At 37.8% G+C, this 144179-nt stretch overlaps 1 non-coding gene across 1 annotated transcript; it reads right to left on the bottom strand.

The window, feature by feature from the left end:
- Positions 1–129040: 129040 nt before the first annotated feature.
- LOC118973946 (U6 spliceosomal RNA) lies at positions 129041–129148 on the bottom strand. Its single transcript, XR_005063502.2, has one exon. It is a non-coding gene; the product is annotated as a U6 spliceosomal RNA (small nuclear RNA).
- Positions 129149–144179: the final 15031 nt, after the last annotated feature.

Raw genomic sequence — 144179 nt, 5'->3', positions numbered from 1 at the left:
AGGAACTTTAAAATTACCATATGAATCTTATAGGAGTGAATGTCCAAAATACATGGTCCAGAATTGAAAAAGAGTATCATATGGGATCCATGTGAAAAGCTGACTTGGGATTTCACATAGAAACTGTTCAGCTACAGCCTGAAGATAAAGAGATACAGAGGAAAATCAAAAGCTAAATGGTAGGCGAGAAGTATGCAAATAGGGCTGTGAGTTGGAGACAGCTTTATTAATTTTCAGAAGAAACTTGTATACAATATCATGAACAAAGAGCACTCACATTACAGATTCTGTGGAGATTCCCTGAGGAATAGAAAGGAAAAAAGGAAAAAGAACATAACAAAACCAAATCTAAATCCAATACAGTTAGAGGAGCGGGTGGAAGTGTGTGTGAGCACATCCACGCTTAACACTTGCACATGCGGTAAAGCTTGATGCTGTCTGGAGCACATATAATACCTGTCACTAGAAATCTGTTTACAGTTTTCATTTTCTATCACAACATATTCTTTTTTGCAAAGAACAGACCTCCTGCATTATTTATATTTGGAAAACTTGTATAATAAGGGACAGGTACATTTCCATTACATTGCATGTATTTCTATAAAGATGCTCAATAGCAAAACTGATATGGTGACTAATGTATCTTGTGTGAGGAGGGTGGCTTGGTGACTAAGTTAGGCTGCATGCCATTTTTATATATCGCCACATTACTTTTATTGCCCTCTATTATTTCCTAACATTCATTTTAGAGAATAATCATCCATGTCCTTATTTAAGATTTTCCATCTTCTGAATGATTCTCAGGATTATTCAGCTGCAAGACACTTCACAGAATATCAGAAAAACAATTTATACAACTGAATTCATTCCTATAAGATTTCCCTGAGGTTTGTCCTACAAAGCATTTGCTTGATGAAACAAGATATATATTTGGTGTGTGTATGTTCACTCTTGGTGTTGCATATTCTGTGGGTTTGGACAAATGTATAATGACATGTGTCCATCATTATGGAATCATAGAGTATTTTCACAGCCCTGAAAATCCTCTGTGCTCTGCTCCATTCATTGGACCCCCACAACCACCAATCTTTTTAATGCCTCCATAGTTTTGCCTTCTGCAAAGCGCAGTTGACTATATTTACATGCATCTATCTCTAAGCAATTTATTTGGATTCATTTATCTGTTTGTCTATTCTTTTCACCAGTACCACACTGTATTGGTTACTGTAACCTTGTAGTAAGTCTTGGAGTCATGCAGTGTCAGTCCTCCAACTCTGTTCTCCTCCTTTAATATTGGGGTGCCTTATTTGGGTCTTGTACCCCTCCATATAAACTTTAGAATCTATTGATATCTACTTTTCTATCTTTATGCCAGTGCCTCATAATTCTGATTAAACTTAATAGTTTATATAGGGGATTGAACCATCAAACTTCGTTATTTTTCAAAGTTTTGAATTCACATTTGCATCTGAATATTACAGTTTAGAAATGTCTATAAAAAAGTGAGTTAGTAGTAAGATATAGTTTCATTGAATTTATAGATCAAATTGAAAATTGATCACAATACTGAGTCTTTCTATCCTTGAACATGGTGTCTCTCTTCATTTATTTACTCTCTAAGCAATGTTTTACACGTCTCAGTTTAAAGATCTTACACATAGTTTGTGATATTGCTCCCTATATAGTTTATTTTTATGACATTTTAAGTGATGTCCTTTAATTTTAATTTCTAATCATTCGATGCTGGCATGTAGAAATTTATTTTTGTAATATCTACTTTACAAGCTGGCAAACGAACTTATTAGTTCAAATAGTTTTTTTGTAGATTCCATTGAATATTCTATATAGATGATGATTTTGTCTATGAATAAAGGCATTTTTATTCCTTCCTTTCCAAATGAATGACTTTTAATTCATCCTCTCTCACTATTATCACGGTCAGTGCAATAGAGAGAGAGTAGAACCGGTGAGAGAACATCCTACTGTCCTTGCTCTTGATGGAGAATATTCTGTCTTTTGCCGTCGAATGTGATGTTAGCTGTAGGTAATTCCTGACTTCCTTTATCAGGTTGAGGATGTTTCCTGCTATTCCTAGTTTGCGGAGAGCTTTTATCAAGAATGGATGTTGAATTTTATCAAATGCTTTTCTGCATCTATGGAAGATAACCATACATATTCTGTCTTAGTTTGTCCGCATGCTGAATTACATTGATGGATCTGTGAGTGCTAAACCAGGACTTCTATAATAAACCCCGGAACTAATCATGATCTATCCTTTCCATGTAATTTTGGACATGATTTAATACAATTTTATTTGGAATTTAAAAAATCAATATTCAAGAGGGAGATTATACTCAAATGTTTGTTATTTTTATGTCTTTGTCTTGTTTTGGTATCAGAATAATTCTGGTCTCATAAACTGAGTTGGGAATCATCTCACCTCTTCAATTTTATAGATCACTTTGTGTTAACTGATTTCATTTCTTCCTTAATTACTTAGTTGAATTCACGAGGGAAAACATCTGGGCCTGGAGTAGTCTTTGCAGAAAGGTTTTAACTATATATATATATATATATATATATATATATAACTATATATATATATATATATATAATATGTAAATAATATATATTTATATAATAAATAACCGGTCTCTTCAGATTATTTTGTCTTTGAGCATTGACCATCTATGTCTTTCAAGGGATTTGCTCACTTCATCTAAATTGCCAAATTTATTGACATAAATTCATTCATAATATTATATTATCCTTTTAATATCACTTGGAATATGTAGTGACATCAGCTGTCATTCCCAATATTGGTAATCTGTATCTTCTCTCTTTTTCCCTTCTTAGCCTATCTAAAATTTCATCGTTTATTGATCTTGTGAAAGAACCAGACTTTTGATTTAATAGATTTTTTTCTATTTTTTTCTTTTTAGGTTTTCAGTAAGTTCAACTCTGGTCTTTATTATTTCCTTTATTCTGCTTATGTTGGGTTTAATTTGCTCTTCTTGATTTAATTTCACAAGGTAGAAGCTGAGGTCACTGATTTAACAGCATTTATCTTTTCTAATATATACCTATCATGCTATATATTTCCCACCAAAAACTGCTTTGATGACAGGAAAATTTAATGCTATAAATTTCCCATTAAACACTGCTTTAAATATATCCCATAATTGCTGATATATTGTGTTTTCATTTTCATTCAGTTGAAAATATGTTCTAATTTTCATTTCTTCCTTGGTCCCTGGATTATTTATAACTATCTTATATAATTTTCAAATATCTAGGGAATCCCCACAGCATTTTGTTATTGATTTCTAATTTAAATCTATTGTGGTATGTGAACATACTTTGAGTGACTTGAATCCTTTCAAATTTATTGTAGCATTTTTTCTGGACTAGACTGTTGTCCATTTTGGTAAATATTTCATGTGCTCTCAAAAAGAATGTTTCTGTTGTTGCTGGGATTGTTCTGTAAATACCAATAGATAACTTGGTTGATATTGTTATTCAAGTCTTGTATATCCTTGATGATTTTGTATCTGCTTGTTCTATCAGTTAGAGAGGGTTATTGAAATATCCAGCTATACTTTGGTTTTATCTCTTTCTTTTTGCATTTACATTAGTTTTTGCCTCATGTATTTTGAAGATCTGTTGTTACTACAAAAACACTTAAGAATGTTATGTCCTTTAGATGAATTAACTCCTTTATCAGTATAAAATGACATTCTTTATCCCAGGTATATTACTTTATTGAAATATACTTTTCTTGTTAGTAATACAGCTATTACAACTTTCTTTCAACTAGTGTGAACAAAGTATATCTTTTATTTCCTTTTACATTTTGCCAGTTAGTGATTACATATTTAAAAAATAGTTTTATGTAGCATATAGTTAAATCTTGCATTTTTAAATAAAAAATGAAAAAATTCTGCCTTTTATTTGGAGAGTTTAGACCATTTATATGTAATGTGGTAACTCCTGTAGTTAGGTTTAACTATATTTTCTTGCTATTTGTTTTCAATTTTATATTCCATTATTCTTCTCTTTCTGATCCTTTTGTATTAATAGATTTTGTAATGAATCCATTTATTATTCTTTGCTGGATTATCAGCTATAATTCTTTGTTTTGTTATCTCAGTGGTTGCTTTAGATTTGTAGTATATATTGGTTATTAATCAGTCTACTTTCAACTGATGCTATGCTACTTCACTTACAAGAATATTTTAATACTCTACTCTCATTTTGTCCCTTCAGGCTTTTACACTAGTTTTGCCACAACTGATGCTATGCTACTTCACTTACAAGAATATTTTAATACTCTACTCTCATTTTGTCCCTTCAGGCTTTTACACTAGTTTTGCCACAACTTGTACATATAAATACAGGATAAATTTCCACTTCATTGCAGCATTTTTATTTAAACCACTTATCCTTTAAAGTTGTTTTAAAATAATAAGAAAACAAATCTTATATAACTGCCCAATCTTTACTGTATTTAATGCTCTTATCCTTTGGTGTCCTAGATGTCCACATAGCCTTGTAGTTTCATTTTTCTCCCCCTCGGACTTCATATAACATTTCTTATGAATGTCTGCTGATGAACTTTATTCTCCTTTGTATTTATGAAGTAGTCTTTATTTCACATTCATTTTCAAAGAAGTTTCAATGAGTACAAAAACTAGAATGAGAGTTTTTTCTTTCAATACTTTAAGGATGTTTCTCCAATATCTTCTAACTTGCATAGTTACTGATGAGAAATGTATTATCATCCATCTTGTGTATGCTTGTGTGTGTGTGTGTGTGTGTGTGTGTGTGTGTGTGTGTGTGTGTGTGTTCACTCCTTTATGGCTCTGTAAGATATTTCAAGCTCATTTTGTAGACTTCCTGTCCTAGTCATAGAATCAACCATTTCTCTAAGAAGACTTGGTATCTTTGATTGGAGAACAGTATTAGAAAGCAAGATCTAAGTCTTACAGTTTCCTAGCTACTCCCTATTGCTTAAATCTTTCATAAATGGGAAATGTAAACTAATGATGTTAATAATAGAGAACAAAGCAGGATGCAAAAGGAGGGCTTTAAAGTAGGGAATGATTTAATAAAAATAAAAAAGCAAGAAAAAAGGGAAAAAATTATGTGATCCCCTGTATTAACAAGAAAAAAATAATTTCTGCTCATTGGCAGGTATCATAGTGTAAGCAGAGGAGATGGTTTAGGATTAACTCTTTGAAATGTCTCTTAGAGACAGGGAATTCAGATCTAAAAAAATTCCTGAAAATAAATAATACAAGAAATACTATATAAAAATGGAAATAAGAACGTATAATGCAGAGACTGTGATATCCAGTTGGTCATCAAGAATATAATCTAATACATAAGTTCACTAGTAATCAGAGAACTGCAGACCTCAAGGAGAGCATTGCTTCTTCTAGTAAACTAGGGAGAGGGTCTTCCAGTACTCTGTAGTTAAACAATGTTGTCAAAAGTACAAATTAGGAAAAGCAGATAAAATAGGAAAAGACATTAAAGGCTTTCTGAAGCATTCAAGAACTGAAAGAATCTAATAGGAGAGGAAATGAAAGATCTAATAGGAAAGGAAACTTTGAAGAAATGAACCCACATTCTATAGCTGCTTTTCACATTGGGGCCTTTCTGCATTCTGGGCACTAGGCAAGAGGCTGAGAATCTGCAAAGAGCCAAGGCAAATATCTGGTAGTAAAAAGTAGAGAAAAATGAATTGCACTGGAACTTTCAAGGAAGTAGTGACAAAAAACAAAATGGACAAACTAATGAAAATAAAATCCTAGAGACCTGAGGAGCTGAAGTCTTGATGAAAAAGGAGGTGAATATAATTGAGTCCTATGATTAGATATTTACCAAATTCTTAAGTTGCACAATGAAACATACCAATAAGCTCTGAAAAGTAGGAGAGAGTACTTGACAGTCTTTGGTGCTCAGGCACTATGGACTAGAGTTCAGGATCCAGTAGGGGAAGAGGCCCCACTGAACACCACAAGATCTTAATTATGATTCCTACAGGGATATGCCATGGGAAAGACACTAAATCATATGTAGAAGAAGGCTTACCTTCAATCCAGACTCAAGTCAACTTGGTTCCTAAGAATTTATATGAGTAGGCTCTCATTCTGTCTGCCTAGCAGAAAAAGGGGTCAATGGTCTCTGGAGGAAGATAACATCATTCAGATCACCTACGCTTTTTTCATTACCAAAAAAAAGAGGGTTGGAGTCACAAAAAGAGAGGTTGGGGAGTGGAAAGAAATAATGCTTAAATAAATAAGAAATATTGGATGGGCAACTGGAGAATATATCAATCCACAATTTCATGTTTAGTAATGTGTGTGTGTGTGTATGTATCTGTATATATACACACTCACATATACATATATTTACAGTGATTTTGGTGCAAAAGAAAAGCAATGCATACAAATAAAGGCAGGAAACCTGTTAAGAGACTTGACAAAGAGTTGTTTCTAACAGATAGAATCTGTAGGATTTATGGGAAGCAAACTCAAGCCACCACATCCCTTTCTCATTCTACAACCAAAGAATGGATTGCCTATCGGAATTGACCATGTTTGCAGCCACGATTAGACAATAATGCTCTAGAAAATTACCTCTCCTTTATCTGGCATTAGACTTTTAGAGGTCTCAGTCTTCTTCCAGGACTTATGGAGAGAAAGACATGGCTTTGCATCTGCTTCCTGTAATTAGGAAACAGCATCATTGTCTTCCTTTGAACCAGCTTCTCCTTCTATCTGACATCTCACTGTCAATCTTTCTCTCTCTCTCATTACTTTTCCTTCCACATTGCTGATCCAGATAATTTATTCAAGCTGCCACAACATATCACTCCTGGCATCTCAGTAGATGAACACAACAAAGACTTATTTCTGGCTCACAGAGGGTCTGGTAGGATGGCAAGTTGGCTTCATGGCAGGAGAACTAAAGAATGGAGGAAGCACCCTGGTTCTAACTGCTTCTGGCTGGTAATGAAACACATCAGAAACCATGCACCAGAACTAGTTACCAGTTACCAGGCCTCAAGCTAACTGCACAGGAAGCTGGGAAATATGGAGGAGCACATGCAACATTGCTTCTCTCTCCTGGAAAGAGCTGTGGGGCTGCTCTGGAGTGTCTCTCTCTCTCTCTCTCTCCCCATCTCTCGCTCTCTCATTCTCACAAACAGATACCTGTGTAGAGGTTTTTTCACTTTCAGTTGTTTAAACATTTACATATCCATTATCTCATTTGATGTTCTCAACAATCCTGAGATACAGGCTTTGTGAGTGTGAATAAATCTGCCCAAAGTCGCAACACCAGTAAAGGAGGGCTCCAAGATTTAAACTGAGAGCTCCTATCAGTAAATTCAAAAGATTGAGTGGTTCTCAGTCTTCAGCCTCTTCAGCCTGCTTCACAATCACCTGCAGGACTTGTTAAAACAGAATTCTGAGCTCCACCCTCAGTGTTTCAGATTCAGTGGATCTGGTGATGCCTAAGAATTTGCATTTCTAATAAGTTCACAGTGCTGCTGATGCTTCCAGTTTAGAGACGAGACTTTTGATGCAGGGCTGTATTCTATCACAGCAGGAGCCGTGGGAAAAGAAGATAAAAGTGTTATCTATACTGAAGGATTGAAACAAATAAATCTTTCCAAGTCAGAAATCATTCTTAGAGAATAGGGCAATGTCTACAGACTCTTCATAGCCTCCTTTCCTGATAAGTTTTCCTTTGTGAATGCCAAGATGCCGAGCAGAGGCCGGGCTGTGGTGGCTGAGGAAGGGAGTCTCACGGGCGCACCTCGCCTGCCTCTAAGGAAGGCCCTGCCAGCCTTTTCTTCCCTCTAAGCCTCCCAGCTGGCCCAACCCACAGTGTGCTCTGCTTACACGTTCTCTGTTTAGTGGGGAAAGAGAGCAGGAACAGCTTTTCATTTCTTTCTGCCCATGCCTCTGGCAGGCGTAACCACAGCCCATCTGTTCTCTTCTCAGATTCAGCCCACCCTGGATCTTTCCTTTCCTTCTAGACTTCACATTTCCCAGAAGGACAGAGTTATTAGCAGGTACTCCTCCTCAGCTCTCAACGTATCAGACTGTCTGAAATGACCCCTCCCTTGACACTGCAAACCTCAGTTTCTAAAAGTAAAAGTCCCCAGGGGCTGGCAACAGAGTCACTGATTTACACATATGTATAAGTAACTTCTTAGTGGTACACCTGCCTTCGGGGTAATAAAAAATAGATAAAATTAGTAATAGTAGCAACTGAGTTTTATAAATAATTGAATTTTTGCAGTATTCAAACAAGCCTAGTCTAACATGTACACTGAGAGAAATTAAGAAAGCTTTTAGGGGATAATGCTTCACTTACTGCCTCTAAAAGCACCTGTCATCATGAAATTCCGAGGGTTCCAAGAAGGGATATGGCTTGGCGAATCCAAGACTGTGTGCACTAGCTCCTAAAACTTGTTTCCTCAGCATCCTATTCCACCAGTCTGCTCCCAAACCGAATCCCAGAAACTGAGGTGGCAGTGCTTTGTGAGAGGTGAGCTGACCTTGACTCAGCCTCAGGGATAACAATGTGAGACTGAACCAAGCCGCCCTCACTGTGCACAGGTGCTAGTGTTCAGGTAGTTTGGGGGTCCAGGAAAGAGGAATCACAGTTCCAAAAGGGCTCCCCAGGTACCACACCACAATAAAAGGTGACTGCTGTGTTTATTAGCTATGTCGGGGGCAGCGCTGTCGGACGAGTCCCTACCCACCCATCCGCTCTGGAATGATGATAAAGGTGAATCACAGGACTGCAGGCAGCACGTCTGGAAAGTGAACAGTGCTGCATAGAGAGACACATCAAAAGCCTCACAAAGTTTTTAAAAAGGCTCAGTCAGTTGTATTTCCCATACCAGGCATGGAATTAGGCAACAACTGCAGGAACAGAGACAATCTTCACCTGAATTGGGTTGGTTTTTGCACACACACAGATCTTCCTCAAATGGTCAAACCTTCCTAGAGGCTTAGTGGCCTGAGTCCCTGCAGGATTCAAATAAGGAACCCGCAGAACCAGCGCTCGAGCAAAGGGACTAATCCATTCAGACAACAGGACATCTACAGTAGGAAGTAAAACTTACCTGGGTAGGAGGAGATTGTAGGGGGTGAGTGGGAAGGGAAGATTTTCGACAAAAATTGAAAACCTCTCATTCCAGATTTGACAATCTTATCTTTATTAGGTAATATATCCTGAGTGATTAGCACTAAAGATGCAGGACAAATAAGGCAAAGTTGCTGGCCTTACAATACTGGCAGTCGGATACAGGGGATAGTTTATGCACACTCCGGTTATAAATACTGATTCTTCGAGAGGGAGACAGACCAACTATGGAAGAAGAAGTGGAGAAAACCTGTCATCTGTGTAAAGTCCAGGGAAGACTCATGGATGAAGTAATTCTGAGTGGAGGCTTAAGGCACAGGTGACACCTTCTGGATGTTTCCAAGATGATGGCAGGTGGAAGGGATCATGTAAGCAGAGATTTAAAAAATTAAGAAACTGTTGGACAAATTTGGGGTAAATGTTAAAAGTACAATTAAGCTAAAGCACATAAGAAAGGGATGGAGTTCATGACTCCAGTGGAAAGCTGAACGTTAGAACACAGCCTAGAGTTGACTGTGGAATAAGGAGCCATTACAGATGCTGGAGTAGGAAGGCACAAGCCCCGATTCTTCTTTAGAAAGTTACACAAATGTAGAGGGAAAGGAGGGAAGAAGATTCCAGGCTGAGCTAACAAGTGGAAGGTTAGTCCAGTAGTGCACATGCACATTCACTCAACCGATGATTGCTGACCCTTAGCAGAGAGGATGGGATATGTTTTCATATTTTATTCATCAAGTCATCTATTCAAAAATTATGTATTGAGAGTCTATTCGAGGTGCTATGTACAGAGCAATAAATCAGTAAACTAAAACCTCTGTCTCAAGAAGGTGTGCCAGGTACTGATGCTGCTAGGCCTGGGACCCCAAGCCTTCCTGCCCTCAGAGGGTCATTGGGATGGTGAGACATAGACGGTGCTGCAAACCCTCCCACACTAGGCACCATAAATTCATGGCGGAGGTGCTTGTGAATCTTGTTAATGATGGAAACCTGCCCATGACAAGCTAGAAAATAAACACACAAGCAGGCAGCAGGCACAGACTTCTGTGAACCAGCATAGGGACAGCTACGACACCAATCCCAGTGTTCTTGAATGGTCCATAACTCATTCTGGCTGTTTTCCATTTATTTTATATTTCCCAAACCACAAGCTTTTATTCAAAATATTACCCTTAGTGGGCTGTGCTTCTACTTCATCTCATTCTTTCAAAAATATGCTCATCCTCTTTTACTACTGACATTTACTAATAGCAATTTAAACATCATTATTACAAGTAATAATTGATTTTATTAATTATGATATTCCATTAATAATGAAATCACCCAGATATTTCATTTAATCCTAATAATTCTGATTCATATTTAGGTTAAGTGACTTAACTAAAGTCATAAACAGGCAATAGATTGATCCAGGATGCTGATCTAATTCTGCAGAACTCCAAAGAGCCTGTCGTGTTCCACATTTACAGGCTGCTTGGTTTCCACCTCTTTCACTGAACTGCCACAAATCACACTGTTCAGTGCTGAATTCACCTGAATTATGAGGCAGTTCTTACTATATTACCTTTTAAGGGACCTCAGTCCTATGTTTTGGCCTCTATAGTACTTACCTAGTAAATATCACCATTTGTCCAGTGTGCATTGCTTAATTATATATATATATATATATACATATTTTTTAGTTTCATCTGGACCATTTCTTCCCACAAGTACCAATAACAGCTTATTTGCATAATTATTCATAGATCTTACACACTTCAGGGTATATAATTTCAGTGTGTTTTGCAATTATGCTATGCGTGATTCAGTTCAGGTTACACTGCTCACATATTACATACTGACATATAAAAGTACACACACATGTATATGACCTATAAACACACACGTGTGTGTGTGTGTGTGTGTGTGTGTGTGTGTGTGTATAATCTTTCTCCATGGGTTTCTAGTTCTGTGTTAGGCATTGGGAATAATGAAGGGACTTTACCCTGAAGAGCTCACAGTTTATGAGGATATAGGGACATATGTACAGACAACCTCATTCAATTTGATCATTGGTAGGAGTTTGCAGGGGAAGTAATTGTTGACTCTTTCTAGGGGAAACAGGATGGACAACCCCCTTCACAAAGAACGTTCCACTTAGAAACATTCTGAGAGCCAGAAAGAAAGAGGTTGTGATCTCTGAGCTGAGTCTGCAAGGAAGAATCAGATCCCTTCTCCACCCCTCACCCCTACCACCGCGCCCCATCCCCAGCTAGTAGCGAAAATTCCCAGCTGTCTTAAGAAGAAAGGCTTCATCTGTACAGATTCTGGTTTGGGGTTCTTTCTCTGCCACCTGGTCATGGTGGGTTTTTCCACCAGAATATTTTAATCCTTAAAATATTAGAATTTGTTTTTATTGGCATCACTTCTAAAAGGTGTGAAAACCAAAGCAAAATGTGTGTTTAAAATGTAGAACAACAGCTCTAAATGCTCTATTCTAAAAAATCTTTTGGAAACACAAATAAAATATTCAGAACATGTGGAAATATAGTTCAGACTATCTAAAGCAGGGGTCAGCAAACTTCAACCCTCAGACCAAATCTGACCCATATCCTGCCTTTTGTAAATAATGGCTTATTGGAATACAGTCATGTCGTGGTTGACATATTTTCTATGGCTGCTTTTATGTTACAATTGCGGAGTTGTATAGTTGCAACAGAAACCATATGACCTGCAAAGCCAATGCTATTTGCTATCTGGACCTTGCCAGAAAGTTTGCCTATCCCTGGTCTAAAGCATGGAAAAAGAGATGAGGATATGCAACCCATTATGCCTCAGAGCAGTGCAACTCAAAATGTGGTCTGGGCAAAGATGCCAGCTTGTGATTCAATAAACATGGAAATTGAGAGTAAACATTTAGAAACTTCTATGCCAATTTAACAAAAGTACTTTCAATCTGAGTTAAATAATAAAATATTGGGCTTATATTTTGCATTTATTTTACTAGTTATTTTTAAGTAATCCTTCCCTTGTAATTTGTTTTTATGAGTTCATGAAGGAATGGAAATTAAAAAAAAAAAACATGTTTTCATGATGGTTCAAGTAGCACTGCCCTGGAGCATAGGTGGACAAACCTATCCATCAAAAGGGCCAGAATTCTCCAGCACATGTGCTCTGGGCATGGTGTTTTTGCTTGCAAAATATGTAACCCAGAGTACTTCGATACCTCTGCCATTTGGTAGCTGGAGAAGCATTTATCTCTGCATTCAGCCATTAAACCTTAATCCTAACATCAGTGAACATTGCAGTGGCAACGTATGCACTGTTCTTTGGCTAAGTTTCTAAGGTGAAGCAAAGAAAAATACATGAAATATATTCTGATGTTCATCTCTTGCTTGTAGCCAAAGAGTTCTGTGGTCTGCAGTGTCCCTGTGAGTGTGCGTCTGTGTGTTAGACATGACTTCAGAGGAAAAGAATGGGGAAATAGTCTGTGCATTTTAAAAATAATTTTAGAATTTCCAACCGTTTGCTTCTTCATTAATGTGTCTTTAAATTCTGTTGGAATTCGGTTTTAGGCCAGTGGATGTTAACGAAGAAAAAAAAATGCTACACTTCTCTCCCAATTTAAAAAACAAATAAATTCTTATAAATTTTAAAGTAAGAAATGTTGATTCTGTGAGCCTTAAAATTATTTATTAGTCACTCAAAACCCTCAGAACCCCAGTGATCATAAACTTGGTCACCGATTGCCATCAGTGATTTAAATGGTTTCATAAGTAGTAGGGAATGAATTCCTAACATCCAGTTAGACTGTAACTCCCAAAGTGACAGCAGACTGCAAGCAGGATCGTCTTCCAGGACTCTTGCTCCCTTGGTAATATGCACACCTCATAGTCTAATCTGCCAGATTTTCTCATATGTAGTTGCTTGGATTCATTTCTGCACACCAAAGCCTTCTGTGGGGAGAAGGCCCTTGCTGGGCACCACTGGTAAACAAATTAGAGAAACTCCATTATGCTGTATGAAAGGCCTAGCATTTTTCTCTTGCTGATGGTAATTAAGTTCACCTAAAGGTCAGCTGCGAAGGGCCCTCTGCTATCACGCCCTCTGTATATGGAGGAGCTTTGTTATATTTAATGCTGCAGCTTCGCTGTGGATAGTTCATGAGAACTGGAACCCATCCAGCCTTAGGACTAAATTGCTTTGTGTCTGTGAACACTTAAAACGCATAATGTCTTCAATTCCGATCACCCTCAGCAGAGGAGCACGAGGGGAGGAGGTGCTCTGTGGCTGTAAACACAGCTGCATTTGAGGAAGCAATTCCCAATTAATTCACTATTATGAATAGCTGGTTCCCTCTACTCCCATGTGATAAAGTCCCTTGTAAGTTTAATATAATTTATATTATTAAAATTGTGTGTAAGTGCCAAGTATAAGTAAGCAATTGGCAAGTGCTTCTAATTCAGATGCTTCTATGATGGCATGGATTCCAAAGCTTCCGTGGTGCCGCCGACTGCAAAAAGGAGCACCTTCAGTTTGATCCAGGGGCCTTCTGGTTTCTTGGCTGAATGTTCTTCAAGCCAAGAGGAACGGCCCAAGCTTGGGTTTTCACAAAACATCCACCTAAAGTGATGTCTGTCACGTGTTCTCATACGCTACTGGAAGACCTGGGCAACCTCAGAGATGATTCTAGGACCCGGCGTGAGTACTAAGGTATCTGGGTGGCCTTGTGTAAATCTTTTAATTCTACTGGATTACTGTTTCCTCAGTACAAAATGAAGTGTTCTTAGTCTGTAATTAGGTAACGAGATGGTTAATCATCTGGGGCAGAGCATTTTTGAGAAGAAAGGAGGCGCTGGGATAACAGGTCGTAATCATTACTCCTTACTGTCCTCTTCTGTTGGGAATCTTCAGTTCTTCTCTTGAAACCACAGAGTCAGACTCAAAATAAGAGCTCTGACAAAGAAAAAAAATCAATGATCTATAAAGTAATATGCAGACTTAACTACGTAATAATAGTATAAAATTGTGAATGTCATCCCATTCAAGAAATCTTGAGGACATTTTTAAATTTTAAGCAAGGGTGTGTGTGTGTGTGTGTTTGCCCCTTCCTTCCTCCCCATCCCCAGAGAACTGGGGCCATTAGTGCAATGCCAGGGGCCTCCGTAGGTTCAGGAAGTAGTAGGGGCATCAGCACACTGAACTGGGTGTTCTGCAAGCACAAAAGCTTCCCGTTATCTAAGACCCTATGTTAGGAAGTCGACTGAAATTTGTGGAGATTTCCTGGATACACAATGTAGCAATTCTCGTCTAAGCTTTCGTCCTTCATCTATAAACACTTATTCCAAATATGAGTTCCTGGACTCTGAAATCTATAAGGCTGTCTCAAGAAAGTCCTCATGTATTTCTTTTTATTGTTAACATCTTACACAACCATGGTATATTTGTCAAAACTGTAAAATAAACTTTGGTGCATTACTATTAACTAAGCTATAGACTTCATTTGGACTGTCAATTTTTAAGTTTGTATTTATTTACTTTGGCTCTCCATTAAGCATTTGTTTTTGGAAATGTCTTTATCTCCCCAAAAGCATGTTAAGCATTTCTCAAACACAAGGAAAAGCCTGCAGCAGTATTAAAATAGTTAATTTCAATATCAGGAGAATCGCTTTATGCCACCAAGATGGTTGGCATTGAGTATGTATGCATGTATGGGATGGGGGGCAGATTTGTTTTCTCCCCTTTAACCAATTTCACAATTGAATGAGCCTCAACCTTATCTCTTGCCTCAGCAACCAGAGAGACGCCCACCACAGAGCTGCACCCAGCACTTACTGATAATCTAAGTACTCCAGATAATAGTCCCCTGTGCTTTCCCAGGGGAACATCCACATAGAGTCAGGAGGTAGTGAAGCAAAACATTTATTTCCAGATACAGCCATGCTTGTCTTTGGTCAAATTGCACTTCCCCTCGCCCCAAATCCTGCCCATTTCATCTTCTGAATCATTGTCTTGAGGCTTCCTTCACAAAAATAGCAGATCAAGCTCTGAAGTGGTTAATGCAAGGAGCTGGAAACTAGAAATTGTAACTAGGACCCTATTTTAGCTGTGCTGTTAGTACAGCAGCACTTGGCTCTTTGGAAGGCAGTGGAATTTGGAAGAACAGAGAATTCAAATCCCCCAACCTAAGTTTTCATCCAGGCTTGAACATGTACTCGCTGTGTGACCTTGGGAAATGGCCTACATTCTCTGGTCCTCAGCTTCCTCTGTTACACAGCAATAAAAATGCTCACTTAAGGAGTTGTCAAATGGCACATGTTCCTATCTGGCAGACAGTAGAAGCTCCACATGTACAAGTTTTCCTCCTTAACCAGGCCTGTCATCCAGAAAAGAAAAACAAGATGGTGAAGTAACCTGCGTAAGTGACAATGGACATTACTGAATCCGCTCTTCGTGGACATCATCTCTCACTGATGGATTCTCTCGTTGCTAGACTCATGTGGATACAGGTTGCAATTCTTTAATTCATCCTTTAACCAAAATTTCCAGTTCTAACTGGAACCAACAGATAGAAAAACATCACTATCCAGTAACTGAAGGTTTTCAATGTGGCTCCCAATCCCCAGGCTTGGAGAACGCCAGCATTCCTTGATCTTCCACTGAACTCTGGTTTTAATCTGGCTTACATGGCCAGAGCCAAACATGTAGATAAACTCGGCCTCCACTGTTTTTTTTAGTATACCTCCCTGTCTTTCTTATGTGCTTGCTTTCTCCTCCGAACCTTCTGAATGTAAGAAAGAATTCTCTTGTCTTTGGCAAGTTCTGCCTGCTGCCTCTCCAGCCAGTTCTGGAATCTTGAGTGGTCTCTTTCACATCTCTCCTGACGTGGAGGGCCCACTAGGGTTCAGCACTCAGCGCTACTCTGGGCTTTAAGTATTTCTTGGATCTCTGCTTTGGTTCCCTAAAGGAAGTATAAGCATCTTATATGCAGACACCTTACCCCAAACACTTTAACTATTTTACAGTCACACATAAACACATCCAGGATGTCTTCAATCAACACTCTGAAATTAATTGTTCTGGGGACATTTCTTATACAAATATAATTTTGATGGCTCTCTCTATGTAAAATCATGTTAGTAGATCACCGTTTCTCATGATACTGGATACCTGAAGGAGAGTGAATTCTTCACATCCAGGAAGTAGTCAAATTTTAAAAGTAACTGTGCAGTCTCCAGTGGGGATAACTAAAGACTATGGAAAATATTTTGGAATTTGCTGGGTACAAAAAATAAAAATCATAACCTTGGGCTTGTTCATATGCTGCAAGTTAGGTCTGTCAAGCATGGAGGCAAAAACTAGAACATATGGGTATTTAGAACTTTGAATAACTTCATTGTGTAAAATTGTCTACCTCAATGTGTACATGAATCTCACAGAACAGTACCTCTAATTTTCATGTTAATCTAAGTGATATCTATTTATCAAAATGAAATGTTGAAGCCTCCAGTAATATTTATCAAAGTTTCCTGTGCTATTTTCTTAAGAAAAAAGTCAGGACACTAGAAATAGTAGTATAACAACACCATGAATTGGTGGCTATTTACATTTTGTCATTTTTTTCTTTTGTCATGTCTTTAATTGAAAAAAAATCTTCAGGGATAGTTTCCTTTTTCCTTCCACAGCCAATTCCATTACCTAGGCTCCTTCTTACTGGCAACAGATACCACAGAGTTAAACTGATACTTCTCACCTTAATTATACATATAATATGGCATATTTTGTGTCTGTGCCTAAACATTTTGAGTAAGTGGTATAGTGTTATACTTACTTATCCATCTGAGCTTGTTTTTATTTCTGAGTATCATAGTTTCTTTTTGTCCTGTGTGTGTGTGTGTCTGTACACCTATGTGTGCAAATTTGGGTCTATGCCATACTGCGACTAGATCATATTATATGTATCTGTTCATGTCTAATGGGCAGTTATCTCCAGATTTGTTTATGATTTTTTGCTATTATAAACCATGCAGGAAGGGATGCCCTTTTCAAAAATGTGAGTGATTGAGACATGGAACATGTACATTTTATTTATTTATTTTTATTTCTTAGTTTTGGTATCATTAATATCCAATTACATGAGCAACATTCTGGTTACTAGATTCCCCCCATTATCAAGTCCCCACCACATATCCCATTACAATTACTGCCTATCAGTGTAGTGAGATGCTATAGAGTCATTACTTGTCTTCTCTGTGTTATACTGCCTTCCCTGTGCCCTCCCCTTACATTATGTGTGCTAATCATAATGCCCCTTATTCCCTTTCTCCCTCCCTTCCCACCCCTCCACACCCAGTCCCTTTCCCTTTGGAAACTGTTAGTCCATTCTTGGGTTCTGTGAGTCTGCTGCTGTTTTGTTCCTTCAGTTTTTGCTTTGTTCTTATGCTCCACAGATGAGTAAAATCATTTGGTACTTGTCTTTCTCCGCCTGGCTTATTTCACTGAGCATAATACCCTCTAGCTCCATCCATGTTGCTGCAAATGGTAGAATAATATTCCATTGTGTATATGTACCACCTCTTCTTTATCCATTCATCTACTGCTGAACACTTAGGTTGCTTCCATTTCTTGGCTATTGTAAATACTGCTGTGATAAACATAGGGGTGCCTATGTCTTTTGAAACTGGGAGGAACATGTAGATTTTCAAGATACCAAATAGTGCAAAATTGCTCCCCAAAGTGGTTGCAACAATTTACAGTCCTAGAAACAATATGCAAAAGTACCAATTTTCCTTTTCAAAATCTTGCTATTGTCAAAAATTTTATTGATTGAAATCTGACTACTAATAAACCATCACTGTTGTTTTAATTTACCATCCCTGTTATTCACGTTTTCCTTTCTGTGAGTTACCTGTTCCTAATATTTGTACATTTTTCAACAGAGTGGAATATCTTTTTTCACTGTTTACTGCTTTCTATATTATAAATTCTAAAGCTGATATTCATTTTTGTAGGTTATCCCAGTCTGTGATGCATATTAATTAGGATACAAGTTAAGGTGCTGTCACATGGTGGCACTAAAATATAGTGTCTCAAACAAGATAAATATTTAAATATCTCTAAATGAAAGTCTAGGTTGCTAGGGCAAGGCTTGTACCATGGCTGGTGTTATATCCAAGCTATTTCTATTTGTTTCTCTGTAGTCCTTAAAACCTCTACATCTCATAGTCTAGATGACTGACCCAGTCCCACCAAGATAAAAACATGTAGCTAGTAAGAATTGGAGAAACAGTAAGGGGAAGGCATGCATTTTCTTCTTAAGGACATGGCTTAGTCACACACAGCACTTGCTTTCATTTTGCATTGGCCCAAACTTAATTATATTGTCACACATATCTGCAAGGAAATTTATGAAATATAGTCTTTAGCTGGATGACAATGTTCATAGATGAAATTCTAGTAATGTAGAAGGGAAGCACTATTGGCTTTTTAGTAACAAACCACAGTGTTGTTACCCGTATTTTGGAGATCCTTATTTGGAGACTCCTTTTGCATTTTCAAATGCACCCTTATTCCCAGGTAAGACAAGCTCAATTTTTTCCCAGAGAGTCAACCCACACACCCACCTATAAGCTATATCTAGTTACCAGGGTTCCAATTCCAGAGTTTCTAGGTGATATCCAAACTTCTCCATTAAGCACAGGTTAAGGTGATACCTCTTATCATTGCTTCAATTTTTTATTCTAATCCACAAGGCCCCAAATGAATTTAGAGACTCTAGTCATCAGGCAAAGTCTCTCTCTGCAGAGCTTATTCATTTCCCTCTCTGCTTGCAAACTCACTAAGTATAAATAAAGATTATCTTTCTCATAGTAGTTTCCCAAACAGTTCAAGAAGACAGTTAACATCAACAATTTTGAGTTTTTCTGAATAGTCTCACTAATATTAAAAGTTCAGTGGACCCATAATGTTTTCTAAATTACTGCAGGCATGAGTTTTGCATGTTCTTGCCATAGCACAGCGGAGGTTACCATGGTGGCTTTTGATATGGCAACCTGGCTAGGATCCAGGAACTAGTTATTAAATCAAATCCCAATATAGGCATTTCCAGGAAGAATTTTATTTATGTGATTGAAGTCCATAATCAGTGGACTTTAAAATAAATTATCTTAGGTAATCTGAGTCAGCCTGATTCAATCAGTTGTAAAGTCTTACAAGCAGAGCTGAGGAAGGAATTCCTCCTGTAGACAACAGTTTCAGCCCATGCCTGAGAGACCCAGCCTGTCCTTCCCGAGAACCCGCCCTGTGGATGTCAGTCTTGCCTAGCAAGCCCTCCCAATCACGTAAGCCAGTTTCTTAGGTAGATAGTGACACAGATGATGACTCATGATTGATTGACAGAGATGAATGACAGTTAGATAGATAGGTAGATACAGATAACCAGAGAGATCCTACTGCATCTGTGTCTCTGGTTGAAGGCTGAACCCTGACTAATAGTTACCAGTTCTTTAGCTCACAGTTTGTGCCCTGCTTATCTGCTGCCTGAATATTAAGCCAATGCTTTTATTTTAGTTTTGTTGTGACAGGACCCACTTTTATTTAACCAAACTGTATTAAGTGTAAGTTAACCTTCTACAACAGAAAAAATAACTAAAATTTAAAGGCTTAAATGAGCCAAAAGAGAGCTTGTCTCTTACACAGAAGTTTGAATAAATCATTCAGGGCTGGCATGGCTGTTCAGTACTAACATCCTTTACTTATGAAACAATAAATTTTTACAAATATGTCTTTATTTTTCTACCCCAGAAGAATTACATATTCTATATGCCTTTATTGTTTGTACATGCTTTTTGAAAAAATTCTAACATATATGCTCTATATATTTTAAACATTTTCTAAATGTAATCGGTGTTTTATCTTCCTTCAAAAATAAAGCCTTAGGATCTTTTCATTGTTCTCATTCTGACTAATCGTCTTCCAATCTCCCATGAATTTTTCTTAAAACTATTCTATTTTGTTTTACAGCACAATTCATGTTGTTATCATAGCATATAATTTGTAATTAGATTGTCCAGTGTAATTTATCAATTTCCCTTACAAATATATTTGTGTTTTATTCATTAATTTTGAAGTTATTTTAACTTTTTTCTATTAAGCCTCTACATAGTCCATTATCTTAATTTTTCTAAGTTTGGCAACATCATGCAGCCCTCACTCTCAAGTACTAATTTTGACATGTATAGTCAGTTACCTCCCTCAATCATTTGAAGATACTGTATCCTTATCTTCCATCAAGTATTATTGCTGATGAGAAATCTGTTGTCACTCTGATTGTCATTTATAAAAATGACAAGGTGGCTGGGGTTAGCCCCCTAGAAGAATAGTACTATTTTAATACTGAAAAGGTACAGAATCTAATCCTTATTTATACACAGGGAACTGAGTTCTTGCTTCCTACCAAGCATGAGATGCATTTGGAATCTGCTACTTGGTTGACAATAAAAACTAGAGCAGATAATCTATTTGTGGTCCTGAATTTCCATAGATCCTTTGGCTCTCGGTTTTCTTTCTGTGTTACTAAGAAATTGTGTTTATGATTTTGAGTATAAACACTTACCTATTTAAAAATTTTAAATATAGTTCATCTATCATGTCCATGTATTTTGAATGGAGGATTAGATTTGTAAACACTGCTTACAATTCCAAACTGCACTGCTTATCATTCCATTTCATAATTTTCATTTTAAAAGGCAAAATTCTTGAGCCATTATTACTTTGATGTGTACTATTTCCTACTTCTAAATGTAGTGTGTGTTAGCTATAAAAATTAAAACATTACTGAATTACATTTTCTTAACGCATTTCCTGGAAAATAAGGCACTTTTTGTGACAATAAAACATAGTGCTAAGATGCCAGCAATGATCTCTCAACCAAATAATACAAAACCATTTAAAAGGCAATTGTATATTAATAATTTCTCCAATTCTTTTAATCAATCTGGGCACATTTTGAGTTTGTTCTGATGGTCACTGATGCCTCATATTCCATTATTCAGGCCAGTTTCATAGCAATATTGACTAACAAACTACACATTTTGATATGTTATTAATATTTACAGAGCACCCATTCCAGGATTATCACTAATGTCACCTTGAGTGGAAGAATGACACTCAAACATTATTTAAATTTATGGCAACAAGCAAAAGCAATTATTATCATTTTTTTTTATTTTAGAAATTGGTGCAAAGAGTTCATCTCAAATGGCTATTGCATAGAATATTCATAACACTGGATTACTGTCAACTTTCCTATGAATACAGAAAGTTTAGGAAAGCTAATAATTACAACCACAAAGAGAGCCCTAAGAAAAAATACTACTCATTCTCATTTTGATCTTCTGGAAACAAATGAGTATTCCCAAGATTTTTAAAAGACAGGGAGAAGAACATCACTTTCTAAGTTGCCTCAAACTTGGGAGCACAGGGAATGGGGTTCTTTGTAGAAAGATAAGGAGAAGGGGAGAATACAGGACACCCCAGTGGCCTGGGGCAGGTGCAGTACAGCTGCTTCCTTTCTCTTCAGGAAGATCTCACCTGACAGAGAGACACAAATAAAGCATGGGCTCTCTTTCCTCTTTCTTTCAAACAAAGCAACATTTATATCCAGACTCTTCCAAATGAACATTATGATACTTTATTTGAAAAATGCTGTTGTTGTTTATAATATGTAATGAAGTCAGAAAAAATTTAAGACTCTTTTATGGAAGAAGTTAAGTTTTAGACAAGAATAGAGGCCAGAGTGTGATTTAAGTCAGCTTAAAGAAGGTAGACCATAGGGATGGGAAAATGGCAGAATAGGAGATCACTGTGCACACTGTACACACTGAAAAAGCAATTACATTTACTACAACTAACTCTGAGAACAACCTGAAGACTGGCAGAACAGACTTTCTACATCTGGCCAAAAGGAGAAGACTGCATTGAGAGGGGCTAAGGGGCAGAGCGAGAATCAGAATCCAAGCCCTTTCCCCAGCCCGACCTACACGCAGGAGGGAGAGAAGAACAGACTGAGGAAGAGAAAAATGCTCAGGAACCTGGCAAGTCTGGTTCTGGTGATTTGTTTCAGGAATACAAGTCCTTCTAGCACTGGACTCTGAAAATTAACAGGGCTGGACACCAGGGAGAGCTGGAGGGCTAGAGGCTCTGTTGAACCTTATGACACCCAACACAGACACACCAGTTTGGGAGTAGGTTTGTTAGCTTTGGGAAGTGTGCCAGAGTGTTAAGAGTCTGGAAGAGCGCCCTCCAGAGGAGAAAGGGCTGGCAGATGCCACTTTTTCAGCCCTCTTCAGCCCTATTGGCCAGACATTTGTTGGGGCCAGCTCTGAAACTCTCCATCTATCCTATTTGCTCAACCTGGCATTCCCCTGAAGACCTGCCCCACCAAACATACCCAGCCCAGCAGTAGTTGCATTTGCCATTGCTAGAAGCCAAGCTGAGGATGGGCTCCCACTTCTCAGTGGAGTGGCTCAGTAGAGCTCTTTGAAGCATACCAGTGGTCATCAACCATTCCTGGTAGCTGAGTATGAACCCTGCCCACATCATGGCATAGAGGCTGACCACTGGGCAGAGAAGCAGGGATTGGTAATTTCTGGCAACCAGGTTGAGGGTGGGCCCTGCCCTGCCCACCACCCGCCAACAGCAGTCACAGCTCAGCCACAATAGGGGATAACCATGGAGAACCTGGCTTTAGTGTTCAGGGTTTTTGCACTCTGGGCATCATAGGATGCCTACTATATAAAGCCACTAATTTCAAGACCCTGTGGCATAGTTGATATATCTAATACACAGAAAAATACACAGAGAACCAGACAAAATAAAGAGGCAGAGAAATATGTTCCAAACAAAAGAACAAGACAAAACACCAGAAAAAGTGGTAAATGAAGTGGAGATAAATAATCTACCTGATCGAGAATTCAAAGTAATGGTCAAAAAGATGCTCACTGACCTGGCAGAAAGAAAAGATGATTGCAGGGAGGACTTCAACAAAGAGATAGAAAATAGTAAAAAAAAAAACAGAGCTGAAGAATAAAATAACTGAAATTAAAAATACAGTAAGAAGGAATCAATAGTAAATGAAAGGATGCAGAAGAATGGATCAGTGAGCCAGAGGACAGAGTAATGGAAAGTAACCAAGCTGAAGAACAGAAAGAAAAAACAAATTCCAAATATAAGAAGATACTACGAGAGCTCTATGACAACTATAAATAAAACAATATTTGCACAATGGGGGTCCCAGAAGGAGACAAGAGAAAGACAGGTGTAGAAAGTCTGGATAAATAATAGCCAAAAACTTCCCCGACCTAGGGAAGGAAATGGATATCCAGGTCTTGGAAGCATAGAGAACCCCTAACAAGATGTACCCAAGACATTAAAATGGCAAATATTTTTAAAAAAAGAGAGAGAATCTTAAAAGCAGAAAGAGAAAAGTAGATAGAGACACTCCATAAGGCTATCAGCAAATTTTCCAGCAAAAACTTTACAGGCCAGAAGGGACAACATGACATATTCAAAGTGTTGAAGGGGAAAAAAAAAAAAATCTGCAACCAAGAATACTCTACCCAACAAGGTTATCAATCAAAATTTAAGGACAGATTAAAATTTTTCCAGATAAATGAAGGTTAAAAGAAATCATCACCACTAAACTAGCCTTATATGTTAAAGGGACTTCTCTGGATGGAAATGTTTTTAAATTTAAATGTTTTCATATGTAAAAACAAATATACAGTAAAGGTAACAGACCTATCACTTAAAAAGTGACAATGAAATTCAAAACACAAAAGTAGCAAAATTAATTACACACAAAATTAGTCAAGGGAGATGCAAACTAAGATGATATAAATGATGGCATCATATACATAAAACAAGGTAGGAATAGTAAGTAGGTAGTACTTTTAGAATGTATTTAAAATTAAGAGACTTCAACCTAACATAGCTTGTTATATATATATAAGAAGCCAGCCATATATGAATCTATGGTAATCACAAACCAAGAGCCTATAGACCAATATACACAAACAAGTCGAGAGAAAGGAATCCAATACTAAAGAAAAACCATCAGTCACTAGGGAAGAGAGCAAGAGAGGGAGGAACAGGGAAGAACTACGGAAACAACAAGAAAACAATTAACAAAATGGCAATAATTACATACCTATCAATTATTACTTTAAACATAAATGGGCTAAATGCTCCAATCAAAAGACTTAGGGTAGTTGAATGGATAAAGAAACAGCACCCATCTACATGCTACCAATGACACACTCACTTCAGACCTAAAGACACATATAGACTGAAAGTGAAGGGATAGAAAAAGACATTCCATGGAAACAGAAGTGAGAAAAAAGCAGGAGAAGAAATACATATACCAGACAAAAAAGGCTTCAAAACTAAGAAAGTGACAAAAGACAAAGGAGGGCATACATAATGATAAAGGGATCAGTCCAACATGATATAAGAATTATAAATATCTATGCATACAACATAGAATCAACTAAATATATAAAGCAATATCAACAGACATAAAGGTAGAAACTGATAGCATCATAGTAATAGTAGAAGATTTAACACTCCACTTATATCAATGGATAGAGTGTCCAGCAGAAAATCAATATGGAAACAGTGACTTTAAATGAAAGATTAGAACAGATAGTCTTAAAAGATAAATATAGAATAGGCCACCCCAAATCAGAAGAATGTACATTCTTCACAAGTACATATGGAACATTCCCAATGACAGATCAACTATTAGATTACAGAACATTTCTCCATAAATTTAAGGAGACTGATATCATATCAAACATGTTTCAGATCATAACAGTATGAAAGTTACATTTACAATCAATTACAGAAAAAAAACTGGAAAAAACACTAACTCCTGAAGGCCAAAAAACATGCTTCCAAATAATCAATGGATTAATGGGAATATCAAAGAAGAAATCAGAAAATACAGGGAAGCAAAAGAAATAGAAGTACAATGGTTGAAATTCTGTGGGATACAGAAAAAGTGGTTCTAAGAGGGAATTTCTTAGCAATACAGGCCTAACTCAAATAATAAGAACAATACCAAATTAACAATCTAATGTTACAACTATAGAGAGTAGAAAAAGAACAAACAGAGTGCAAAGTAAGGAGAAGGAGGGACATAATAAAGATCAGAGCTAAAGCAAATGAAGACTAAGAAAAGAATAGAAAAATTCAGTGAAAACAAGAGCTGGTTCTTTGAGAAGACAAACAAAATTGACAAACCCTTAGCCAGATTCATCACAGAAAAAAAAAAGACACAATAAGTACAATCAGAAATGAAAAAGGAGAAGTTACAACTAACACCACAGAAATTCAAAGAATCATGAAAGAATTAGATGAAAAATTACATACCAACAAATTAGACAACCTAGAAGAAATGGACAAATTCCTACAAACATGAATTCTATGAAAAAGTATATGCCAACAAATTAGACATCCTAGAAGATATGGACAAATTCCTACAAACATGTAATCTTCAAAGACTGATCCAAGAAGAAACAGAAAATCTGAGCAGACTGATTACTTGTAACAAAATTGAATTGATATTCAAAAAACTCCCAAAAAACAAAATTCCAGGACCAGATGGCTTTACAGGTAAATTTTACCAAACATTTAGAGAAGAACTAATACCTATCCTTAAGTTATCCACCAAAAATAGAAGAGGAAGGAATACTTCCAACGTCAATCTACAAGGTCAGCATTACTCTAATACCAAAACCAGAAAAAAAGCTTTAAAAATAAAGAAAATTATAGACCAATATCCATAATGAACACAGATGCAAACATCCTCAACAAAATATTTGCAAACTAAATTCGTAAATATATCAAAAGGATCACCCATCACAGCCAAATGGGATTTATTCCATGGATGCAAGGAGGGTTCAAATATCCACTAATCAATCAATTTAATACACTGCATTAATGGAAGAGAGTATAAAAGCCCATACGACCATCTCAGTAGATGCTGAAAAAGCATTTGAGAAAATTGAACATTCATTCTTGATAAAAACTCTTGATAAAAAAATCAGGCAGAGAAAATAAATAAAAGGTATCCATGGTAAGGAAGAAATACATTGTCACTACAGAAGAATTAAAGTTGTCACTATAGATATATAGTATCTATCTATGATACTATATATATATAGGAAGCACTAAAGACTACATAAAAAAACTATTAGAATACATGGATTCATTTCAGGATACATTAACATACAGAAATCTGTTGTATTTCTAGATAGTAATAGCAAACAAGCAGAAAGAGAAATCAAGAAAAGAACCCCATTTGCAATGCATCAAAAATAATAAAATGCCTACAAATAAACCTAACCAAGGAGGTGAAAGACCTATACTCTGGAAACTCTAAAACACAAATGAATGGGAAGATATCCCATTCTCATGTACATAAAGAATTAATATTGTCAAGTGGCCATCCTGCCCAAGGCAATCTACAAATTCATCACAATCCCTATCAAAATACCAATGTCATTTCTCAATGAACTAGAGAAAATAATCCTAAAATGTGTATAGAGCCAAAAAAGACCCCAAAGAGCCAAAGAAATCTTGAGAAGGAAGAATAAATCTTGGGGTATCATGCTGCCTAATTTCAAGCTACACTACAAAGCCATAGTGATTAAAACAGTGTGGTACTGGCACAAGAATAGTTACATGGATTCAAAGAACAGAGTAGAAAGCCCAGGAATAAACTCACACATACATGGTCAATTAATATATGACAAAGGAGGCAAGAATATACATTGAGGAAAAAACAATCTCTTCAATAAATGGTGTTGGGAACCTGAACAAACTACATGCAAGAGAATGAAACTGTATCAGTCTTACACTATACACAAAAGCAAATGTGAAATAGATTAAAGACCTAAATGTAAGACATGAAGCCATTAAACTCCTTCACATGGACAAAACACAGACAGTAATCTCTTGAACATCCACATTAGCAATTTTTTTTTCTGAATATATCTCCTCAGGCAAGAGAAATAAAAGAAAAATAAATAAGCTTGGGTACTACATCAACTAAAAGCTTCTGCATGGCAAAGAACACCAACAAAACAAAAAGGGAACCTACTGTATGGGAGAATATATAGGCAAATGATATATCCAGTAAGAGGATAATATCCCAAATAGGTAAAAAATTCATACAACTCATCTCCAAAAAACCAAATAACCCTGATATAAAATGGGCAGAGGACCTCAATAAACATTTTTCCAAAGAAGACATAAAGATGGCCAACAGACTCATGAAAAGTTACTTAACATCACTAATCATCAAGGAGATGGAAATCAAAACTATAATGAGATATCACATCACATCAGTCAGAATGGCCACTATAAAAAGACAATAACAGGTGTTGATGACGATATGCAGAGAAGGGTACGCTCCTACACTATAGGTGGGAATATAAACTGGTATAGCCACTAAGGAAAGCAGTATGGAGGTGCTTCAAAGAACTAAAAACAGAAATACCATATGACCCAGTAATTCCACCTCTAGGAATTTACCTGAAGAAAACAAAATCTCTGATTCTAAAAGATACATATGCCGCTATATTTAGTGACACATCATTCACAATAACCAAAATATGGAAGCAACGATAGTGTCCATCAGTAGATGAACGGATAAAGAAGATGCGGTACAAATATAAATGCAATGGTTAAAAAAGAAAGAAAACATGCCATTTGCGACAACATGCATGGGCTTAGAAGTATTATGCTAAGTGAAATAAGCCAGGGGGAGAAAGACACATACCATATGCTTTCACTTATGTGTGGATTCTAAAAAAAGAAACAAAACAGAAAAGAGACACACAGAAGAGACTGGTGTTTGTGATATGGAAGATGTTCTGGAGGTGGGTGAAATAGGTGAGGGGGACAAAGAGATGCAAATCGCAATCATAACAAATTAGTCACAGGGATGTAAGTGCAACATAGGGAATATAGTCAATAATACTGTAATATCTTTGTATGTTGACAGATAAAAACTACACTTACTGGGGTGAACATTTAATAATGAAGATAACTGTCAAATCACTATGTTGTACATCTAAAACCAATATAATATTGTTGCCAACTACATTTCAATAAAATAAAGAAGGTAGTCCCCTTTTCTAAATCCTCTAGTAGCCTCCCTGGAGGTTCAAGCAGCCAATAATAACCTTCTCTCACTCCACTGTGTACCACTTTGATACCACTTTGTAATAGTTCAGTTTCCATAAGCAAAGCCTCAGGACTCCATGTTTCAATAGATTGCTCTTAATTCAATGCTGAACATATAGCATCTTCATCTCTCACCCCCTCACCTAGACATACAACCACCTGGTCAGCAGAAGGGCTTAGCAGAAGATTTCACCATCCCAGATTGGCATTGTAAGTAACATAAGAACATGGCTTTTAAATGCCTCTTTATTTCCACTAACTAGTCTTCCCATTCATACTTTTTTAAATATTTTCTTTAATTTTTAAAATATATATCCAGCACTTATATATGTTTACACTGGGTCCCAGGCAGGTGGGGGTAAGGTTTTCAATTGTTTCAGCCCCATTTAAGAAATCTACTTTTCTCTGATAATGAATACCCATTTATGTCAATTAATAACTATATACTTTTATTCCTGGAATTTCTAATTGGTTATTACCATTTTGTTTTTCCTCATTTATCACTTCAAAATTGTAATTGTTCTAAAGTTAATTTCAGATGATTTGTCCTTTATAACTCTTGGTGTTGAATTAGTCAATTCTGGTTGCCATAACAAGATACCACAGGTTGGGTGGTTTAAGCCACAGGAATCCATTTTCATACAGTTCTGGAGAAAGAAGGTGCCAGCGGAGCTGGTTTCGGGTGAGACTCCTTTTCCTGCATTGTGGACGACTGCCTCCTTGCCGTAGCCTCACATGGCCTTTCTTCTGCTTGCGAAAGTGAAGCGGAGATCCGATAACTCTTTCTCTTCTTGGAAGGACACTTCTATCGGATTAGGGTTCCACCATTCTGACCTTATTCATCAATAATTACCTCTTTAAAGGCCCTATCTCTAAGTATAGTCCTATTTGGGATTAGGGTTTTAATATATGAATTTGGGGGCAGGGTCGGTGGGGGTGAGCATGATTCAGTCCATAACAGCTCAAAATCTTTGCTTGGTTCAGGTTGCTGACTCAGCAGTACAGTGATTAATTTCCTCAAAACAAAATACTAAATAATTAAACTTATTAAATTGTACAATTAAAAATGTTTAAATATGAAACCATCTTTAAAATGGGTATGAATAAAATCAATCCACAGCTGTCTAGAGCTCATTTTTGGTCTAGAGCTCATTTTCAGTATTGTCTCCCACACACTATATGCCCACTGCTCTGGACAATGGAGGAACCCCTACAAGACAGTTCTGCACTTCATATTCCACAGTTCCACGTGTTTTAGCCATTCTAGGTGTGTTTATTTCTGGATAACTTCCTGCCCAAAATTTCTAAAAGATGCAGTGTTTTGATTTGGTACCACGAGACATGAGATTTAGATCCCAACAGAGAATGTGACAGAGATTGATGGATGGATGTATAGACAATTTATCTAAACCTGGTAAATATTATAGAATATTCTCCCAATCACTTTATCAAACATATTCTAGGACAGTCTCTTTAAAACATGACCAAACATTGAAAACACGTGTGTTTCTTTAAGAAACCCTGCCGAATTTTACAGTTCTAATGAAGATGTTCCACATGGTGCAGCTATTCCTTGCCATGAAAAAGAAAAAAAAAAAAAAACGCAGCAGTGGTAAGGTGGGGAGGGGCTCTGAGGCATGTCTGTGATATGAAGATTACATATAAAATGCATCCGCTGTGTGACTGGTTATTGGGGAGATCTATTTAATGAGCTGTACACACTTTCGAAAACTTTAAACCACATGGGTCTACTGTTTATATTTGCTTCAGTGTTGACTTTGTGGTCCTTTCTCAATACCATTATCGGTAAGGCTCTCAATCCAAACTGGGAGAAATGCAAACACATCAGAGGTTGCTAATGTGTGCCAGACATGGGGGTACGTGCTTACATCCCCTGACTTGTTTACTATTTCCAGCAACTATTTGAGGCAGATATAATTTTATTTTACAAACATCAGAGATTAGAGTCTCAAAGAGGCAGAGCACCTCAAGCGATGCAGCTGCCCATGTAAGAACAGTGTCTGAATCTAAGCTTTTCTTCCAAAACACGTACTTTTGCCAGAACATTCTTTTGTGTTAGACTATAATACTGTTAGAATGTGCCTATTTAATAACATAAAATTCAACACACATCCTTTTAACTTAGCCACATTTTTGCAAATATAATCTTTCATCCAAATCTTTTTATTTTATTTTTCAGTAGCTGCTGGCAATCATTATTCACTTGGAGTAATAAGAAAAGAGAAAACTGGGAAGGAGAAACACTTCTTTTTTTTCAAACTTGGAAACAAACGCGTAGGTGAAGTTTTGGAAAGGCTGCATTTTAGGATTATATTAACTCAGGTGATACAAGAAAAGGCAATATTCTGGATACAAGAGAAATTGCTGCAAAAATACATCATATTTGATGTACTTAAAAATGGATCCTCTGCATTGGACCCACAATGAGAAGTGGTAAAAACATAATAATTTATTATATTAAGTATGAAATCTGACCCCAAACCTTCTTTCACTCAGCCTGCTATATGCATCTCCAGGGCAAGAAGTTCTCCCTCAGAAAAATTTCCATAAACCAAGCTGAGATTACGTTTTCTCTCAACCAACAGCATTTTTAATTTTGCATATGTGTTTCCAGTTGAACGGGCACCATCTCTAGAGTCACACATGAATGTGGGATTACACAGGCACACAGCTTCAGGGTAGCAGGAGGAAAGCTCAGACCATGAGCTGTGATGACCATTCTCTCCAGGTTTTTCAAAGCAGACGCAAAGAGAAAAGTTGTGTCCAATTGTTATTTTATATGGTTAGTCAGGCATATTTTTTCATGACCATAGGTCCTTCTTAAAGATCAAAGATACTCAAATATCTCCTCTAATAGAATATTAATGAAAGAAATGGAGCAGGTGCCACTTACAAAGTCCATTCAAACTTTCTAGTCTTTCGTTCAACATTAAAACCACCACAAGACACAAACATATCTGGCTGAACCCTTCCAAATCTCCTATTTGTATACAAAAAGCCTACATCTGAGTGCTTGTCACATGGCAGATATACACAAATGGCAATTTTAAATACTATCACTTCCATTCTTTGGGATCCTATACTTTTTCAGGAAATATATAATGATATATGTTGTAAAATATTAGGAATATAGAGCATGTAAAATTTTAATGTGCACACAAAAGTCTTTTACAACCTTCCCACTCACTAAGTGGTCCCACATTAAAATAAAATAAATCTTTACCCAAAGAGAAAACACTTAAAATGTGCAGCCTTTTCAGATTTTATTCCCCCAAAGAATTCATTTTTCTTAATAGTGTCAGATATAATAAAACCACACATTTCAAGGAAAAAAATAATTAAAGCACTTAGCATGATGTTTTACTTTGAGTATTTAAAAATCAGCTATTTCTTATGATCAGTAATTTGGGATTCCATTTGATTTTATGATACTAAATATAGATTTACACAATAGATACTAATGACTCTGGACTCTCAGACACTTGTTACTTAAGTCATAAACCAGGAAATCTGCCAAGAACTTATGTTCTTAAGAATTATGCAGAGAATGCAACATGTTCATGAAGTAGGGCACAGAGAAGCACACAGATCCTGCCAGATGATGCTTTCCATGTGCTTTGTATTCTTTCAAAGTCAAAGCCATGCTCATACAGAAACAGCCTTAGTTGTTTTTATCATTTCAGTATATTCATTTATTTAAGTACGTACAGAATGGGCCCCGTATCATAGACACTATCCTTTGCACCAAGTGTTTAAAAAAATAAATACAAAGGAATCCCAGTCCTTGATCTCAATATGCTGAAAAACTAGTTGGGAACAACACAAAATTAAAGAAATATAGATCTGTGTGCTAAGGCAATATTACTAGAAGGGACTGGTAGTGAATGTTAGGAAAGAGCATTTACTCGCTGAAGGTGATAGGCAAAGGTTTCAGACAGAGTGTTCAAATGAACCAGTGGAGTAAAGGAAAAAATTCAGTAGAGAAAAAGGCCACTTAAGCACTTTCCAGATCCTATGCTTCTCAATATATTTTCCTTCAAAAACCAAAAGTTGAAGCCCTTCGAGCACTTGTGTAGATTTCTGAGTTTCACCAGGAGCTGCTGGATCAGAATCTATAAGGATTCAGCCAAAACACATACTTAACCTGTACCTAGGTAGAACTTGCCTATTGTATCAGATACACAGAAGGTGTTGGGACAAATCACTTACAGCTAATGGTACTTTCTTATGAAGGTACACCATCTCTTCTTTCTAAGCTACCGCTTATAATATATTTTGTCCTTAAATGAAATTTTTCTAATTGTGTTGATTACTTTAAATTATCTTCATTTTTAAATGACAAAAATACAATAAAATAAATTCCTTAATCAAAGCATCTTTTGTGGCAATTTTTATGCCTTCTTGAATAAAATCAGCTTCCTAAAATCTATGTCATTTTCATAACTATATTAATTGTTCCGTTCATTGCCACTGGGTAGAGAGACAGACACTAAGCATAAGTGGGGGCAGTTAGTTATCTAATGAGCAGCAACACCTGTGAGATCTTTGAATAGCATGAATTTAAATTAGTCCACACCAGTATCTCTATTTTGATAATGGTCACAATAATGAATCCCTGACATTATTTGCTTATCACATTTAAGATAAAATCTAGAATAACTTTTAAAGTAGAAACACCTGGCTATAATTCACAATGGCTCACAGTAAATTTCACCTGTTATCTATATTACTCAAAAATTTAAATCTGTTTATAGCTCCCTGATCTAAGTAACAAATTTCCCTGAACTCCACTCTTAACTTTAGAAGCTTTCTAATTTTCTTTCATTTCCGTGATAAGCATGGACAGAGAAAATATAGTTCCATTATAGAAAAAATAAAAACAAAATTACAAAAATGCTATACATGGACCAGATACGGTCTTTAAATGGCTATATAACTTTTCAATAAGAATTTGACTTCTTTGTAGCCTTGAAAATCTGCATGTTCTTTTTTACTTCTTGAAGTACATCTAAGTGTTAGTTAAAAATAGCTTCATTGTGGCCACTACTCCTTCCTAAAGTATACATGCACAATCACAAGGAGTGTATCAAAATTTGGCTTAATTTTGTTCAGTCTTTTTACCACAATCTTCAACATAATCTGTGAGGTTAAGAATAAAAAGCATTCCTAAATTTTACTGGTAAATTAGAAGCTTAAAACCTGCTTAAAGATTTATCAATGGAAATTTCTTGAGATATGCCTATTTCCTTTGTCTAAAAGTTACACTATTTATTGAAACAGAACTGAGCTTAACTTTGCATATACTGTATTTTCATTATACTATCAATTGCTAAAGAACAAATAATAGTGAAGGCTAGCATATTTGCAATTTAAACAAAAGTACATTTAGGGCAAAAAAAAGGTGTCTGTCAAATATATGCTCAGTTCTTTATAGAATTCCATATAGCTTCTTCCCAAAAGGACACAATCCAAACCAAATAAATGGCACAAATGATAACCATTCTTATTCATGTGAAAAGTAATGATATTTTAAAAAATGTAACACAAAATGAAGGTTGGACGAATAATGTTTAATTCCAAATATGGCTATTGTATGTCAAAAAACTTTGTCATACATCTATGATGTAAATATGAATAAGGTGTATTCCTTAAGCAGCTCAATATTTATGGTGGGCTTAAAAAACTAGACTAAATAACTTCAGTCATGAATTTGAAACTTCCTGGCGCAATAAAAAACTACTTTGGATATGTATCTTTCTCGGCTATTTTATGTGCCTAGTTTGATGTAACTATGAGCCTTTAGTTTTACATCACTACATCATATTGCTAACAATGTCTTTAGTATGTTTCTTTGTAATGAGTTCCCATGATTCCTGCACTGAATTTCTCCAAACTTATGTTTACTCGTAAAGGTTCGGCTGGTATCATGGACTCTCAGCCCATGCAGCCATTTAGTAAGGTGAGAGGCATTGTGATTGATAAACTACTAATCCAAGTTTGGTGATTGATGGGACATGTTTTACTGCTTTGGAACACTCTGCACACTTTCTAGACTTACTCCAAACATAGAACCAAAATAACCTGAAGGGCTCATAAACCCTTTATTTTCTATTGTCAGGCCATCATTTTTTGTAATTTAGTCGTTCACTTTCTTGTGAGGAGTTGGGAGTAAATTACAAAGAAAAAAAACATGCACACATGTGAAAAAGTTAAATTAAGAGTCAGATTTCAATAAAATTGCAGCCAGATTAATCAGGCTCTAAAACATATTAGTAAAATTTTCTGAGGAAAGAATTTGAAGGAATAAAGAAAGTTTAATACATCACACCTCAGTCTCTGTAGTTACTATAACTAGTAACATCTTGATTGGAGAATACCAGTCCACTGCCTCTGACTTGTAAACACTGGCCACCTTAATGCCAGCTGGTTTCCAAAGGAGATTTGGCAAGTAAACAATAGGTATAAAAATCACTGTCTCCTTAGCTTTCTACTTTTCTTGCCTATTTACTTCTTGAGCAACGTAATTTGCCATTTAAACATTTTTGTTAGTAATTACATAGTTCACCCAGTTTTTAACCTTGTTGGCCAGCGAGTACAAACTCCTACAAAGCAGAGGAGAGCATTTGACAGCAGCCCCTGTGGGTCTTGATCTGTAGATGGTGTCCATGGTGCCAGTGAAAAGCAGCCACAGCTTTGTGAAGAAGTTCATGCCAATGTGAGACTGATAATCTTCATATATTTTTCTTTGTTTTTTGGATTCAATCCCAGTAAATCATTACCGTTAATTCATTCAAAAATATTTATTGTGTAGCTATAATGTGTTAGGCTGACATATTGATTCCAGGTGTGTGGCAAGTGCTATCACTAACATGAGAAAGCGAGGTGGTGGAAAATTAACACATGGTGGCAACAACTTGAGACAAGGCAGCTGTGGGAGTAGATGAAACTCGAAGGATGAGAAAACCTGGAAAGATGGGGTAATGGTGTCACAATCCAGGCAAAGCATCTAGGAAATGCAAAGTTTCTGAAGTCAGACAGGACATGGCCCAGAGAGAGAAAGACTGTCATGAGATAAGACTGGAGAGGAACTAGGGCAAGATTAGGCAGGGCCGAGTAAGTCAAAGAAGGGATTTTGGGTTTCCTTCTTAAAGGAGTGGAAAGTATCTGATAATTTTCAAAAGGGGGAATGATATGATTCGACTTACATTCTTAAAAATACCAGTCTGGTTGTTATTAAGAAAATATTTCATAGTGGAGTGAGTGTGAAAGACCAAAGAGGAAGCTAAAGGAATTCTCTCAATGAGATAAGATGGTTTCTGAAAATACGGCATAGAAGTAATTACCAAGAGGAGAGGGTGGTCCCAAGGCCCAGTTTGTAGATACAGTAATGAGTTGTCAATACATTTGAGACTGTAGGTGAGGTAAAGAGGAGACTCAGGGAGTTGCTTTTGGTCTCTGAACTGACCCACAGAGCAATAATGGCCACCTCTGAAGAAATGAAGAAGAAGAAAGAGAAAATATTTTCAGGAAAAGTTTCAAAATAAGTTTTGCTCATGTTGAATTTGAAATGACCTGGAGGCATCCAAACAGAGATAGATAGTAGACAAATTTGAAATAGGTACTTTTAGTCTAGTGGGGAAATCTCAGCTGGAGAGAGCAATTTTGCAGTTATCATGCAGACACCAAAGCTATGGTAATGAATATACCCACCTTACGGGTAAAAGTGGAGATAAGTCACTCTTCTTGGAGGCAGCCTCAGATTTAGGCAAATTGTAGAAGAGGAGATACAAGGCAGGACCATAAAAACCACCAAAGGAAAGCCAGGAAGAGGGTATGGAGTCAAACAGGCCAAGAGAGGAGCATCCTTCCAGAGGAAGAAGCTGAAGGGACCACTGGCAAGAACTCTCTCCGTGGAGTGCGGAGGGCGGAGAGTTCGCCAGAAGAAAATACCTGGAAACCCTGCCTGGAGGAAACTGCACTGACGCGCGCGCTGCTGCGAAGGCAAGCAGAGATGTGGGGTGCGGCTAGAGCACCTGGGAGAACAGGCACTTTGTTGTGTTCTGCTGGTTAGCTTTTCTTTTTCATTAATGAGAAATTCTAAGCATGACTTTGTTTATAGAAATAAGAAAATACAACAGAGTGCTGGGACAGAAAAGAGGAAATAAGTGAAGGAACAGAGTCCTTGACAAGGTGATCCAGGGTCCACGGGGAGAGACTGGCCCACCAGAAGGGTCTTTGGGTAGACGATGTCTTTTTCATAGGGTTTGAAGTCATTCTTTTCTAAATTAGGCCTGAAAAGTCAGCCATCCAATATCTGAAGGTTACCAATTCATCTTGAAGAAAATGTCCTTCAGTGTGGAAATGTGAAATACATTCTTCTTCTTCTTCTTTTTTTTTGTCCTCAGAGACTCCCTAAGGGACAAGTTAGTTCTGGCTCACAAAGACCTACATTCAAGAGTTGCCTACATTCAAGGCAAGTAAGAAACATGCTTGGAAAAATAATGAAGAATCCTGAGGGACTGTACAGAGAAAAATCACCAGATTCTGAAATGAGACAAATGAAAGTTGGGTTTTTATTTAACAACTTTATAGTAATTCCGACCTGGTGAATGCAGTAAATAAAGTCCTAGACAAGGTCATGGTATCAGTGTCCCTTAACAATAGTATCGGTTGCAGTGAAGAGAAAACCCAACCCGAATGGGCTCTAACAAAAAATGGAATCTATTAGAACCTGATATCCCAAGGAACATTTAGGCATGTGTGGGCTCAGGGTTTAAGCACTGTGATCAGGGCCTGTTTCTTCTTTCCCTACATAAGTCTGTTTTGCTTTCTTACTGTTCTCTCAGTGCTCAAGCACGCTTTTCTCTCTGTGCAAGATGACTGTACAACACTTTCTTTTGAATGCTCATCAGAAATATATAAAGGAAAAGACAAGCAACAGATAGAGAAGATATCTGAAATATATAATAAGCCAATTATATCTAAAATGTGTTTCTACAAAACTCCAAAATTTTAATAGAAAAAAACAATGGCAAAGGGTATAACCCAACAGTAGCAAGTAGGATAAGAAACATAGATGGTTCAAAACATTGAAGTTGTTCAATACCACTCAAAAACAAGGAAATCTGAAATGAAATCATAATGAAACATCACTCCATATGTACTGGGGTAGCCAAAATTAAAATGTAGTCGTGAGGATGTGCACAACAATGAAACTTTCATACTTGCTAGTGGGAGTGTAAATTGTCACAGTGACTTCAGAAAAGAGTCTGTCATCATCTAGGAAAGCTGAAGATGCACATACCTCCACCTGGCATTTTTACACCTAGATATACATCTTAGGGAGGTGAGCTATCAGGAGTCATGTACAAAATGTTCGAAACAGTAATAATGATGCAAAATTCGCCAACAGTAAGATAAGATAAATAAGTAAATAAATAAATTATGGTATGTATTCCACTCATACAACACAGCATTACAAAACAATGGAAATAAATAAACTATAGCAAATCAGTCACAACATGCATCTCAAGAACACAATATTGAGCAAAAACACCTGGTCAAAAGGAATAGCTGATACATGATTCTGTGTATGTAAAGTTCAAAATGGGAAAAATTTCAGCAAATATTTATTTAGGTTTATATACATATATATGAGAATTCTACAGAAAGATAAAGAATGATACAACATTTACAGAAATGGTAGTTCCTGTGATTGGGTGGGTAAAGAGGATAATATAAGATAGGACACCTAATTCACTGGAAAACTTGTACTTGTTAAGCTCTGTGTGGATATGTGTATACTCACTTTTTATTGTTTTAGTCTACTATTCATATTACATACTTTTAGTATGTACATTTCACAATGAAAACGTTAACCAAGTAACAAAATCACTATAAACTTGAGTTGCTAATTATGTTTGTAACACTAGTGATGTGCTGGTGAATCTGCTGTATTTATGCACACATTTTGCCAAGTACTTGGCAATACATAGCCAGAGCTATAAAAAATGTTCCTTCCTTTTGACCCCATAATATAATTACTTGCATTTTATCATAAAGAAAAAATACAGGAGATTAAGATCTTGCCTCTCTTTCCAAATGCATTATTTACCATTCTAATTTAAACTTTCTAAACCGCCATGATACCACACAACCTGCTTCTTTTGATTTCTTTATTTTCCTCCCCATAAGCTTTGAACCTTTGCAAAAGTCTTAGTTTCTTCAGAATGGGCTCCCTTCCAGCTTTGTCTTCCACTAAATCCCTCTACATCAGTCAGAACTCAATGCGAGTGGTATTTCTTCATGTCAACTGTCTTTGATCCATATGTCACAGCTAAGTTTCCTTCTCTTGTGTTTCCATATTTGTATATTCATCTATTCTACCATTAGTATATGGTTCATATAATTCGCTGAGAGTGTGTCAGCTCCATGAAGCCAGAGAGTGGTTTATTCACATCTGAGTCTCTCCTGAACAGCAAGTACTATGTAAATCATTGCTTAATGAATATTTGTTAAATGAAAGAGAAAATAAACTACATGTTTATAACAACATTGTTTATCATAGCAACCCATGTGTCTACTGATTGAGTAAGGATCTGTTAAGTACAGTGTATTCATTTGATGAAGTATTATGCATGTATTAAAATGCCATTGTGAAATCAAATGTACTGAATGTTGAAAAATCTGAATGATAAAACTTTAATTTATGAGAAAGAAGGTAATTTTACTGAATATCTGCATTAGAACTATGCAAAAATGCAGTCATTAGCAGTAACTTGAAGGCAAAGTGAAATAGCATATAGATCACAGAAATATGAAAATGGCTGATCATAGATTCTTTGTTGAAATTTTTTCTTCAGAATAAATGTTTTTTATAAATTTTATTTTAAATTCAGTATTTTCACACTTAATTGAGATTCTGATTTACACAGCATGGCAGCCTTATTCAGGGTGATCTCTGCTCCCCATTTCAGCACACTGCTCAATATGCACACTGGAAACCAAAAAAAAAACAACTGTAGATGGACACTGTGAAGCCATCTCTAACTCCAACCAATAAAGTGATAATAAGGTTTTTAAAAATAAACATTCAACGATGAATTTTCAAGAATAATCCTAGGTCACAAACTGGTAAAGAAAAGAGAGGAACAAACCTCTTGAAATGCATAACCATAAACCGCTTTAAGGATCTCATAAAACTTAAAATGCTCTATGAATCACCAAACTTAAGTATCTGTGATTGAACTAATTACTGCCCTTCCCTGCAGTCACAGGCAGCATATAATATAGGACTGCTTCCCATGGGGGTGTATAAGCTTACAAAGTGAGCTCTACGTATCACCTCTGCCTAGGTCACACCTCTGAATTGGCTTGAAACATTACCAAGACAGATTCCTGGGCCCCATCCTGAGCAAATCTGGGGTGGTTCTCCAGGCTTTCTTAATTTTAAGAACTAAGAACATTTATATGTATAGGTGAGGTTGAAAACCATTTCTTTAGAACATGAAAGTAATTTTAAGGTTAACACAGAGCTGATTGAAATTTAAAAAAATAATGAGTTCCTTAAGGTGCCCTTAGGTGGTATCTTTGGCGTAACGATGGGCAATCAAAGGCTCTGAAAATCAGGTCAACTTTATTTAGGTACTTGGTTGTGGTACTTGAATTCAACATGTCTGAATCCAATTGCTCCCTTATCTTTTTCCTCCACTATTTCTCCAGTGCCTCTTACCCACAGTGCTTCTCTTCTGGCAGGCACACTTTTAGACTCTCTACTCCAATCCCCCTAGATGAATCCATCCTGAATACCATTGCTGAATTAACCTACCTTGGGCATATCAATCTCCAGTAGGTCCCCACTGATCATTTGACAAAGGCCCAGACTCTGAAACTGTCACTGAAGACTCTTGACCACCTGACCCTAGATGATCTCTCCCACCTATTCTCTTATTTTCCTTCACAGACCCTACATTGCAGCCCAGTTATCTGATGTTGGTGTACTTATCCCTACTCTTGCACACTACATGCCTTATAAAAAAAATTCTTCACAGTATACATCTGACTTACACAAATTCAAGTCTCCTTCACTCTCCAATTTCAGCTCAAATTTTGTCTGTTTCCCAGGACCTTCCCTGATGCCCTTCACACTTAAAAGTCTCTGCTTAACCCAGTGGATATAACAATTTGTACTTGTGAACTCTGGAGCCTTTTACCTTAGAGAGTCAGCATCGTCTTACTACCTATAGGATATGTATATAAGCTCCTTAAAGATAGGAGTCCTGCAGGATTGTCCTATTTCCTTCAGCATCTTGCAACCTCCATGAAATCAGTCTATGTTTTGGAAATGATTTTGACATTTTCAGGAAACTCAATATACAAATCCAGATAAAATTCTCTATGCCCTCAATCCCTTAAACAGCAGCAACAAAGGACCTGCTCCACCTCCTGATTTTTGAAGAATTCAAGCCTGCCCCAAGTTCTGTAGAAGCTTACATTACCTCCCAAAGAAAGAAAAATTAGGTTTGTCACCTTGGGACATATACAGTAGAAATATCAGCATGCACGTGTGAGGGGTTGAGATAAACACACACTAATAATATTTATTATTTCCATTATTTAAAACAAGATAGTTATGCACAAACATCCACATTTCTTCAGGAGTACAGAAGAGGTGACTTGAAAGCGGATGGGATTTTCAGTACTGCTTGCATGCACTTCTGTACTTTAGTAATGCTTCTTCCCAGATGTCATTTCCCTCACTTCCGTCTCTGCACTCACTAACTGAGTATTATCTTGGTAACTGGAGAAAGTCAGTTCAGCCCCATATATGCTGGTCAGTCTATAAACAACTGATGTTGATTTGAGGAGAAGGGTGGATGTACTTTTATTCTTCTGTATTCTCCAGAAGAAAGAGCGCTTTACCCCCTGTAGTTCTGATGATGGAGTGATTTTCCATCATTAAGTGTATTGGCTCAGTGCTTGAGGGACGGTGAAAAAGGGAAATCACATCCCATTCTTCTTTCGATGCTAAGATCCTTCAGAAATACCAATTTCTCCTTGATATTCTTTTTCCCCCAAACCTCTGAAGGTCTCAAAAACCTGAAAAGCCCTGCTCCAAGTTTGCTCCACTAGGGAAGGACTAATTTTAAACCACTTAATTACCAATCAATCTTGAGGAAGTCAAGCAAAAGCAACATCTGACCCAATTTGTTTAGAAACCTATTCATTCAGCCTTGTGGCCTCTTTGCCAGGCAGGAGACCTGTCAGGGTGGAATCAAGAAAAAGGCTTATTGGATTTTAATGTTGAACTAATGTTGCTTGTGCAGTTGCCCGCATTAAAAGGGGATGGGAATGCAGGAAGGAAGTGAAAAATGAACTTTATTTCTCTCACTTTTTTTCCGTTTGCAAAGAGTTCAAACGTTCATTCTGTCCTTTCTATGACCCTATTATTTACGGCAACCTCTTTTAACCTATATATAATGCATGACAAAACCTGGGTGAATAATACTGTACGTAGGCACTCATATGACTGATGGTGTGAACCCTGAAAGCTTTTGGAAGTCAGGATCACCATAGTGAGAAGTCCCCAGCTAACTCTACCTGCTAAGGCAACTCTTTTCAACCTTAAAAGAAATTACGAATAAACTTATAGTGTTAGGCTTCAAGTATGGATTCTATCTTGATGTAGAGGACTTGTATGTCCTCCTCACTTCTCTGCTTCCTTTTTCACAATATGAAGCCTTCAATAGGACTTCATTAATGCTTCCCGCTGAGTGACAGAGTCTATGTATTTGTACATTGATTTAAAGCGCATGTGTGCCATCTCAGCAGGAGGAAATGCTGCAAATGAACACCAATTTCCTCATCTTCACTTTCCTGATTATTCTAACAGCTAGTTCTCTTTCTTGACCTCCAACTTTTATCTCACACTACTCAGGCCAAAGAAAAGTGAGATAAGGAGTAAGCAAGGACAGCAGATTCTACTTTTAAATTAGTAATTGTTCTTGTGCTGCCTCAGTAGTCAAGGCATATGAAACTTCATTTTTGGTGCCTTTGTCATACAAAGACTGAGATCAATGAAAGTGACCTGCAGTAACCTGTTTGATTTTGACTACTTAATTTCACCATTATATTACCAGTATGGCCAAGAGTGTATTTGGAATAGCTAAACTTCCACACCCCTGTTCTTTTACTTCTGGGAGTTGTTACTTGTTTTTTAAAAGAAGTTACTGGCTTTTTAAAGGAAGATCCATTGCCTTTGTTCGGCTTCATCAGAAGCAGAGCCTGAGAGAGGGACTTGGGTACAGGTAGTTTACTTGAGACTGAGAGCGATGAAGCAAGGAGAACAAAAGAGGGAAGGAGAAAAATGCAAAAACTATGTGGGTACCACTTAGGACAACTAGGTCTCAATCCCACAGGGAAACATCTGAATAACAGTGAAGAATGTATGAAAAAAATTTCACTTGAAATACTTGCAGGCTCAGCCATTTATCCTCCAACTTCTATCCCACAAGGTTAAGGCTGTCCTCCAAGACCACTGATTTTCTCCCACTTCCAGCTGGAAGCTCAACATACATGACTTTGTGCTAACCAAGAGACTAAGCCTTTGGAAAATAAATTCCTGACACAAACAAACAAACAGAAATATCGTATGTGCTTAAAGTGGGGCACTGGTGTGAACCTGAAATCATAGATGTGCCAAGGAGATGTGGTAAGGGATTATGTCCTATATCCATGGCTCTATTGCAGGTTCTCAACCTCAGCATATTGACATTGGGGGTCAGATAAGTCTTTGTTGTTGGAAGCTGCCTTGTACATTGCAGGATGTCAACCAGCATTCCTGATTTGTACTCACTAGATGCCAGTAACACTCCTCCAACTGGGACAATAAAAAATGTCCCCAGACATTGCCACATGTCCCATGGATGGCAAAGTTGCCCCTGATTGAGGCCAGTGACCTGAGGCAATTTACTAAAAGTGATCTGAAACATTGTTTTGGTTTTCTAGCATACCAGAGAAAACACAGAGAACCCAAGTTACAAATGATCCTCTAGGAACCTAACTTGTACCACAAAAGATAATAGGATCAACTCATTTATTTTTCTTTCTTTCTTTCTTTGAAAAACATCTGTTTAGTATCTGCTATACTCCAGGCACAATTGTATAAGGCTCTAAGGATATAAACTTGAGTAAAAAACAGATTTTTTTCCTGCCTTTGAGGAAACCACAAACTAGTGGGGAAAAGACACTGTAAAAGATAATAAAGTGAGTCAAGTGTAATGGTAATGCCAAGTACTATTATAAATGTTTTATGTAGGCTTATTGCTTACATTTTCACATAATACTGTAAGTATTATCATAGCTATTCCAATGAAGAAACTGTGGGTAGGGATGTATAGTAAGTTGTTCTACCTCTGGTGACTGGTGGAGCTGGGATTGTGACCCACATCCCTAAATTCAGAGTTATAGCCTAAACAACTACGGTAAACTGTAATTTGTTTCAGCACCAATAGGAAACTAATACACCTTCCTAGTGGGCAGTGCTTCTTACTTAATAGAGTATTTCTTCAATCCTTGTATTTGACCTAAGAATTTATTATGAAAAATAACTAAATAAAATTAATATTTTAGATTCGTGCTTCTGGGAAAATGGAGTAAATATACTTTTCCCTATGCTTCCACTAATGACAACTAAAATCTGGACATGATACACACAACAAACAAAGAAACCTAGGAAGGTGGCATAAAGGTAAAGAAAGCAGACTACTTAGACACCTCAAGATGCAAAGAAGTGGTAAATTCCCTGGGTTTTCCTTTCAGTCATATAACCTAGATGTGGAAATGAAGAAACCAGTATCTTGGAAACAACACTGGGGATTGACAAAAGTTAGACTGTGTTAAGTTATATGTATATATACATATATATATATGTATATATACATATAATATGTAATACCTACAGCAATCACTAGAAAGGCTATAGAAAGAGATACAGTCAAAAACAAAATAGATAAATTAAAGAGGAATTCTTTAAAAATGTTCAAATAACCCATAAGCAGACAGAAATAACAAAATGGAGAACAAAAACAAAAAATCAACACAAAAAAATTAAATTGGCAAGCTTAAATTCTTATATATCAATAAGTACATTAAATATAAATGGTCTAATCACACCAACTAAAGCACAGAGATTGGCAGAGTGGATTATAAAAGATACATATAACCCAACTATACACTATCTACAAAAAAAATTTACTTCAAATGTTATAAATAGGCAGGTTGAAAGTAAAAAGATGGCAAAAGATATACCATATAAATATTAATTAGGTGGAAGCATGAATGGCCATATTAATATTGGATTAAGTAGAATTCAGAGCAAAATAAATTCCCAAAGAGGAAAAATTATATAATGATAAAAGGTCAATCTACCAAGAAGACGGTGATTCTAAATGTGAATGCAAATCTGGAAACAGTTGGAAAAAAAAACAAAACAAAGCTGAAAAACTTGTGAGGCAAAAACTGACAGCGCTGAAAGGATAAACAAATCTGTAATTATGATTGGAGACATGAATAATCCTGTCAACAATAAAACAGACAGAAAATCAGAAAGGATTTAGAAGAACTCAACAATACAATCAATAAACAGTATCTAATCAACATTTATACAACACTACACATTACAATAGCATAATATAAGTTGTTTTTAAGTGTACACAGAACATATACCAATATATGCTATATTTTTGGTATATTAGAGTTCTACAGAGAAAAAGAACTGACAGGAGATTTTGTGTGTGTGTGTGTGTCTGTGTGTATGCAATTAATTATAGTACTTGTCTTACATGGTCATCTGTAAGCTAGAAAACCAAGAAATCCAGTAGTGCAATTTTATTCTGAGTCCAAAGGCCTGAGAAGTTTTGTTTGTTTTTTTCCCTGGTGTTTTTCAGTTTTATACTTACAGAGCACAATTTTCTTGCCTGTTACTGGTTATGGTCTTCTAACAGGTACACAATTAACTCATATGTAGACAACACACATACAGTGGCAGTATTTGGTACCTACTATATGAGCTGGGCAAATAATCCTCCACAAAAGGCAAGATTAAAGTCTTCCCAGAAGTCCAGCTAATGGTCTGGAGAAAAGACTTGTATTTCACATTTTCCTTCTAGAACCATGTCCTTATGACATGGATAAGCAATACAGGAAGTACATGTCTTAGAAATAGTAAGCAGCTGTTATTAGTCCAAAATATTAAAATAGGACAAATATTCCCATCTTGTTTTTATCTAAAAATGTCTGCTAATTTTGGTCTTTTGTTCTTCCATAAATTTTAGATGCAGTTTATCAAAATCAACAAATAATGGTTTGAAATTTTTATTATAATTGCATTGGATTATAAATCATTTATGGGGCGGAATTGATATCTTTTTGGAAATTAAGTTACTTTATCTGTGAACATGGGTTATCTATTCAATTAGTTTTTTTAACATTATTTGATGTAGATTTAATACATAATCACATTGATGTCTTAAAACTGATTATATTTGCTTCAGAGTATTTTTATTTTTTTAGAGGTTTGTTAGAATATATCACTTAAATTATCTGTTTTATAAAAATTTTTAATATAGTGACTGTATAACAAACACACTAATAATTTTATTATATTAATTATCTATATCTTCATTAGATTTTTCACAGATAACCAATCATGTCCAAATATAGACAATCCTGTCTCTTTCACTTTAAGCTTTATCAGTTAATTAACTTATTAATTCATTTAAACATTTATTGTACTTTATAGGCCTGGCTAGAATTACCCATATAACATTATTAAGAAATGGGAAATAATATGAATTCTTTTCTTGGTCCTGATTTTAAACAAACAGCCTTCTATGCTTTTCCATTAGGAATATGTCTAGGGGCGTAAATATATACTTTATATTAAGGAATATTGTTTTTATTTTTTTTTATTTTGCTAGTATTTTTCCATCATGAATAGATGTTTAATTTTATCCAATATTATTTCTGAAAGTGTTGACTTAACCTTATAGCCTTTTACTTTAATATAGTGTATTATTTCAAAAGATTTTCTAAATCTAAATACCAATGCAAATACTAAACCTAAATACCAAATCTAAATATAAAATTCCAATATTATATTTCTGAGAAAATCCAGTGCAGTCTTGATGTATTATGGTCTTTTATTCATTACAGATACTGTTTATCAATATTTTATTTAGGGTGTTTGCATCTAGATTCATGAGTGAATTCAGCTAATACATTTCTAGGCCTGTTGTCCTTGTTAGGTTTTGGAATCAGGATTATGTGAACTTCAAAAAATGTGTTGCAGAGCATTCCCACTCTTTCTCTTTGTGTATTCATTTTGTAAAATTTGATTTACTTGTTCTTTTAATGTTTGATAGAATATGCCATAAAGCAGTCTGTCTGATGCTTTCTTTATGGGAAGAATTTTAGCCACCGATCATTTTTTAGTGGTCGTAGAACTGTTCCATTTTCTATTTCTTCTTGAAATAGATTTGTTAAGTTACGTTTTCTTAGACATTTGTCCATTTCATGTTATCATTACATTGTTTTTATTTTTATTTTACCTTTTTTGAACCCCATGAGACCCCAATAGTATAAAACTACTCTTTGTAAGAAAAAGTTGTTCTATATTTTGCATTCGCCATTTTCTTTGCTTATTATTCATCCTGTAGCTTAGATCTTTATCTGACCCTCATGAGAATTTCCTTTAGTGAATGCTGTGAGTATTTGTATGCAGGGGAACATACTCTCTGTTCTTGCTGGAAGAAAATGTTTTGTAAATGTCCCTTCTTCTTGGAAATATAATTATCTTGCATATAGAACTTAAGTTTAATGGTAACTTAAGAGTAATTTTGCTGGGTATGACATTCAAGATTAACAGTTACTCTCAACTCACTGATAATATTCTACTGTATTCTGGTTCCTGCTAGTTGTTTGCTTTGGTTTTTCTTTTCATTAGTGTTCTTCAATTTTATTATTTTTTAAGTCCAGGTTTGGAGACTTTTTTTAACCTGTCTCAGCTTCATAGGGCTTACTGAATGTGAAAATTTCTGGTTAGTGGAAAATGTTTCAGCCATTATGTATCCTCTCTTCTAGAACTCCAGTTAGACAAATTTTAGATCTTCATATTCTAGTTTCATTTTCTCTTTATCTCTGTTTCTCAATGCCCCCATGTCTTTTGTTCTTTGTGCTGTGTTCTGAGTAGTTTTTATAGATTTATCTTTCAAGCCATAATTATTTTTTCTGTTCTTTCTAAATATTTTATATTTTATTTCTTTAAGTTCGGCTTGATTATTTTCAGCTTAGTGTCTTAGTCCATTCTGCCTGCTCTAACAAAATACCACAGATTGGGTAGCTTATTTTTCACAGCTCTACAGGCTAGAAGCCCAAGAATGGTTGGGTGGTGGCCCTTTTCTGGGTTTCAGACTTCTTGGTGTATTCTCCAAGCAAGAGCTCTGTGGAATGTCTTTTATAAGAACACTTATTCCATTCATGAGGGTTCCACCCTTATAGCCTAATCATCTTCCAAAGGCCCCAACTTCTAACACCGTAATATTGGATGTTAGGATTCCAATGTGTGAATTTTGGGGGGACAAAGACATTCAGACCATAGCAGTAGTTTTCATATCTCCCTTCTTAATACTATCATTTTTCACTTTTATATTTCTTGACATACATATAACACTTATTCAATGTCTGATTTTTAAAAATCTAAAAAAAAATCAGTTTGTTCTTTATTATTTCTGCTGGCTCTACCTCATGATGCCATTTTTGGCCCTTGCTTGTTATGTTAACTTTGACAATGAATTCATATTCCTTAGAAGTTCATCTGTTGGGATTCTTTGAGGCCCAGATAGATGGTATTTTTCTCCAGAGAGTATTTATGTTTTCTACTTTCAGGTAGCTAGGAACACTACCAATTTAGGGTTTCTTTAAAGTAAATTTTCTTCCTTAAGTTGTAGGTCTATCTGCATAATCAGCTTTCGATTACACAACCATTACATGAATGGGATTTACTTATTGTCTCCTGATTTTTCATTTATTTTATATTTATTAAGTACAAAGATTGGTGATGGGCTAGTATTCTTGCTTTCATCAAGGTTCACATTTATTTTTATTCTATTTTACACTGAGGGTATAAACCTAGGTTGTCTTAAGGTTTGGAAGTCTTAAGTCCCCTACAGCTCCCCATATTAACTTTACTATTCCCATGCTGGTGTGTGTGTGTGTGCATGCACATTTATTTTTATGTAGAGGAATCCTTTGACTTGCTATTTATTGCATGATTGAATAGGAGATAAGCTAAAATAGTGAGGATATCAGTAGTATTTTAGGTCCGGTTCCACAGAAGCACACCTTTAGATTGAGTTCATATGCAAGTGCTTTATTAAGGAAATACTCCCAAAAGAAAACTGTAGTGAAACAGGGGAGGCAAGTCAGGTAAGCAGGAAGGCAAAAAAAGGCACAATTTTGGCAAAGTCTATCCTGATTCCATCTTCAGTATTATCCTGCAGGAAAACATTCTTTTAGGAGTAGATATTTTGTTTCAATGTTTGTTTGAACCTGTGGATTAGATGTCCTCACTGGCTACTAACATTTTGGATGTAGGTTGTACATAAAACCTCAGACATATTTTGCTTTCTGTAAGTGTCTGCAGCCAAAACAACTCCAGTAGAAAAGTGAGTTCTCTGAAGATTGCCAGATGCAGAATTGAAAATAAAAGTACACCTGTGGAGGGAGACTCAAAAAAAATTTAAAGGCATCTTGAAAAAGATCTACAGAGACTACTCTCAGCAAACTTAAACATACGGTTCCCCTTTCTGGGTCTATGGTAGCTGTTTCAGTTGTTGCCATTCCCAAATCATTGAGGATGAACAGGAAATAAAGAGGAAGAAATTACCTTAAAAAAAGTGTCATGGATATTGCAGCAATTGCCTCTGCTTATATTTCACTGATGAAAATTCACTTATGTCCCACCTAACTGTGAGGGAGGCTAGGAAATCTAGTCCAGCTTAAATTCTATCACTGGGGAGGATGGAGCAAATAGATTCGGGAAGGATACGTGGACCACAGCTATTATCAGCTTATGAATTACAGTTGCACTTGTGGGATGGGATATGGTTACTCAAAGAATCAGGATAGTTTGACAAGAGAAGAGACTTTTAAAATGCTAACAGGGCAAGCAAACGTTGAGAAGCCTAGCATAGCAGAGGATTCAGCACAGTAGAAGTTGCTTGCAGTATGTTAAGAAGTAAACCAGGAGAATATGGCATTACCAAAGCCTGAAAATGTGTCCAGAAGGAGGGAGTAGTATATTCATATTCCAGAGTATTCTACAGAGCAAGAAAAGGGTAAGACATGAAAACTGCCCTAGGATTGACTTTGGAGTTTTGGTGACAGAGAATAAATAGTGGACCAAAGGAAGGAAAGAGAGAGATGAGCTCAAAGCAGGTGAGGAAATGAGAGAGGATAAAAGATCAGAGAAGTACTGTGAGCTTTTCTCCGAAAAGAAGCAAGACATTGTCAGGAAGAGAGTAGTGAGAAAAGACTTTCTCGGTTAAGTGTCTCAGGCTGTTCTCTGGCCCTTCTCTGCCTCCAGGCCTGCGATGCATCCAGGGCACCATGGTGACTGTCATGCCAGTGGTGGCTCCACTGAGTTTGGAATTACTTGAAGGACTCAGTCTCCCCATTCTGAAGGAAGTAAGGAAAAATTCAACCCCAACATGGAAAAGGATCCTGTGAATTATCCAAAACCACAATTTGGATAAATTGTGATTGGGATTTAAAATTTATCAATTAATTTTTGTAAATCAACACATTTGTTTTGGAAGTATATTTCTTTACTTGAATACAAATACATAGGCTTTTAAAATTTATTATTTTTAAATATACAAACAGTACATTTTGCTTCTTTTTGTATACAGTTCTATGAATTATAGAAAATGAACAGAGTCCTGTAAGTACCTTCCAAGATATAGAAGAGTTTTCATCACCTAAAATCCACTGGGCAGCTCTTTTAGATTTAAATAATCCCCATTCACAAATCCTGGCAACCACTGCTATGCTATGTTTGTCATTAGAGTTATTTATTTATTTATTTATTTACTTACTTATTTTGAGAATGTCATGAAAATGTAATCATGTAGGATGTATAGCCTTTTTGGTCAGGCTAATTTCTCTTAGAGTCATCTCTCTGAAATTCATCTGTATTCTTCTATATATAAATACTTCATTCCTCTTTATTGCTTTGTAGCATTCAATTACATAAATATACCACAGTATATTCCCCAGCTGAAGGACATTTGGACAGGGACATTAGAAATGAAGCTGCTATAAACATTCATATACAAGTTTTGTCTTAACTTAAGTCTGCATTTCTCTTCAGTAAATATGTAGGAGTGGCACGGGTGGGTCACATGCTAAGTATGCATCAACTATATTCCACAGTGTTTCTAGCAGCTTGCATCTCTGTCAGGGATGAGTGAGAGTTATTCCTGCTCTATATCTTCAACAGTACCTGGTATTGTCAGTTGTTTTTGTTTGTTTTAATCTTATCCATACTAACAAATATGCAGAATTATCTCATTGTGATTTGAATTTTCAATTTCCTAAAGATGAATGAAACTAAATTTTCTTATAGTTATTTGCAATCTATTTGTCTTCTTTGGAAAAGTGTCTGCTCAAAAAAAGTTCTGGTGGGTTTTTGTTTTTCTATTGTTGAGTTTTGAGAGCCCCTTGTATTTCTTGGCTGTAAGACCTTTTTCAGATATGTGACTGACAAATATTTTCTTCAAATCTATGGCTTGTCTCTTCACTCTCTTAACACTATCCTTCACAGAGCAAAGTGATTTGATTTAATGAAGTCCAATTTCTCAAGTTATTCTTTGGTTAGTCATACCTTTGGTGTCATAGCCAATAATTGCCTAATTCAAGGTCACAAAGATCTCCCATTTTCTTCCAATAGTTTTATAGTTCTAGGTGTTACATTTAGATGTATAATTCACATATAGTTATTTTTATATGGTGGAAGAAATGGATTCATGTCCTTTTTTTAAAAATGGATTTGAATCAATAGCTAAAAGAGGAGAAGTAACAAGCTGAGTCCTATGATTGTTGCAGCTTAGCACTGGAGAGAGTCCGCAGGCTGTAGCACCAGAGAACCAGAGGGGTGGCTGTCTCCCTGACTCAAAAAGAGTAAGACTGAAACTTCAAGAAGGCGAGGAGGGTAGAGGGTAGAGTCTGCCCTCTAGGACAGAATACTGGAGACCTGCACACACACACACACACACACACACACACAGTGTGGAGCAGATACATACAGAGTAAGTGAGTGCTCTGGAAAACTGCAGCGGCTGCCTCTTGAGTATTGAGCTAGGTACTGAACAGCATACGCCTGTGGAAAAATTATCCAAGGCTGGGGAAAAAATACACAATACACAACACCCAAAATAATTAAAGGGAACAACCTGCAGACCTTACAAAGGACCACGAATAGTTGCCATCTCCACAGCAAGAGTGGAAAAAAACACATAATTCTCCAGGCATCCAGTAGAAGTAGACTGTTCAACAGTATTTCCTAAATAGTAGGCGGATATCAGCCCATATGAAAGGATGCTCTGATCATGTCATCACAAAATTCAAGCAAGTCTTACAATGTTTAAAATGAGTACAAGTAACTGAAATGCATCCCAAACAAAGTTCAAGAAGCCTCATGAAAACAGAAGTATCTGGCACTCCAAAATTTACAATGTCTGATATGTGATAATTAACAACCATTCAAAAAAGACAGGAAGATACAACCAACCAATAAGAACACACTCAGAAATGACACAGACAATAGAATTTAGTTAAAAAGGGTATAAAAGTTATTATAGATATTATAACTGTATTTCTTATGTTTAAAGAAGAAACAGAAATTTTGAACATGTTTAAGACAGACATCAAAGATGCAAGAAGACTGTAATCAAACTCCTAGAGTTGGAAACTACATTTTCTGAAGTGAAAATTACACTGGATGAAATTACCAGCATATTTGATACTACAGAATAACACAATTCATTAACTGAAAAACAAACAAATAAAAACTATCCAAAGTGAAACCCAGAGGGAGTAAAATAGATGAGAAAAAATGCACAGGGCATCAGTGGGATGTGGGACAGTTTCAAGCAGCCAGTATACATACAATTGGTGTCCTTAGAAAGCTGCACTTGGTATTTATCCACAGTTTTCATTGTACTCAGTGGAGAGGCAGGCTGCAGCGGATACCCCACCTGGGTGAGCACTGGACAAGTGATAATCTTTCAGTATTACATATAGGATCCTAAAACTTAAGCACTTTTCCTGTTGGCAACTGATTAACAGTCATTCAGTTGATTAGTTATTAAGATAAGGAACGCCATCCATTCATCACCTAGTAAAAGATACTACTATGCCGTATGACGGGCTTGCCAATTCACTTCACTTTACCCTCTCTTGTGCTTTGTTCTACGAAGAGCACAAATTCCCATTGTAGATTCTCTCAGAGAATTCCTCAGAGAAAAATATAATTTGTCTTGAAGTAAAATTAAATAAATAAAATGAAGAAAAGTCCCCTAAAGGCCTACTTTAATGCCATCACAAAGAAAAAGTATACCGAATTCATTTGGCTTATTGGTCTTTAATAAAAAAATTCCATTACATTATTCCAGTTCATTAATATAGTGAGCTTCCATCTGACCAATCAACCTTCATAGTAAATATCTGGCAACCTGTACTAAGTTTTTTTAAATTACCAAATAGAGTTCACTAAAAAGAATTAAAAATGTGGTTTCACTAATTTTCCCATAGAGAATGCAGGATTCTCCTGCAGGCTCAGTGCTCAAGAGAGAAGTTTTCAGTCCCTTGCGAACTGAAATTAGTCCGAGCACTAATCCGATGCTGATTTGTTGGCCCAAGTGGTGAAGCTCCTTAGAAGCACCTCCCACACCGTGGCTGGATGTGCAGACCGCCTCTGTGAGATGTCTCTATCCTGTGGACTTACAGAAGCAGGCTGCCTGTATATGATCCCCGGGCACAGGGTGGGGCAGGGATTATACTCTCTTACTTAGATTCCTGTAACAACCTCTTATTTAGACTCTAGACCTCTGTCAGCCACCACTTCCCATAAAAGTCCTTGCCCTGTCCAATGAGGCCCTACACGACCTGCACTCCCCCCACCACTGACCTCATTTCCTGTCACTCTAGTTTCTGTTCACTTTGCTTCAGTCACACAGACCACCTGCATGTTCCTCAGGATCTCTGCACGCACTGTTTCCATCGCCTGAAAGCCTCCTCTTCCAAATGACCTTCCCCTTCAGATCTCTACTTAAAGTTTACCGTATGAGCCATGTCTTCCACATCCACTTTATACAAACCAACAGACCTCGAGCTCACGCTGGGCTTCTTTACCTCTCATAAAGTGCCTAATTTCATTTTGCAGAATACATGTTGCCATCTGGCACATCACCTCTAGGAAGCTGAATAATACACCCTGAAGATACCAGGTTCCAATACCAGAACTTGTTGATATTACTTTATTTGGATCAAAATGGTCTTTGCAGACATAATTAAATTAAGGAATTTGAGATTAGAAGATTATCTTGGATAGTGTGGGGCTCCAATTGCAATCACAAGTGTCCTTGCAAGACGAAGGCAGAGGAACATCAGACACACACACAAGTACACACACAGAAGGCAGAGACTGATGGGGCCATAAGCCAAGGGGTATCAGCAGCCATCAGCGATGGAAAGAGGCGAAGAATGAAATCTCCTTTGGAGAATCTTCAGGGAATGTGGCTGGGTAACATTGATTTTGGCACAGTGATACTGATTCCAGATTTCTAGCCTCCAGAACTGAGATAGAATATATTTCTGTTGTTTTAAGACATTCAGGGTTCAGCAATTTGTTACAGAAGCCACATAAATCTAACACATGAGTTTATTTTGTAAGCTCCCATCCCATTCACACAGAATGGATGGCCCATGAATGGAGAGACCTTGTCCTTTCTTGTTCTACCTTCAGTGCCCCAAACGGTGCCTGACACAAAACAGAAGAAGTCCAATAAATATTTCTGAGAGAACAAATAAATAAACATTTGTGCCAAAGATATTAAGCACAGGAGGAGCTCAGAAGCAGCTGGTATCAGTGGGCTAGGCATCTCGGGGAACGCCTAGAGGGTGAGTGAATGAAATGTTCCAGGAAGAACAGGTCACCAGACTTAACCTTCTGTGTATGCAAATGACTTCTTTATTCTCCTACCTTATGCTGAGATCTATTTCCAGAAATTGCTTTTATCTCCTGAACAGAGGAATATGATCAATATGAATAATTTTTCTTAGACTCATCTTGACATTGTCATTGGCCACAACTGTGCCTAAAAAAAGCATCAATGGCAAAACATTCCAGAACAACCATCCTTCATGACGATGATACTAAAAATGGCAACAACATGTGAAATACACTGGCCTGGGAGACCAGAGCTTAAATTCAGGCTCTGCCACTTCTAATGCTAGTGAACATTTGTTCACCACTTGCCATGTGTTAAACGTGGTGCTATGTGCTTCACCGGCTGACTCCTTGCCAGTGTGTCAACTTGGGCAAGTCATTTAACCTTTTAGTCTCATAACAACTCTGAAAAGAGGATATTGTCATCCTGTTAGTACAGATACAGAAACGAGACACAGATTGCTGAAGTAACTATTAAAGGTCATATTATTACTCATTTCTGAAGCTGAAATTCACATCTCAGGCTGGTCTAACTCCGAATTCCATTACTTTTCGATATAAGCTATGCATCTTGCTTAGCTATCTTTGTGCCAATCATTGATCTTTTCTGAGCCTTAGGTTCTTCATCTATAAAATGGCAAGAACTTCATAGAATGGTTGGTTAAATTTATAAGCCAATGAACATGGTATATAATTCTCAACACAGGAATAAATACATTTTTAATAGAATATGTATTTGGTCTTGGGCTTTAATAATATCCACAAACAGATTTTGGAGCCTTTGCCTTTTCTGAGGTTGCTGCCTCTGTTCTCCTCCTCGCTCTCATACAACCTCTCAGCCAGTCCATTTCCTTATCTCTAAAGTCACCCAGAACCGTGTATCGGGCACTTCTACTTCAATGTTCATCTCCCACCTCTTTTCCTGGACTGAGGATTCTGATGTTTAATCCCATCTGTCACAATTAAAAGACTAACTTTTTCCAGAGAGTCATGGAGAGGGTAGGTTCTGGGTATCAGGCATGGGAACTAGTAGTTTTAGAAGTGTCAGAGATTTGGGGAGTCCTCTAAAACACTTTGCCTTCGAGTAAGGCTCTCCCTAGTGGGCAAAGCAGGCTCTTACCCCAGAAGCTTCTCAGAGCCTATCAAACCAGCTGGAATGACCTCCCCGGTCAGATATGAGTACTTCAGACCAACTGCTTCTCTGCAGAAAGGACCGGCCCACACTCTCACCACTTTGCAAGCTGTGCAAACCGTGTGGGCTCGAGGCGGCTCAGTTTTGAGACAGCCCTTCATCCGCTCATCTCCTCCTGAGCAGACACAAGGCTAAGTTCTGAACTGGTGGATCACATGACAAGGAGGCCTGTCGCAGAGAGGTGGTGTCCCCCCAGATCATCTTCCTGCAGACATGACCCAGAAACACAATTCTTGATTTCACTAGAAGAGAGGCGCCTCGCCGACCCCTCTAAGAAAGCACGCCAAGGGCAGGGCCTGCATCACACGTCTCCGGCTTTCAGCAGATGTTCAGGGAGAGTGGCTGCCAGGGCATTTTTGTAGCAGTGAAGGTGTTAAAATTTCAAGGCCTTCAGAATATGTCTGTGCTGACAGATTGGGGAAAACATGCAAAAACGCTTATGGTGATGAGCATGTAAAAATAGGGCACAGATGTCTAATTTAAAAGACAAGAAAATTTCTTGGCATTTACATCTTATTAGTCATTACTATGTTTTTCTTGTATTTTATTCACACATTTAACTTTGGGTGTTCCTCCGATTTGCTTTGCCAACTGCAAGCTACCATCCCATACACCAAAAAAAAAAAAAGGAAGAAAAAAAGGTACTATACATTCCAAAAGATTACTCAGAACAATGGGAGTGTTTAATGGTTTTTGCTTAGAACCTCCCTGGGGCTTCAGTGTGACTGTGCGCAGGCTAACCCGCCCACTCAATGGGCCCTCCTGACCTCACTGCTGCCACGGGGGAGCGTGGATGTTCTCACGATGTGTTTCTGTGGAGGAACAAAGGCATTTTGAAAATCACCTCCAGAGGGCTTAAAAAATGACCTCTGTTTTAATGGCTAGCTTTACATTAATATATATGATGACTTTAATCGTTTTTACCAAATTCCCAACCATGGTACGTTGAACAAAACCTAAACGGAATAAAAAATGAGTAGTAGTTCTATAGTTACATAAACACTTCTTATAGCCATTAGCTTTTCATAAAACTTTCCGTTAGAAAATGACGCTGGTTCACAGGATAAATGGAGGGGAAAGATTTTTAACTCAACAGACAGGGGGGCTTCAAATATCCAGAACTGGCTGGGTTCCCTCACAGAAAGAAAACAAAAGTAGAAAGAGAAACTGCAATCAGGTGAAGGAGTTCTCCTTTCCTGACATACCTTAGGGCTAGTTTCCCAGTAGGGCTCGGAGGAAGGGTCCTGATCCATGTTGATAGATACCTCAAGGCAGGAAAGAGGAAACTCAGCATGTGATCAACATCATCAAAGCATGTGCTAATTAAACGCTGGCACTGCTTGGTGCTGTGAGAAAGGGGCTGCCCCTATTCTCTTGGGCTCATAAAGCAAAGGCACTCCCCTGTGCGCACACATGTGGCGCACACACACAGAGTGGGGACACTGCCTCAAACTGCCAAATTAAACAATTGAGAGCTTAGTGGCTAAGAGATCCTATAAATACGCACCTAAATCTCAGGTACACTACCTATTGTCTGCATGGCCCTAGGGTAATGGAGAAAATTCCTTAAGCTTCAGCTTTTTTACAAGTGGAGATCACATTACCAGCTCACTCAAGTCCTAGAGCGCACACCAAATGCTTGTTAGGTACTTCACCCATTCTCAACACTCAATAGTACCATTTATGATTGCTTGTTGATCTCTTTCTTGATGCAAAAAAGTCTCTAGAGACAAGTTCAAGAACAATCAGTACATGAAATATATTCCTGTTTCTTCATCACAAGCTTTTATATGTAACCGCACATACCTGTACTCCCGTCGCACAATCGCTCACCACTCTCAGAAGCTGGTAATTAGACTCAAATATGCCAGAGTCAGAACAAGGAAATACCTATTGCTGTAGTTTTGATAAGTAGTTCCAAGCAAGGGCTCCTCTCAGGGCTGTTTGTGTTGCAAGAGCCTCCTATTCACGCATGTGGAAATTAGCTTCCTGCAAAGCAGTCCATAAAGAGTTCCCACAGTCTATCTCAAATATTCTCCCCTTCTGAACTTAGGAAGATGCACCTCAGAAGTGGTGTCTTTATAAGGGAAAGTCCTCATAAATGGAATTCAAATGAAATCCTCAGCTAATTCTATTTTCCAATACCTTTCTAGCATATATTCCCTCAAAACTCATACAGGGTCCCTTTTCTCATTAATCTACATCATCAACACATTTCTAATTAGTCAAGATAATGTATCTGAAGAACATAGCTGAGTCCTTTAAGCATGGTAAGCACTCAATAAATGGCAGCTACTATTATCATTACTATTATTATTAGTCCATTTATAGAAAATCTATTTCCAGCATACTTTTAAAGCAATCATTAAAATTAAAATTATTAATGCAATCACTATTTGTAGTACCTAATTTTATTATAATTATCTTTATCTTAATAATCCAAATACTACTAATAACTCAGAGCTATTTCAATTACCATTAATTACTTCTAAGTTCAGAGCAATCTGTAATGTTCTGGCAGGGCCAGCCCTCAGCTAAATACTCCAGCAGACACATTCGCATTTGCCTCTTTTCCTCTATTCTTTCGATATTCTCCTTTCCCTTCTCCTATGAAGATCTCTTCCTGAAAAGGGTCCAGATAAATTAATTGTCAGCAAGAGGAACTGGCTGATACACACTAAAGTGTGGTCCCTGGTCCTGGGACAGATTCTTTCTAGCCCTGGCTTTCAGCTGGGAACCCACCAACCTCTGGTGGGTGACAGGGAACAGCTCACAGCTGCAGATGTGCAGTCCCCAGAGGCACTGCTCTTCAGCAAAGTCCTGTGAAAGGTCAACATTTTAAGTTCAACAAAGCTAATTTCCAATGGTGGACTCTATGCCAGGAATCAAACCTGAAGACCTCTGTGGGGCATTGTATACAGGCTGATAAGGTGCCCCACTTCTGCTTTACTTGGAAGCCCTGTAAAAGGCCATAATACTAAGTGGCTCTAAGTTACCTAAAAGGAGGGATGATGCATGCCAGGTAGTCCTGGGAGAGGCTGTCGGTCAGGGAGGTGGCCTGCTGTGGAGAAGCCTCAGCACTGTCCCCAACACCTGGAGAAAATGTGGCCTGTGAACTGGAGAGGAAAATTGGCCAAGCCATGCTCAATGGAAGGGTTGTAGTTAGAGAAGCTGATGGCCAATGTTGGCTGTCCTTCAGGGATCATCATTTTCTTCTTCCTTCTCTCTCCCCTCCTCCTTTCCCTCTTCCTCCTTCTCTTTCTTTTCTTTCTTCCTTCCCTCTTTCCTTACTTCTTTTCCTTTGTCTTTTCATCTTTCTTCCATTCCTTCTTTCTTTTTCTTGTGGTACAATCCTTTAAAAGTCTAAAACACATTTTTAGCTCGAAGTCCACATTTTGTCAACTCCTGCAAAGGGACTAGCTGAGTCACGGGGAGAAAGAACGTGGTCAGCCCTAGGCGGGTGTGAGAAGGCTTCTGGAAAGAAGAAGGCAGAGATACAGCCTCATTCATCCCTCTCCCTATCTCCAAACCCTACGACTAACTAATTAGTTAGTTAGTAGTATTGTAAATAACATCACTGTAGACAAATCCTCAAGTTAAACAAAAACACAGCATGAAAATCCCAGCTCTCCCGAGAGGACTAACCAAGCTAGTTATTCCACTGAGCAGGAAAGGCTACCATTGAGCCCATTCTTTTTCGCGGTCCAGGCTGAAAGGATCACACAGGCAAAACGGCCTCTCTAAGAATGGTTAGCAGACACCAGTCAGCAATATGGAAACTAACAATCTGAGGAGCTGTCAGAAAAGCAATGTGCTGCTTGAGTTATGAACTCATTAATTAAATATCAGTGTATCAAATGGGCTATGAGCTATTAATTCGAAAGCTATTACTGGCTTTCAAGTTGAAATTATAAGCAAAGCAATTAAAAAGTAACTTCTCAATGAGAGTGTTAAGGGAGCATCGGGTCTGTTTACATACATCAGCTCTTTAATTTGGGGACTGAATTGCTCCCTTAAAAATAATGATTATATAAATGATCAAACTACCTATTTTATTGCAAAGCCTGGATGCTATGGTAATAAGGAAAATCTGCAATCTTTCCTTTGCTGCAGTAACACGATGCAATGGCAGATATTCTCTTTTCCACACAATAGGGGTCATTGTGAAAAACACAAATCAGGGAGTCAAAACATTACGGTCTCGGTATTGGATTCTGCTTATTTCCTTCCAGACACCATGCCTTCAAGGGGGTCAGCTGTGACAGGTGACGGTAGATAGCTGTGCCGTTCTGAAGTAGGTCACTGAAAGAATTGCCTAACTCATTATTCCATGGCATCGGCTTTCTCAGTGTACAGACTGTTTTACCTCATATCCTAATAGTCAACTTTCAGACTCATTTCCTTTGAAGTATAATGGAATTTCCCTTCTTGTCAATTCACACCCTCGCTATCTTGGGAACCTGTATCTGTATCCTATAAACAGATAGGATCTCCCTATCTGTATCTTGTCCTCTCTATTTTACTTGCACAAATCTCTTTCCTCTCCCTTTATGCCTTTCTCTCTCTTTTTTTTAATGGTTCTCTTTCCTGGATTTAAACACACATCACATAAACATGCAAAGCAGATACTGGAATCCTGTGGAAGCCAGGTATCACTCTGAATTTTATTCTTACTAGAGAGGCATTAATTAGGAACAAACTCTCTGAAAAGAAGTTGTTTCTTTGGGCAGTTAGCATTCTGGTTGTTTATACTAAGGCATCTTTTTCCTTCCACCGTTTATGCATCGACCATTGCTGGTAGGGGTGTGATTAATGGGCTAAAACTTATTCTGAAGAAAAATGAATGCTTTTAGTGGATTGGAAGCAGAAATGCCTATAGTTTATAACCAGTGGCGAACCACTCTGAAAGAGCAGCTGGAGACTTTATATCTATTTAGTTGTGGCTTGTAGGAACTTCTATTATTATTTTTTTTTTCTCAGTGAATTCTAAAAGGTTCATTTATTCCTCCAAAGTGCAACCTTTCTCTTCTGCAACAAAACAAAAATAAAGGCGGGCAGTGCAAAGTTGGCATTGGAAGTCATCTCCACCTGGATGATTCATTCATTCCACAGCAATTTCTTGAGATTCTTTTTTTTGCCAGGCACTTTTCTAGGAACTTAAGACATAACAATTAACTAAACAGTTGTATCCCCACCTTCGTGAAGCTTGACATCATCATGAAACAACTGCATTCTGAGAATACAGTGGGTGAGACTTTCTTTCCATCACTTTGAACACCCTAAGACATCAAAGGAAAGGAATGAAATAAAGGGGGTTCTAGAGCAAATGTCAACAACAGACCAGTTCTGGGAAGCAGTATATTGTTGCACTGCTTGCTTTGGTACCAAGCAATAGAGGCTCAGATCCAGACCTTTCCATTTAAAAGATATATGTTATTAACAATCTAGCCTTCTCTGAGATTCACATTCATCATTTGTTTAATGAAGATTCCACTCAAAAGGCTTTGTAAGGATATAATAGGATAATGTATGTAGAACACTTAACACAGTGTTTTCTCCTCAGCAGGCAAGTGTGAGCTTCCCCATGAGGCCTGGGTTTGTTTTGACAGCCAGAAGCCTGCTAAAGAAATGCTGGCAGACTCGCTTTCATCCAGGTGCAACCAAAATTGGGGATGAGGAGAGCGAGTGTGAGGGAGCCTGTCTGATGTCTTCCCCCAGGCTCCTGAAGACACGTAGGTAGTTACTGTCTCCTGGGCCAGACAGAAATTTTGTAAGTTTTATGAGATTGTTAGATTTTACAATAATAGCCCACATTTTTCTCCACGCTCTTCAGGAAATAATTTATACTGTTTACTAAAAACAGAGCCAAGACCATCAGATTTAGCAAAATCCAGGATTCATATTTATCCTGTTGTTAATGAATGATGGAACAGAGGCTACAGTCACAATTATCCCATCAAAACAGATTTGTCTCATTTCTGCCACATCCTAGATTTTTGATCTTTGATACAAAAAGAGAAAATAAGTAGCTGTACTGCACACAGGTTTTCCTGGTGAATCAATATCCTCTCCCTTATACTCCTGATTCATTTAATTAGGAGCTAACAAATCACAATCACAAAAGTATTTATGTTCATAAAGCTTAAAATCTCTTAAATCTCAAAAGAAATACTTGGTATAATTAAAAAACAAAAATTGTCTATAAAAACAGACATGACATATTTTCATTTTGCATTATAATAGTTAAAAATGATATTTATTTGTGATTTACCAACTGAGAAGACAAAAGAGAAGGCATATCTCCACTCATATTCCAAATTCATTATTTTGCAGAAAGAAATGAGATTATAAGAGAAAGTGTATGAAAGGAAAACATGGTGCATATATGTACTTGGGGGAAGAAGGTAGAAAAATCCATGCAAAATAATAATGTTCATATCCTCATCTGTAAAATGAATATGCCCTAACTCTCAACGTTTATCTCTTCCCTTCAAAAATTTTATTGTTCAAAAATCTACAAGTCTCTGATGTAATTCAATCATGACAGCAAGTAGAGGTCATCTCTTCTAGGCCTAACATAATTAATGAAGGCAAATGGGCAGTCCAGAAGGGATTTAAGAAAATTAATTTAATAAGTCTTTATAAGGATATTTTACATGGTTGGCTCTGTGCTAAGTGCTGTGGGAAATGTGGAGCTCCATAGTACAAGGTCACTTGCTCAAGTAAGACACAGATCCTGGGCAAACACAAAGAAAGATGACAGGTTCATTAGAATGCTAACAAACTTTAAAAGTCTTTATTAAGACTTTTTATGACTAAGGCAAAGTAGAATAATTAAAATCTATGGATTCCTTTACCTTTTTTTTTTCGTCCCAAGTTCTATGTCATTTTCACACCCCAATCAATGCAATGTTTTAATTTTATATGTCCTGTCGCTTTAGTATATGTTTTGGGATACTGCATCTAATATGCAACATTAAGTCATTTGATTATTAAGTCATTTGGTTATGTGATTACCAACTCATGGCAAATCTTGTTTCCTACTACCCATCTTATATATACATATACATGTACCACTGTGAACAAGGAGGGATCATTTTAATACAGCACACTAGATGTTCAAGAAAAGTTGAAGGGATGAGAATGAAGATCAGAGAAGCTACTGGAAGAATTCACAAAATCAGGAAGCCAGATCATCACAGGTCAGTCCCTGCAGGCTACCATCAGCTGCCTGCAGTGGGAAGCATGGGATTTAAAAGAACAAGTCCAGGGAGGTGGTGGTGGAGCATCTCAACTGGCCACAGGATGGAAGTGGACAGTCCAAGGAAGCTCCCCAGGAGACAACCCTGTATCTCACATCGGCCATTCTTTTACAGCTCTTCCTACAACTGCCACCAAAGAAAAACACTTTCCTTCACTCCTCATTGGAATCTCAGACCCAGACAGACTTGTTTTTGGCAGAATCTAACTTAAAAGCTTATTGGAAAAAGATGTTGAGGTATGTAGTCCTAGCTTTTCCACTATGACATGAGGGACAGTATAGAGGAGGATGGCTATGAGGCTGAGTTGATGACAATCTGGTACAACACTACTATAAATATATTATCTCATTTAATACTTCCAGCAACCTTAATAAATGGGCATTAAGCCCATTTTCACAGATGAGGAAAGTGATGCATGAAAGGTTATATACATGGTCACACAGCTAGTAGACCCATGTTTTAACCTCATGTTATATGTTAATCCGAAGTCATTGGTCCTATCCACACCATTTCCCAATATTAAGTGAACCAGCATATTTTGAAATACTCATTCTACTATGTAGTTTATTCCACCTAATACATTTCATTGACCTGTCAGGTTAGTTAACTTATTACAATAGTGAATTAGGATAGACCAATATAACTTACTCTTAATAAAACCATGTTCCACTTTCTTTTCTAACCACTTATATATTTTCATTTTAATGTCCCATTCAGCATCCATGCCATGAACATGTCAACTAGATTTTTTATCTTTCTAATGTAGAAACTGAGACCTCTAGTTAAGTGTGGAGGACTGAATTTCCTTCATTACTTTTGGTGACCCCCCAAAACCTCAGTGACAAAGTGAAAGTGAATTTAAAAAAAAATCACCAAGAAGGTGGAGAAGAGATGAACAGGCAGTAACTCACTTAGCAGGCCCAGAGAATGCACACATTAAGCTAACACTGAGAATAACAAGAAGCAGGTGAATGTGAATATATGCCAGAGTACCCCAGAAAAGTGTACCTTACAGGTTCAATAATTTCTGAAAGCAATGTCCAGGTGAAGTTCAGGAGAACTGGCAGAAAGTCTGTATGAGAAGTTAGAGCCTCTAAGAACCTCTCCCATCTCACTGACCACGTTAGAACGGGCAGCTGCATCTATGCTTTCTTATCTTGTGACTCTGGACTTGGAACACTAGAACCAGCTTGGGGCTGTGGTGCTGTATTTCAGTACAGGAAAAATAATTTTAAAAAATGTACATACTGAGTATGAAACCTCAGGTTTCTGTACTTGACTTGCTTCTCCTTCATCCCCACCAGCCAGATCCACACTCCCAGACAGAGAAGATATCTAGACTCTGACAAAATTAAATAACTAAATAAACAGGGTTGTAGATAGCAACAGCTGTGGGAAGTCCAAGAAAACAGTCCAACCATGCCACCCTCCAGTAAAATCCACTAATATGCAAAAAAAAAACACTTATGCACATAGAGCATTTTTAGTGTTTCACTGCTAAATATGAAAGAAGAAATAAGAATCAACAGAAGGGGGAAACAAACTAGAGAAACGGGTATGTGAGGAAAGGCAAATAAGGCAGTAAGATAAAGACAAAGCAAAAATAACTAACCGTACATAAATGAAAACAATACAAAGCCACAACTTTCTTTAAATTCTCTTATCTTCACAGCAGTAAAAGGAGGTATTCCATGCATGAACAAGAACAGAATGCCATGAAAAGAAATAACTGGAGAGCCACAAAGAGCTCTTGAAGATAAAATTCACTGGAAAAAAAAAATGCAACTTATATTTAGGAAACCTCCCAGAAAGAGAACAGAACTAGACAAAGATGTAAAGTAGCAAAGGAAAAGCAAAAAGTGACAGATAATTAAGAGATAATTAAAGGGCTAACCCACCTTGTTCCACAGCCAAGTAATACAAATTGCACAAAGAAGAAAAAAATACAGGTGAGAAAGAGCAAAGCAGTGAAGAGCTGGCCTGGTGCTCTCAGCCAGGCCTTGGTACTTCAAGATGGTGGCCTAGCACACAGGGCTGGCTAGGTGTTATTGTTCTGTGGAATATAAATAATATCACAGAAAAATTAACAGTGGATAAGGTCACTCTCCATAATGCAGGAAGACAAAAACAAGACCACTCCATCATCATCGTGTGCACAGACAGGAAAGAGAGCCCTGTCCAAATGACAGAAATAACCCAATAGCCTATTTTCCTAATCAGTATGAGTAATTGCTCCTTCATTACCAACTGCAACTTGAACAAGGCTTCATTTCTCTTACCTTCTAGATCAGAGCCACTAAGATACTCCAAAGAATTATGCCCACTTCCTAACAGTATCTGCTCTAGAAGAGAACATACTTCCTTCAACCTTTCCCAGACTCACTTACCACAAGACCAAACCCTATAAGTACTGTTTTCTTATACTCTGTTTCTACAATGTTCCACGGCTCCTCATGATGTACATTCTCCATCACTGAAATAACTCAATAAAATTATTCAGCTACAAATGTGTGCTCTTTGGTTAGAGAATATTCACCAAAGAAAGCTATCCACAAAATAATTCAAGAAATTGTCCCACAATTTGAAAGTACCTTTGAGTTGAAAGGAACCATTCAAATCCCTGCAAAATGAACAGAAACTTGACCCAAAGATATACCATTAAGAAATTTCAAAATGCCCGTAATGAATAGAAAAGATTTCAATGTTTCCAGAGCAGAAAAAGAGCAGATCACATAAAAGAGATCAGGAGATGGAAAGGCACCAGTTGTTCAGTAACAACTCTGGAAACAAAGCCCTCGGATGATTCGATTATTAAGACAAAATATAATTTCTTTCAACATATACAGTTTCAAAAAATTTCATCCAACATGTTTCTCAGGAAATTACTGAGAAATATTCACTGCAAAACAAAATAAAACAAAAAACAAAGAGTTCATGTAGATACATGGAAAAGGAAATTTAATTCAAGAGAGATTCAAGAAATCTCCAGATGGGGTTAAGGAAGATCTCAGAATGAGAGAGCTGGGCAGAAGACGATGGAGGTACCAGCCAGTCAGGGGGAAGCCAGAAGAGGAGGGACTTGTCCAAGAACAATAAATAAATATATAAGTACTCGCAAACATTAATTTAACAAATCTAAATAAAGAAATTTCCTGATGTGCTTAAATATGTCAAGAAAAAAATACAGATTGTTGTTCAGAGTTTGGGGATGAATTAATGATAAATATAGTAAAATAAAGGGAATGAAAAGTAAAGGGATTATTAACTCTAGGAGAATAAAAACACGTCATAAATAAAGAATATAACCATAATACACCACATGGCTTGACAACAAATATTATTTCATAGGCAAATAAAAATGCTAAAATTAATTTAACCAAAACTTATGATATAATCATATTTTAGGGATGCAAAGATGAAATGCATGTGTGTAGAATAATGGAATATGGATAATTATTTTTTTCAATAGTAGAGGTTCAATGAACATTTTTTTTTTTAATTCAAAAGTGCAATGTAAGCATGTCATTTAAAGTGTGAAGTTGATTGATAGGTGTGGGTAAAATTGCAGTATTTCCAGAATTTCTCACCTGGCTTTAGGGCATCTCCATATCAATAGGTGTTTCCAAGAGGTGGAGAAGCAGTCATCTCCATATCAATAGGTAATTACACGGGTTATGGAGGGTTTATCTGGACTGAGGAGGTTGGGTGGAGCTCTCTCTTCCACAGCCAGGGCTGGAGAGACTGGGATGACTGCCTGTAAGAAACAGCTTTCTCCCATGTCATTTCTCCCTCTGACCGACTTCAGTTTCAAAGTTTTTTTGCCCCGGGATTTCCCCCCTGGAGTCACAATAAGAAAAGCCACAGCGTTAGAATATTATGTATATGAATAACTTATGAAAATATAAATTAAACCAAAGGGAGGGGGAAAAAATGTGTGAATTGAATATGAGTGGGATGGAAGCTCAGGCAACAAAAGAAAACTGTACTAGTGAAGCGAGAGACCCAGAGGCCGGACCCCGCCAGTCTTTCAGGTTCTGCTGGGGAGCTCAGAAGCCAGGCTAATTTCAATGGGAAGCCATTGCAGCTTTTAAGCTGAGTAAGGATAACCTCCAAATTCTATTTCACATAGACTGTTTGGCTGCAGTATAAAAACCTTTTCTGAGAGGGTCCAGATAATGAGAAGATAGGGGTTAGGAGGCTCTGGATCCCGATTAGGCGAGAGATGATGGCTTCAGAATAGGGTAATTAGTGACAGGAGGAGACATCGCCATAGTTAAGACGTATTCAGAAGGGAAATACCTGGTGATAATGTCTAGGAGTGGTCAAAGCATAGCTCAGATGCTTCTCATTTGCTAACGGAGTAGATAGCTGTGAACACAGAAAAGAGAATGAGCTTCAGCTATCAAAAAGATCACAGGAAGGTTATAAGTTCAGTTTTGGGCCTGCAGAATATGAGTTGAATTTGAATGGAACTGCCAGGTTTGATTTCTCAGAGGGGAAATCTGAGTTGCAAACCTGAATTTAAGAGGCTGATCTATACCACAATTAGGACATAGAAAAACTGACATGATGCTCTTGATGTGCAAGAGAAAATGCAGAATGGGAAGAGGGTCTATGACATAGCCTAGAGAAATGCCAACATTTCCAGGCTTGTTAGGGAGAGAAGAACGGCATAGAAGACAGAGGAGAAACCAGAAGACAATTAACGATGCTGCTGCTAGAAGCAGCAAGGTGAGAACTGAAAAAAATGTCCTTTGGATCCATGTTTGTAAGCCAGTCAGTGCCGGTGGAGTGGCAGGAGTGGTAGCCACATCGAAGAAGGCTAGGAAGCTAAGTCAGATGTCAGGTTACAGACAATTCTTCAAAGACAGCTTTTGAAGGAGAAAAGAGAGAATTCACACATCATTCCCAGATAGCACAGCTTTCTCTTTCTAGCTCTTCTTTCTTTCTTGAAAACAAAAGTAGGCATTTTGTGTAAGGTAAGGGCTTAACCTCCTTCTCAACTTACAGTTTCCTGGGGAATTTTAATGTCCCTGTCATTCTTATAAGTTCCCACTACCATACTAGATTTATCTTTGTATGTGTTGTTCTCACTTCCTTTCTCATGCACCCTTCAAAATCAGCCTCAAGCTCCTTGACATCTTCACAAGGATCCTGAGGCCTCTTCAGCTATATTGCTCAGTAGAAGCTTTTACCACCATAGACTCAAGAGTTCATTTTGGAGATGTCCTCTGCAAGACTGAATCATCTCTCCATCTAAAAACTTACATCATGAAATCCTGTATATTTTGTCTCTTTTCAACATCTAGGTTCCCAAGGTCCCATTCCTCTTGCCCCAGCTATCATAAATTTTGGATATTACAATCTCTTCCTTCCAAGATTCTTAGGCTTTCAATACATAAATCTTCCTGATTAGATAGAGATAGAACTTTATTTAGGGTTTGCCCTTTAGGAGATCAGTTTTTCAGGAGAGCGCACATAATTTGTTAGATGCTCTGCATTTGGCCACAACAATTTCTGGCACATGTCTAGTAACCTGAAATTCCTTTCCTTCCATTCTGCCTCTATAACATACTTGAGACCCAAGATTGAAACACCAAAGTTCCTCCACTGGGCTAAGTGGCTTGGAGTATACACATACGTTCATTCACTCAGCAAATATTTATTTAGTACCTACTGTGTGCCAAGCCCTGTATTTTCAAAATGGTAATGACTTGTTTTCCTCCTTCCTATCATCTCTATTTTTTTGAATATCTCAAATCTCTCATATATGAAGACCTAGGCATTTCAAAGGATAAATAAATCAATAAGATATATTAAAATACTCTACTCCAATTTAAAACCAAAATGAATTTTTACATGATGATCCTGTGGCTAATCCAATTTTGATGTTGTAGAGATTCAAAATAATAGTATGTAGAAACAGCTACCATATATTAATGTTTATTATGTTCTAAGAAGTATAGTAGGCATTTATACATATTATCATATTTAATCCCCCATAGCAATGTTAACATATATTTTTACATATATTTTTGAACCAGTGGGGAAATTTGAGATTAAAAGAGAAGAGTTAAATACATTAGCTGATGTCACATAACTGTAATAGTAATTGGTGGACCCGGATTTACAAAAGAAATCCTCTGGGCTCCAAATTGCCCTTGAGAAATTCAGTGTATTTTTGGGGAATAGGGATGCCTATAGAGAAGCCAATGAGAAAATACTAAAAACCAAGCAAGACAATGATAAAAATGCTTCCTTTGGGAATGATGCTTCTTTCTCATCCCTCCACTGCATCTAAGGCTCCTGATTTCTCATTTTTGAGGTTCACTCTTTGTTCCTCAACCTTCACTAAGAGCATCCTTCACTGATTTGCATCACTCAGAATATATACTAAATGTCTAAGGTCACTCAGCGCTCCTAAATGTGAACACATAAAATGAAGCTCTTGGACCAGGAAGAAACCCTAATAGCTTCCAGAAACTAAATTCCTTCTACCGCTACCCTCAAGACAAACTTGCAGGTATCAGTTGGGTTTGATCGGCTCTTCTAATGATTTTTTGTGGGTAAGAATTATCTAACACAGAGAATATGGTAAAATGGGAAGCTTTGGAAAGAACAGACTGAACCAGGATTGGCTCTTGTCCTTGAGGGTTTTTATTTTGGCATCCACTGTCCAAGGGAGTCAGAAGTTAGAAGCCCTCGAGTTAGAAGACGAAGAGATTGACATTCTGTCAAGTAGTCAAACCAGAGGGTTCTCTGGAAAACACTATATTTGGGTGAAATTTTGATGAAAAAGGGAGAAAATCTGCTGTTTTTGAAGTAGAGAGTCAGACCACTGAAACCCCTAACTCCCATGAATTAGTGGTTATTACATGTGGAGGAAAACACAAACTTTGTTAATACTTTTCCCATCCACTGTGAAATACTGAAACTCAGCTGTGATGTAGCATTTAACTGCACATCGAATCAAGAGTCCAGTAATAGAAATTGCCTTTTTGCAGTAGAAAACAGGGTTAGAAGCAAACCAAAATAACACATAAAACAGATCTCCATGGAGAAAATTGAAGCATGTAAAGATCGAGGATGCCATTTCTGTTCTGTGAAAAGCTTTTTTCCTGTGGTTTTAAATTTTCCTCTTGATTATGTGTGGAATCAAGGGGTGTCTGTGTGATTGTGCCCAGGCATGACTCTGAGAAACAGAAATGGGGCAGACATGGACAGATGGTGACAGGCTCATTTTTAATCCCAACCAACAGGGATGGAAGTCAAGAATCTAAGGCAGATCACAAAAGTTGGCATCCAATTTTTCAGTTCCAAATTCTATATCCTCAGTTGCCTAAAACTAAGTTTATTTCACTAGTAAACAAGAGATTCAGAACAAAATAGTAATGAGGAGCCTTTTTTTAACTAGCTAACTTACAAGTTAAAAAAAGTCATCCATATTCAGCAAGGGTGCAGAAAATTGGACGTTCTCTTATACTATTACTTGATATGTAAAATGGAACTGCCTTTCCAAAAAACAATTTATTACACAAATAATTATTTGTAATGGAGAGGAATTAGAAGCGATTTACCTTTCCAACAGCAGAAGACTTCCATATCCATTAGAGCACATCAATACAAATTCGGTTTCCCACTAATTTTAAAGATAGAAGAACCTGGTCAGATGCCATGTTTTATGAATAAAATGATATACAAATCAAAGATCCAGTGTAATCCTCACAGACTGCTACATAGTGAGTCTTGTACAAAGAACATGATATGATGCAACCCAAAACGTTACCAATTGTAATCTCTCAGTGGCCAAAAACAGGTGATTTTATTTCTGCTACTGCAGCACATTTTTAAAAAGTTCTGTTTCATAATAAGTATTTTTTCAGTTTTTTAAAAATATACTGTCTTATTTTTAAGGCAAATCCTTTTGAATCTGCCAATGCATTTTTAAAGTATATCCCTGTATCATCCTAGAGAGGGAATCCTCCTCAGCTATGAGAAACACATTTACATTGCTTTTGTTGAGTCTGGGTTCATAATCCCTTTTTTCTACCATGAGCTAGATGTCAGACTCAGGATCCCAGCCTATAAAAAATACAAACACTATAGCTGCATCTCTCAATTACTTCAACTCTCCACAAGACCAAATCCACAGGAAAATAACTGCCAACATTCAAGGGTCGCTCCGTTCGAGCAGGCTCTCAGAAGAGTAGGTGTCTACCTGTGGATTTGAAAGGAGAAAACAGAAAAGGACCAAGATATTCAGCATGTATACAGGTGCGTCCCTTCAGACTTTGCCTAAAGAGTCTGCCTTGTATATTCTGTTTCCTTCTCAGGTCATGGGAAAAGCTTCCTGAAGCCTTCTTACTCCCTTCCTTCTTGAGTAAATTCATTCTCCCTCAAAAGAAAAGAAGTTTGAACTCATTCAGTACTTTTTGCCTGCATTTATACTTCTATTTAGTTAATTTCTCCATTACATTAATACTGTATACAGATGGTTTCTGACTTATGGTGGTTTGACTTAGGATTTTTCAACTTGACCATGGTGTGAAAGTGATACTCACTCAGTAGAAACCATACTTCCAATTGTGAATTTGGATCTTTTCCTGGGCTAGCGATTTGCAGATTCTCTCTCTTGATGCTGGGCAGCAGCTGTGAACCCCAGTTCCCAGTCAGCCATGTCGTCACAAGAGTAAACTAATAAACTGACAATGATTCTGTACCCAGAGAACCACTCTATTTTTCACTTTCAGAAGAGTATCCAGTACATTACATGAGATACTCGACACTTCATTATAAAATAAGTTGTGTTTTAGATAATTTTGCCCAACTGCTGGGTAATGGATGTATTCTGACCACATTTACGGTAGGCTAGGCTAGGCCAAGCTATGATGTTCAGTAGGCTTGGTATCTTAAATGCATTTCAATTTAGGATATTTTCAATCTATGGTGGGTTTACTGGGATGTAACCCCAAAGTGAATCAAGGAAGATCTGTACTATGAATTTACTATGTGGCAAAATCTTTTAAGTAATCTTCTCTCTCTCTCTGATAATTCATTTAATCAGTAAAAGCACCTATAAAATAAGTACTATTATTATCTCTATTGTATCAAGAACCTAAGCCCCAAGGAGATTAATTTACCCAATGCCACAGAGCTAATTAGAAATGGAGTTAGGCAGTTAGTTCCTAAGACTGCCATCTATTTATCTATCTATCTGTGTCAGTTGTCTCTGGGCAGAAGCTATTGCCTTAGTGTTCTAAACACATGACAATTCATTGGGCCACAAGAAAATCCCTGATCCAGACCCAGTACACATCCTCAAGTTGGCAAAAACAATTTAAAGCCTAGAGCAATGATCCTCAAAGTACTAACAGAGTAACAGTTTCACCTGTGCTAATGTGAAAAATGCCAACATTTGTTACCCCCCAACACCTCCCCACAACACTGTAGATATACTGAAGCAAGATCTGAGTGACCCATTAATCCAAGGAGATAAGGCATTTCCATCTGGACCATTTGGATGGTTACCAGCAGATGGGACAAGGCTGTTTGCACTTGAAGACTTCTTGTCTCAAGAGGACAACCAGGATTGTTGACTTAAGATTTCACTGAGCAAGCTGACTGTTTTAACATCAGACCCCTAGAGTTTTAAGCCTTTTCAAATACCAACATGCATTAATGCAGGACAATTTAAACATACAGGTGTGCACTTTTTTTGGTGGGTATACAAAAGGGTGGATGAAACATTTCATATATACATATATATATATTTGAAAAAAACATATACAGTATCAAATCTAGAAAACATACTGATCATGACTATTCCTTTTTTGTCATAAAAAGAGAAGAATAATTTTAATGTTATAGATACTTTCCTTTTCATTGCTTCCTAAATCAAAATGTTTATGCACACCTATGGTATTACAGTATCAATTATGAGGTGTGGTTGATTTGATTGCCTTCTGTATTCAATGATATTGAAGAATATTCTACTGAATAAGTCATTTTTTCTCTAGCTTATAGTGAAGTTGAAAGTATTCTGTGAAGCCTGATAGAATAACTAAACATACAGTTTTGTCAACATTTAATTAAGATACAAAAAGACAGTTCTGAAGTGTAGAAAGAGTTTATTCCTTATGTTTGACATAGATTTGATCTATTTGAACATTGGTCTATGACTTAAACTACTTTGACCTCTGCTTTCTCATTGTTGATGCGACTGGCTTATGTTAAAATGTTGTAACATGACTATTCTAATCTAACTTTTATGACTCTGCTCTGCTTGAGTATATCTGTTACTACTGCCCATCCTGAAGTTTATTCTATTTTAGAAACTCTTTATTGCCCAGTGGTTAGATCAGCAGGCTGTAGAGAGAAAAGTTTAGAAATATTGCCAATCGTAAAGTAACACTTGGTCTCATTTAAGTTCACTCCTATGGGAATGTTTTCAATCAACTAAATAAAAATGATATTCACCCTGTATAGACTACTTTCTTTAGTCAAGACAATGAAGAATGAATTATTGTCTACTTTTACTTAAAAAAAGTGCTTTTGTGTGAAAAAAATTATGACAAACTCACATAAAAACTGTTCATGGGGCACAATTTTCAAATAAAACTCTATTACATTGATAGACATTGAAACTACTTGTCATACAGAGACATAAATATCTATTCTGCCCAAAACAAATTTAGCAAAATCAAAACATGTAACACTAAGAACATTTCAGCTTTTCTCTAACACATGGAGCCAGCCATACATGCCAACCCTATTTTATTGCTTCTCCTCATTAAGTTTGAAAGCATATTTTCTGTTGCTTTTAGCAGCTCCTAAAATTTCTTTGTCTTTTAGCATAGCACCATAAAAGTTCCCACCTGACAGATAATAAATCGTTCTCACAGAGCATCCTGTCCCCTGGCACATATTGGCTACATTCTATTCTCCAGATACATTAGTAACAGCATTTATGCACTTAGTCACAAAACTTTGTTTCAGCATCTTGAAAGTGCTTGACCCTATCCTATCAATTCATAGCAGGGAATGGTCCACTTTAGACAAAGCATTTACTCTGAGAGTGAAAGGAGAGATGGTTTCCTCTATGATGAAATGCATTTGGAACAATAAAGAATGAGTTATCTGAGGTCAAGGAAATCTGGCCACACAAAGATGACCTGACTATTTAGGACTCTCTCCCATATCATAGGATGCATAGTGGTAGTTTTTTAACCTCATCTCTAGAAGACATTTAAGGACATGTACTTTGTACATCCTTCTGTTATTTATTCCTTCATTCCCCAAGCATTTATTGAAAGCCTACTAGGTTCTAGACACTTTGCCCTGCGATACAATCTCAGAGACAGAGAAGACAAGGTCTGTGCCTATAGTTGCAAAAAGATTTGCAGCCATGTAGGCATTTTCAGTGAAGTATAACAGAGGTATTGTTAAACAAGGAGAAACTTCCTGTGTGGGAGAGAGAGAGAGATCAGGAAAGCTCTAATGGAGGAATTAAAGTGTGAGCAAAATTTTGAGATCTGAATGGGAGTTCCAAGGTAGTCACTGGATAGCAGGTGATACATAAAAGGTACACAATTTTGAAAATAAAGCATTTTTGGACACTAGCAAATAGTTCAGAATGAGTGGAACCCATGCAATATGTGAACATTGGGTGAGGTGAAGATGGGATGAGGCTGGAGAGGTACACATCAAATCCCAAAGAATCCCAAACGATAGCATGAAGAGTTCATAGGACTTTATCCCTGTGGTGATGGGGAATCCATGAAACATGTGATATAAAGAAGTTACATGGCCAGAACAGGTATATTATTTAAATAATAAAAAACTATAAAATCAATAACGGTTTGCAAAAATTGCCACAGATTCTCCCCATCCCTATATATGCGTCCCTCTGTGAAGTGACTCCGAGGCAACTTGCATCAAGAAACAGAGTGTGTTTCTCTAATCACTGGGCCTTTGCTTGGTATGTGACATCAACTGGACAGGAAAAAACATGCATCAGAGACTTAGAAATGGCTTTTACAGAAAGGCTTCTTTCTCTTTCTGCTCTCGAGAAACTCAAACTGCATGGGAAGCAGTCTGAGCTGGCTGCCTGAATAATGAGAGACATAATCCCCAGTCCCATTACCCTGGCTATCAGCCCCTTAATAGCCACATACATGAGTGAGGCCGTCCTAGCCATTCAGCCACCAGCCAGTCCATGAGGTGACCTGGTGACCTGACAGCTGACTATAGAAGCATGATGGAGCCCAGAAAAGATCAACTGAGCTATCCCAGACCATTAAGTGTGAGTTAAATTAATGGTTGTTTTAATCCACTGAGTTTTGAGGCAGTTTTTTTATGTAAGAAAACCAATACATACATAAAGAGCATTATTTTCTACTTATGAACTTGTAGCAACTATTCCAACAACTTTATGTGCATTACTTTTATCATATAATATCTTATGAGTTATGATTTATGTCCTCATCTTAAGAATGAGGAAACAGATCTATAGCCATTGCTTTTGACTACTGAGCGAACTGAGCTACAGTGAATAAAACAAACAAAATACAGACTGAAAAGAGAGTAATTTCTTGATTAGTGATGGCAGATGCTTGGTCATATGGAAATTCTACTTACGAGAGGTTTTATGGGACTATCAGGACAACCTTTCAGGTATGTGTCAGCCTTAAAAATAAGCATGTACCTGGTTTGTAAACCTAATTTCTGAATAGTCTTAGACAAGAATGTAAGTGAGTAAAAGAGAAATAAACTGAATTTAAGAAAAAAACACATGCCCCATCTAAAGTTGACAACCTCCATATATTGTTGTCATGTAAAATGTAGGCCCAACATTCTGCTACCAAAATTTCTAAGTGTGTTTTCAAAAAGTAAAAATTCTAGATTTAGTGTGAAATATTCCAACATTTAAATAACTGTAGCTAATTTATAGTAATGCAGACTAAAGGTGTGTCACAGACAAAACAGCTCTGTTAGCATGTGGCTGATCGACACCCAGCTTGAGATCTTGAATTAATACTTTTAATGGCAGTGGGCATGGTGGGGTCAGACTGTTGATTATTAGGCTAATTAAGTCTGTATACTTCTAAGTTCAGCATGAGGTTGCTGGTCACAAGGACTGATTGATTACCTATAGGACCTGAACCAGCTGGTTTGTTTTTTTATTCAAGAAAAATAACCATTTCTTGGGAACTCTCCTGACACCAAAAGATGGTGAAAACTTAGCACCTCTGGCTATTCAGCTACACCTTCAAAGATTTAATATAGTACACCTTTCCTAGCTAAATGCCAGAAAACATTGGGGGCACTGACATCCTCAAAGAACCCTGTCTCAGTTCAACATGCACCCTCCCCTCGCATAAGGTACTGGTGTTCCCTGACAGAACATGCATGTCCGTCATGGACCTCTGGAAGCACTTCCGGTTGTTCTTTGTGTTCAGTCATTTGGCCTGACCCGTACTTTTTAAAAAAACTTTCATGTCATATGTTCTCAGGGCTCTGCCTATCTATCTCTCTGTGGCTGGCTCTCAGGGCTCTGATTTGTCTGTGCCAGTGAGAGAACTCAGGAGTGATTCCCTCATTCCCCATCCCTGCAGGGCTATGGAAGGGCAGTGGGCCACCTAAGTGAAGCCAAGCTCTGGTGAGACACCTGGTAGGCTACATGGCTACATAATGCTCAGCAATGAGAAAGAAACAAATCGCCACTCACCTCCACAGGGGACCCCTGACTTGGCAAACTTTATTGTTTCTAACTCGTTCCCAATATATCTTGCTTCTCTTCACTACCAGGCCACCTGCCCTGTGCAGGTGAGAGTGGCCAATGGGCTGGAATGTCAATGCCTTCACTGTATTGATTTCCATTAATTTTGATCTTCACAGCCTTTTCTCTTTGCCAGAGAATGTTTTTGACCATGAGAAATGCTATTCAGAGTTGGTGTCTTTCTAAGCAGTAGCACTTTAAAACAAATACAAATAAATAGTAAGAGGAGTGACAGATAAGGGTTAAAAGGTGACTTATCAAGGGTAAGTTGCAGGAAAGTACAACAAGGCAGAGTTAGGGAGAAAAGCAAAGCCTGATACCCAGTCCATGTTTTTCTGCTCAGATCTGTCTCAGGCTCTAAGAATAATCGTACCCTTGGACAAGAGAACTTGGCTTTGAAGAATTTCAGCTAAGGGGCTCACAAAAGTCAAGATCATTCAGTCAGTTATATCCTGATTCCACTTTGATCTACAAAACAGTACTAGAAACATGGTTTTTGCCTTTAACACCTGTAGTAGTAACTGATCCTGCTTCAGTCACCTGTCCGTTGTTGAGCCCCTTCAGACATGAGGTCACAGCTTCTTAACCCAGGTTCTTCTGTGATATTAAGATGCCTAAAACGCAGCCAAGTCTTTGGAGACTATTACTTATTGAGAATTTTTCCTAATGTTTTTCTATATGTCATTTGCTAAAATTCCTCATCTCTCTGTGGTTAGCTTTCTTTCTATCTTAGTGCCCATCCATAAACCCTCATTAAACTTGCTCTATGTTAATTGACTTTCAACAGCTTTTCAAGAAGTTGGGTGTTCATACACTTAACATTTGGATGTTCCCACTTGATTGCAGGGCAAGCCAGCGGGCCCAAGACCTTCTTCCATCTCTGTTTTTATTTGTTATTCTTGGTCTGCTGCTATTTCCATACTATATGTCTAAATTTGTTTTCTTTTCAATTATTATTTTTTTTTAGTAGAATGCAGATCACCTCAAGTCAACAGTTATTGTTTGTAACAACAAAAAATAGGTAACTTACAAACATTCTATTTCAAAAGACATAAGAGAACTGTTGAAAATAATGAAGACCAGATGTGTTAAAATTCCAGAGAGGGATTTTTGGTGAATTCACATTCACTGGCCATTTTTCCCTCCTGAAGGCATTTGTCCATTCTAGACAGTGGCCACTGATCAGGCTAGACCTGGGCAGAGGGATTCAGCTGAAGGAAAGAGAAAACTTGGGTTTTTGAAGTTTGTATAGGCTGGTGAAATAGACTGAAAGGTAATGGGGGCCTCAAAAACAAAGCTGCTTTCCCCAGAGAGTATTTGTTGAGTTCTGGACAGCATGGGAGTGTAGGGAGCTAGACTAGAAACTTCTAAAATCTCTTGTGGTCTCACTTTGTTTTGAAAATAAAGTCCAACCAGAAGGACTCAAAACTATGACTAGTCTCTCCAGAAGACTTTCAGTAGGAAATTAAAGAACTAGTATTAAAACTTTATAAGGCAGAAGTGAATCTCTGGAGGCCACATTCTTTAGAAATCAATCTGAGTTAGACAGCGCCTAATACTGAAGACCAACAAAGAGCATTCTAATCCCTGGCTGTGATGGGAGTTGCTCACTCTTTCCGCCTAACAGAGGACAGGGTGAGAGGGTGCTCTCTGGGGGAAAGTGGCATCATTCATATCTCCTTGGTTCTTTATACCATAAAAAGTCATGAAACATGAAGAGGCAGAAAAATGCATCTGAAAATTAAGACAAAAGACAGATGATGGAAACAGATGATCAGATAATCTAAATATTGGTTTCAGCAGACATAGATATTGAAATTACTATTTTAAAAATGTTAATCTTAGGGTTTATTGCCTTTTTTATGTCTCTCAATATTTCTGGAATTTTTCTCAGCCATTGTCATTTCGAATAGTACCTCTTCCCATTGTCACCTCTGGAACTCTGATTATATATATCATGAATGTTATTATTCTATCCAACCTATCTGGCATTCTTTGAATTTGACTTTTTAATATTATTTTTATTCTGTTTTTCTACCATTAAAATGTATCTATTTTTTAAGACATTAGTTTTGAACTTTTTGTTTATTGTTGTATCTCTAGGACACTAAAACATCATTAATCTAATAAATTCTATAGAATATTCTGATGGGAGAAGAGTGACTGAAAATAAAACAGAAAAATATCTGTACAAAATTCTGAGTGATATATACAACATATCCAGTTATATGAATCAAATTAAGAAATAAAAACCAGCACAACAGTGAAGCAATAAAAATGTATCTATTAAAGAATAAATAAAATAATAAATATTTATTAAATGCTTACTTTATGCTTCTATTCCATCTCTCAATATACTGCTTCAGCAATATTACTATCTAACATAATATTGGAACTCCTATTTAAAGTAAAAATATAAAATAAAAGGAGTTAATAAAATCACAATCATTTGTGCTTATTACAGTTTTCTACTGAGAAAAATTTGGACTATCAGCTGAAAATCCATTAAAATTAATGAGAGTTAAATCAAGTGGCTGAATAAAAATTAATTAGAAAATAGTTTCTACATACTAGCAGTGGCTGTTTGGAAAATACTTTAGACCAATTTTCCATAATAACAAATCAAATAATATATTAGAATAATTTAAAGAAAACTTATGGGAACTATGCATAAAAGAAAATAAAACTGCTGAGACATTAATAAAAAAATAAATGCAAGCAAATGGAGAATTATTACATCCATGGTTAAGAAGGCTGGATATTATAAAGATGACATGAATTTTCTAATTTATTTATGGTAGGATTTCCAAATGCTAATGCTCAGAACACTAATGATTTAGAGTATGTCAATAAGATGACTTACACAAATACACACACATATATGCACACATCTCATAACAAAGAAATTTGGGAAATGCTGCTTTCTTTCTTCTTTTGTTGGATAATGATATAGAAATTCAACTGCTGGTGGTTATCAGATATATTCTGCCATAAGTAAGTCTACAATAAACATAGTTTTGTTTAACCGAGCCTTATTTGAATACAAGTCTTTTGTAGCACCTTATTAACCTATGGCAAAGTGTTGTACAGAACAACATTCTGGAAAAGTCCTAATTAATAGGTTTAACCTAATTCAAGTCAGAGTCCCTATAGCAATTTCATGTTAAAGTGATTCTAATGTTCTTGAATGAACAGCCAATAGTCACTGGTATAAACCATTTTACAATTGTATTATCATGAGCAACTTCTCCTTTCAGATAATAAAGCATAGTTCAAATTCATGAAAACTAAAAGATAATTTTGAAAGCACAAAGAAAGATATAGCAATAAACAGTGTAGATTAGTTCAGAAATTCCCAAGCATAAAACTACCCATCAAAAAATGTTTACTAAAGAGTTATTGTATAGAATAGTGCATATTTGTGTATGCCCTAATTTATCTAAGAACTTCATATCAACAAAGGAGAAATCACGAATTATTGAGAAAAAGTAAAACAATTTATTAAATGATATTAGAAAATGGTTTGGTTATTTGGGTAAACCACCCTTATATACAATCAACCAGCCTTACATAAGATATATATAAAAGCAACCTTATATAAAATATCATACAATGTTTCAACAAAAGATTCAGTGTTGACGTTCAGACTAGTTTTTTCTTTAACTGTAAAACTTTTAAGAAAATAGAAGCAAAAGTAAAAAAATATGGCTGGGGCAGGACAATCACAATTTAAAATAAAGGAATTCACAAAGTGCAGAATAAATAGGCTCGACATAAAGATTAAAACATTTATTTCTTACAAATTGTAAACAAAACAAAACAAAACCAAATATTACAACTAATAATTATCCATAAAAATGCATAAATACTTATATTTTAAAATCTTATAATCCCATTAGATATGATTAGGAGAAAGAAGCAAATAGGAAAATTAAGCAAGTGTAAATGCAAATACACAGACCACATGTACGTTTCTGTTCATGTGATGTATATGCATATAATTTTGTAAAAATAAGGTATATATCAAATGTATTAGAGAATGATATACAGCCCACCTTCTGTCAGCTGAATCCTAAAAACCAGTGTTATTTCCCAGGTCTAATGCACCTCTCAAAATAAATGCTCCAGAATTGCAAAATGACCACACAGCCCTTAGCCCAAGAACTGTTTCTCACACACAACAAGTAATGGGCGTCCCCCCACTTTGAGGCTGACAGTGAGTTGAAGAAAGTGAAGTGGAAGAGGGGAAGCCACAGCACCCCACTGACTGCTGCAGTTTTGTTTTATTTGCTCCTTTGGCTTCTGAATCAACCGGCGGCTGACTTGACTGGTTCAGCAAAACACTGAAGAGTGGACCTGATGGCCAGTGTAGGGGAGTCTGGGTGAGGAGGAAGGGAGCCGAGCAGGGGGTTTCTCCCAAGCAGAGCAAAGCACAGCAGTCTGCCAAAGGTAGGAAGGAAAGGAAGGGGCACCTACAGTTTTTCTTGCCAAAACAATGCAAAGAAGGCCCATAGCCCCACGACTTCAGGACTGGAAAAGGGCAGCGTTTCTGTCACACCACCCCCACCAGATACTAGTTTATCTCTAGAGAAGAACACCGGGGAGACATGGGAGGCCCATGAGCAGCCTGCACACCTTCTTCAATAGCATGAGCATCAGAAAGGCCACCTTTAGTTTCACGACCACAGCTCATGCTACTGTTTTCACTGCAAGGCGAAACATTGGGAGCAAAGTATTACAAACAAGTCCTGCTCTCCAGATGGCCCTTACAAAAGTGAACCCAAGATTGCCTTAAAGTTGAAAGCAGATCTACAAAGAGGCAGTCTCTGCCATTCTTACAACTATCAGGAACAAAATGACCTTTCATTGGAACATATTAGGGAGATTGTTCAGCTCGTGATGATGGGATTTTTCCTCAAGTCATTCCTGCTGATGGCAGCTACATCGCCTAGGTGTGTGTTCCCTGAAAAGCTCTTACTGGTGAGGAACTCAGTCTCTGTGTAAATATTTTTGTGGTGAGACAGCAGAGGGTTGTACTTGAGGATATGCATATCAAGACACAGCAATTATCACAAAACACAAAACAAGTTTAGGTGACGATATAGAGAAATTAGATCCCTTGCACACTGTTAGCAGGAATGCCAAATGGTGTAACTGTATGGAAAACAGTATGGCAGTTCCTCAAAATATTAAAAGAACTATCATATGACCCAATAGTTTACCTCTGGGTATTTATTCAAAAGAGTTCAAATCAGGATCTTGAAGAGATACCAGGACTTCTAAGTTCATTGCAACATTATTCACAATAACTAATTAATGAAAATAATCTAAATGCCCGTGAACAGATGAATGGATAAAGAAAGTGTATTACATGCAAACAATGGAACAATATTCAGTCTTAAAAAAGAAGAAAATCCTGTCTTATGCGACAACATGTATAAACCTTGAGAACATTCTAAATGAAATGTCAGTCTACCAAAAGACAAACACTGTATGCGTCCACTTATATAAGGTACGGAACATTGTCTAAATCATAGAATCAGAGAGTGGAATGCTGGCTGCCAGAGGCTGAGGGGAGGAGGAAATGGGGAGTTACCAATCAGCAGCCATAAAGTTTCAGTTATTTAAGATGAATAGGCCCTAGAGATCTTCCATACAACATTGTACCTATAGTCAACAATCTCTTACACATTTGAAATGTGGTTCAGGGGGGTAGATCTCATGTTAAGTGTTCTTGCCATAATAAAATTTAAAAGAAGAGAAGCTCTAATTTGCCCATTTACATTAATCAGCGAGAAGAAGTGGTTTTCCAAACAGGCAGCCCTATGTTTCTCTCCCCATGACCTTCTCACACCCTTCACTCTTCCTGACGGAGAATGTTCTTCTGATGGCAGCTTTCTGTAGCCAGAGGGTCCTGTATGTTCTTTCTCTTCTTACTTTGTATATCCAGCTGGGCAAAGTTTATTCTGTTTTATGTACCATAATATGTCATGGCTGATTTTGTTATAACAAGATCTGAACAGATGGGGAATGGTTTACTCAAGAATTACTTGCAATATGAGTGACCTATAGAAAAAAATTGGAAACTGGAATGCAATCCTGCAATAAAATCCCAAACTTGTTATCCTCCCCACAGGATGCCCATGCATCTCAGCCCCACACGAAGGTGTTAATGACTAATCCAGAGACCTATAAAGGAGCCCAGTCCTCTGGTAAACAGCACAAACAAAGGAATGAGATACCAACAGAGGAAGGCAGTCAAAATTCTTTGTCACAACTTGTTTTTCTGATTTTTTTACCTATCAAGTGACATACACTTAAAAGATACAAACACAATCAGTTAACAATAGAATGAAAATGCTGCAAAATAGGCAATTTCCTTAGAACTGGAAAATCTCCAGAACTAGGCAGATTCCCATCAGCATTTAATAAACTTTTTCAACACTTACTGAGTCCAATTTCATAGTTTTTCAAAGTTCTCACTAAGCATAACAGAGAAGATAATCAGGAACCCTTATGGACAATATGCTCTCTGAAAAGAGTATTAAAAAAAATCAGGCAGTCAGGGCACCATTAATCCTCTAATCCAACTGCCTGTATTTATGTTGATTTTACAAAAAAAAAAAATGGCATTCTAAGTTGTTAATGCTTCTGCCTCCACTCTAAAGAGGCCATACAAATAAATTAAAAAATCCTTCTCCACATAAATTCTCTGTGGTTTAGTATGTTTTACAGCAACTGCTCAATTAGAGCCAGCCTGAAGCCATTTCTATATTTAAAAAGTTGCAACATCAACTATATGATCTTTGAACAGCATTTATGATCCAAGTACATATTCCCTGCGGTTCCTAAAACAACATGTGTGGAGAAAATAAAGAAAATGAGTTGAAAGAAAGCTTTTACTGTGTGTGTTGCATCATGGGCTTCTCATTTGAAATGCACGATCCCTTTTTATCTAGTTACCTGTATCTTAGGCATTTTCCATTCTCTACCAAGCCTTCCCCGTTATCTTGGGTCAAAACCAGGCATCACTTTTTTTTTAAATCAAAAGTAAACACTTAATTAAACTGTGCCTCTATTGTCCCTTTCTGTTTTAGGGGAAATAGCTTATTCTATATGAGTAAAAGTAATTTTTTGAAGGTCAAAACCATAGCCCTTCATCTTCCCATGGTTAACACTGAAAAACACTTAATAAATTAAGTGCTAGCTTCCATAATTGATACTTAATAATATCAATATCTAAACTTCCTGTTTAATGGCCAAACAATTCACAGCATGACTACTGGAAAAGCATAAGGGATAGCGGTCACGCACTAGTGGTCGGGTCTGAGGCTGTTCCATGTGTCTGGGTGACAGCAGGTTTGAGGAGGCACCCTGGCACACTCAGGACTCCTACACAGGCGGTTCAGCATCTTCAGACAAAAATGACGGAAGCATCAGACTTGTTATCCGTAAGTTTTATTTCTGCCCTGCACCCTGAGTTCAGCATGATTAGAAACTAGGACTTTACTACTCTGGAAATGTTCCCCACTGTGACTCACACACTTAGCCAATCAAGTCCCAAACCTACTCTAAAGAATGAGTCACTGGGGCAATGACTCTCAACATTTCAACAGCTCTTTATCCCAGTTAGTTAATTATCCTGCAATGCAGAAGATGACAATGGTTCTTATTTTAGAGGAAAATGAATGGTTCTGCTGAAGTTTCGAGAAAGTCAGTGAAACTAGTGTCTAGAACACTGGGCATTTTGCCTCACATGTACCCAGCGGGATGTATTGCCCTCCGCACTCTTGTCTTCGAGACATTCCATCAATAAAGAGCTTTCATTCCCTTGCTATGTTGGCCCCCATGCATCAAGAATTCTGGTAGACATTCTTTCAGCAAACTTCCTCCTCAGCTACACCCCTTCCACGAACACCATAAATGCCAGTGAACACTCAAGTCATTGGCCTAATGGTTCCTGGCTTTGTTCAAAGCTAGGAAAAGGTTCATGGCTTGAAGGAATGAAGAAGCTCGCTGGGGGGTCTGGGGGGGACGGAATCCACAGGGATGCTTGCTGCTTTCCCACCAGATCTTTTCACCTGCCTTGCCTAAACACTGCCATTTACCCATCAGTGCTTCACCATCACCACCACAGAACCACACACAAAGCCTACCACACTCGTATCCACTGCTTTCATCAACCCTAACCGCAATAGTGTCCTTTCCTTCTCAGTGTGAAACTGACCCAATTCTTTTTCTTATCTTTATGAGCATAGCTCAGATGGGGAAGAATTCATCAAAGATTTATTAAATAGCAATTTTAATAAATAGAGGGATAGGTATACAACTGCCAGTTTACTTTTGTCTCAGCGAGTTCCTTCTCGGTTCTTTCTGAGCAGGGCATGACCAGGAAAGTCAGAGTAAAAGCGGGATTTTCTCTGAATTCTCTGGAGTCTGAATATACTCCTAATATACTCCTAAACCTGGCTGGTAGTTGTGTGAGCATGCCTGTGTGTGTGTGCACATGCACACATGTGTGTCTTGTCAATGGTGGATGGTTAAATGAAAACCCAGCTCTGCCAACTGGACAACACTCAGAATATACATCCCAGTAGGCTGCTAGGTCAGCAGAGGCTTATTTCTCTCTTCATAAAAACAGAGAAAAATATGTATCACATATGTCATATAACCAGGATTCAGAAAGAAAACTGTTAACATTTCTTCACATTGACTAAAAACGTTTTCTAAGGAACAGAGCTGTCTTTGTCCCACCCCCAGGCCCCACCCCATGCCCACCTCCCTCCGGGGCGCAGTATCACGGACTGTGTGTGTGTCCTTCCTTGTAGTCTTTGCTTGCTTGGCTTTACTTTTACTTTGTTCACTTTACCTTTATACACACAAACACACAATTAATTACATATTAAGGGCTTTTGAAATATGTTCTAAGTATATATAATTAGTACATAGCTAAATATTATTTTATAACTTGCTTTCCTCAACATTATGTTTTATGAACTTCCCCAGATGCACAGAAAGATATAGACATAGATTCATACATACATAGATGATACAGAGAGAAACAGAGGAGGGGAGAGAGACAGAAAGAGAGACAAAGAGAAAGACAGGAAGAGCAGAAGGAAGAGACAGGGAGGGGAGGAGACAGGGAGAGATGAAGGAAAGAAATGCTTTCATTCATTAATTTCAAATGCTATAAAGTATCTCCCTATGGGATATGCCCCATTTTATTAATTACACTAGTGATTTATTATACTAGTGATTGACCTTCGGGCTAATTTCAGGTTGTTGTTGTTTTCATGACTGCATGCATGTTTCCAGGCTGTATGTGGTGTGTGACTATTTTTTCTACATCATTTATTGAATAGCTTATCCTTACCTCATTGATTTGTGTTTTTGTAAATCTGGAAAAAAGATTTCTATTACTTCTTCAAATATTCCTTCTCTCTTATGCTCACTGAACATTTTTGAACGAGTAGACTCTTTTAGAGATCCCTAGATCATCCTCCAGATCTCTTAATTTATTTTTCATTTCTTCCATCTCTATGTTTTTTGGTTATATTGCTGATGGTTTTCTCTGGTCTGTAACTTAGTTCACTAACTTTCTTTTCAGCTGTGATATTTTTCCATTTAATCCATATTGAGTTATTATTTATTTCAATTTCAGTGGCTAGGTTTCTTATTCCTTGAATTGTTTAATATGCCTTTTCTCATAATATCCTATTCCTTTGTTAATAAACTATGTTTTCTTTATCTTGTTAAATATTAAATATGCCTCTATTCTCCCTTCCCATGTTGTCCCTCTATATCTAGTCTTTGCTTATAAATTCTCCTGTTCATTGAACCTATTATTTTTGCCCACAACAGTGAGCTTTCTCATATGTTGGTAATTTTTGCCTGTGTGCTTCTCTCTGGTGGGAGATACCTTCCTTGTGAACCCTATGCTTGCCCAGAATTGTGGATCCCCTACAATGGGTCAGTTTCACATGTTGAATCCTGGAGGAAAATCCCATTTGTTTTAGCAGCATGACTTCTTCCATTCTTGGCCTAGGGAATGTGGCCTACATCTGGGGTGCTCAAAGGTCACTGCTGCAATTTATGCAGTGAGCCTGGTTCCAACTTTCCACTCCATATAGAACCTTCAGTGCTGACACAGACCCCAGGTTAAGGGTGACATCCTTCAGTGTGTATCCACTGGCCTCTAATCTTCTCAGGTTTGACTTCTTTCTTCATTTCTGACCCTAGAAAGTTCTCATTCTTATTTTTGATATTGGCTATGCGTTTGAAATTGCGCATGTGGTACTGGGGCTTCCTTCACGCATCTACTTAGTTCCTATCCTGTTACTTGACCAGAAGTCCACTTCCCCCCTGAACTGTAAGAACTCCAACCTAACTCCCTTTCACCCTAGATGCCCGGGTCAGTCTCGACTCTCTTTTCCCTTCTGCTTGAGCATTGGTTGCTCTTAAATCATTACCACACTGCTTTTATTACTATGACTGTATAATATCTTAATATTTAAAAAGGGAAGATTTCCTCTGCTACCTATTTAAAATTCCCTTGGCTATTCTTGAAACTTTCCTTTTTTTTGGTAGGAATTGGGGTGAAATCAGTGTGTGGCACATTTACCATGGTTATGGGATAAACTATTACTGCAGAGGTATAGAACATCATATGCAGGTAACAAATAGCGTGTTGATGGCACGATGACCAATCCCACTCACAAGACTGCCTCATTACCAGATTGTAACAGACCACCAGGCAGGGTGTGACAATGATTACACTTCTGTCCTTTTGTTCCTTAGAAAAGCAGCCAGAGGGGCAAGGAGGCGAGTGAGCAGGCAGCTACCCATCAATGGGAGGACCTTTGGGAAATGCACAAACTCCTCCTGCGGAAGATCAAGGCTGGGAAACGTCAACTGGGAAACAACAACTCCATGGAGAAGGTATTTCCCTCACCTACTTATTAAGGAAGGATAGAGACCAGGATATTTTCCATTAATATTTATGGGCTTTCAAGTTAAAGGGGTAACTCTGAGATCTTTGAATCCAGCATCAACTCCCATTAAGGGCTTGATCACTGAAGGCTGGATCCAGAGGTGGGGAAGGCTGATTGCCTTCACAGTATCATACCCTTTCTTTCGTGCAGCCATTCACCACAGGTGGTGCAATACCTTCTAGGCAATGACTATAAGGAGGCGCCATGAGTCCAGCGAGGGCAGGTGGAGGCTTTGTTCGACTCCCAGGGGATGGCTGGTTAATGTCTTATTTCTTGGGAGAAGCAGGGTGAGGGGAGAGGGTCAAGAAGGAAAATGAATCACCGCAGAGCATCTTCATCAATCTTACCCATGGCCTTTCAGCACAAATGGAGGCAGGTAACTGTGGTAACTCTAACCATGTTACAAGGACAGTGTATTATCACGAAATTGCTAATTTGTTGAAGCGACAGTACAATTTACACATCTCCAGGCCCATCTCTAATTGTCTGACACTTATTTGTGCTGAAAAGCAGCACACAGCAGGAGAGGGTTTGAGAGGCGAGCCAATCAGTTGAAAGCCTTCAGAAGCCACAACGGGCACAGTCCTGGCTGCAGGACTTCACAAAGGAAGGTTTTAAAGAGGGGGGAAAAAAGCCCCATTTCTGATGGAAAAAGAGGTTTTTCATACAGAAAACACTATTTGGTAGGGATAATATAAAAATTGGGACAATTTCTGCTTTTTCTCACTTACACACTACTGTGAGGGGATTTGAGATCATGGAAAAATGCTTCCTAAATCCAGAGCACTGGCAAATGTGAGGGGAGCAGATCTACTGGGGACTGTCATTCATCAGAGCTGGCATGTTAGCAGATTCTCCAGCCTGCTGAATAATCCACTGACTCCATGCTGCCTGGAGCAATCCTGTGAGGGGATTGATGCCACTGTCTTTCTTTCTTTCCCCACCCACCCCCTGAACGCTTCTAGATAGATAATACCTAGGCTTTCTGCTTTCACCTCCTTTGAATATTCTGGCAGACCTGAAAGGAATGACAAGAGTGGCGTCAAGCCATCTTCTATTTCCACCAAGGCAACTGGGAGCTTCCTGAAGTAATTGAGCCCTACCATGGCTGGATCAAAGTCAGAAAGGGCGTATGTGGCAAGGAGTAGGGCCCCTTTCTCAGCCCCACAAAGACCCCCAAAATTAAGAGGATTGATATGCTTGCAATACCGTACCTTCAAAGTCAAATGCAGACACAGTCACTTAAGTTGCAAAGCTGAAAAACATTCAAAAACCTATGAATTATACGAATACTTTGTGGAATTAAAAGATAGCCCTTGCTAACAAGGAAATTCAAATGTCTTCTAGGAGTTAATACACAACAAGGACACACACACATTTGTAGGTGTAAAGAGAATTAACATTACAAAGTAACAGTGTGTTTGATCAGCTGTCAGATACATGGTGCTTACATAGAAACATGCTCTGAGATTTCAGAGAATGAAGTCCTTCCTGCTGGTGAGCAGACAAGGCTTCATGGAAGAGGCCTCAATTAGGTTTCACACCTTGAAATAAATAAATATATATATATATGAAAAGGGGAGGCAAGATATAGATGGATCAGTTGGGAATATCATTAGTGAAGACTTCAAAGTGAAACAGCCATCTTTGTACAGAAGACAGTGGGATCACTTAAGTAAAGAGATAGATAAATTTTGAAAAGAGTCATTTAGTGAGATTGTGGAGGTCCTTCAATACCAGAATTAAAGGCGGGACCATGAGGTGAGGAGATTCAGTCATCACTCACAGTATCACGCAGTTCCAACATGTGCCACAGCAACTGACTGAAAGGAATATCAGTGTCACGGGATGTCAGAAATGCTGGTTTCTTCCAGAGGCCACCAGTCAGTTAAAAGTGATTTCACATGTTTGAAATTCTTTATAATTTTCAGTATTTAAGTGGTTCTCACCAAATAAGCTTGTGGAAAACCAGCCTTATCTACAGCAGTTAAACTTTGTTGGATCATTTTATTATCTCTTTAAGATAATAAAGACTGTAAATAAAGTCATCAATGGGTCCATATGCCCTAACTTTGACAAGATTCTAATTCATTTCAAATAAACTATCAAAAACCAGATTGAAAAATAGTTTACAGCTACCCTTTATCAAATCACTAGTGATCAAAGTAGTTTGGGTCAAAAGGTAAGTATGATGTGTAATCTTGGGTCAAAGATGGGTTATCATAGAGCCCAAGCTAACTTTGTATGTCACATGTGATTATGAGAGGGCTGCATAACCAATCTTGTGGCCAGTGATGAATCAGAAACCACTCAGTCTGTAGCGGTCAAATCCCAATCACTAACATAGTTCACATTTAAGAATACAAAACATTTAGAGTTACACATGTTTGAAATTCATTATAATTTTCAGTATTTAAATGGTTCTTATCAAATAAGCTTGTGGAAAACCAGCCTTATCTATGGCAGTTAAACTTTGTTGAGTCATATTATTATCTCCTTAAGATAATAAAGACCCAAAATAAAGTCAGCAACGGGTTGATGTGCCCTAACTTTGGTGAGATTTTAATTCACTTCAAATTTGTTACACAACAGAGAAACAAATATAATGTCACCAATAGAAAATATCACTCAACTGTTAATTTATTAGAATTGTTTATTTATCCTGAGAGTTGTCCACTATTTATCAAGAATATATATAAACTTACTTAGAGATTATAAGCAACTGACAAGCCTCTGCTGAGAACAAATGAAAGGGGAAAAAAAAGACATAAAAAGTTGGAGACCAAATTTTAAGCTATATATTCACTGAGTCCATATATTCATACATTCAAGATTCATTCATTCATAGGCACTTACTGAGTGCCTATGGTGTAATAAGTGCCACTCTGGGTATTAGGCATACAGAAATGAACAAAAATAGTCTCTGCCTCCATGAACTTTTTATTCTAGATATAGGCACAGAATAAGAAACAAACAAAAGATACAGTTAGCATTATGTCAAGGAATGGTAAATTCCTTTTAGAAAAATCAAGCAAAGTGGGCAGATAGAGTTTCACAGGTGTTCTGTTAAATATGGTAGTTAAGGAAAGCTTGTATAACATTTAAGAAGAAACCAGATCCACTGGCACAAGAACAGACGCATAGACCAATGGAACAGAACAGAGAGTCCAGATATTAACCCAAGCATACATGGTCAATTAATATACGATAAAGGAGCCATGGATATACAATGGGGAAATGACAGCCTCTTCAACAGCTAGTGTTGGCAAAACTGGACAGCTACATGTAAGAGAATGAAACTGGATTACTGTCTAACCCCATACACAAAAGTAAACTCGAAATGGATCAAAGACCTGAATGTAAGTCATGAAACCATAAAACTCTTAGAAAAAAATATGGGCAAAAATCTCTTGAACATAAACATGAGAAACTTCTTCATGAACATATCTCCCTGGGCAAGGGGAACAAAGGCAAAAATGAATAACTGAAACTATATTAAACTAAAAATCTTCCATACAGCAAAGGAAACCATCAGTAGAACAAAAAGGCATACTACATTATGGGAGGATATATTCATAAATGGCATATCTGATAAGGGGTTGACATCTAAAATATATAAAGAGTTCATAAACCTCAACAAACAAAAAGTAAATAATCTGATTAAAAAATGAGCAGAGGATCTGAACAGACACTTCTCCAAAGAAGAAATTCAGATGGCCAACAGGCATATGGAAAGATGCTCCACATCGCTAATCATTAAAGAAATGCAAATTAAAACCACAATGAGATATCACCTCACACCAGTTAGGATCGCCACCATCCAAAAGAGAAACAACAACAAATGTTGGTGAGGATGTGGAGAAAGAGGAACCCTCCTACACTGCTGGTGGGAATGTAAATTAGTTCAACCATTGTGGATAGCAGTATGGAGGTTGCTCAAAAAACTAAAACTAGAAATACCATTTGACCCAGGAATTCCACTCCTAGGAATTTACTCTAAGAATGCAGGAGCCCAGTTTGAAAAAGACAGATGCACCTCTATGTTTATCGCAGCACTATTTACAATAGACAAGAAATGGAAGCAACCTAAGTGTCCATCAGTAGATGAATGGATAAAGAAGATGTGGTACATATACACAATGGAATATCATTCAGCCATAAGAAGAAAAAAAATCCCACCATTTGCAACATGGATGGAGCTAGAGGGTATTATGCTCTGTGAAATAAGCCAGGTGAAGAAAGACAAGTATCAAATGATTTCACTTATCTGTGGAGTATAAGAACAAAAGAAAAACTGAAGGAACAAAACAGCAGCAGACTCACAGAACCCAAGAATGGACTAACAGTTACCAAAGGGAAAGGGACTGGGGAGGATGGCTGGGACGGGAGGGATAAAGGGAAAAAGGGACATTATGCTTAGCAGACATAATGTAGGTGGGGGCACAGGGAAGGCAGTATAGCACAGAGAAAACAGGTAGTGACTCTATAGTATCTTATTATGCTGATGGACAGTGACTATAATGGGGTATGTGGTGGGGACTTGATAATGGGGGGAATCTAGTAAGCATAATGTTGCTCATGTAATTGTATATTAATGATGCCAGAAAAAGAAAAAAAAAGAAGAAACCAGATCCAAGAGAGGAAGATGGCCCTGCAAATATCCATGGGAAGATTATTAAAAACAGTAGTTAGCAAGTACAAAAGTCTTATACAGGATCATGGAAGGGATTGGCTTTGGGGGAAAAACAGTTCCAGTGGAGAAATGAAGACAAAAATCTGATTAAAGTGAATTCAAGAAATAGAATAAATGGCCAGTTCAGTAAGATTTTTTATGATGGTGAGAAGTAAATGAGAAGACAGCTAGAAGCAAAACTTGTTTCCTAGTTTGTTCTGTATGGAAACTGGGCAACTTATACCAATGGCATAAGAGTAGGTACATCACTTCAAATAGGTAAGAACTTCACTCAAACTGGCTGTTGTCCAGATGCAGGTAATAGACGTTAAGGGGCTTCTTTTAAATTTATTTTATTAAATGCATCTTACATGAAAAATGAGTGTATGTGCATGCAATTATATATGCATATAGGGGTGTGTGTGTATATATATATGTATGTATATATATATACAGACATTTATGCACAGAGAGAGAGAAAATGCTTTGATATTTTACTATGAAAAGGAACAGCATGTACCTACCACCCAACTTCAGATAGAGAACATTAGCAGAGCCTTGGATGCCTTCAAGTAGGTCCCTCCCTGACTGCATGTCTCATCCTTTCTTCTACTGCTCTGACCTTTGTATTAATCATTCTGTTCCTTTCTAAAAATAGTTTCATCACATATTAATTAATATACTTACATTAATATACTCCATCAAATACTAATATACTCTATAATAATACTGTTGTTTAGTTTGGTTCATTAAAATAATTTTTTATTTAAGTGGAAACATACTGTCTACAGTTCTTTATAACTTACTTTTCAATAGACATTATATTTTTGAGTTCAGCTGTTTTGAGTCCTGTAGCTACAGCATGCTCATTTTCACTGCTGTATAGTATTCATTGTGGTATATGAATATACTAATATTTCTTTATTTTATCACTAATGGACAATTTTCAATTGCTTTAGATTTGATCTTCAGAAAATGCTGTAATGTATTTACTATACACTGCTCCTGACACACATGTACTACTGTCTCTTGGGTATATATCCAGGAATCAAATTTATGGGTTATTGGATTCATCCATCTTCAAGTCTGTTTGATAATGACACACTGTTTTATGAAACAGTTGTACTAATTTACACCCTCTTTCAGTAGGATATGATGGCTCTCATCACTTCAAAACTTTGCCAACACTTGGAATTCTCAGACTTTAATTTTATTCATTTTGTGGTTATGAAATGGTAACTCAGTGTCCTTTAATTTACATTTCCATGGTTAATGATGTTAAGCAATATTTCACATGTTTATATCCCATTCAGATTATCTATTTTGTGACACCCATTTTTTTTTCCTTCATTTTTCTCTGGGACAATTTGTCTTGTATTTTTTCAATGGCAGTATCAATCTCATTATTGGCTATTCTGTCCCCTACAACTTCTAAGTCCAGTAAGGTAGCAGGTTTGACACAATCTTTCACTGGAAGGAATGACACAGGAAGGCTTGCTTTGCTGTTTCATATTATTAATTGGGATACTTTCAAGTCCCAGAAAGAGGACTCACACCATCATTATTGACTTCACAGGCTCTAAGTGCCATGTGTATTAACTGAGCCGATTGACTGCAAGACTGCAGCCCTCTCTTGTCCCGTACTTCATCACTCCCAACGATGTCAGTCCCAATGCAGGACTGACAAGCACTCATGTTCAGCTTCAGTTCCATATCCCCAATCCATTAATATTGGCTTGAGGTCAGCTTTTTGGATACAAGATCAATTCTAATATAATTATATTGACTTCTCTGTCTATCACAGAGTAGGGAAGAAGTTGAGAGAGATCAATAAATTCCAAACAACAAATCAGAAAATGCATAGTGTATATGAACCAATTAGCATGCATGGATGTCTCCGCACTAGACACTGATTCAGATACAGGTAGTCCCCACCTGAAGTGTTTGTATCCATACCCAAAAGCCAAAACGGAAATCAACTTTTTAAGCTATGTTGTTAGCGGAACAGAAAACAGGAAATGGCAAAATTCTCAGCTTTCTACTGAAAATATTACATTTTCTGGGTCTGTGTTACCCCTTCAAACTTAGTCATGCCTTTTTAGCTGTCTCTGTTGGGCTAGTCTAATGCCTTGCCCTGCGGTATGCACTCCAAGTTGTACATATTTTCTAGACCCTAAAAATAACACCCCTCCACCTCCCAACTCTACCTCACCATAAACATCTCTCCATTTCTTTACTGCCTGAAAAAACAATCCTGTGTACATGACCTTGCCTAAATCTGTCTCTTCTATTGAGCCTTTAAGTCCATGGCTCTGAGGAGACCCTCAAGCTGCTAAAACCCTCTTGCACTAACTCCCACGAGCACTAAAGTCAGAGCCTTACCAAGCCTGCCTTGCCGGTCTTCCCAGCATGATGACATTTCTAGCTGCGCTTGCTACCCAACAAAATAATGACACTTGAAGATCTGGGGCAGCAGCATATGACCCACCCATGTAGCACGTTGTCTTCACATAAGTAGACGCCCAATCAAACCAGATTCATTAGTACAGATAAGAGCTTGCAATCACACCTCTTGCTAACATTGTCAGTTCTCCACCAGGATCCTGCTCTTCTTTTAAGCCTGAGGCACGAAGTCAAGCAATTTATACATTTCCATCCTGTTCCTCTCCCACACAGCCTGAGTATATTTTCATCTTTCAAGGTGGGTAACTGTTATAAAAGAAAGAAAAATCAAGCTAAAACAGCCAATGTCGTCCTGGCGGAAATACGTGGGCTAACGGAACACCCTATTTCCTCTGAAGATCTATGGATGCTCTCTGGTATCTGAGACTGCAGCATCCTGCTCTGATATCTCATCTAATTCTGAAGATGAGGCAATTCTGAGCTATCTTAGAGTCTGGTAACTTATGAAATTATCATTAATAGTGAAGTTAATACAAAATGTTTTTGTTTAAAAAAACCCTTATATAATGCTTATTATGCACTAAACACAATTCTTAGAGTTTATACATTTAGTTTGTATAAAAATTCTGATGTAGGTACTCTGATATCAGTCTCCCTTACTCACTGTATCCAGTCTCATCCATTCTTCACCCTGCTTCAGACTCTCTATCCTCTGGCTTATCACTGAATCCAGCAAGTAGGAGATCCCAGCGACATACCAGAGTGCGGGAGGAGAAAAAGGTCAGTATGTTTACCTCATCAGCTTCCTTTCTGCCAGGCTGTGTTTTGACAACAGGTGTTTCACCAAAGTCCACAATTTCCATAGCTAGCCCAGTGCACAACAATAACTCTCCTAAAATTCCACTAACCACTCCCTCCCCTCGCCCCTTTAGACCTAGGAGGATGAGGTTTCTTAACTGTCAGAGTATTTTACTCCCCTTACTAGTTTTCCTAAAGCCTGGTCACATCTTTGTAAATATCCCTTTTACTAAATTCTCTTCAATTGCCGCATTTGAGCCCAGCATCTTACACTTTGGACCCCAACTTTTACAAGTAAGGAAACTAAGGCACAATGATGATAAGTTACTTGCTCAAGATCAGACAACTAGTGAGTAACCTAGTTGGGATTAAAATCCGGCCTGTGTAGCTCTGCAATTTGTGCTCCTGTGACCACACTATGCTGTCTCTGGGTCTCCAAATTTAGGCAGACAACTGGTTTTTAATATAGGCCTCCAATTTCTTTATGTCACAGAAAGCCAAGAGCAAAGGCTTTTTTTCTTTGCCAGGAAAGAAAAATCATCAAATTAACTCTGGAAAGGGTGTGAGCAGAGCTAGCCATGAAAAAGGAAAGTACTACATTTGGCCCTGGTTTTCATAGCATCTTCTTCTAGGTTCTACTGTTGTCTGTTTTGCAATTAAAATAGTAGGGATAGGCATGGATTTAAGAAAAAACTAGAAATAGTACACGATTAAAAACCAGGGATGAGTAACAAAGAGTTTTAGTATAAAATCAAAATCCCAACTAGACACTGCAGAGACTTAAACCAGTCCTTTGCCCAAACTAAAACCAATAGTAAAGTTGAATTTTAATCCAAAGAGGATCTTTTGAAAAGAAACTCACATAAAGTTACTCGAGGAGGCTGATGAAATAGTTCACTCCAATCCTACAAGTACAGCCAGTGGCTCTTCCTACAGTTTACCATGAAGACAGCATTGTTTTAATGCCACCATGCATTCAATGCCTACTATACGGGAGGGATTTTACCTACATATCATTGTTAAATTTCTCCACATCCTCAAAGGGTAGATAATACTAGTCCCACTTATCAGGTGGAGCGTAAAGGATCTGACTGATTATTTTCTCAGAATCAAAACATGGGTAAAAGAACCAGGATTCAAACTCAAGTATGGCTCATAATATTGTATATGTGTTTTTTAAGTTATTATACTCACAGGTATGAAATTATACAATAATTCAAAATTCAGTGCCCTGGAAAAGGTGAAAGCCATCTTGAATAATACTTGTTTTTTTCATTTCTGTAGTACATATCTTATTTTGACTGATTTTTGAGATTATGCAGATAAAAATAAAATGCGTTTGTTTTCTTTTTACCCTTCTCAGGAAGCAGCCACAAGTGAAATAAGGACAGAGTATGACTCCATGTTTACAGTTGGAATTTTCACACCTGACAGCTGAAATAATTTAGACTCGCTAGCTCCATCAAGCTCTGCCAATTGCAGAATAAACCCAGCTTTATGCAATGTGCAAGTCTATGAAATCTGCTATAATCCAAAAAATATAGGGAATCACGTCCTTTTCCTGATGACTTCTAAAACCATTTAAGAAAGGAAAACCTTGATTTTGGATGGAATGCCTTTTATATCATACTTTTCCTCTTTCTTGCCCATTGTTGGCAATGTGCACACCAGTAAATCAAGTATTTTATTTAAAAGCAGACTTAAAAAAGAAAAAAAGCTATGGTTAGGTAGATGTAAGGAATGAGTGTCTATAATAATTATGCATTTTGGGAGAACTGCAGTAGTCAAAACCACAGAACTTTTCATGCGTGGGCTTCTCCTTGCTACACACAATTTTCTACCCAGAGGAAGAGAGATTGTAGCCTTGTGCTGTTGTAGGAAGTGCTGCTGACAGTGTTTACAAAAATGGTTGAGAAAACCCATGTCTGTCTGACAGCTTTTTACCACATCAATTATAAATGCATTTTCCCTTGGGTGGTATTATCTCTCGCCCAAGGAATTTTCCACTGTCCTGGAGCATTTGCTGAGGAGAATTGATTAGGAAGGCGGCTTCCCAGTAGATGGAGAGAAACTGCAAATGCTTCTGCTTGTTTATGCTTTTGCCCTTACAGCATAAGTACTGCAAGGATGTGAAAATTACAGCTGAAAATTCAAATGGAAGCTGCTAGGATAGGATTGGCAATTCACCCCCATGGAGCGGAACAGACCCAGATGTGTGGGTTGGAATGGATCTACCTGCACAAAGTGATACCGCTCGCGAGGGAATTAGAGATGTCAGTCGTTTCTAAGAGTAGAAGGAAGGCCATGCTTTGTTTGGGGTGGGCCGGAACCGTCTGGGTGGGCCATACTGAACAGGTTTTCTCGGATTTGTTTATATAGACCTGGTTTTCTTTTCTTTTTTTTTTTGATGATACCCATGGGGTATGAACTATAAGTTAATCAAGAAGATGAGTTTATAAAAGACAACTTATTCTGGGTCTGTTTCTCAACACTTTCTGTTTACAAACGTGAGTGACTTTTTAAAACGTTAATACATTTATTTATATTTGCTTTATTTTTACAATGTAAAAACTGGTTGTATTTGATTTCGAAATAAGATAATTGCATTTCAACCTTCCTTTCAGCGGTAATTCATATTGCAGCTGAACAGAAACATTTTGTTTGATAGGACCACATAGCTCAGGTTCAATATCTAGAAAGTAGTGAGTTAATTGGCTACTGTAAAGAAAAATACAGCTTAAACTGATGGATTTATTTGGGAAAGTGAATAACTGTATGAAGCAAAATTCTGAAAATTGTTCAACCTTTTGAACCAGTAATCCCATCATTATGAATTTCTCTTTAGGGAAGACACTGAAACTGTGCTGTTCAAAACAGTAGCCACAAACCCCACCGAGCATCTGACATTTGGCTATGCTAATTGAGATGCGCTGTAAGTGTAAAATACATACTGGATTTTTGAAGGCAATTTTTAAAAAAGAATGTAAGGTATCTCTTTAAAAACTTTAATTTGATCATATGTGGATATAAAATATTTTTAATGTACTGGACCATATAAAATATATTAGATTTAACTTCAACCTGTCTCTTTTTACTTTTTTAATGTGATTATTAGGAAATTTAAAGTTATGTATGTGGCTTGCGTTTGTGCCCTACGTTTTGTCTCAATCAGATAAACGTTCAAGGAAAGATTGCATGCATATACAGATGTTTACTATTCATGCAGACATTTTAGTATATAAGCAAAATATCAATGAGAGAATGGCTATGAACACTATAATACAAATATATGATTAATAGTATGTAGAAGATAGAAATGGCAGTACATAGAATACATATAAAAGTGGAAGGTTAGGAGAAGAAATTGATGTACAATATGTACAGAACTTTGTGAAAATACGTATTTGAAAAGAAAACAATGGGAGATAGAGTGAAAAGCAATGTATTTGTAAAGGAAGTAAGATTTTGGAAGAATTGCTTTACTTCTTCAAAATCCCATTATTAGTATTACACATTTTTTACACAATTAAGAATAAAAAGGTAAAACTGGCAGAGAAAGTTGTTTTGACTACTTGTGAGTGTTCTGGATAATGTCGTGTGAAGAGCGCTCAAGTACTTGCGCACCTGGGTAGCCAGTCATCACTGCCTGGGAATAATATGTACTTCTGCTGCAGAAACGCCATTAACAAATGGTTCACCCTTGGACCTTACAATGGTATTTCTAAAGCCTGCACAACTCCACCAAAATAGAACAAAAATCAATCTCTCTCTCTCTCACACACACACACACACACACATACACACACAGAGAAACTAATTCAGTTCAATCACTAATAAACACAAGTTCTTACACCATCTCTTCCTACCCACCATTTATATTTCAACTAACAACCCCACATATAAGCCCCTATTATTCTATTGTCTCAATGTATCATGTTTGTGAATTAATTGGCTTTAGAGCAGCCTTCTGACTGAGCTCTCTGCCTGCATTCTCCCTGTTCCTCCAGTCTCTGTGCACAAGAGAGTTTCCCTGAATGACTTATCTTATAATGTCTTGCCCCTGTTGGTTAGGAAAAATAATGAAAACCTAAATAAACAACCACACTGTTACCTAACAATCACAGATCAGTTGCCTTTATGTGGGTCTTTATTCAACATCAGCACTTCCGTGCTCTCCGAGAGTAACTAAATAATTTTTTGTCTCATCAGTTGACACGCTATTCATCCTTGAAGACTTAGACCAACTATCACCTTTTAATAAAATATTGCATCTGCTACAGGCCAGTTAGTTGAGCAGAGACATAAAAACGAGGTGTCTAACTTTAACAGACACTCTATGCTTTATCTGTATCACTGAAATCTATTAAGGCCTCACGAGAGACAGCAGCTCAAAACTTGACTCTACCGTCTCTTTAATTGCTTTATTAAAGCAAAGTTTTCTGTTGGTTTTACTTTCTAAATAGCCCTGCATTTCCTCTCTTCATCTGTCTTCCTTTTCTCTAAGTCCACCACCATCATCATTGCCTGGACCCGGCCACCGCCTAAGTGGTCTCCCCTGCTCTGATCCCCTTCTACCAGCCAAACCATTGTCCCCATAACCACTGAAGAATTATTCCTAAAATACAAATCTGATTATCACTTCTCTCCTTGAAGGCTGTTACTCTAAGTTACCTTCAGGATAACATTTGTAGTGGTCTACAAAGCTCTCCATTGCTGGCTCATGATCTTGCAACACCTTTCAGAACTTAGCATTTTTATAGTTTGTGTCCCAGCAACACCAATCTGTTTCTTTGTTGCTAAATACGTCTTGTGGTTTCAGGTTTTGTGTCTTTTCTCCTGAGCTTCACTCTGCCTCTTTGACTATCCCCTTCCTGGCTGCATATAAGCAAATTTCACATGAGTATTCCTCTTTATCCTTTGAAATTAAAATGAGCATGGTTTTCTGTAGAAAATGATCAGAAAACCAGCATTGATTGACATTGAAAGCTGGTTTCACAGCATTTCTTCTATTCTCTTAACTTCTGCAGGCTTTAGATGCAGAATACAGCTAACTATTCATTTTCATGATGTTTCAAAAATATTTGTGTTCATTCCCCTCAGCAGTCAGTGAACACCTTTGAGAGCAGAGAATATATTTTATCCAATTTTTTGTCATCAGTCCTAAAATGTGGTGAGCACTCAATACCAGTTTGTGGAATGAGCTAATAAGCAAAGAAGGCCAGCTTCGCTCATTGCATATGAAAGAGTTATAATAACAAGCTTAAACCTATTTTCATTATATGAATGCCAATGATAAAGCTAACATTTGTTTTATTTAATCTAAAAACTCTTTTCAGTTCTAGCCAAAATATTAGCGTTAATGTGAACACTTCCCTTGGCTTTTCTGGCATGTTAGTTTCCACATCATCAAAAGATCTGGAAATAGACTACCTGGAGAAAGAGAGGGGGAAGGACTATGTAGGCACACATCAACCTTGAACTTACTGCATACATTTCAAGTTTATAAGATCAGTCAGTTACAGCTTGTAAAGGTGAATCCAGGTCCAGATAAATGTTAGTATTAGATATTTGAGTTTTGCAAGGAAAACATTTTCCATTGGGTTGCTCCTTTTAAATACCATGGCCAGAAGTGCCCACAGGGAAATCAAAGAAATGTGTTTGCCTTTACCTCCCCTTGTTATATGTGCTGTCTGTTCTGGGACTGTGACACTGTACGGCTTTTGTTTGGAGAGTGTGGATTTCCTAAGCGGCCCTGAAATACCTTTTGAAATAACAGAGAAATAAATTGTTATTATTAAATTAAATGGATAAGAATTTATGTTAAATTTACAAAATGTATGCTAAGGGATTTAAAGAATCTGCCTGCATTTGCATTATTTTTCTCATATAATTTATTGTAATAGGAACTGAAAATAAATGTTTCTATAAAATGAGTAAGTAATGCATTAAGCCCTGATGGAGAGGTATTTCAAAAGAAAACAAAATATGTCTATAGATTAGATTTTAAAAGCTATATGAAATGGCAGGTTTTGATAGTTTGATAATTGCCTTTGTAATTCTCTACTAATAACAAGACCACTCTTGAATTCTACCAAATAAGAAATGAAGTGAAAAATTTATTGAAAACATTGTTAGGCTGTGTTCATTTTTTAAAAGAAATGTCCTCTGAAGACTGTGACCCTTTACTTCAAAAGACTTGAGTAGATATTTTTTCCAAAGAAGTCATACAGATGGCCAACAGACACATGGCAAGATGCTCCACATCACTAATCATCAGGGAAATGCAAATCAGAACCACAATGAGGTATCACGTCATAGCAGTCAGAATGGGGCCAGTACCAAAAAGACAAGAAATAACAAGTATTGGTAAGGATGTGGAGAAACGGGAACCCTCAGGCACTGTTAGTGGGAATGTAAATTGGTGTAGCTACTGTGGAAAACAGTATGGGGGATCCTTAAAAAATTAAAAATAGAAATACCATATGACCCAGTAATGCCACTCCTGGGAATTTGCCCAAAGGAAACAAAATTACTAATTTGGAAAGGTATATGCACCTCTATGTTTACTGCACCATTATTTACAATACCAAGATGGACACAACCTAAACATCCCTTGACAGATGAATGGATAAAGAAGATGTGGTATATATACACAATGGAGTATTACTTGGCCATAAAAAGAATGGAATCTTGCCATTTGTGACAACATAGATGGACCCAGAGGGTATTATGCTAAGTGAAATAAGCTAGACAGAGAAAGACAAACATTATGTGCTTTTAATTATATATGCAATCTAAAGATAAAACAAACAAAACAGAAATAGACTCATAAACACAGAGAACAAACTGGTGGTTGCCATAAGGGAGGGGGTGGGGGAAGGATGAAATAGGCGAAGGGGATAAGGAGGTACCAATTTTCAATTATAGAGTAAAAAAGCTACAGGGATGAAAAGTAGAGCACAGCGAATATTGTCAGTAATATTGTAATGTCTTTGGTGACAGTAACTACACTTATTGTGGTGAGCATTTTGTAATGCATGTAACTGTTGAATCAATGTGTTGTATATCTGAAACCAATAAAATACTGTATATGAACTGCACTTCCATAAAAAAAAATTTTTAAGTGTGCTTCCTATAGCCATTCGTAATCTTGTGTTCCTCCCAATGAACTTTATCATGCATAGGTTACCAAACATCTTCTAAATGCCTACTTTTACCAAGCTAATGTTCTAGAATGTAAGAACTCTGGGAATACACAAAAATTCGAAGAATCTTCAAAAATGACTGAGACAAGATCCCAGTGCACATATTTAGTAAAATCACAGTCAATTTGGGAGACTCATTTAAGGCCATGCTATATCCAGATGTCAATGAAGACAGTCAATGGGTAAAGCACAATTTCCCCATTAATCAACGATGTATCCAGAATATAAGATGCCATTTATGATCATATGTCCACATTTCCCATTGAAATGTTTAAAAATCAGGGATTTTATAGTGAGGAGTGAAAACATAATAGAAGAGTTTTAATATTTTAAAGCCTTCTCTTGCCAAGCCCAGAGGGGGGCAATCATATGCTGTGCACAGAGCTTGGAGCAGGCGTCTAAGGGGTTGCCTTCACAGTCCATTTTTCTACAGATGGCCCATTTCATTGTGAAGAGCAAAGGCCACTTTTCTGGCCCATAGCCACTCTCTATTCTAATGCCGTTAGATGGCACTAACTCAGGCTTTACATAGCAGCTGATGGCCAAGTAATCCAAGTGTAATTAAAAGTCATGTTCAGAAAACAAAAAGAAATCCCCACAGAGATGTTTCCAGGAGGCAAGCTATCAGGCATCCACACGGGAGGCCAAATACAAAGAACGTATGTGCCAAAAATGACTCGGGAAAGAAAAGGGACCTGGCTAAAGATGGAAGCGTCAAGGAGGGAAGCTGGAAACTCTCCGGCCCCAAAAGCAAGAGCTGCTTATTGCTGATTAGCTCACCTGAAGGTTACAGAAAGCAAAATAAGAAAAACCTGTGCCTTGGACTTGAAACAAGAGAAATGTCCTAAGCTCATTAGCATCAAGGAGCCACAGGCTTTGTTCCCACACACAATTAGCAGAGAGCATTCCAGAATAATGACCCTCTTTGGTAAACAGACACAATGCCTGGATGTAGCCCTGGTGCCCATGTCCATTATGTTTCCCGTGCATAAAAGGGAACATTTGTACTGAAGTCTCTGACATCAGCAAACCAGTGTGGCTGGACTTTCCCTCGGAGAGAGAAGGAACTTACTGAAGCAATAAAAATTAAAAGTGGTAAAACAGTTTTGACAGGAAAACCCTTTGGAAAAAAAAAATCTTTTATCGGTGCAAGTTTCTGTGATTCAGGTTATAAAAATAATATGTCAGGTGTGTACTCCAGGAAAATTGTGCTGAGTCTCCTTGTCGGTAAGGTTTGAAACTAAAATACAGGCAGAAGCTTCTTTGGGTTGGGTTGACACATTTTTTTGGGGATTATCTTAATTTGGCAGAAGACATAATCCCTTAATGAAATATTTATGCTATAGGCGGAGACATAAATTTGGCTCTGTATAAGCAGGATCATTCCCTAAAATTGCTTTCAGGCTATCTGATTTCCGCCTGTTGAACAGTAAGAGGGCACTGTTTGGATAACCAGCGCTACAGAGCAGAAGCCCACACAGAGTCTCTTAGACTGTTCTGGGAAGAGGGCAGGATAATGGCACTGTGGTTCTTAAAGCTGCTCCTTTTAAATATGTAGGGAGCATTTACTAACAATGTACATAAAATTATAATTTTTTGTCTCATATTGTTTCCACCCAAAGAGCTGGAAAAATTAGCACCTTGTATGCACCATGCGTTAGGGGTAGTCTAGCTTAAAATACAGACAATGTGCCATTTTTGATATTGACTTAGGGGGAAAGTGCTCTGGGGGATCATTTAGACATCCCTCAGCCCCAGAGCAGCTGAAAGTGAGCCTCAGTGAGAGGCTTCTGTGACTGACAACAGGAAAGCAGAAAATCATCATTAATAAAACACTGTCTACAGGACAGGCAAATTGTGTAAACTGTCAAACTGGAAGTTACAAGCAGAGATATTTAAATCACAGGCAGTAATATATGACATAGCTGCTTCTCACACGGTCAACTCTAGCATGAATGGCTGCAAGTTTGTTTGGGTTTTAGACAGTACTTAGAAGTTCAAGAAATCTTAGGGAAAACATGTATTTTAGAGCAACTGTAGAAAAAAAATTTTTATTTAAAAATTCACTGAGGGACCACACTGTGGGCAACTAGCTCCTGGCTTTTCTCTGACAGAGAAATGTAGATTTTTTCCTGGGTGGCACTGATGTGTAATAGGAATGATGGTTATGAAGGAATATAAATCTATACCACAATCCTATTTCTGCCTGCATGTTACTTAATTTTTCTGAACTCCATTTGCCTCATTTTTTTATTATGGTTTAATTGATATACAGTCTTACGTTCACGTTTCACGTGAGCAACACTGTGGTTACTACATTCCCCTCTATTATCAAGTCCCCACCACACACCCCATTGCAGTCACAGTCCATCAGTGTAGTAAGATGCTACAGAGTTACTACTTGTCTTCTCTGTGCTATACTTCCTTCCCCGTGCTCCCCCATATTATGTGCACTAATCATAAGACCCCTTAATTGCTTTATACTTCCCTTCCCACCCATCCTCCCCAGTCCCTTTCCCTTTGGTAACTGTTAGTCCATTCTTGGGGTCTGTGAGTCTGCTGCTGTATTGTTCCTTCCATTTTTGCTTTGTTATACTCCACAGATGAGTGAAATCATTTGGTACTTGTCTTTCTCCACCTGGCTTATTTCACTGAGCATAATCCCCTCTAGCTCCATCCATGTTATTGCAAATAGTAGAATTTGCTTTCTTCTTATGGCTGAATAATATTTAATTGTGTATATGTACCACCTCTTCTTTATCCATTCATCTACTGATGGACACTTAGGTTGCTTTCATATTGGCTATTGTAAATAGTTCTGTAATAAACATATGGGTGCATATGTCTTTTTGAATCTGGGAACTTGTATTTTTTGGGTAAATTCCTAGGAGTGCAATTCCCAGATCAAGTGGTATTTCTATTTTTAGTTTTTTGATGAAATTCCGATTTTCTTTCCACAATAGTTGAACTAGTTTACATTCCCACCAGCAGTGTAGGAGGGTTCCCCTTTCTCCGCATCCTTGCCAGCATTTGTTGTTCTTAGTCTTTTAGAGGCTGGCCATCCTAACTGGTGTGAGGTGATATCTCATTATGGTTTTAATTTACATTTCTCTGATGATTTATGATGTGGAGCATCTTTTCATGTGCTTGTTGGACATCTGAATTTCTTCTTTGGAGAAGTGTCTATTCATATCCTCCATCCATTTTTTAATCAGATTATTTGCTTTTTGGTTGTTGAGGTGTGTGAGTTCTTCATATATTTTGGATGGTAACCACTTATTGGATATGTCATTTACAATTATATTCTCCCATACTGTAGGATGCCTTTTTGTTCTGCTGATGGTGTCCTTAGCTGTTCAGAGGCTTTTTAACTTGATGTAGTCCCATTTCTTCATTTTTACTTTTGTTTCCCTTGCCCAGGGAAGATGCATTCAGGAAAAAGTTGCTCAAGTGTCTTGTAGTTTTCAGGGTATATGTCTTTCACTTCCTTGGTTAGGTTTACTCCTAGGTATTTTATTCTTTTTGATGCAATTGTGAATGGAATTACTTTCCTGATTTCTCATTCTGCTAGTTCCTCCTTAGTGTATAGGAATGCAACAGATTTCAGTCTATTAATTTTGTATCCTGCAAATTTGCTGAATTCAGATATTAGCTCTAATAGTTTTGGAGTGGATTCTTTAGGGTTTTTTATGTACAATATCATGTCATCTGAAAACAGTGACAGTTTATTTCTTCTTTGCCAATCTGGATGTCTTTTATTTATTTCTGTTGGCTATGGCTAGGACCTCCAGTACTATGTTGAATAAAAGTGGGAAGAGTGGGCATATTTGTCTTGTTCCCCATCATAGAGGAAATGCTTTCAGCTTTGAAATCACGGTGAATTCAGTCTCACAGAACCTTCTTTCTGGCATTCAAGTGATTTTGGATTGAACAAGGTTCTTCTGCTTCTTCATAGTCCTGGAGCGATAGTAGTGGTTCCATCTTTCAGCCTTTCACTGTTAAGTATGATGTTGGCTGCGGTTTTGTCATATATGGCTTTTAATATGTTGAGGTACTTGCCCTCTATACCCATTTTGTTGAGTTTTTATCATGAATGGGTGTTGAATTTTGTCAAATGCTTTTTCAGCATCTATGAAGATGATCATGTGATTTTTGTCCTTCTTTTTATTGATGTAGGGGATGATGTTGATGGATTTTTCAATGTTGTAACATCCTTGCATTCCTGGGATGAATCCCACTTGATCATGTTGTATGATCTTCATATATTTTTGAATTTAATTTGCTAATATTTTGTTGAGTATTTTTGCATCTATGTTCATCAGAGATATTGGTGTGTAGTTTTTTGGTGTGTGTGTTTGTAGTGTCTTTGCCTGATTTTGGTATTAGAGTGATGCTGGCTTCATCAAATGAATTTGGAAATATTCTCTCCTCTTCTACTTTTTGGGAAAACTTTAAGGAGAATGGGTATAATGTCTTCTCTAAATGTCTGATAAAATTCAGAGGTGAAAAAGATGGCAGCATGAGAGGAGAGACAGAGGATTCCTCCTAAAACTGGATACAATTAGAAAATTTAATTGCTGCAACTAATCCTGAGAGAGCAACAGGAAAGACGACGCCTCAGACTGCACACACCTGGAGAAAAGAGCAGATCTCAGTGAACGGGGTAACGTACAAGAGCTGTGGCTCCGTGGGACCCAAGCCCCTCCCCCACCCCAGCTCACCGGCGGGAGGAAGAGAAATGGAGCAGGGAGGGAGTGGAAGGCTTGGGACTGCTGAATACCTAGCTCCGGAGATCTGCACTGGGAGCACAAACCTACATTTCATGGTGCTTTCATGAGACTCGCATGACTACCAGGTTGGAAAGTTAATACAGGCAGAGTTCCTGGGGAGACTGGGATTCTGGCTGCTTGTGGAAAGCAGGGATCCATACCCGGCTGCTCTGGGACAAAAACTTATACCTGTGTGCCTGGCCCACTGGCTCAGGCAGTGGAGACAGGCACAGGAGCCAGAAGGTGGGGAACAGCTCTTTCCTCCCCCAAGTACTGCTCCCCTGTGACCCCTGACATTGCTTCAGGGGATCAGCAGCTCCAGAGACTACAGCTTCTGGACACTAGAGGGCGCCATATACAATATGAAACGCCAAAGGAACCTAGTCCAGAGTAAAATTGTTAATACAACTCCCAAGAAAGATTTAAATGATATGGACCTCGTGACTCTTCCTGAAAGGGAGTTCAAAATAAAAATAATCAACATCCTAATTGAGGTAAGGAAACACATCCAAGAACTCAGGAATGAATTCAGGTCAGAAATCCAATCATTAAAAAACATGATGGAGGGTATTAAAAGTAGGTTGGATACGGTGGAGGAGACAATAAATGAAATAGAAACTAGAGAAGAGGAATACAAAGAAGCTGAGGCACAGAGAGAGAAAAGGATCTCTAAAAATGAAAGAATATTGAGAGAACTGTGTGACCAATCCAAGCAGAACACTATTCGCATGATAGGGATACCAGAAGAAGAAGAGAGAGAGAAAGGGATAGAAAGTGTCTTTGAGGAGGTAGTTGCTGAAAACTTTCCCAATCTGGGGAAGGAGAGAGTCTCTCAGGCCATGGAGATCCACAGATTCTCCTACACAAGGGACCCAAGGAAGACAACACCAAGACACATAGTAATTAAAATGGGAAAGATCAAGGATAAGGACAGACTGTTAAAAGCAGCCAGAGGCAGAAATAAGATCATATACAAAGGAAAACCCATCAGCCTAACAACAGACTTCTCAGCAGAAACCTTACAGGCCAGAAGGGAGTGGCATGATGTATTTAATGCCATGAAGCAAAAGGGCCTGAAACCAAGATTACTTTATCCAGCGAGATTATCATTTAAATTTGAAAGAGGGATTAAACAATTTCCAGATAAGCAAAAGCTGAGAGAGTTTACCTCCCACAAACCATCTCTGCAGTCTATTTTGGAGGGACTGCTATAGATGGAAGTGTTCCTAGGGATGGATAGCTGTCACCAGAGGTAGTAAAATCATGGTAGGGAGGGTGGAGCAGCTGATTTCCAGGCAAATGCAAAATTAAATTGACTATCCCAAAAGCCAATCAAGGGATAGAGAAAAAGTATAGAATCTGATATCTAATATATAAAGAATGAAGGAGGAAGAAAAAGGAGGAGAAATAGAAAAGAACCTTTAGATTGTGTTTGTAACAGCATACTAAGTGAGTCAAGTTAGACTCTTAGATAGTAGGGAATGTAACCTGGAACCTTTGGTAACCACGAATCTAAAGCCTGAAATGGCAGTAAGTACATACCTATCGATAATCACCCTAAATGTAAATGGACTGAATACACCAATCAAAAGACATGGAGTCACTGAATGGATAAAAAGACAAGACCCACCTATATGCTGCTTACAAGAGACTCACCTCAAACCCAAAGACATGCACAGACTAAAAGTCAAGGGATGGAAAAACATATTTCATGCAAACAATAGGGAGAAAAAAGCAGGAGATGCAGTACTAGTATCAGACAAAATAGACTTCAAAACAAAGAAAGTAACAAGAGATAAAGAAGGACATTACATAATGATAAAGGGCTCAGTCCAACAAGAGGAAATAACCATTATAAATATATATGCACCCAACACAGGAGCACCAGCATATGTGAAACAAATACTAACAGAACTAAAGGAGGAAGTAGACTGCAATGCATTCATTTTAGGAGACTTCAACACACCATTCACTGCAAAGGACAGATTCACCAGACAGAAAATAAGTAAGGACACAGAGGCACTGAACAACACACTAGAACAGATGGACCTAATAGACATCTATAGAACTCTACACCCAAAAGCAACAGGATACACATTCTTCTCAAGTGCACATGGAACATTCTCCAGAATAGACCACATACTAGCTCACAAAAAGAGCCTAAATTCCAAAAGATTGAAATTCTACCAACCAACTTTTCAGACCACAAAGGTATAAAACTAGAAATAAATTTTACCAATAAAGCAAAAAGGCTCACAAACACATTGAGGCTTAACAACACACTTCTAATAGTCAATGGATCAACAACCAAATTAAAATTGAGATCCAGAAATATATGGAAATAAATGACAACAACAACACAAAGCCCCAACTTCTGTGGGACGCAGGGAAAGCAGTCTTAAGATGAAAGTGTATAGCAATCCAGCATATTTAAAGAAGGAAGAACAGACCCAAATGAATTGTCTAACGTCACAGTTATCAAAATTGGAAAAAGCAGAACAAATGAGGCCTGAAGTCAGCAGAAGGAGGGACATAATAAAGATCAAAGAAGAAATAAACAAAATTGAGAAGAATAAAACAATAGAAAAAAATCAATGAAACCAAGAGCTGGTTCTTTGAGAAAATAAACAAAATATATAAGCCTCTAGCCAGAATTATTAAGAGAAAAAGAGAATCAACACACATAAACAGAATTAGAAATGAGAAAGGAAACATCACGATGGACCCAACAGAAATGCAAAGAATTATTAGAGACTACTATTAAAACATATATGCTAACAATCTGGAAAACCTAGAAGAAATGGACAACTTCCTAGAAAAATACAACCTTCCAAGGTTGACCAAGGAAGAAACACAAAATCTAAACAAACCAATTACCAGCAAAGAAATTGAAGTGGTAATCAAGAAACTACCCAAGAACAAAACCCCCAAGCCAGATGGATTTACCTCGAAATTTTATTGGACATACAGAGAAGACATAACCCCCATTCTCCTTAAAGTTATCCAAAAAATAGAAGAGGAGGGAATACTCTCAAAGTCATTCTATGAAACCGACATCACCCTAATACCAAAACCAGGCAAAGACCCCACCAAAAAAAGAAAATTACAGACCAATATCACTGATGAACGTAGATGCAAAAGTACTCAATAAGATATTAGCAAATCTAATTAAAAAATATATCAAAAGGATCATACACCACGACCAAGTGGGATTCATCCCAGGGATGCAAGAATGCTACAACATTTGAAAATCCATCAACATCATCCACCACATCAACAAAAAGAAAGACAAAAACCACATGATTATCTCCACAGATGCTGAAAAAGCATTTGACAAAATTCAACATCCATTCATGATAAAAACTCTCAGCAAAATGGGAATAGAGGGCAACTACCTCAACATAATAAAGGCCATATATGATAAACCCACTGCCAACATCATACTTAACAGTGAGAAGCTGAAAGCTTTTCATTTGAGATCGGGAACTAGACAGGGATGCCCACTCTCCCCACTGTTATTTAACATAGTACTGGAGGTCCTAGCCACAGCAATCAGACAAAACAAAGAAATACAAGGAATCCAGATTGGTAAAGAAGAAGTTAAACTGTCACTATTTGCAGATGACATGATATTGTACATAAAAAACCCTAAAGACTCCACTCCAAAACTACTAGAACTGATATCAGAATACAGCAAAGTTGCAGGATACAAAATTAACACACAGAAATCTGTGGCTTTCCTATACACTAACAATGAGCCAATAGAAAGAGAAATCAGGAAAACAATTCCATTCACCATTGCATCAAAAATAATAAAATACCTAGGAATAAACCTAACCAAAGAAGTGAAAGACCTATACCCTGACAACTATAAGACACTCTTAAGAGAAGTTAAAGAGGACAGTAACAAATGGAAACTCATCCCATGCTCTTGGCTAGGAAGAATTAATATCATCAAAATGGCCATCCTGCCCAAAGCAATATACACATTTGATGCAATCCCTATCAAATTACCAACAACATTCTTCAATGAACTGGAACAAATAGTTCAAAAATTCATATGGAAACACCAATGACTCCAAATAGCCAAAGCAATCCTGAGAAAGAAGAATAAAGTGGCAGGGATCTCACTCCCCAACTTCAAGCTCTACTACAAAGCCATAGTAATCACGACAATTTGGTACTGGAACAAGAACAGAGCCACAGACCAGTAGAACAGATTAGAGACTCCAGACATTAACCCAAACATATATGGTCAATTAATATTCGATAAAGGAGCCATGGACATACAATGGGGAAATGACAGTCTCTTCAACAGATGGTGCTGGCAAAACTGGACAGCTACATGTAAGAGAATGAAACTGGATCACTGTCTAACCCCATATACAAAAGTAAATTCAAAATGGATCAAAGTCCTGAATGTAAGTCATGAAACCATAAAAGTCTTAGAAAAAAACATAGGCAAAAATCTCTTGGATGTGAGCATTAGTGACTTCTTCATGAATAGAGGGTATTATGCTCAGTAAAATAAGCCAAGCGGAGAAAAACAAATACCAAACGATTTCACTCATCTGTGGAATATAAGAACAAAAGAAAAACTGAAGGAACAAAACAGCAGCAGAATCACAGAACCCAAGAATGGACTAAGAGTTACCAAAGGGAAAGAGACTGGGGAGAATGGGAGGGTAGAGAGGGATAAGGGCAGGGAAGAAGAAAGGGGTTATTATGATTAGAATGTATAATGTGGGGGTGGGGAAAAGAGGAGGGCTTTGCAACACAGAGAAGACAAGTAGTGATTCCACAACATCTTATTATGCTGATGGACAGTGACTGTAATGGGGTTTGTGGGGGAGACTTGGGGTAGGGGAGAGCCTAGTAAACATAAACATACATACATACATACATACATACATACATACATACATACATACATACATACATAAATAAATAAATAAATAAATAAATAAATAAATAAAATTCAGTGGTGAAGCCGACTGGTTCAGGAGATTTGTTCTTGGGTAGATTTTGATATCTGATTGAATTTCATTGCTGGTAATTTGTTCAGATTTTCTGTTTCTTCCTGGGTCAGTCTTGGAAGGTTGTATTTTTCTAGAAAGTTGCCCATTTCCTTGAGGTTATCCAGTTTGTTAGTATACAATTTTTATAGTATTCTCTCATAATTCTTTGTATTTCTGTGGTGTCCATAGTGATTTTTCCTTTCTCATTTCTGATTCTGTTTATGTGTGTAGACTAGACTCTCTTTTTTTTCTTGATAAGCCTGGTTAGGATTTTATCTATTTTGTTTATTTTCTCAAAGAACCAGCTTTTGGTTTCATTAATTGTTTCTATTGTTTTATTCTTCTCAATTTTATTTATTTCTTCTCTGATCTGTATTATGTCCCTCCTTCTATTGCTTTTGGACCTCATTTGTACTAATTTTTCTAGTTTCATTATTTGTGAATTTAGACTACTCATTTGGGATTGTTCTTCCTTCTTGAGATAGGCCTGTATTGCTATATACTTTCCTCTTAGAACTGCCTTCACTGTGTCCCACAGAAGTTGGGGTATTGAGCTGTTGTTTTCATTTCTTTCCATATATTGTTTGATCTCTGTCTTAATTTGGTCATTGATCCATTGATTATTTAGGAACATGTTGTTAAGCCTCCATGTGTGTGTGAGCATTTTTATTTTCTTTGAACAATTTATTTCTAGTTTCATACCTTTGTAATCTGAGAAGTTGGTGGATAAAATTTCAAGTTTTGGAATTTGCTGAGTCTCTTTTTGTGGCCTATTGTGTGATCTATTCTTGAAAATGTTCCATGTGCACTTGAGAAGAATGTGTATCCTGTTGCCTTTGGGTGGAGTGTTCTATAGATGTCTGTTAGATCCATCTGTTCTAATATGTTGTTCAGTGCCTCTATCTCCTTACTTATTTTCTCTCAGGTTGTTCTGTCCTTTGGAGTGAGTGGTGTGTTGAAGTCTCCTAAATTGAAAGCAAAGCACTGCATTCTATTTACCCCTTTAATTCTGTTAGTATTTTTTGTTCATATTTGGGTGCTCCTATGTTGGGTGCATAGATATTTATAATGGTTATATCCTCTTGTTGGACTGACCCCTTTATCATTATATAATGTCCTTCTTTGTCTCTTGTGACTTTCTTTGTTTTTAAGTCTATTTTATGACACAAGTTCTGTAACTCCTGCTTTTTTCTCCCTATTGTTTGCATGAAATATGTTTTTCCATCCCTTCACTTTTAGTCTGTGTATGTCTCTGGGTTTGAAGTGAATCTCTTGTAGGCAGCACATAGACAGGTCTTGCTTTTTTATCCATTCTGTATCTCTATGTCTTTTGATTGGTACATTCATTCTATTTACATTTAGGGTGATTATCAATAGATATGTACTTATTGTCTTTGCAGACTTTGGATTCGTGGTTGCTGTAGGTTCTTTACTATCTAGCAGTCTAACCTAACTTACTTATTATCCTATTATAAACACAATCTGAAGATTGTTTTTCTACCTCATCCACTCTTTATATGTTAGGTGACATACTCTGTACTCTTTGTGTATCCCTTCACTGACTTAGCGGGTAGCTGATTTAATTTTGCATTTGGTTAGTATTTAATTGGTTTACTTCCTTTACTGTGTTTTTGTTTTCTCTGTGACAGCTCTCTAGCCTTAAATGCACTTACATCTAGAGCAGTCTATTTAAAATACACTGTAGAGATGGTTTGTAGGAGATAAATTCCCTCAACTTTTGCTTATCTGGAAATCATTTATTCCCTGCTTCAAATTTAAATAATAATCTTGCTGGGTAGAGTATTCTTGGTTTAATGCCCCACTTCTGTTTCTTTGGATTGAATATATCATGCCACTCCCTTCTGTCCATAAAGTTTCTGGTGAGAAGTCTGATGATAGCCTGATGGGTTTTCCTTTGTAGGTGATCTTTTTTCTCTCTGGCTGCTTTTAATACTCTGTCCTTGTCCTTGATCTTTGCCATTTTAGTTATTATATGTCTTGGTGTTGTCTTCCTTGGGTTCCTTGTGCTACCATGGAGATCTGTGAACTTCCATGGTTTGAGAGACTATTTCTTTCCCAAGATAGGGGAAGTTTTGAGCAATTATTTCTTCAAAGACACTCTCTATCCTTTTTTCTCTCTTTTCTTTTTCTACGGCCCCTATAATGTGAATATTGTTCCATTTGGATTGGTCACACAGTTGTCTTAATCTCTTATTCCTAGAGATCCTTTTCTCTCTGTGCCTCAGCTTCTTTGTATTCCTGTTCTGTACTTTCTATTCCATTTACCATATCTTCTGTCTCATCAAATCTGCTTTTAAATCCCTCCTTTGTTTCATTGCAGTTACTGTATCTTTTAAGGTGTCTATCTCTCTCCTGAACTCATCACTTCACTCTTAAGTATTTTTCTGTAGGTTCATTAGCATGCTTATGACTTTATTTTGAATTATTTTTAAGGAAGATTGGTAATTTTATTCTCACAGAGCCCTCTTTCTGGTGTTTTAGGGATTTTGGATTGAAGAAGGTTCTTCTGCCTTTTCATAGTCCTGGAGCAATGGGAATGGTCGCAAGCAAGCGGCATAGGTGTCTACTGGGAGGACAAAGTCCCTTCCTGCTTCCCGATCACAGTGCCTGTCTTAGCTGTCTGGGGCAGTCTCCCGCCCACATGGAGTAGCCTGTGGGTTAATTGCCTAAGCTGCTTGGGCAAGGTTGCTCTCCTGCAGGCCCAGGCGATGGCATGGGTCGCAGTTGAGCAGTGCAGATGTCTGCCAGGAAGACAAATTCCCTCCCTGCTTCCCCATTGCAGTGCCTGTCTCCACTGATAGAGTCAGTCATCCAAGTGCAGGGAGTGTCCTCTTGTTAATCCTCTAAACTGCCATGGGCAAGGAAGCCCTCAGGATGGCCTAGGGTGATGGTGGGGGTCATAGGAGACCAGCATGGTGGTCTGCTGGGAGGACAAAGTCCTTTGGTGCTTCCCAGTCCCAGTGCCTGTCTCTGCTCTCTGGGCTGGTTAGCTGCACGCAGGGAGTGACCTATGGGTTAATCCCCTAAGGTGCCATGGGCCAGACAGCCCTCAGGATAACCTAAGGTGAGGGTGGGGGTCACAGTGTGGGTGTTTGCCAGGAGGGCAAAGCCCTTCCATGCTTCCTGGTCACAGCACTTGCCTCCATTGTCAGGGCCGGTTAGCCACACACAGGGAGAACTCTCTGCATTAGCTGTGTCGTTGCTGTTGGCAGGGCTGCCTTCCAGCTGGTCTGCAGCAATGGTGGGGACAGTGGGTTTGTGGAAAGGTCCTGGCAGGGAGGAAGGAGCAGCAGGATGCAATCACAGTGACGGGGCCTCAGGGATGCGTTGCCAACCAGAGGGATGGAGTGCCTGAAGCCCCTGAAAGTTCGCAACCTGCTGAGTTGAGTATGCTGGGACAATTTTGTCCACCTGTTCCTTCTCCTAAACCCTTGCCCTTTAGCAGCCTTCTGACTATTGAGAAATCTTTCAAAGCACCTGCTTTTCTTTTGTCCCAAGGCAGCCAGTTGTGGGAACCTGTTCACAGTCTTAGCCTCTGACTTCAGTTTTCAGCCCCTCTAATCTCCAGAATATCATGTAATGTGGGTCTTTGCTCCGGGAGTAGATTTCTAGAGTTGGGTATTTAGCAGTCCTGGGCTTCCACTCCCTCCCTGCTCTGATTCTCTTCCTCCCGCAGGTGAGCTGTGGTGGTGGGAGTGCTCAGGTCCCGCTGGGTTGCGGCTTTTTCACTTGACCCTTTTCCATGAGATGTTCACTTCTCCCAAATGTAGACTGGCTGGTGCACTCTTAATTCTGGTCACTCTTTTAGGAGTAGTTCTATTTGCTGTATTTTCAAAATATATGTGGTTTTGGGAGGAGATTTCCACCTCACTTCCCATGCTACCATCTTTTTTCCTCCAGAAGCAATTTTCCTCATTTTTGAAATGGAGATAACAATAGAACTTACATCAAGAATTGTTGTTAAGTATTAAATGAGCTCATGATTGTTCCAAGCTAAACACAGCATCTGGCATAGGATGATCATTCAAAAAATCACACAAAAAATAAAATTAGTCAAATAGATTCAATAAATCATGGATGACTGTCTATCAATGGACCACTTTAGAGTCAGTGACTGACATCGAATAAAAGTTTTCTTTGACAAAGAAAACTCAGTGAGTGCAAAGTCTTATTACTCCATCAGGAATAACTTGCAGCAACCATTATTATTATAAGGATAACCAAGAAGAATTCTTACACCTTCCAGGAAAGAAGGGGCATTTCCTCACTTCCTCTAGCAGCCTGTTGAATACTATGTGACATTTTATTTCTCTCAACCAAGCAGATTCTTCTAAATAAAGCCAAAAGACCCCAGATGGCCACATATTTTCAGGAGAGGCAAAAATTAATGTGTGAAACATATATTATTGTTGTTTTGATGATGAAAAGCTACTGTTTTTCATTGCTTTTTGGAGCCACATGGTTTGATTTAAAGAAATTGTGGCTCATTGCCATTAATCTGTATCTTTACCAGCATCTGATCTTGAAACACACCATTTAATGTAATTTTCAAGAAATTAGAGTAGATCATGAATATTACTAATGTACAGAAATCTTTTGGCCTACCGGAGAAATTCTTACAAACATGAATGAATTTCAAGCACATTTTTCTCTTTTCTTTCTTTTGAGAAGAAAAAGAATCCTTTTCTTAAGAATTGGACTGGGAAGACTTTCTTCATCCATTGATTTCCTTGCTGCATATATTTGGCCTTACAGTAAAACAAAATTTCAATATATAACCTGGAAATCATTGTTAGACCAAAGCTAGGGCAGTGGGCAGAAAGTAAAGTAAATAACAGAACTATGACTTTTCTTGGATAATTTAAGTTTCCACTCTGGAAGGAAAGTTTACAAAATTTCTCTATAAAATTTCAAATATTCAATGAACCACTTCCATGGGCTATAGCCAAGAGGAGAAAAAAATTTTTTTTTAATTTTATTCTTTTCATCAATCATAAATAAGTTATAACTTAAACTTCAGAATTTCTTTTGGAGATTGGTTCTGTTCAATAATATCAAAATTTAGGTAGACTCATAGAGGTCATAAATTCATAAGTACTCTCATGCTTATTTAGCTAGCATCAATGATACAGACTTTGAGTAATATTGTCTACTTGACTTGAGGACAGAGACAAGAAAATACTGGGACAGGAATTCAACCTGAAGGGGTTTACAGAATTCTCTTACTGCTTAATAAGACTTCAGTTTCCTCTGCAATGGGAGTGTGGGAACTCTGACACTCTTTGATTATCTTTACCTTTGGTAAGTCAGGCCTTCCAGCACTTGTTGGAATACAAACAAAAAGTCAGAATCGGCTGCATGTCAAATTGGCATCTCATTGAAATTTACTTCTGAACAACATGGTTTATATTCTGTTTATTTTATATACTTTGAATTACCCTTTTCCAGGAAGAAGGCATTTATTTTTGCACGAAAAATGAGAGGCATAATATTTATGAAGATTCAGTCAATACATGTGCAGGAAATACATTTCAAATACAAAAAAAAAAAAGTTACATGGAGGGAAAAATGCTTCCACGTGTTTATATGCATTTTTCTGTGAAGAAATATCATAATCATAGATTTTATCAAATCTCAAAAAGTCTTGAGAGTAAAAACATTACTGAACAACTGATCTGTGGGGGAACCATTCTTAGTAAAAATATTAGAAAAAATGAGTAAAGAAAGTTTAGATTTTAAGGGCTACTAAGTAGAATTATAATTAGCCTTTTAAATATTCTTATTAAAAGAAGAGAAAAGGAGTAAAGAGGTTATCCTCTCTGAAGTTGCTTGGGCAATGTCTAGGGCTGAAGCCATATGTACCCAATATCTCAACCAAGTGCAGCTAACAAACTTGCTATGAAGGCAGATACATTTTCCCTCCCAGGATACAACTGAATTTAAAAATAGTTCCTTCCTTAATCAGAGACACGGAATCACCTAGATAAATTATTAAAATGCAGCTTTGGATGCAGTAAACCCGGGATGGAGCCTGAGGGTTTGCATGTCTAACGGTGGCAGATGAAACCCACTGCTACTGCTGTTTCACACGCTGAGTAACCAGGCTGAAGCCACCAATAAATGCTGTAGTGAGCATAGAAAAGGTGGAGTGGCATTTCATCTGACTTCCTGACTTTGCCTTGCTACCTACACCTTAGGGCAGGCGGCAATGCCTCATACCTGCGCTGTTGCCGTGGCCTACGAACTATTCTCGTTGCTTCTAGTCTGTCCTCCTCCCTCAAATAATAATTATGACTAGTTATCATTATTATTATTGTTGTTATTATTGTCATTGTTACTACGATTATCCATGCTGTCTGCCAGGTACTCTTGTGCAACACCCATCGTAAGTACCAACTCATTAATCAATGGCTGTGGCCCCTGTGGTCAGCTCCCAAAGCAGTATGTTTATCGCATACTCTCAGGCTCCAAACCTTTCAACAGATGCACCAGTCTGGAATGCATTCAGACTGTTTTCTCCTCCTCGACTTTCCCATTCACCATCATTGTTCCTAAAGCAAAACGTCCCAGTGAGGCAAATCTCAACTTTGTGCCATTCTGTATGAAATGGAAACTCTAACCTATCATTATGTACCTAGCAAACAGTCACCTTCTGATAACCTATACTCTAGGTTTTCTCATCTTTTCTCTAGTCGACATGTAAGGCTTTTACAGTATTGATAATCCTCTGTGCATCAGAGAGGGTACCAAGCATTGCTATGTCTAGATTATTCAGCATTTAAGAGCAAATATTTAAAAGAAAGAATCTAAGAACTCTCAGATGGAAAACAGGAGAGACTCTACTAGGACCAAGGATAAATTGGCAGGTGCATCCAAATTTTTTTTTAATATCTTGGTAACATATTCATCCAGTGTCTTTGTTAATTGAGGTAAAGGGTTATGACAGTAGGTTAGGAATATCCCAAAAATATGTGGCAGTGCAGTTTTCATGAGCTATACAATTCTTGGGAAAAAGTGTGCTTGTGTGTTTGTTCACAAATATTCATATCAGCACTAGTCAAAAGTAGAAACAACCCAAATATCCATCAACTGATGAATGAATAAGCAAAATGTGGTGCATCCATACAATGGAATGTTAAGCTCTGAAAGAGAATGAGGTATTGATACATACAACATGAAAACATGTTGCTTGAAAACATTAGGCTAAGTGAAAAAGGCCAGACACAAATGGCCACACATTATATGATACCATTTATATGAGATATTCAAAAGAGACAAATCATAGAAACAGAAAGAAAATTAGCAGTTGCCAGGAGCTGAGGGGAGGAGAGATTGTGGAGTCGGGTTTCCTTTTGAGGTGATGAAATATTTTGGAACTACATAGAAGTGGTGATTTTACAATACTATAATAAATGCCAGAGAGTGTCCATCTTAAAATAGTTAAAGTGATGATTTTGTAGTATGTGGATTTTACCTCAAAAATACACGTTTGAGAGTGTTTTGGCAGGAGAGGGGGTATTATGGTCTCTATTTCTCACTGGATTCACTGCTCTCATGAGGATACTCAGGTCTCCCATAACTGTCAGCAGATAGGCCTTCCTCTCCTTAAAGTTACCACCAGGATCTTGAAAGGCCAAATGGACTAAAAGGAGCCTTTGACACAGACTTCAATTCTCTATACTAATCTTACCAATATAAGCCAACCTATCCAGAATTCTGGACCTTTCATAATATGATTTATCATGCCTTGACCTTATTTAGCATAGCTTCCCAAATTTAAGCACTGCACTATGTAGATAAATCACCTTGGAATTTCATGAATGTATGAACACAATTTTCACCTCCATGCCTTTCCTATTATTATTAAACCCAGCTGACATATTCCACCTTCTCCACTAGACACATCCTACCCACTCTCTCCATCCTAGGTAAAGTCCCATCAGTCTTACCACCACTCTTTTCTGAAAGACTGTCTTCCCTTCTGACCTGGTGAGTTACAGCCAACGCCAATTGCTCCTTCAAGTCTGTGCTACCTTGTCTTCCCAACTTGTTCATGAGAATTGAGACCATCTGCTTTAGTACAACTTCACTAAGACTATAGACCACTGATCTCAAAATAACCTAGCTGTTTGTGCAAGAAAGCTTTGCCCAAAAAGATAATCTAATACTTTCATAGCTGCCTTCAGGAACTTTCCAGATAAACTGATAAGAGACACCTAGGAAACAGCTTACTTATCAGCCACAGTTTACTTACCAAGACTCATTTCAAGATCTTCACGATGCTGTGTCTGCCATTCTAAGCAATTAATGTTACAAACTGTACCCATTCAATTCTCCTGCCTTTAAAGGTTTGCCTTAAACCACTTGAACTCAGACCCCAAAGCCCTATCAATACTCTAATCCTAGTTTCCCTAGTTCAGGCATTTCTGAGACTATGAAGATAGTGTTCTCCCTTAATGCAGTAACTCCTAACAAAAGTTTAGTTTCATTTGATTCGCAGCTTTCTAGTGATAATTTGGGGAAGTTCAACATCCTAAAGTAAGAACAGGGCTTCCCTCTACTCACTTGGTCCACTTAACCCTGGTAGATACGAAGTAGATACACCTCATAGAGGAAGGAGAGAAGGAAAGGTGGGTGGGCGGGCGGGTCTGTGTGTGTGTGTAAGGAAGGGAGGGAGAGAGGGAAGCAATAGTCCCAGGTGTCATTTCAAGAGAGATACCATGAGGTGAGCCATCATCATGCAAACGGCATGTGCCATTAAGAGCTAAGGTGTGGAAGAATCTAGTTGTGAGTCAGCGCTTCTCTTTTAATTATGCAGACAATTATCAGCCACCTCTGGGATATAACATTTTCAAATAGAAAAGTGTCTTCTCTGGAATTTTAAGCTAATTCTTTTTAAATTGGAGCAGAGCTCTCTAAGGAAGCCAGGATCCGTACAAGACCTCCCGCAGCTGCAACAGAGAGGCACCTCTGGGTTCTCTTCTCTCCATGGGAGAACCAATGGGGGCTGAAGGGACTGAACAATTACTGATACCTAGAATACTGTAGCGTGAGCTCATCTCTCCATTAACATGCTTAGCACTGGTTATTCCCAATTGCATTTGCGTGCATCACCGGTGATAACCACATGGATTATATATTACATTATGACCTGAAAAGTAAAGGGAAAATGAAGGCTGATAAATACGGGAAATAATACTGATTCAGAAATTGATGCATCTGGGGAACCAAAAATCCTACACTCAAACCCTGGAAGGAAAAAGCCCTTAAGCAGGTTATCAGGAAAACCATAGTAATATTACTAGACAGCAAAAGTACAAAGGATATTACATTATAGTTTTAGGGGGAAAGGCCTTTTCAGGCAATAGGCTAAATCCTAAACCACAGAGCGGCAAGCAGAAGAGTGACTTTCTCACCACTGGCTTTGCCCTTGTTCACTTTACAGCCTTCGGATCTCTGCACACACGAACCTATTACAGAACCTCTGGAAGGCATTGGATCCACTTTTTTTCCTTTTTCTGCCATACAAAGAAACATTCCCTGCAAGTGCTTCTTAAAATCTGTCTTCTTCCTAAGGCTCAAGAATAGTGGGGCTCTTTCATCCCAGTACTGTGGGAAAACAGTTGAACTCTTCCTCTAGGACCTGGTCATAAGTTAAATAACAAATCAATAGATGATTAATAAAATAGAGATATGCAAATTGGATTTAAAGAAAAAGCAATGTTTCCAGCCCAATTAAATTCTATTATCAGACTAACTGAATATTAACACTTCTAAGGAAGACTATGTAGGCCATAAAAGCTTAGCAGAAGAACAATCAGAGAGCAGTGATGGCTCGGGCCCATCTAGCAGGGCCCTAGGGGGAAATGCTTGAGTCCCACTGGCAAGACCTTCCCTGGAAGTGCCAAGAGTGTCTGCAAGCTAGCGCAGCCAAAGACTATGTTCTGAGATTCTGTAACACACTCTGGTCTTTCCAGGATTACAGTCTGGCTTCCCAGGTGGGCTCTCCTCTGTGAGAAGCTGGTCATGTCCACACGAGTTCTGCCTTTTCTGTGAGCATCTTATTTCTCAGTACATCTTAATAGTTCCCTTGTTTAGACATGCCCCCAGCAACTTCTTACAGTGACGTCTCTGAAAGAACTGTTTCCCTATGACAATGAAATCAGGGTTCAGAACCTGTAAAAGTGAGGGCTGCTCTGTTCAACTCACTGTGCCATTCTATTTTGAATTCTTCTACACAACCTCTCCGCTCCTCAACAACATCGCCTTCCTCAAACATTTAACTCCTCCTTCCCCAGCTTCTGTGTTATAGAGGAGATAGAAACCCTAGATAAGACTTCCTCATCTCTATTCTCTATTCCAAACCCATCAACTCACCTCACCTGTACCTTCATCCATGTGACCCTCTCTGCTTCTGTCTCTCTGTGGCTGTTTTTATTCCTCACTATATGTACAGATATAGATATAAATGACACAGATTTGTAGTCCCATATGTATACGCACATATGTGTGTATGAGTGTGTGTGTGTGTGTGTGTGTGTGTGTGTGTGTATCAGTCATCTTTCTACCTCTAAAAGCACATTCTCCCACTGTGCTTTGAACTCCATTCCCTCCCCTTTTAACTGGCTTTTTCATGTTGACAATTTATTCAACACATATTCAGAAAAAGCTTATATTCACTCTTAACCTCATCACAACTTTTAAGGTTGGTGCACCTCCCTGAATTTGCAGAGAAGAAAATAGTCAGAACAAGGCTAAGTACAGTACTTAGTATTGGCACAGGTGAGATTTGAAATCAGGTTATTCAAGCTCCAAAAGAATTTTTCTTATTTATTTTTTGATATTGCTTCTTTCCTCCATTAGAATATAGGCTCTCTGAGAGCTGGGACCTTGTCTCTGCTATGAAGCACTGTATCCCTGATTCCTTGAAGCAACTGGTACATAGTATATATTCAGTTAATAGTACTTCAATAATTCCTGAATGAATAAACAAATTCCCCTTCTATTCACATGGATGTGGAGGCTGTTCACCCTTTGCTCACTGTGCAGTCGTCTGAGGTTCCCAACCAGCCCATCACCGTGTTAATGTCTGTGATGCTGCCTTTTTCCTTGAACTCATTAACTTGGAAAACGTGTTTTTCATGTTTTCCATTCAGTGGTTTCCTCGTGGATTATTTCCAATATATTTTTTAAAGTTATTCTTGCTGGAACATCCCATGCAGAAACTGGAGGGGAACAATTTGGTGTATTTAGCAGCCTCTGCATGACCTTGCTATTTGAAACATCCTCAGGCCAAACCTAATTTACCTTTTACCTCCTGGGCACATCTTACTCCAGTTTTCTAGATTCACTAGCTTGGTATAGCTCAAAGCAAAGCCCTTTAGCTTTTAGTGTATCTAAGTTCAACTCACTTTCTCACCAGATCTTCCAAGCAAAACAGTCTCTATTTTAGGAAATAGACACAGCCGGTAGGTATGCTTTCTCTTTAAACCTCTCTCTCCTCCTACCGAGAGCCCCGGAGCGAGTCTTCCACAGGAGGATTTTCCACCTCTTCCTCACCCCTTCCCCGACCCTAGATCTCCTGACACTAATCAATACTTTTTCTGTGAAAAATCATTAGACATGCTTTTGGGGGGAAATCATTCTGCTGTTAGAAGTTTGCAATTGCACCTTTTCTCTTATTATGCTCTTTCTTTGGGGCCATATTCATGCAATTTGGCAGAGCAGCTTTAAATTTTGGATCTGTAGCAATTTGTCCACGGACTTTGATGCCCTGCTCCCACCTGCTCTGCCTCGGTCCTTTATATTATATCTAGTAGCTAATGCGAACTATAAGAAAATTACTGTGGTTTTTTTTTTTTAAACAGATTTCCAGGCCACCCTTGGAGATTCTGATTGTGGGTCTGGAGCTGCCTCTGCAAACGCAGATTTTTAAAAGTCCCCTATAAGTGATTCAGATGCGGGTCTTCTCTTAGCAACATAGGCTGTTGAGAGATAAGTGTTCTTCATAGAGGAGGAGCAAAAAGAATGGTCTCTTATTGCTATCTTAGCTAGAAAGCAAATTATTATAGAACTAGAGACTTACCTTTCTTTACCCGAATTCCATATTAGATATTGCTAGTAAAACAATAGTTAGAACATCCCATCAAAGCTTTCATGGATTCCCTGGGGCCTAAGGTTTGTGCATAAATAAAGAGCACAGATGGAAGCTAAAGAGTTAAGTCAGTTTTCACCTTACCATAAATGAGGTAGAGGAAAATAGAGCCGATTCTGCCCCTGGAGAGTTGGAAGGACTTAAATGTTAGCACTAACATATTGAACCTAATTCTCAGCCTCAGAGGTAGTCAGGGCAATCACCCAAGAGATCAATGCTTGCTGTCCCCTGGGGCCAGACGCACTTCTGCTTTTTCTGTTCTATACCCCAAACCTCATTTCTGACTAACCACCCAAGACAGAGAATGGTGGTGGTGGGTTTTTTTTTTATTTTCTCCTTCTTCTTTTTCTCTGAAAAATTCATTTAGGACATAACATCATAATTCTCCACCCCCACTCGTTTTTCTTCTTTTTGTGAAAATCAATAACCTGTAGGATTGGCTTTTATGAAGGTTGAAGCAGTTAGGAGAAAATAAAGAAATGAATCTTTTGGCTCATCATATTTCACACACCCACCTGCTTACTGCCTGCCTGTGTGCCAGCTGGAAAAGACCAGGGGGACACCTAGGTATGAATGCCACGTGTCTGGGCAGAAGGGAAACACAGCCACCAGACAAAGAAAGAAATACAGACACACATGCACAAACAGAAACAGAGAGACAGTTTGATATTGTGATAATACAAATAGGCAATGTGACTATAAACACTGACTGTGAAAGTTAGTGAACTTAGAGAGAAGCTGCCAAATACTTATTCCCCTCAGTCTGTGTGCCAGGCTCCTACAAGCAGGAATCTTTGATGGTCAGACAATGCGTCATTATCACGATTCCCTCCTTTATCTCTAATTCCAATAATTATATTAGCTTTTCCCTTTTAAGGAAACCAGCCCTCAGACTTTGAGATTAGTCACAATTTCTTTTAACAATGGTGAAACAGAAAGAGGTGGATAACGTATCTTTCCTCCCATCTACTACATCAAATTTTGATCATTTAGGATAGTTTTTCTGTATTTGTCATTAACACACAGATTATCTGGAATAGATTATTTGCAATATCAAAAGTTTATACCCCTCCCACCATGCCAAGAAGACAGTGTGGGGGAGGACAAAGACATCTTAGAAAAGGAAAAGTTAAATCCATCATGCCTCCACTCACAGTGTCCCTTGCCTCCACCTGCCCCCACCCTCCCAGTTGTCATCAAGGGGTTACCTTCCAGGGTTGGCAGCATAGATAGAAGTAATTAGAGTATCTGGGAAGTTACTGTAAATGCAACATCTTTGGGTCACTGTCTCTGCGTCAAACTAGTTGTGTTCACAAGACAAAATTTTAAAAAACAACAAAAAAGGCACAGTACCTAAATTGTCTATTTTTATATGTGCAGGGAGCTTCCCTAGTTGCTTGGCTTCACCTTTTCCCATTATCCTTGATGAGGCCTCGCCTGCTTTGTTGTCTTATCTTCCAGTGAGGGGAAAACTGTCCCCACTAAGGTGTCCTGGAGATGGCTTCAACTGCACAGTGTCTCCTTCCTTTTTTCTTGCTACAGAATTCATCCATTTATGCATTCATTCAACAAGGCTTGATGAGGTGCCCCCTGGGTACTAAAGCTTTTCTCTTAGCTTTATTACGGGAGTATCTACATTACCATCCACTGGAGTTTTAGCTAATTGTTGATTCAGGACAGGATCAGCATTTGGCAACTCTTCCTGTCTAAATCTACATCTACTGTTCTGCACAAGGGTTTGACAGTCTTCAGCTATGCAGAACCTTCTACCCAAAGAGACCTCTAAGCTCAGTGTAGAATCACAGCAGTGAGACTGAAGCAATCCAGCCAAGGTTCCTGTCAACACAAAAACGCTTTAAACCAGTACAGAACATTGGAGCAGGCAGAGTGAGTCAAAGAGCTAATTTACAGATGGTCTCTGCCTTTTAGAGGCTAATTATCCAGAAGCATTCATGATTAAATACATTAAGTATCAAAAAGAAGGCATACCCAATGTGTACCAGGTCCACAACAAAGGAAAACCACATCATTGCTACAGACTGGAGAGTCTTCAGGGCAACGAAGGCATTTGAAACTCACAACTCCTAACAAGAATCTGAACACTTGTGTGAACTTGAAATTTTAACTTCTGCACTCTTAAAAGAAACAACCCCCCTGCCCTTCTTACCTCACACAATGATTCCATGAGGAATATGGAGACATAAAAGGGGATAATTCACAAGATTCAAAGGAAATTTAAATGCCAGTGGACCAGAAAGTTTTTATATGACATGAACTAGACACAAAATAGAATGAGGAATCAGCACCTAAACGTGGTAGAGACTGAACATATAAATTACCCAGAGGATCGGCTTAGAAATCCTTGAATCTTTACCTGGCCATGCAGAAGAAGTAGAGAGAGATTTTATTACAGCCCTAACTTTGGAATATGCCACGTGCCTTCTCTGCCTGCCCCACAGACGGCCTCGTCGAAGCCAGAATACTGGTAGATAATGACCCATGGCAACAATTCTGTAACTACGATCCTCTGTGATTTTGGAATGCACCTCAGAGCCTCAGATCACTGTATCCATCAAAGCAAAGGAACTGTACTCGGGGTGACCGGATACCTGAGCTTCCTTAGAATAATCCTGGTTACTAGTATTCTCTTCTCACTATCAAAAACGTCCTTGTTGACGTGATCAATTTCAGGCAGATCTCATTTTATTGCTCTTGGCAAACACTGTGTTTTTCATAAACGGAAGCTTTGCAGCACCCCTTTGTCTACTAGCAAGTCGGTCGGTGGCCTTTTTTCCAACAGTATTTGCTCACTTCATGTCTCTGTGTTATGTTTTGGTAATTCTCACAATATTTCAAACTTTCTCATTATTACTATATTTGTTATCGGGATCTGCACTCTGTAATTATGATTCGTTGAAAGCTCAAATGATGATGAGCATTTTTTAGCAATAAGGTGTTTTTCATTAAAGCATGTACAATTTTTAAGGCATAGTGCTATTGCACACTTAGTAGACTACAGAATGGTGTAAGCATACCTTTTGTATCCATTGGGGAACCAAAAAATCCATTTGACTCACTTTACTGCGATACTCACTTTATCGCAGTAATCTGCAACAAGCCTCCCGTATCTCTGAGGTATCCCTACATATGGACACCTTAACTATATTATACCCTGCTTTCCATAGGACATGCAGAGGTGGGCCACATACACCCATTTTCCTGTGAGCACAGTTCCAAGCAGAGCCACAAGGGTAGTAAAGAACAAAAAACTTCTTAGAAAGTAAGCCATAGGCAAAATCCCTCCCACACTTTGCAAATAATAAATTGTTGTCAATTCAATCTGGCCTCATTCTAGCTTAATATTGGACCCTGCATACATTTTTTGTAAATTCATTAATCAGATTATCAACTGTCTCAAGTGTAAATGAGAAGCATCTGGAAGGCAACAGCTCATGCAGCATAATCAAGATGATGCCAGGGAGGACGGCAGGGCAGATGTGCCTCGCTCGTAGTTCACAAGGCAGCTATGACAATTATTTCAACTGATTCTCAAAATTCTGTGAATAATCTTAATTGTGCAAGCAAATAAACCAAATGCCAGCAAATGATTGTTAGCTGGTGTTGAACTGACGGTGCTAAGACTTAGGCAGATCCCCGAATACACTTTAATCTCTGTCCATCAGGCCGCACCTCACTGGTTCTGTTGATAATGATTATGTTACAACAATCAACAGCATGGCAGATAGGGAATGGGGTCAGGGCCTATTAAAGCCTAGCGGAGGCTTTCAAAATTACCTTGAAGCTTCTTTCTTTTCCAGCCTGTTCCCCTCATCAGGGTTCTTTGGACTAATCACTTGATCTAACCAGAAGGATCTTCTTTCACTAACCTCATCCCCCCAACATGTTACTCAGGTCCCTGCTACCTCCAGGAAGCCTTCCTTGGTGCCCCAGGCCCGTGGGGATTTCTCTCTTCTCGAGCTCCATACCAGTGACTTATAGAAACCCTCATTTGAGAACTCAGTCGTTTTCTATTTTTATATGACTGATTCTTATTCCCTTAGTATCTTTTTTTTTAAATATGGAACACTTGACGAATTTGCGTGTCATCCTTGCACAGGGGCCATGCTAATCTTCTCTGTATTGTTCCAATTTTTAGCATATGTGCTGCCGAAGTGAGCACCCCTTAGTATCTTTTAAACTCACAATGGACACAAATTGTACGTTTCATTGCTGTATCTTCAGCCTCCTTCATACCACACTCAAGGACTCAGAGACTTGGCAAGAGTAGACACAGACCAAAACTGTACAACACAGGGTGACAGAACCCTCGTGGGAAGCCCTGGCAGTATTGTCCCTCAGTCATTCCCCCTGACTGAAATTAGGCTCCCTGACGGGCTGTGAAAAGGAATAATCCGGCTCAGGGACCCACCAGCAGAGGCACCTGCCCTTTGCCCTCCCTGGTCCCCTACACACCCAGGTTCCAACAGACTTTTGCCCAGGGCAGATAGAGGGAGGCAGGCCTGAACAGATCTCTGTGTGAAAACCTCTTTCCCTAAGGCTGCAATGTGTTAATAACTGTGACAATTTCTGAGTTCTGATGTGTTCAAATCTGTAACTATCATGTGGACTAAGCCTCATTCCTGGCTGCAGTGTCCATCCTTGTGGGGTTTTAATATCAATCAGAACAGGCTCTACCATTTCAAACTTGTTAATTTAATTCATATTTCAAAGTGTTGGAGAAATCTTAGAGGGAGAGATGGGGCAGGCACACAATTATAAAAATCTGTTACACCATTAAAAGACAACATATGTGTGCATATACGTGTGTGTGTGTGTGTATTCATATTTTAGCACCTTTTCACTGACTATTTCCTCTTCCCTCTGCTTGGAATACTCTTCCCCCAGAATCATGTATGGCTGAACCCCTCCTCGCCTCTTTCAAGTCTCTGCTCAAATGTCACCTTCACAGGCACCTATTAACGAGTAGGCTCAAAATTGTTATCGCCCCACCCTGCAAGCTTTCCCTGAGCTCTTTTTTTCTCTTGCTACTTTTCTAAGATCTCATCAAATATATTTACTTATTCTATGTATTTATTGTGTGTCCCCTCACAAAATATAAACTCTGTGTAGTTGGGAATTTTTTATTGCTTTTGTTTCCAGATGTATTGCAAGCACCTAGGATAGTGCCAGATATTTAGTAGGTACTCAAGGAATAATTTTTATTGAATAGAATGGAATGGAAGAGAATAGAAAATAATGAATGAATATTATATTCCTACCAAACCCTGGGTCTCAGGGATGGCTTACGTGGAGGTAATACAGGGAGAGCCAGGTATCAAGAGACCTCCAAGGTCATACCCCACCTCAAGGCAGCACAGACACAGATCTCTAAGAGTGGATCTCAGAAGCAAACATTGGCCCTGATATCCCAGTATCTGTAGTCAGGACCCAGGAGACAAAGAAGGAATAATAAAATAATGAGAACTAAAGAGATATCAGGATAAATACACAGAATCCAAACATTCACTCATTCTCTAATACGATGTAAGCTTTGTTCTGGGTATTGGATTTATAATGGACAATGATTTAATATCTCTATTACTTTATTTATAAAATAGGCATCAAAGGATCTAGGTCCTAGTGTCATTGTAAGATTCTAATAAATTAATACTGTGCAACACCTTTGAACAGTACCTGATGCAATTCAGGCACTTGGTAATAGATGTTGTTATCAGGAGTTGCCATGACACCGATTTTCCTGATTCCTCACGCGTGGTGCCGCTCTGCCGTAACCTCTCTAAGCAGACCCAGCAGGCAGAAGGGGCCGCCTACCAGGAGTCCGGAGGCCCAGGCAGGTTCTAGTCTTGTTTCTGCTCAAAACTAGTTATCTCACTTAAGGCAAATAACTTTTCTTCCTAGCCTGTTTCTTAGAGGGTTATGGTCAGGCTCAGATATGACTATCAAACTGTCCATAAAAGAGCTGTACACACATTCTTAGAAGATTCTGGTTTTTTGGGTTTCTCATTGTTCCCGAGGCAGATGCTGTCAGAGTGGTGACACATGTTCCCTAGGGACTGGTGCTTCCCGACCGGCTAGCAGCAAGGCACAAAGAGGAAATCTGGACTCTGAGAGGAGAACCTGACCCAGCACCTAACAGACAATGTGTGGAGGCTGCACAGTCAGCACCCCCCGCTGCTGGGGGTCCACCGCACCTTGGGCAACCAGGCGCAGGTAAAAGCAGCCACTCCATGCTCTGCCTGGCATTGGGTGGAGGGGAAGGCTTCCTCCCAACAGCAAGCTCAGTGTGTAGGGGAGATGACAGTTAAAGTTCCCATCTACCCCTGCATTGTGGCACTTAACTGTTGAACTATAACTGCAGGATGTCCTTATCTGTGCTCCCTGCCAGAGCACAAGCTCACATAGGGTACACACTAGGTATCATTTTGATCTATGTTCATGGCCTCTTGCAAGGTTGCCTGAGACAATAAATACCATGTTGAATGAATAAGGAAATAAATAAATGAGTCATAGTAGTAGTACCATCAAGAACAAAAAATAACTAATGCCTTTCCTGTGTTATAGTCTGTGCAAGCACTGTGTAAGTACCACACCCACACTGTGTCAATTAATTCCTAGAGCAGGACGACCAGAGAGGGATTCCTACCCCTTTTCCATGGACAGGAAAACAAAGGTCCATAAAGAAACACAAGGTTCACAAGAAACACAAACAAGTTTACAGAGCCAGCAATTGGAAGAATCAAGATTCGTGATGTCCGCACAAAGTCAGTGCCTTGGTACAACCAGGATGAGGCATTCAGCACATGAATGGACCAATCAGAGGCCCCACACCTAGAGCTAAACTCAGCTTGAACTAAACTTGGATTCCCTAATTTTCTCCCTCTCCACCTATTTGTTTACATAAAACACACATCCTTATAATCTTTGAATTCCTAGCTTCCTCAGCACCACGTCTTTACCTGGTTTGGGTTGGCAAGTCCAGGACACAACGGTCCTAATAAAACCATCACTAATGACCACCTCCGGGAGAGCAGAGCATGTGTGTCCATGGGAAGTGGCAGAGGACTCCCAGCTCTGAAAAAGTCATCCCAAGGGCTTTGCTCTTTCAAAAAGATTGTTCTTCAAAATACACAGTCTAACTGACTCTTAATTTCCATCACTCTGCAAATCTGAGCCTAACCGGAATTGTACGCAATGGTCTGCAAAGTCCACTCTCGTGGGAAGCCTGATTTTTCTCCAAAGGTCCTTGGCCTGTTTGTTAACAGGACTATTAACCATGCAGAACTGGGGCTCTTCAAAGTACTGATTTGTTTCCTAGGTGCCCGATAATTGCAAACATTGGAAATTCTGGAATAAAATAAAACTCCACTGACATTATGGACAAATTTAATCTGGTGACAATTAACTTGATTAATCCCAAGGGAGAGGCTGAGGGAAGAAAGAGAGCAAAATGATCCGTTTTTAAAGCCCCTTTCAGAAAAGAACAGATTCCCAACGATTTATTTGCACAGTCACATTATAATATGAAAAGGCAATAAATGAAACAAGGATTGTTATATCTTGGGGCCATTGTTTCCATTAATGTTTTTATGTATATTAAATGTGGAGGAGGGATTGACAGGCCTGGAGAATTAAGGCCCATGCTGCCTCAAAGACGAAGAGCAGAGATACAGCAGGAGAGCCAGGAAAACAAGAAATCAAAAATATTAACAATGCAGGGGCTGGCCCAGAAGACACCTCACCCAGGAAGCCCTAACGACTGAGCATAAGGCGAAGGGGTCTCTGCCTGTGGGCGTATCGGACCACAGAATATTGGTTTCCACAGGCTCATGCAGATTAGTTGAAAAACATCTGGATATTTAAGAGGTGGAATGTCCGGAAGCTCCCAGCATCAAGAAGGTTAAAGTATCAACACCTCCAGCTGGGAGTAGTATCGAAGAAGAGGCTGCTACACATATGAAAAGCAAATGCTGCAACAGGGCTGCTGGCAGTCATCTGGGATGAACTCAGATGAAGGGAAATACAAGTTGAGGCCTCAAAGACGAGCCTATCAGCACACCAGCTGCCCAGCGTGGCAGTTTTGGGCTGGAACCCCAGATTCCAATCGATAGCACACTATTGATTTATCAGGGCTTGGTATGGGACAGAGTGAGAACAAAATAGTGAACTATATGTAAGTGGTCCTGTTTCTCCTGAAGTGGAGGAGAGAGAAAACGCAAAATACAGAGATAATTGCAGGTTGGGATAAGTGACCCATGACAAGTTACTTATTTTCATTGTCTTGCTTTAGTTTAAATATTCAGGAACAAGAATAATGCCCACCTAGCCTAGAGCACAGCGTAAGGTGAGAATCAACTTGGAAAAGCTCCTGAGAAACATTAACATTCTATTCAAATAAAATGTTCTTTCATTGATTTAAATCTCTTTGAACAAGATGTTAAAAAATTATGCTAATTAACATAATAGAAAAGATGAACGTGGATATTGGCTCAGAGTGATAAAGGATGCCTACAACTGTTAAAAAAAAAGAGAAATCTGGAATGAAGTGGAGAACTCAGGCATCTAAAAGGGTGGGAAATGACTCAGCTAATACCAGTGGCCAAATTTGTAAAGCAGCATATGCTGCATTCTACGAGATAGCTGTCGCTTTTGGAACCTCTGTGTCTCTCTGTGCCAGTGAGAAATGACTAACGTGACAATTTAAGAGATGGCCAAGCACCCAACATTAGGGGGGAAGTGTTCTCAAGAACCAATCACAGATGGACTTTCATCAGAGCTCTCAGAGCTTAGCAGAGAGGAGAGGGATAAGAAGACAAGCAAGAAAGGAGGCTCATGAATATCAAAAGAAGAATGTAAGGCTTAGAGAGAAAGAGAGACATAGAGAAAGAGGGGGACAAAGAGGGGTTAGGGACAAGGCAATACCTACAAAGAGTAGCTCTGTGTGCAGAGTCACTGCAGACGTGTTTAGAAGTGGGACAGACTCAAGAGAGTAATTAGTATAGCTTTACATAGAAAATGCTGGGAACATTAGAGGAAACACCTCTATAAAATCACACACACAATCCTTGGCCCAAAGTAGGCATTGAGTAAATGTTAGTTTCATTAAGTTTCTCATTTACTGCTGTAAGTAAATTACAATCAGATGTCATCTGTCATGTGTTCGAGTGTTTCACAATATTTTCACTCCTGCCATGCTAACGATCGGTGATTAGGGAGAGTTTGTGATATCTCCAGAGCCAGGCTTCCCAGTCAGGTAACTGTAGTCCAAAAGCCTCAGACATCTTAGTTAAGAAGGCCAAAAATAACTAGAAGTGGAAATAATGTTTGTTAAAATAAAGTGATGGTAGTTATAAGAATGCACACTTATGCAGAAGTATGTCAAGATGTTTGCTAAAATTTTATATGCTTTCATACCTTATTGTACATAATTAATATTTCAATTAAAAACATGTACTACAATGAATGTAATAGAAGGTCAATGCACTTTCTGAATTCCACAGTACACATTGGGTTACTGTCCGTAGGTTCAACAGAAGATCTGGACACATCTCCTGCTGTATGGTGACTGACTGAACCACAGACACTGCAGTTTATGTGGGTAGTGAAGGAGACTTCCAGACGGGAGCTAGTGTCACCTACACAGGATGGGACCAATGGTTATATATTTTGAACACCAAAGATCCTGAGAAAGGAGAGAGAAAACTGCTACTCTTAGAGGGCTTACCGTATGTGTTATATTATAATACCACTTAATCCTCACTCTACTTAACAGATGAAGTAACTGAGATGAAATGAGGGGGTTACTTTTCCCAGAGGAGTGATGTGCTAAGAAGAATCAGAGAAGAGAATGGCTATGGCATAAAACCCTTCTTCATCCAAACCAGAATACCATGCCGCAGGTAAACATTGCAGTATTTCCAGCATCTCTTGCCAGGCCTTAGTGCATCTCCATACCCACAGGTGGTTACCAGGACATGTGCAGGAGCATCCATCCACCTGGACGGGAAAGGGTTGCTGGGGTCTTTTTGCAGCTGGGTCAGGAGAGACACTGGTGAGTAGGAGACAACTGCTTGTAAACAATAAATGGGTTTCTCCCACTTTATTTCTCCTTTTGACTGATTTCTGTTTCAAAGGTTTATTTGCCCCAGGCTGGGAACATAGCTTTCCCCCGGAGTTACACGTGTGTTTCTCTACTTTCTATTTTTCTAATCTGTATGTTTTCCTGAGATTCTGATGGTGGTCAGAATCAGTTTCTCAAAATAGGAAGAGGTCTAGTCCAGACAATTTGCCTCCAGTATTATGGAGAAAAGCAAACCATTTCCCTTAGACTGGAATTTCTATGTGACAGCCATTCCCTGGATCAACTGCTTCCATTATTGACCAGATCAAAAATATCATTAGTAGAGGAAAACACAGAGTAGAGGTTGAGAGTAGGAGCTGTAATTTCTACCCAATCCCCATGCCTGACTTCCATTAGCAGTAATGTCTATGATATGTGTGAGCTAAGGAGACACCATTTTATTAGGAGGAAATGATATATACAGTTGCTTTATGGAGCAAAATCAAATAGAAGAATTGCTGTTTGTCTATGGGAATGCTTTCTTATTAGCGTCGTATAAATGCAAATAGATACTTAAAGAGATTGATAATACATGAGCTGGGTACAGCCACACCATCTGATTGACTAAAAGCCAGTTTTAGAAACAGAGTTATGGCTATTTCTGATATTTTGTAATAAGAACATTCCAGTCCTACAACCATGACCTCACACCTTAGTGAACACAGTAGAGCACAACATTTCTAGCTCTTACACAAATCTGGAAGGCGAACAGCTAAAGGTGGTGGTGAGCTAAACATGTTCTCTCTCACCTCTACCTTTCATACTAAGCAAAAAAGTTAATGAGTCAGCTCCTTTCCAACCTGCACGTTATGTGTCAATTACCTAAGTCGAATAAGAAGCTCTTTCTAGCTCAGAACCCAGAGCTCCAGTGAAAGTTGTCAGATTTGATAAAGTAGATTTGTTCTAGAAGGAAACATTCCCTTTCTATTTTCCAGGGGACATCTGTTTGCCGGAGTGTATTTCCCAGCTAATACCAGTTTGTCGACAGCATTTGAAATGAGCTTTAATCGTGTACTTTACCTGACAGTCTTAATTGTAATCTGACTTCCTTCAGGTAGCAATCAGCCAAGTGAGGTAATCATATCTCCCTGAAGCCCATAAACACAACCACCTGCGCCTCTTCTGTTTCACGTTCCTCTTTTTCACTTCGGTATCACACAGAGAGGGGATACAGAGCCTGAAAAGGTACAGCATCCTTAAAATAGCTGCTCTTTTCCTATCATTACAGTGGTGTATAGTTAAATACAGAGTAACTGGGGACAAAAATAATCCTATAATTTTAACCTGTAATCATAAAGCTGCTATACAGGCAGAGATTGGCTTTTTTTATTATTATTAGGGAAGGGATAGGTTCTACTTTATGCATATTCCTGACTTTGTAGGTTGCTCTGTATGTTCTTTCTGGCATGTGGTTTTCTATATGAAAAGCAGGGACATTCCCATCATATAACACATCTGGGACCTCCACTCTTCCCTATTCTCTACTTCCACTGCTTATATACCTAGTCCTCATTACCTCTCACATGTTTTCCTAAAAAGGACTCTATGTGGTATCCATGTGTCCAGTTTCACTGTTCTAAACCACACCACTTGTGGGACTCAAGTAATCTTTCTAAAATGAAAACCAGGTCAGTCCACAGATCTAGCAGAAAAAAATCAATGAATTAAGTTTCCTAGAAAGATGGCACTGAAATTGATGATTTACAAATTATCTCCACTCTCTACCCCAAATCCACAGAAATAAACAAAAGAAAACAAAGGATCGAGAAAAACTTCATTAGTGCATTAGTGTTAAAACTAATGAATAGACCCAAACCAACGCCAAAATCATGTACAACTCATTTTTCATAATACATGGTTACATTTGAAAAAGAGGACACTACTATAATTAGTATCATGAATTCATTTGTGTGTCATAAACTTTTAAATTGAATATTCATCTACAATTAATGCCTTTTTCTGGTTGATATAATTTAATTAACTTACACAGCAATTTACTTATCCAGTTTCCTTTTTTCAACTCCTTTTTTTCCAGTGTTCAGAAAGAATAGAGATATGCACTATATGATTAAAAGTTTTTAAGCATAATCAATTATTTCTTTGGAGGAAAAATTACTTAAGGCAAGCAAAAGGATAGTCATATTGTTAAAATTTAAGATATCTTTTACAAATTGCTCTCTAGAAAGAATATCCCTCCAGTGATATCAACCACTGTGTTATTTTCTCTTTCTTTCATTAGGATTCAGTTTAACAATTATGTCATCTGATTATTGGCCATATACATTCATATGTATGAGCATATACTGTAGACACATATTCTTCCTCATATTTTTTACTGGCATATTCACCTATTGTTCATCTGTAAGAGCTCTTTACATATGAACAGAATCATAATACATTTCTCTAGCCATTAACTCAATCTCCTAGATAGCTATTTTAGTCACTTTCCTTTTTGTCAAACCTGCAATACCTCCTCCACTATCCTTAATTTTATTTAATATCTTTATTCCCTACTTCATTGAAAACCTGAAGCAATTAAAAGAGAACTTTCACAAGCTGTCAAATATGAGTTACCAACATCTAAACCCATATCTGCTGCCTTCTTTCTTGCAACTACCTATGAATTCTCTAGGCTTTAGCTACAATCAGGCCTTTCTCTTGTGTCCTAGTTCCCAGGCCCTTGAAAGGTAATCAAGGACATTAATTATCCAACTTCTTTCTACCACCAGCTTCCCCCACTCTACTGAATTATTGCCATGAATATATGAAATTTTTCTTTTCATTTCTCTTAATGTAGAAAAAAAAAATCACTGTTGTCTTCAATTCCACTTCCAGCTAGCAGTTCATATTCTCCACCTTACAGCAGAAGTCCTTGAAACAGTTGTCTCTATTTTACTATCTTCTAGTCCTTTCATTCATTCTTAAACCAAGTCCAACCAGACCTTTTTCCCCATCACTCTGCCATAAGTTATGACATATTACTAGCATTTAAATTCTTCTAAACTGTTTTCTGTCCATTTCTCAGATACCACACTCTTCTGAATTTACTCCTACCTTAATGACTCACCCTTTTCAGTCTTTTTTTGCTGAGGGGAATGAAACAAAACCAAACAAAATGAACAGAACAGCAGTGAACTCACAGACAGTGAGAAGTGAGTGGTGGTTACCATGGGGGAGGGGTTGGGGTGGGTATGGGGGGGTAGTTGAGGGAGATAAAGAGAAAGACAATCTTTTAAGTCTTTTGGTTGGAGTGCCACAAGGCTCAATTCTTGTTTTTGTTTGTTTGAAATCCACCCCTCTACTCTCTTTTCTGTTTATATCCAATCTCTCTTTTGAAAATTTCATCAATTTCTTGGCTTTAAATCCATGTGTGGGCTGAACATTCTCAGAATTACATCTATAGTTCAGACTTACCTCTTGAACTGTACACTCAGTATCCCAACTGCCCACTCCATGTGGGCATCTCCTAACTCTCTCAAATTTAATAGATCCTAAACCAGTCCCTTGTTAGTTCCCTCCAAACCTGCTTGCCCCAAAATCTTTTCTAGACCTTTTATGACCTATCATTCCAGTGGCTGAGGCTAAAAGTTCCTTGATTTCTCCTCTCCTCTCTTAACATATGCCTAAACCATCTGCAAATTCATTTGATTCTGCTTTAAAAATATATAATCTTTCTACTTCATGTACCATTCACTGCTACCACTGTTCTATGCTCTTATCTTTAATCCAAAAAATCCATTAACTGTATAACTAATTTCTCTGTTTCTGCTATTGCCCATTTATAATTTATGTCCAATACTCAGAATCCAATCAAGAAACTCTTCTGCTAAAAGCCCAGTGGTTGCCCATCTCACACAGACAAAACACAGACTTCTTTAAATGGCCTAGAAAATTCTGCACCATTAGACCTATGCCATCTCTCTGAATGGATCTCCAACTTCTCTCCCACTGGTTCACATCTCTGCAGTCATAGTGGCCTGCTTGTTATCATTCAAACATGCCCAGGACACTCCTTCCACACAGCTATTTTGCATTTGCTGTTCTCCCCTCTTCCATACATATAGTTGCTCACTCTCTCAAATAGTACCTTCCCAGTGAATACTTCCCAAGCAGGTTCATTAAAATCTCCAAACCAAACCTGAATTTCCACATAACCCTTCCTGCTTTATTTTTCCCCACAGAGCTATCACTGTATAACATGCTAGGTAATTTACTTATTTATTTTATCCTTTGTCCAACTCCCCAGATTATAAATTCCAGCAGGCAGGATTTTTGCTCCTATTTATTTACTAATTTATATACTAAGCAATATTCAGAACAGTATGTGCAACACAGAACAGTATCTGGAACACAGAAAGTATCTGTTAAGTATTTGTTAAATGAATAAATGAGAGAGTTAAATACAAAGTCCTTTGATTAAAACACCCAAGTAACCACTCCAGTCCTATGTGTGGCCCAGTCCACACATAATCCTACTGTATAATTGTAAAAGAAAAAAAAAAGTCACTGATAAGCAGGAGCATTTAGAAGCTTCAAGAGAGAGAAAAATGGATCTTCAAAGGCCGACAGTAAGATTGACATCAGCCTGGTTTATCTTCAGCACAGTCGATGCTTGTACCTAAAGGAATAATATCCTCAAAGTGCCAAGGGAAAAAGGGTCAAGTTTAAATTCTCTAATCAGTCAAACTACCATTTGAAACCATGAAACAGAAATAAAGACATTGCCGACATAAAAACTCCATTGCTCTAATAATGATTATGCCATTTTCTAATTGTTTGACCCTTCCCAAGTTACTTAACAGCCTAACTGTTATCTCTTAATAAGTGGATAATTGTGCTGTTGCTCCATAGGGTTTATTGTAAAAAGTCAGTGAGGTTATACATGAAAAGCTTTGGCATAATCTCAGCATTTCAGGTGTATTTTTGATGATTATTTTCATCATTAGAGAACAAGGAAGTCTTCTTACTTCATTTTAAAATCTTATCTTAGTCCTAATCCTAATATTCATCTTGGTTAGTAAAACAAAATAAAAACTTCTACTTCACTTATAAATATAGAAATATTGTAGATAAAATATTAGCAAATCAAATATACCAGTATTTCATTACCAGCTAGGGTGTATCCCAGGAATGCAATGTGTGAACAGATTAACATCATGAAATCTATTAAAGTAATTCAGTATGTTAAAAGATTAAAGGTGAACAACTATATGATTATCTCAGTAGAGTGCTGATAAAACTCAACATTCATACCTGATAAAACTCAGTATACTAAAAGAAGAAAACTTTCTTAACCTAAAAGTATTTTCCACCAAGTACATACACTTTGAAGTTAGACCTCCAAAGTTCTGCATTCCATTGTAATTCAGTTTCCTCATATGAAGAGTGGGCACAAAATAGGCACAGTGTCATTAGGTTGTTATGAAAATTAAATGAGAAAATGAATAAGTAAGTCCCTAAATTATAGGTTAAAAATATGGTTCCCACTATATTGGTGGTAAAGGCAAATGTTCAATGTCAATTTCATTTTTAACAATTTTTAATATCTTCTTGAATATCCTAACAAATACATTAAAATAAATGGGAGGTAGAAATATTGGAAAATAATATTTAAAACAGTCACTAATTAAAGGCAATATAAATATTTACATAAAAAACTAAAGAATGAGCCAACAAACTATTAAAATAATACAACTGAATTAAATATCTGAATACACAATTAACATAAAACATGTGCACAGTTAACCTGATAATAATTTTAAAACTGTAATTTTAAAAATCCATTTACAAATGCACCAAAAAGCCACTCAATTCTTAGAAACACATTAATAAGAAATGTGGTAGATCATCGTCAAAAGTGACTTGGACATTTTAAAAAACCTAAATAAAAATTCCTTTTTAGAAAGACTCAATATTGCAAATATGTCAATTTCTTCCACATTCATTAACATATAAATCCCAATATATTTTGAGAATATATACTTTCACGGTGATTCTACAGTTGATAAGGAAGAAAAAAGGCATAATAATAAAGAAGTTTAAACCAAAGAATAATAATGGCCCAATTCAAACAGTATAGTAACTAGAATACTCCTATATACAAAAAGAAATGGAAATGGTTATCAGTAGAATCAAACTAATAAAACTTTACTTTGTGAGAGACAGATAATAGGCTTTGAGAGAACTGGCCTCTCACTGAGGAAAACAAAAACCCCACCTTCATGCTTCCATTTGTGTACCTCTATACTCTATTCCATACGCCGTGGCAGAGCATCTTTTTAAAAATGCAATTCTGTTAAGATGGCTACTATCAAAAAGAAATGTTGGCAAGGAGATGAAAAAAGGGAACCTTTATGCACTGTTGATGGGAATGTAACATGGTAAAGTCATTGTGGAATAACTGGGTGTTAAAATTTCCTCAAAATTAAAGACTGAACTACCATATGATCTAGCAATCCCATTCCAGCATACATATCTGAAGAAATTAAAATCAGTAAGTCGAAGAGAGATCTTCACACCCATGTCCCTTGTGGCATTATTCACGATAGCCAAGATACGCAAACAACCTAAATGTCTTTTGACAAATAATGCATAAAATGCAGTGTTCATGTAAGCAACTGAATATTATTCAGCCATAAAAAAAAGAAAATCCTGCCATCTGTGACAACATGCATGAATCTGGAGCGTATTATGTTAAGTGAAATAAATTCATTGTTCATTCAAATAAGAAACATTCACATACATCATTGGCAAAGGTGTAAATTAATGTAATTGCCTTGGCTATATTTTTTGGAGTTAAAAGGGCAGAATTAGACCATTCCTGAAAGGATAGAGGAAAAATGCTTATAATACATACATACCATGATATTCTATAAAGCTTTATAAAGAAAGATCAGAAAGCTATTTTAATATATATTAAGACAAGACAAAGTCATGAAAATAACACATGATGATACCATAGATCTGTCTCTCTCTGTATACACACACACACACACACACACACACAGAAAAACAAAAATCATTAAAAATTACTAGTGTTATTGATACTAAGTCCTTAACAATGGATATCTCTGGGTAAAAGGGAAAGGAGGTGATTAATTAGGAGACTGCCATATTCTATTCTATATTTACAATTTGATGGAAATGTTATCATCATAAACTGCTGAGAAAGTGGCACCTGTTGCTTGCCAGCAGGACTAAAAGTTCACACTTCTGCCCACTACGTTTAGACAATGGAGTCACCAAGGAAAACCCGGTGCAGACAAGCACTGGTTGGAACAACAATTTGTCACACAGAGAAGAGACAGGAAAGATCAGCTTTAGCAGTGAGCACAGCCCCACCCATGGCCAGGGGTCACTCTGGCAGCTGACAAAGGCCACTGGCCTACATGCTATCCTTTTAGATCTCAGAATGATCCTGCCTTCTCCCCTCAGGAGGCAAATATAGCAGGGGGGTTGGCCAGGAGCTAATGATATACACACTCAAGCAGAAGGAAGGCGTACAACTGAGTCTAAAATAGGGAAAGACAATCCCACACAAGGTGACAGCCCCAACATGGGCTATGAGGGATATTTATCTCTTAGTAAGGGAAAGTTTTAGGCCCCAGGCTCCTTCTTACATAGCTGAGTGTGGGCTGAAAGGCTGCATTCACAGGACTGCCTTTCCCATTATACAGTATGTGCTTTTGTACTACTTATTATAAAGTAAAGAATGAAAGGAAGACAGTTTAAAGCATGGTACAATGACCATTAGACATTGGAGGAAACTGGCAAGGATTTATCTTTTTGTAGACCCTACTATACGCTTGGTGCCATAGGGCATTCTTTACAAGATTGAACACTCCTACATCAACCTTCTGAGTCAGGTATTTTCACTTTCGGTTTATAACTGGAGAAGCTAAGGTTTAGAGAGATTCAGTAACGTCATTTTCTGGTTCAAAAACTTCCACTTAATGGCAAAAACATCTGCAACAGAAAATGTTGGTGCTATGAGGCAGAGGTGTTAGGAAAACAAAAGGGACAAGCAGACACAGAATGTAAAGAGAGCCAACCAGGCCCTGCTCTGGTTAGCCAAGAGTAATTGCTGGCCAAGGTCCTGATAAACATTTTCCAGTAGCTCTACACAGACAGTTCAGACAAATATTTTCTTTTAAGTCAGAGTATGACCTGGAAGTGCACGTTCACCAGACTGTCTCAGAGCAGTCTCCCTGCCCCCCAGCACTCCAGCCAGACAGGTCAAAGAGCCATGGAATTAAATTGCCTGCAAAAGGTGAACAATTTATTTTTTATTCCCTATGATTCGATATAATACTGACTCAGAGGTTATTGCCATTGCAGAGAATTAAGACAGTTACTGCCTGTAAGTGCTTCTTTGAAACAAGTGAACATCTCAAAGTAAAATTTTACTCCTTAAAAGATTAGAGATTTCATTCCTTCCATCTCCAAAGGCAAACAAGCATAACCAGGAATGATTTAACAGATTAACTTCTCAATTATTATTTTAAAAAAATCAATAAAAGTGGAATCTTTTCTTTGGAGAGGTTTTGTAACCACAGGTCATAAAGAATTTAGTGTGATTTTCTTCAGGATAAGAGAGCTTTGACAATTACCTTGCCAGTGAAAGAACTGAAAAGGAAAGGCTGGAGAGAATAAAGGATTTCTCAAAAGCTTGGTTTAAGAAGAATGTTGCTGATAAAAGTCAGATTGCTGTGTTTATTCAACAAATATTTATTGATTTTTCTGTGATGTCTCCAGCACTCTACTAACCATAAATGTTAAATGTTAATCAAATAAGAAACAAGACAGGCCTGGCTCCTGCTTTAATTGAACTTAGAGATGATAGAGGATTTTTTTTCAAGATAAAATATAATGTTTAAGAAAACTGCAGAATAATCTCACCGAAAAAAATTAGGTAAAATAATCCCAAATAAAATACCAACCAAAATAATCACTGTAACAAAACAATACATACTATAACTAATTAGGGTTTAAGCTAAAAATGCAAGAATGGTTGATAACAAGAAACTATTAATATATTCTTATCAGTAAGGTAATGAAGAAAAACTACCTGACC

This window comes from Manis javanica, chromosome 1 (genome assembly GCF_040802235.1).
Source record: "Manis javanica isolate MJ-LG chromosome 1, MJ_LKY, whole genome shotgun sequence".
In the NCBI taxonomy this organism is placed as follows: Eukaryota; Metazoa; Chordata; class Mammalia; order Pholidota; family Manidae; genus Manis; species Manis javanica.
The sequence above is the reverse complement of the archived record's forward strand: the minus strand, read 5'-3'. Positions and strand labels throughout refer to the sequence as shown.